A 132,011-nucleotide genomic window follows, 5' to 3' on the forward strand; every position below is an offset into this window, starting at 1 on the left:
ACACAGGCTGGAACCGCCCTGCCCAGCACAACCTAGCATCATGCCGAAGACTAACCTGCTCCCTTTACCTGCCCCAAGGGGACCGCTCCTGGAAACGCCTCTGCTCTACGCTGACTTTAAAATCCCTCCCTGCAATTGCCAACCTTGTCCCCTCCCTCCCCTGACCCCGCTCCAGCGCTGGTCCCTCAACTTATCTTTCAGAGAGCGGGGAGTCTGACTCCATCCTCAACAAGGAAAACCACAATCAGCCAACGGGATGAATCCTTCGGTCGTCAGGTTCTTCATCATCTACAAAAGAGTCCACACACAGAAGTGCAGTCAGTCAGCAATGCATCAGGCAACACAGACCCTTCCTCCAACAACCCGCTCCTCTGAAGGCTCTTGCCTTCTGCTCACTTGCACTGTGCAAGCTCCAAAATCAGATGCTGCAGCTGTGTCTGAGCTGGCAGAGGCAGGACACATTAACAACCGCAAAACAACAGAAGAACTGCAAAGAATAAATGTACTTTTGTTACGTCGCCAACAGAGGAATCCCAAAAGCGGCACCGGGGCAAAGGCAAACAAGCAACACTAGGTGCTGCAGAGCTCAGTCGATGCTAGCGGATTGCCAAGCACCCTGTTTTCACTGGTCTGTCGGGGATTGACGCAGGTAGAGTTTACCACTGTGCTTCGACCTTTCCCACGGCAGAGCAGGGGTCTCAAGCGTGTTCCTTAGGGTGTTTCTGAGCCTACAACAGGCCTCTTATAAGTCAACGGGTGTTCTACTTGTTAAGCACAGAAGACTGAACACCACTTAAGATACAAACGTTTTCCTACACCCCACCCTTAGAGTGACCTCTAAGTCACTTGAGTGTGTTTAGAACCCTCCTCACCAACATTCCGTTTTCACCGCCCCCCACAGGCTATCTTTGGTTGCAGCATCTAAGAGACTGAGACACAGAAAGTTATCATTGCACTTAAAGTAATCGCCAGCCCTGTGCACCTGCTCTCTACTACCCTGCTCACACCAAATGCTCGTCCGGTTCCATAGGCCGCCCACACGTACCTGAAAACCAAAGACAAGCACTCCACTGAGCTGCCACGTAGTATTCTGCTGCTATACACCAACCATACCTACAATGACCTCACCTGTTTGAATCCCTTATCGGCATGTAGCATCACCTCTCTGAGCCTAGGTGTAGCACCTACAAAAACCCAAGCAAAACAGTACATGCTGAGATACTGCCCAAATCTGTAGGTGCGTGCACCGATTCCCTTATCCCACCCCTTTACCTTGACACCTTGCTGGCCCATCCTCCGTCAGGTTGCTGCCTAGAGGCTTGTGCGCCACCTGTAAAATCCACATCAAACAGGTTGCTTAAAGCTTGACCCACAATACAACACCTGAAAAAATACTTGCAACTTCAGCCCATCGCTTACCTTGCCCTAGTCAGCCCTGGCGGCCAAATCCAGCATTGCTTCAAGCTCCAAACTGAAAAAATATGTTACCATAACGCAGTCATAGATCCACACATCCCATCTTCACTTTAATACTGCCCACTGACCCCCTTTGTTACAATGCTCCCCTCTGCTCCCCTAGGTTGCTCTGCACAGCTTGTCCCTCATGCATCTGATAAAACTATATCAAACCAGTCAGCTGGATGCAGATCAATACCTTCAGAACACCAAAATTCTTCTTCCTATTTAGAAATACCACCTGGGCTGTAACTACAGCCTAACATTAAAAACCCCATTAACTTCAAGCCCCACACAAAACAGCCTTGACATCTTGGAGGTGCAGTCTGCTTCAGTACTGCTGAACAGCCTCTCCCACATAGCTCTGCTCATCCCAAAAAAAACACCTTAATTAAAGAGCTGCCCACACCACCCGCTGATGGCTACTTGATGGGAGTTGACTGTACCACCTTTGCCTCAACAGTATCGTTAGATCAATGTATTACCCATAGACTCTTGCTGCTCTTCCCCCTACCCCTGACTCTACGTGACCAGGCAGAGCAGCTCCAAGCCCAACACACACAAGCACAGACCAACACTACAAACAATGTGCCTCCAAAATGAGGGAAAACTCTCAGCAAGAAAAGTGACACTTATGAAAAAAAAATCTCATCAAGAAGAACGCACCTAAATGGAAGTCACCCTTGGGGAAGAAGGCCTGCATGCCCCTGATGGTGACGTGAGGAGGCTCTAGGGAAGCCCCAGGAAATCGGTAAAACAACATGGGCCAAGACAAGCAGTGACTCTCAAAACGGAGACGACATATGTATCGGAAGCCTGGCTTCAAGACCTAAGAACATAATGATGCATCTCAGAAGTTTCCAAACGGCCCACTTCCACAACTGGGACTTCTTCCCTGCAAGACCAATCTACGCTTTGAGCATGTGACACAAGAAGAGCGGCAGATGATTGGTGCTATGCCCACAGATGCAGGCATTTGAGACCCTAGGGATGGCGCCTGAGGCACTATGCCGTGCTCCTGGAGCTTAAAAGATGACCTCAAGACCTGAGAAAGGTCTAAGACACAGAACACAGACCACACGAATGACATGACAACAGACACAGACTGGAACTGCCCTGCCCGGGATGTGCGAGCATCACACTGATCAGTAAGCCACATCCTTGACCTGGCCAAAGGGGACTGTGCCCCAGGACAGCCCTCGCTGCTACGCTAACTTCAATGGGCCCTTTTTGCAACTGTCAACCTCATCCCCTTGGCCCCTCTCGGGCGCCGGTCTCTCAACTTATCTTTCAGATGGCCGGGAGTCGGAATCCGTCCTTGATGCAATCCACAAAAAACAGCCATCTGATATCTTCCTGCAGTCACCAAGCTCCTCCTCTTCCTCTGCAACAGGAAAAAACCCCCATGAATCCCCAAAGCAACCACAGCACAAGCAATAAGCATCTTGAGAGGAGATGCCAACCTCCTCCACAACACCCTCAGCCTCCCAAACGCCGTGGCGTTCTGCTCGCCTGCTCCACACCGATTCTGGAGGCCAAAGCTGCAGCAACAACCATTCACGGCACCTAAGATACCAAGAAACACAACGTTACCATTGCATTTCTGTGAAATCACCAGTTCCGTGCTCCTCCTCGCGACTGTCTGGCTCACCTCAAATGTGAGACACTAGAACAGACCAGACCCCATCAACACCCAAACCCAACTGCAAAACCTGTCCAAGACAAAATCATGAACCCATCTCCCTTTCCCAGCCATCCCCCAGTGCCAAAACTTTAGAAACCCTTTCTCTTCTCCTGAGCCATCAGGAAAAAAACACCACTTCCTCCCAACAGCTCTTGCCCTCCGTTGGCCGGCTTGAACCCCCTGTATCAGTCGCTCCTCGGGAGCTGCTCTTCTGAGCCCTGCCCTGTGTTCAGTGGTCATCTCCTATCTTGTGTCTTCCTACAGACTCTGGGCTCTGCTACAGACCCACAAAGTCAGTGAAGCCCTGACCTGACCTACTAGGGTCCTGCTGCAAGCCGCAAAGGCTCTAGGGCCACTGTGATACTCTGCACACCATCGGGGAACACAATGAGCTGTTGCATACCCTAAAAGGCAATATGCCTTACATCCCTGCTGCTTCCTCAAAGTGCTAAAATCCCATATATAAACACATATAAGACATTCACCCTAACTCCTACTCAATAATCTTATAACCGGCCCAATTAAGGGTAAAAAAAAAAACTGCTTACAGCGTGTAGCACAAAACTAGAGAAAAACAGAATTCCATCTTCAATAAAGTCAGGAATTACAGTAAAACACACAGCACTGAGAATATAAAAAAGGAGAGACATACTATTAAACCACCTAGCCACACTGAACACTCATTGCAAAACCACTGATCTGAGAAAAAAAAACAAAACAAAAAGAATTAACATATGAGTCCATTTTCTACTATATATGGCATCAAGCCTTACATTGAAAAGCCTTACCTCTAATTTCTTATCCATACTAGTCTCAATGTTAAAACAGACCTGCCCAAACAGTTCAACAAGCTCCAAAGCCGCGCTTTACCAAAGAGACCACAGAGCTCCAACCCCAGAGGAGCCCAGCAGCAGAATGAGCTCCTGAGCCCAGGCTGGGGCTCATGTACCCCAGGCCCCGCCCACTGCCCTCAGGCCCCGCCCACCACCCTTCCCACAATCCCCTGGGAAAGGGCGGGGCCAACCCCCAGGAGACGTGAAGGCAGCCACAGGCGCAGCAGTTCCTTTTCTCCTGACTTAAATTCCCAGCAGGGAAAGCACCACCCCTTTTTATTTCCATTTGGGACTCGCCTCTGGTGATTCTCTCACACTTTTGTTTGATTTCTGTCGAGTTGTTGCTGTGGAGAAGAGAGTTCTGCAGCGGTCGCTTTATTTTTGTGATCTTCAGATATTTTTGTGGTTAAATGTTAATCGTGCTTTGTGGTTTTGTAAGAGTGCTGGAGGCATGTGATTTCCAGAAGACTGAAGAGCATTTACGGGCTCTTGGAGGACTAAAGTGCCATAGAGACGCGCGTCGGAGGACTGAGGGGCTCCTGGAGGACTAAAGTGCCATAAAGACGCGCGTCGGAGGACTGAGGGGGCACTTCCGGGGTCCTGGAGGACTAAAGTGCCATAGAGACGCGCGTCGGAGGACTGAGGGGGCACTTCCGGGTTCCTGGAGGACTAAAGTGCCATAGAGACGCGCGTCGGAGGACTGAGGGGCTCCTGGAGGACTAAAGTGCCATAAAGACGCGCGTCGGAGGACTGAGGGGACACTTCCGGGTTCCTGGAGGACTAAAGTGCCATAGAGACGCGCGTCGGAGGACTGAGGGGGCACTTCCGGGTTCCTGGAGGACTAAAGTGCCATAGAGACGCGCGTCGGAGGACTGAGGGGGCACTTCCGGGTTCCTGGAGGACTAAAGTGCCATAGAGACGCGCGTCGGAGGACTGAGGGGGCACTTCCGGGTTCCTGGAGGACTAAAGTGCCATAGAGACGCGCGTCGGAGGACTGAGGGGGCACTTCCGGGGTCCTGGAGGACTAAAGTGCCATAGAGACGCGCGTCGGAGGACTGAGGGGGCACTTCCGGGGTCCTGGACGACGGCGGGGCCATGGAGATGCACAGCCGGAAAACCGCCGGGCACTGCCGGGGGCGCGGTAACGCGTAAGAGCCGATACTGGAGCGCCGACGGCCGCTCTCGAGGCCGGGCGGGCGGCACCGATCGCGCTCCAGGCGGCGGGGAGCTCGCCGGAGTCCCGGCGGTCCTGGTTCGCCCTCCGGCCGCAGCTTTGTCGCGACACGCGCCGGACTGGCCTCCGCGAAGCCGCGCACGCGCCGCTCCCCCCCCCCCCCGCAGGACCCGCCTTCAGCCGCCGGGCGGGAGCGCCCCCTCCCCTATTTTACACATTTATCTTCTTATAAATACATTTTTAAAGTATTTTTATGTTCAGGGATCTTTTATATGACGCAGAAACACAGAACCATGGAATCCTTAGAGACAGAGGTTTTTATTGTGAACTTATTTTACATACATAAATTAGTATTATTTCTCAATATACGTATTTCTCGTACATAAATGAGAATCGTTCTCTAGTTCAATGCCTCACGCCCGTAGTTACAGGTTTTCACATTTTTTAATGCATCCCGAGAATTTTCCAACGTTTTGGGGCTGAGACCCTCACATAACCCCCCCCATCCCCTGCTCCTCCGCCGCATCGTCACTGCCCCGGTGACATGGGGGTGCCCCCAATGACGTCATCACCCCCAGACACACACAGACACCCTTCTATTCCCCCCCAAAAAAGGAACACAACGCCCAGACCCGGGGCTGGCCCCTTCCCCTCAGGGCTGCTCCGCCACCGGCTGCAAACCTGGGCTGGGGCGTCTCTGGAGCAGCGCGCGATGCCAACGAGGCACCTGGAAAACAGAAATCCCCCGTTAGAGTTCAGCGTGCTGCGAAAGTCGCGCAGAAGAGAACAGAGGCATTCCCTCAGGCTGAGGGACAGGACAGGAGCTACAGGAGGATTCTGGGGAAACGCCTCAGCTCCAAACACAGCACAGCCTGCAAAAGCCAGCGCCGGCCCAACTCCTGAAGTCAGGATTAAGGCTAACCGATGCCATTTGGAACACGTTCTTAGTGTGACGGCAAACCCTCTGGCCCGTGCTGAAAAACGCCTGGCCCCTTCCTCCCAGCGCGGCCACCCGGAGATCCGTCACCCTGCGTGCGGGGCGGCAGGACCGGGCTGGGCCATAACCAGAATCCACGCTGACGGAGCCACCGCCGCAGCTACGGCCCTGGTGCTGTGACCTGAAATAAAAGCCCTCGAAACCGAAGGTAGTTCAGAGAGGAGATAGTGCTTTATTAGACATCGGGTGCTAGGGGGAAAAACCACAGTCTAGCACACCTTACCAGGCATATTCACCCACTATTTATACACAAAATATTCTCATAATTCCACCTACCTAATCCATAACTCCACCTAGGCTTGCCTATTCATCAGGATGACCGAATAGTCTTTTTGCACACGCGTATCAAATTTTGCTGTGGCGGCAAAACACTTCTGCACAAGCGTGAGCTTCCCCATGGTCGTTTGGGTAAGGAGGCCCTTCCTCACATTATCCTTTTAAGGTGTTGAGTCATCTCAGGACAGTAAATGTTTGCTGTAAGTTTGCCAACTTCTTGAAGATAAGAAGGATGTTCTTTGAAGCAGCCCTAACTCCATCCTAATTGGTATAAGAGTACATACTTGACATATAGAAGAACCTTGAAGTGATTAACTACTTCTGGTTGTCTCCTCACTATCACTATCTGTAACATCAGCTCAGTGACTAACTATTTTTACACAGTAATAAAGTCGGTAATTAGCTATTTTCTCACACAATAAGGGTTAGTAAGAAACAACTATTTCAGAAACAAAGCAGAGGCCTGTCTTTGGTAACGGTGCTGCTGCTGCCGGTCACCTCGTTCACAGGGTCGATGCAGCCGAGACGGAGGGGTCAAACCCTGAAGAGCCAAGGGAGCAATAAAGAACAAAGCCTGGTCATTCGCTCCGTGCTGAAAACGTGTGCCTACATTTACATACGCTCATTAAAAATACTCTAATAAAAGTATTTGACTTTCTTGTGGCACTTGTTCAACTTGCACGGCTGTGAACTGATACCATTAAACTACCCCTCTCCAAAACACACGGTTATCATTTGACCGCAGGTTTTTTTGGGTGTTACACAAGGAGGAGGGACGTCTGGCCAGCGGCACTGCTCGACAGAGATGCTACCGGGCTGCCAGGGAAACGCGCCGCTGAAAGCCAGACAGAAATAGAAGCACCTCAGAGCACTCTGTCATAATAGCGGGGGAAACCCGGTAACATTCAGTCGCCTCTTTTTAAACCTTTAGAACCGACACCTAACTGCTTCACTCCGCCCATAAATTGTATGCTATAGCTATTGGGCAGTTGCGCTTTAAACAATGCGAGTCAGTGGGTAAATTATACAACGTTACCTTTTTTTGTTTTTTAAGTTTAATTTTGCATAGAAAAATCAGCAACATAAAACCCCCAAATGGTTTTACTTTTGAGGGTCGTGGGGGAAATCAAATCCCCGGTGCCACAGACCATCAGGCTACCAAAAAGCACCATCAGATGGGCAAATGCTTTTGGCCGCACGACATGCTCCGGAACAGACCTTATGTTATTTTTAGTGTTTTCTTAAAATATTTCATTCAAAAGCTATAGAAGTAGAGCTGACAAAGCCTTCCTGTTAATTTCAAAGGCCACGCTTAAGAAAAAAGCGGACACACATCACAGACATACCTCATACTCGCAGAGCACTCCGGATCCTTTCCGTCTGTCCTGCACTGTCACGGCACAACACCACATGGAGAAACGCTGGCAGTTGACATTCTGCTGAGAGAGAGGGGAGAAAAAAAAAAAAAAAAAAAGCTTTGAGCACAAAGCTGGGTAGGAATGTAAAGCTTCCTTCTTTCGCGAAGGTTTGCAAAGGCTACAGCCGAGTGGAGGAAAACATATTCGGCACCATCTCTGGCACAGCTGTTGATACGGGTTACTAGACCTTTGCATTTTTTTGACAACCCTGACTTTTTTGACTCACTGGCAGATTTAGTTGCACTAGAGCCACTTTCCCAGGTAGCCTGGGGCTCTTAAGTCACTTTCCCGGCGACTTCATCCTCAAAAACACCTTATTTCACTCTCTCAGGGCTGGGAAAAAAACATCAAACCTCCAGCGACTGCTCCCACACCAAAGGTGCCAGGAGGCAAAGCCGTGGCTTGTCCTCGCTGTCCCTTGGCAGCGCTTTCATCGCCCCAAAAACCTCGGGGCTCCACGCTTTCCTGGGCAATTCACACACCCCACACACACACACAAAAAAAAAGATTATTTTTTTTTTCTCCCTGCACAGGGAATAATTTTTCCTTTCTGTCCGCTCTCAGGCAACTCCCCAGGCTGCCAGAAAAAACACGCCACTGAAAGCCAGACAGAAATGCAGAACTTCAGGGGATAACAAATACCTAACTGCTTCGGTACGCCTTATAAAACATACGCCACAGCTATTCGGCAGCAGCAGTTTAAACAACACAAGTCAGTTCTAAGTTACACAACTCTAGCTTTTTTTTTTTTTTAAAGTTTCATTTAGCATAGAAAAATCAGCAAGATAAGAGATCCCCCCGAAATGGCTTTACTCTCAAGGGTGGGGGGGAAAATCAAATCCCCAGTGCCGCAATCCGTCAGGCTACCAAAAAGCGCCGGCAGATGGGCAAATGCTTTTGGCTGTACTGAACACGCGGAGAAACAGGGTTTTATGAGGTCTCAACTGTAACAACCGAGAACACAAACGCCGGCAAAGAAGTGCAAAGAGAGCGCAAAGTCTCGGTGCTCGTGACTCCTGCTGCCCAGCGCTTCATCTCCGAGGACCCGCTCTGATGGGAACTTCATAAAAAGGCAACTGCTTTGAGCGAGAAACGTTTCCGTTTCCAAAAATCTCTTTCCAACCGATGTCAAAATGACACACCGTAGGTTATGGACAAAGGACATGGTGGAAGCAACAACTCACCAAAGCTACATCAGGACTCGCCGTCACTAGTTACGATGCTGCTGGCGCTTCGTGGGAACGCCTGGAAAACGTGCAGAAGCGAGATGCCGCTTTGTCCCAGTTTGTCCACGTCTCTCCTTTGACCTCGATCGCCTTTAGGACAGATGCCAGTATCTCAGTAAGGTTTCTCGACTCCCGCTATAAGATATCCTAAAGACTTATTGATGAAAAAGCATAAAGCTTTTATCGTGAACACAGAGTCTGCTTCTCCCGAACATCTGAACTCTTACGAACAGTTTCTTCCCCCTTTTAGTACACAGTTTTTTTTCACGGCATCACTTAACAGTACACACACAGAAAGAGAAGACTGTGCTTTCAGGAAGAGAAAATAAACGCAGGGAAGTAAGCTTTGCATGGGTGTAACATGCTCCAGAATGGACCTTATACTCTTTTTAGTGTTTTCTTAAACTATTTCGTACAAAAACCATAGAAGGAGAGCTGACAAAGCCTTCACATTAACTTCAAAGTCCACACTACAAGGACCTTATGGTCCTTCCCGGTATCGCCAGCAAGCACTTTTACACAGGCGAGTCACTTCATAGCTCGTCTAAAATTATCCAAACGAAAGCTGCAGCCACGAAAGAGGAGTGACAAAGGAAAGGAGAGGTCAGGCAGCAAGAGAGCTCGGCAGGCTGCCACCTGAGGTCAACAGTGCACTGTTTTTGAAAGCACACGCACCCCCACCCCAGAAAACAGACAGACAAAAACCCCAGGACCTTGTGTCTTTTCTGGCTGCCAGAGCTCTTCCCTGTCTCAGCGTATCATCTCGTCAGAGCACCAAGCGCAGGCGATCTCCATCCCGAGGACATTTGCACGTGACGAAAACACGTTCAGAAATAGCCCGGATCTCTAAGAGCGGTGTCATTTTTCTGTTTCAAAAATCATAACTCAGTTTTAGTCACTGGCACGGTCAGGAGGAAACTAATGAACTTTTAAACGTAGCCTCTTCCTGGGGACACAAAAAAACATGTTAGAGACTGAAAAAAAAAAAAAAAAAATCAAGGATGATTCAGAGCTCCCACCCATGAGGGAGCTGTGGGGACATTAGCAAAAGGGAAGACCGACAGCAGCAACATCCAGTGAAGTTTGGCTTTCATTCTGACCGCGTACTTAAGAGACCCTCCGAGTCTACACCTCAGTCCTAGGAAGGACCAGTCCCCTTCTGAAACAACAAACTTTTTTTGCTTAAAAGTCCTAGACTGAAGGCTCCACGGAACAATGTGGACTGAGCCACAGAAAAACATACCCTCCACAATCAAGCAATAATAATAATAAAAAAGAATAAAAATCAAGCAACGCATCGGCTTCCGTCACGTTTCAGTTGGTACGTTTCTACTGGCACCTTGGTGCTCAAACATGAACTAGACTGACACCACAGACTAGCCCAAATTGAGTTACGCGTAGGCAAAGAAAAGGCTATTTCCCACTTTCCCCTGGAACCAGTAGGAACACACAGAAGTGAAACACTTGACCCTAATGAAGGTAGCAGGCAGCTCTTAATTTATCCTAGCTGAAAGTTCAGCCTTTGACCCCAAAGGAAACCATTCATAACTACCAAAGAACCTGCTCAGGCAGGAGGCACGCTCTGTTCACTGCAACTCCTCCTCAGCTTCTCTGTGGCATTGACGAGGAGTATCTGTAGCGCCCCTGAACTCACAAGCGTGTCTCCCCACTCCCCCAGACCCAGGCGTGCCGTGACCTGAGCCACGAGCGGAATCAGCCGCGCAGGATTCTCTCGCCGTGCCGCAGAAGGTGACCCTGGGAAAAGAGGAGGCGAGAAATGAGCCTGTTTGTCACACCCAGCCAAGGGGGACGAGCCCGGGGACCCCCAGCCCACCTCCTCCCCTCAGGAGTGGGACCAGGACGGACTCTCCGCGCAGAGAGGGGGGGGCCTGGCGGGGATTTCATCTCCAGCCCCCTTCCTGAGCCCAAGGCCACACGACCCCCCTCTCTTTCTCAGCCCCAAAACCAGCCGCATGAGCCCCTTTGCCAGCCGGAGACCCGCTCCCTGTCGGGCCCCAAACCAGCCCCCCCCCCGCTTCCTCGCCCCTCTGCAGCCCCGCTGGGCGACGCTGAGGGAGCGCAGCCACCCCACAGCCCGACACCCCCAGGACCCACGGGCACCTTGTGGGGAGCACTGGGGAACTGCGGGGGGCGGCACCAGCGCGCCCCGGGCGCCGCTTTCTCACCGCCGTTACGGGCTTTGTTTCTCCGGCATCGCCGGCACCGCACCCCAAACCCCCCAGCCCGAAGGGACCCCGCGGGGAGCCGGGCCCAGCTACCCGCCTCCGACCCGACAACGCCCCCCGCTCAGGCCCCCCGCTCGCCCAGCCCCGCACAGGGCCCTCCCATCCGCCCCCCCATCACCCCTCGTGGCCGCCACGTGGCAGCCTTAGGGGCCCCCCGCCGACCCCCGCTCACCTTCACGCGGTCCAGCCGCCTCACGGGCGTGCTCGCGGGGGCCCCGCGGGCCCGGCCCGACCGAGCGTCCGCCCGCCCGCCCGCCGGGCCCCGCTGTCCGCCCGGACCACGCGGCTCCAGTTTCGAGACGGCCGCCATTTCCCCCGGCCCCCTCCGCTTCCGCAGCGCCCATGCCCCGCCCGCCCATGACGCGCGCCATTGGCCGCCTCCCGCCCGGCCCCGGCCCCGGCCCCGCCCCCGTCTTGGGCAGCGTCGCTCCATTGGCCCGTCACCGCCGTCAATCCCCTCCGCGCCCCACCCCAGGCGAGGCGATCCGACCAATAGGAGGGCAAGGGGGTGTGGCCAGAAAGGCCAGAGGCGTGGCTAAAGCTGCCGGGGGCGCGGTCGGTAAGGGGGGTGGCACGGCGCATGCGCGGTTCCCCGCCTGCAAGACCAGCCTCCGGCCGCCGGGCGGCAGCACCCCCGCCGTTACCCCCGCTCTCAGCGCTCATCAGGGCGATGAGCGGTAACCGCCCTCAGCCCGCTTCAGTCGGGCCGGGGACCGGAACCCCCTACCGGGCTCCCATCCCTCTGCCCCGTCCGCGCTCGCAGCCCACGCGGCGACGGCCAGCGCTTCTGCACCAAAAAGCTGCGGAACAGGGGTTTTCCCCCCAGAACGAGCCCCAGGGACGCCGCATCGCTCCCCGCGGGGCACAAGGGCCGGGGCGTGACAGCGGCGGGTCCGCCGGGAACCAGGGAGGGAGGCGGGGGGGCACCTTATCCACAACATAAAAGTCGGTGACTTTTGCTTTCCTGCATGAAAACGTGTGGGGTTTTTTTCTCCTTTCCAGCTGCACAAGTCCAGGTGGATTTAGCTTTCCCGGGAGACCCAAATTGGGATATTTTCCCCCCAAAATTAGGGGGTGGGTCCCCCAGCACAGACCCAGAATCAGAGGGTTCGGGGTATTTCTGTGCCGTGGCGGCAGCTGCCGCTTGCTGTGCGCAGCCCCGCGGGGGGGGGGAAAGTCCCTGCTTTGGGAGAACCGGCCCCAAATCGGGATGGGAAAAGCAGAAGGGGGAAGGGGCAGCTTTAGAAAGCGCTTTGACGGCTTCAAGAGAGACTAGAGGGGAGGGCGAGTTTCTAAATCCTTTCTGCAAACAGCGTTTCTTTGCATTTTAGAAACCTCATATGGCATAGACATTTACACTGCGGTATCTATTTACGCATACTCATACACACACTTAGAGAATGCATATTATCTATTTAGATTTCTATAGAATATCTGGTACAAGTTAGAACTATTTAGACTTATATATTAACACTTATTATATAGAACGTCTAATTAGACTAGCTGTCTGTTTAGACGTATATTTCGACACTTGAATAGCACTTTACAAATAAATCTCAGGCTTTTATTTTGAGCTCCTTTTATATAGAGAAATGAATTTTATTTTTCAATATACATAAAAATGAGAGATTTTTCTCTGTTTCGACGGCTCATGCCCATATTTACAGGTTTTATTATTTTTTGGTCCCCCCACAGGAATTTTCAGACATTTTGGGGCTGTGACCCACCTCTTTTGGGGGGAACCCCACGTAACCCCCACATCCCCCACTCAGCTGCTCCTCCGCTGCATCATCACTGCCCCGGTGACACTGGAGTCCCCCAAACGCCGTCAGCCCCAGCACTGCACGGCCGTAGCAACCATTTCCATGTAACAGAAGGCATTTTCTCTAGAGGGTCATTCAATGTCCTTAGCACTTACAGGTGTGGAAAAGCAAAGGAGCAGGGGCTGTTCATTTTGATGTCTTAAAATACCCGTCCACCTCAGGATTTAAATATAGACCCTGTAACCCTTGTTCTTATCCATCTGGAAAACTAAGAATCTTTATTTATTCTTGGCATCTCCCATTTCAGTCAGCACCTGAAAACGGCAGACACAACCAGGCCGGCACGAGTCCTTCAGGAGCTTCAGCAACAACCTTTCAGCCAGACTGAAGAGCCGTTGACGCTAATACAGGGCACAGGGGATAGACTTCCTGGGTCTTTTTAGTTATGTAGACTTTCTCCTGTTTTAGGACAGCTTTAAAACGATTTATCACTTCAAAACTGCCACAAAGTTAAGAAAACTGGTTATCGAGGATGAACCCTACTCTAGCTCCTGGTAGTGCAGATTCATCGCAGTGGCTTCTGTCTGACTGCAGTGTACACAGGGGCACAAAAACCAGCTGAAAATACACCAGCTCTTGGTGTCTGTAACTACACCAAGAGGTCACAGTCGGCCTGCTTATACCCTTTTCCCCGGAAGACAAAGCAGCAGCAAACCAGTTATCAATTCCTGTTCGTTGGTCGTTTACTTCAAAAATATGTTAGCTTGTCCCACGCGTATGTAACGTATATGTCAGACTCTTCAGAAGGCCCTCGTTCAGCACGACCCACGTTCTCGTCCCCGTCGATAGAGATGTTCGCACGCTCTCCGTAAATCGCCTGTCCCGCTCAAACAGGCCGGGGGGGAGCACCGCGAGCCTCCCGCTCCCGCCCGACGGTTCGGAGCAGCGGCTGGCGCCTTTTCTACGCAGAGGCTAAACCTCCCTCCCCCTTCCTCCCACAAACCTCAAAGCCTACGAGAGATGGACGTGCCAGAGCGGTGCCAGCCGACACCCCTCTGTTCAGACAGGCCGGGACGAAGCCGCCGCCGCGGCGCGCTCCCTCAGCCCAGAGGCCCCGAGGCCCTCCCCCCCCGCCCCGCGCTGCGCTCTGGGAGCCACCGCGCTGCGCTCTGGGAGCCGCCGCGCCCCCTTCCGCCCGCGGCGGGACTACAGCTCCCAGCATGCCCCAGCGCGGCGGCGGCGGCGGGGCGCGCTGGGAGACGTAGTCCGGCCGCGCCGCCCGCCCCTCCTCCGGCGCGGGTGAAACCCCGTGCGGGCGGGCGCCGCGGTCTTTCGGGCCGCCGCCATTGCGCCAGCAGCAGGTCGGGGTGAGCCCTCGCTCCGCGGCCGCACGCCGGGCTCTGGCCGCCGCATTCCCCCCGCCTCTCCCCCGCCGGTGCCGGCTTCGCCATGCAGATCTTCGTCAAGACCCTCACGGGGAAAACCATCACCCTCGAGGTGAGCCGCCGCCGACCCCTCATGGCGCCGGGGAGGTGGGAGCGCTGCCCGCCCAGCCGGCGAAGGGCCGGGCCGCGCCCGCCCTCCTCGGGCCGTCCGTGCGGTCCTGAGGTGCGGCTGCCGCCGGGCCGGGGCCTTCTGGAGCACCGAGGCGTCCGGATGCGCGGGGAAAGGCGCCGCCGCCGCCCGGGCCCGGGGCCCCGCAAGGCCCGCGCGGCGCGGTGTGTGCCTGCAGCTCCTCACGCTGCTGCCGCTTTTCTGGGCTAATCACGAGGCGAAGTGCGTTTTGATTCCCGTTGTTTTGTTTCATATTAGGTTGAGCCTTCGGATACTATCGAAAATGTAAAAGCTAAGATCCAGGATAAGGAAGGTAAGTTCAGGATGCGTTTATTGTTCTCTTCTCCCTGTGACTGATGTGTGTTTTATGCAGATGCGACTGTCTGCAGCAGCCTCTTGTTTTATTATAGAATGTCATAGACCCCACTCCTCATTTAATCTCGGTTTATGTCACCATTAGGTATTCCTCCTGATCAGCAGCGACTCATTTTTGCTGGCAAGCAGCTAGAAGATGGACGCACGCTGTCTGACTACAATATTCAAAAAGTGAGTAGGAAAAGCTGAACGGGGTGTTGCGCTACCCAATGGCTGGCACAGACCTTTGCTGCTGAGCCTAAGAAACGCATCAAATAGATTCAACAAGATCGGTTGATTTGGGTTGGGCAGAACTCCTGACTGATGCCAGGACTACAACAGATCATCGCTGCAGCCCAATCTATAATTACAGACAGAAAAAAACATGTCTAACAGCTTCCATTTTCAGTGCTTCCCTTCTGCCAGCCCTGGCCCTCTGTGCTGAGCTGCTTTAGGGGGCCAATGTGAAAATATCCTGCTTGCTTCTGCCAGATTAACCTGACAGCGAGGCCAGCAACAAATAGCTGTCTGTTTGTCTTAGTTACATTGTGAAACTATTCCGCAATTGCAGCTGTAACTGAGGAATACAGTCACAACGGATTTTATAGCAACTGAACCTTTTGTGGTTTGGGATGCAGCAGCCCACTGCTTTCTGGAGCCTGTTCATTTGCAGGCTTAATAGCAAAAAATCCATTTAGAGCTTTGCTCGTTACCTGGAGCTTGCTACCTACTTTCGGTAAATAAAAGAAAAACTCTGCAACTCTTGTCTTGAGAAAGCATTTTGAGTCCATTTCATGTGCTTTACAAATAGGAATCAACTCTCCACCTTGTGCTGAGACTTCGTGGTGGTGCCAAGAAGAGAAAGAAGAAGTCTTACACCACTCCCAAGAAGAACAAGCATAAGAGAAAGAAGGTTAAGCTTGCCGTGCTTAAGTACTATAAGGTATGTAGAAGTAACTCTAGGCAAAACTTGATGAGAACTTAGCTCTCACCAGGAAGGCCACGAAGCCCGTTAACTACTCTGCATGTATACTCTGCACGTAGCCTGGCGTATTTAAAGTCCTTCTATTTGCAAGTATCCCACCTGTTAGAAGAGAACTGACTGTTGCGATTGGGCACTTCCAAACTTTGCTTCAAGAAGTTTGATGTAGTAACTGTAATGGAAACCACTTTGCCAAATAAAAATACTCAAAATTATCATCGCTGCTAAAAGGTGGTGAGTATATATATGAGATGTTGCTTCTTTGCTCTTCCCAGGTGGATGAGAACGGCAAGATCAGTCGTCTGCGCAGGGAGTGCCCCTCTGAGGAGTGTGGAGCTGGAGTCTTCATGGCTAGTCACTTTGACAGACACTATTGTGGCAAGTGCTGTCTGACATACTGCTTCAATAAACCAGAAGACAAGTAAATGTACTAGACAATAAAAATCTGAAGTTCTGTACGGTTTAAGGATTTATTTCTGCTTCCTGTGGCACTGTATTTCCTCTCTGCTGATAAGTGAGAAAAATCTGTGAAACTTTGGATGCTGACTGCCAACTAGGATGAAAAGAAGCAGCAGCTTCTTTTGAAGAGTGGCTTTGGTTAAGTCTCCTTTCAAGGAGATAATGGGTAGCAATGGCAGAGGAAAAACACCCCAACATTCTAGATAACCTTAAGAAGGGGTCTCTCTAAGTGTGAGAGGAGTACGCAGTACTGGTCTGCTCTGGAAAAATAGGAGATGAAGAGGTCCAAAGTCATGTCTACCAGTGGGTCAATGGTGGAGAAAAGGGTAGTAAGAGTCCTGCTAACAAAATGCAGGCTAAATACTGAAAAATTGTATAGTGGCACGGGGGGAGAAAGATGTCTCAGCTAGTTTGTAACAAATACATATACCGTGAAGGTTTTATACCCTCCAAGTGCTTGCAATTAATTGTTGTAGTTTATCCAATGAGGTAAGCTGGTTGCTCAACAAGATCTAAAAGCAGAACAAGGTTATATAAACATCAGATACACAGAAGCCATGTGAATCTCTGAAAATTCATTTAATGTTAAAAGTTGGAGGCCAGCCAGGAACAATACATGTCCTTTAGTGTTCACGTATTCAAGTGTATTTTAAAATCCTGGATCCCAAGAAGTTGTCTGTTGAACCTCTTTTTCTTCATAACAGATAATTTCATCTCCAATATTGAATTCTATATACTTGTCTAAACTCAATCCACAATCCATACCCGTTTTTATTACCGGGACATCATCTTTGTGATGCTTCAGTGATGACAAAGATCCTACAAAGGGAAAGCGTGCCCAAGAAAGAGCGCCCATTAATATCACAGCATAGAAGGGGTTTGGTTTGAGGTTTTTACAGAATTAATGTTTTGGCTTGTAGCTACAAAACGAAAGCAAGAAAACTGAGAGATTGTGAGCACTTGCAGCTAAGGACAGTCAGACATCAGTCCTTTTCAGCAACAGTACAGGTTCATTTTGCAGCTTTTCTCTAGTTGTAGCAACTCCCTCTTAAACACCACACGGGATTGCCCTGCGACTGGCTGCGTACACTAACTTCACGGGGAAACAGCAGCATCTAATTCCAAATGCAAGTACATGCTTTGTGGAAATTACAACTTACCTTTCCAGATAACATCCCCGTTACGGAGCAACTTAAATTTCATTTTTTTGTCTAGCAGCCCCTTCTGTACTCTGCATCCAGCTACTGGAATTTTGTTTTTTCCCACTGTTACAGAGAAGATGTCAAGAACGGAAGCTTCCCCTAAAAGAAAAACGCAAAGTATGCAGTACACAAGAATAACAAACTGGCAGTAAGCGTGAACAAGCTACATTCTTCCACTTAGCAAGCTTTGAAACAGAAAAGCAGCTACGGATTATCAAATATTTGATACAATAGGAACACTTCATTGGCAAATAAATTTTAGGCCACATTGCAAAGCAAAAAATTAGCAGTGGATGGCAACTCACCAATTGTATTCTCCACCACGGTCGGGGGCAGTCTGCTGTTTAGCTCATCTTTCAAGTCTTCAATAAGTTTGTAGATGATATTGTGAAGTTTAATTTTTATTCCCTTTTTAGCAGCCAGCTGTTTAATACTGTCATTGGCTTTCACGCTGAATCCAAATACCACACCTGATAAATAAAACAACAGGCAGGTGATGGCTGCGAGAGATCACTCTTTAAACAGTAAGTGAAAGCGTCTGCTGTGTCTATCCCGTGATACTGAACTTGTGGCACGGGTTGTAATTAGCAGCCAGCAATGCAAGAAACAGTGTTTTACTGTCACTTCCCTTTTACGGAGGGACCATTTACTTCTGCAATTGCACATCAACTGCTACTAACCTCATAGCAAAGCAAATGGTTGGAAAGAGAAAGTGCCCTGATGACAGGACTGAAGACACCAAGTCAGAAACTAACGCTCACACACAGCTCACCAGAGCTTACGTGCAGGGACAGGGACATCCCATTTTTGTGCTGGAAAAACAGCTTGGCTGTCCAAGTTAGGCTGGAAGTGAACGCTAAATCAGTCTCATCCAGCTGCGGACCATGGCAGGTCCAACAACCCCACACCCTCTCCAGCAGGTGGGAATTGCGGGGCACGAAAGGGGAACAAGTACTGACACAGTCCTTCCAATTTGTTTGTCATCGACTTTTCTAGCTTTGCTGTTTGAGTATCACAAAGCAACCTGAGCCAAGAGTCAAGAGTTTAACAATTCAACTATTGGCAATGGCTTGTCAGAGTCCTCCCTTTTCCGTGAGATTTCTAGCCCTCCCTGCCTGCACTACTGTTTGATGTTAAAGGGAACATTTTTAAGATACATATACATTTACCTTATTGACGCTGCTAATTGTTATTTTGAAAAAACTAGAACGAGACCTACTCATTTCAATAAAGAGTTTGTACTAACTGTAAACTGATTTTTAAACACACTCACCGTTAAATGCTTCAGCAAGACTTATATCAGTTTCACTGATATCTCCCATTCCAAAGTGAATAATATCCAATTTACATTCATCGTCGGCGTCGTAGCTGTCCAGAATGTTCAGAATAGCTTCGACAGATCCATCCACATCACCTGCGCGTATAAACAGACCTACTGCTGACTTTGCATACGTCAAAGAAACACTGAGGCAGAACCAAGGGAATGACAACTCCACACAATGCCACATGAAGCCTTTTGACATCTCTATCATTCTTACTGTATGTTCAGTAGTATGTTAAAACACATCCAACACGTATCACTAAATGTGAGGTCAAACCGAGTTCCTCCTGTCACACTTTAACAAATACATAATTGCTCTTGTCCTCCATTTTGCTGAAGCAGTGCTGCCGCTCATATAGCTTGTATTTTTTTTTTTAATGTATGGTTTTAGTTTATATATAGAGAGAGGCATTTGTATGGGTTTTACTCAGGAGTTCCTGGGTAAGGGAGGTGGGCTCCTAGATTTTCCTGTTGCTCTGGCCCTGCTGGAAGCACATTCTTCTGACCACTGGATGTTTGCTGAAGCCCCTCCTCGTACTGACAGAAGTTCAATAATCTGCTCAGTTTTAAATCGACCAAACTTCCGGTAACAGGAATTTTGTTACCAGCTTAGAGCTATGCTTCAGACTGAGCATTTGAGAAGCACAAGAACAGAACAGGACAGCACCTTTAACAATTACCGATAGTACATTTTTGTCCATCTCTGTTCTTTCTTTCGGCTTTGAAAACATGAGATGCTTATTGGCCTTGTACAGCACCGCCTTCCTCTGTCTCCAGGTCAGATGGGCCAGCTTCTGTTGCTTCTTCTCGTATTCCATCCTGTGCTCCTTCTGCTTTGCTTCAATAACTTCCACATCCCTTTTCATCCTCTCCTGTTGCTCCACGTAGGTTCTCCAAGCCACAACTTCATGAGCCCTTTGCTGGGCAGGGAGAGACAGAAACATCACCTTTCAAAGCATTGCATCAGAAAACTCCACGTTAACGCAGTTCCATCCTTCATCTTCTCTACAGGCTCATTCATTTTCTTTCACATTTAACACTAGATTTCACTGCAAGCACGTCAGAGAATGAGCACAACAGCTTCCTCGCTGGGCTACAACAACATGACTCAAGGCTGATTTTTATGGCATCTCTGCACTGCAGAAGAGTAAATTATTGCTCATTCTTTCATGTGGTATTTGTCCAGCTCTCACAACACCTATTTCAAGTTATATTTTATGCATATTATTTTGTCAGAAACTAGTTCTTTCGCTCTAAAATAAAAACACTGATATCATTAAGTACTAGATTGTTCTCCAGGCAGGATGACAGTGTGGTCATATAAGAGAAAGAGTCTCCTGTGCCTTTAGAAAGGGAATAGGTTAGAAAATATCATCAGAAGCAATAGTGTGAACAAAGCATGGAGGAAAGCAGGATGACCAGGAGAAGCAAAAGCACAAACCAAAGGTGACTCGTCTTTAATTCCAGAGGCAGCCTGCTTTCGGTGTGTGATTGTAAAGCAGGTTAATCTGGATGCACGGAGATGAGGAGAGGACAGTCCAGCAGGAGAGAGGTGGGGGCAGTGGAGATTAAAGAGGCCATATGAAAATCCTCATCCCTCTTAAAGAACACCTAGCTCGGGTCTCTTCATACCCATGCTCGGCCTTCGTCTGTCATCAGATTATCCAGGTTATTTGGAATGAAAGCTATCACTTGTTTTCTACTCAGCTCCTTCCCAGCCACCTTTCTGAGTAGAAGTTTTCCATTAAACAATTCTTTCTGTACCTCAGATTCTACTTCAAGGATTTCATCTCCTGCCGAAGGGACTTCCTTCCAGCCCATGATTTCCACTGGGATGCCTGGAGCGGCTGCATTGACAACTTTGCCATTCTCATCAAACATGAAACGCACTTTTGCCCAGGTCTTCCCTGCAACCAGAACACAGCCTTTTCTCAGAGTTCCTCTTTGGATGATGGCTGTGGTAACTGGACTAGTGACGAGCAGAGGAAAAAAAATAACAGACAAAATTAAAGTGACACTTCTCCCTGTTTTCACAGTCAGCATAGGTAAGCAAACACAAAACAGAATGTACTTATGATCAGTCACAAACAGAATATTCCTGTGACACATTTTATTAGGGTGCTAATAAAGTTTTGAAGTGACTTGCAAAAAGCCCAAAACCTGTACTGTACTCGTTTCATTTCTGCACATTAGTACAAAACTTGGCATGTGTGAAGTCAGCAACACACTGATTTAACACATTAAGTGACTCCCCCCTCCAAAATAACCCCAAACCCCAACAACCTTCTAGAATTCAGTTCATTTTTAAAGAGGGCAAACACACCTTGTCTAGAGAGAACCTGCAAAAGGATTAAAATATTTTAAAGAATAAAATGTCATGTCACACACAATTTGCCAAAAACTATATATGTATTATGACTGTCCACTTCATCATTCCTACTTTTTAATGACATTTAAAAAAAAAGTCTGTTTTAGCATTTTAAACTATTCCCTGTGCTCACAGGGCTTTATTTCAGTGGTATGAGGAATTTTGCCCTATCAGTTTATACTTCTTTTTCTGGCTATCATGCTGTAGAGTAACATTTCAATGCTTTAGTTACAAACACTACAAAGAAACTGTTACAGTTTTATCTAACAACAACAACAACAACAACAAAAAGTTCACTTTAAACATAAATATTGAGGTACAAACCACCTGAACATTATTTCGTGTTGTTACAAATTGCTCCATTAAAGTTGTAAAGGCGGCAGACTACTTACCCTTTCCCTTTGTCTTTGCGAGACTCGATCACGGTCCCCTCTACCAGACCTGTGGGATCCGCCTTCAGTTCTAACATCTCTGCTAAAGCAACCGTCGCTTCTGCTAAAACCATCAGGTTTTCACCCTGTAAAAAACATACATAAAAAAAATATATATATAGAATAAAGGAAGTGCTCAATCAAAGTAAGATCAGAAGTTAAAATCTTAGTGCCAAATTCCCTCATTTAATACAGAACTTCTAACAACACAACGCAGTCCAACAGCACAGATCCCTTTGCCTTCGAGGCAAGAGGGCGCTAAAGTAATGAACTCCTAAGACTGCTGCACAGCCGGTCCAGAACGCATGGAACGTTAGGAAGGACAGTTTCCTTGTTCCCTATTCATAGCATCGGAATTAAGTATGCAGAAAAAGACCTTGCAATATTCTGCTGCAAGTGTATTAGGAATGCAAATTTAAAAAAAAAAAAAAAAAAAAACACAAACCCAAACAAAACACCTAAACAGCCAAATTGAAACCCGGTGACATCTACCACCCAGTCAAGACTCCAGGATATCAATGAGACAAAAACGTTGATCTGGTTTTTTGTTGGGTTTTTTTTTCCCCTTTATTCTAATTACATTTTATTGTTAGAATAGATACAATGAGCTTGCTGTCAGTCAGCAGATCCGGATCTACGGGAATTAGGGCAACAACAGGTGCTACAGAGGTGAATGGAGAACCCATTTTTATGTATGCCTATTTTAAAGTGTAAGGGTAAAGTGTAAGTAAAGCAAAGCGTTAAGACCTTCAAACTGTCTTAACTTGCATGAAATTTTAGAAAATTACTTGGGGTGCATTTAGAAAGATAGCAATAAGGCTAAGATACTGCTGCATCAGTTTGGACAAAGATGCTTTGGCCACCACAAAACTAAAGTTCAGATTTTAGTTAAGTTTTTAGCAAGGACAAGATGCTAAGTCTTGTCAGATCACTACAAACCTATGTTCCTGTGACTAGCCACATGTTAGGAAAATATTTATTTACCCTTGTTTGAATTTTTCTCTTCATGCGTAGCATTATCACCAACCTTGATTCTTCACTGATTTCATACAATGAGCAAATATATGAGGAAACAGCAATTAGGATGAAACAGACACTAAATTTACAGAAGAAAAATTAGATACTATCGCTCACTGAAGGTCTGATCTTCAAAATATGACAGGAGCATGTTTCAAATAACTCTGGTGAGAGTCAGCAGCACTTAGTTTATGGTAAGGTGTCGAATACCAGGAGGATAAGCATTTTATTTTCCAGCTACAGCTGGAAAAATGCAGCTGTATGCACATATTAGACACCCACGAACACCATCATTTTTTCCAATGCTTTACCTTGAGTGCAGAAATATTTACAGCTTGAACTTCACCTCCAAACTCTTCACAGACCACATCGTGAGCCAGCAATTCCTTCTTTACTCTTTCAGGATCTGCTTCAGGTTTGTCACATTTATTAATGGCGAGTATAAGAGGAACTACAAAGAGAACAAAAAAAACTCATTACCAACCTAACCACAACTTGCCGCTACTAGCGCAATTCAATACAAGGTTGGAGCAAGTTATGATCACTTAGAACAAACCACCTCACTTGGTGCCTATCAAGCAGACATCGAGATCCGAGCTACCATGAAGGAGCTGGAGGAGTTATCCCAGTAGGGAAGGGAAAAAACAAACAGCAATAAACGCCCCACACACCCCTATGAGCGCTTTTCTGGCAAACCCGCAAGTCCTGCGAAATATTGGTATTTTATTTTTCTTTAGGTACTACTGCAACATTCAGTATATCTTCAAACACCTTCCCAGGGGAGAAGGAACGTGACTACAACAACAACTTCCCAATTTCTGTGGATTCCAGTTTGAGGAGTTTCTTTTGAGAGGTAAATAAACGTTTGCAAAGCTCTCGTTATTTGAATGGCATAGTAACATCCACCTTCTATATTAACTGTGTACTGAGCTTGCCACTCACTTCAAAATGTAATATTAACAAGTTAAACACCATACCTCCTGCATTTTTAGCATGTTGAATGGATTCTATAGTTTGTTGCATCACTCCATCTTCTGCCGCTACAACCAGTACAACGATGTCAGTAACATGGGTACCTCTTGCTCGCATGGCTGAAAAAGCTGCGTGTCCAGGAGTATCGAGAAAAGTTATCTTTTCCCCAGAAGGCAAGTGCACTGTGAACAAGCGTATACGGTATATTTTAAAATCAACATTTCATATAGCTTTATTTTACCTATTATAAATCAAGCATCACTCCTTTAAGAACTTTTTTAATAATAATGACATATTTTAGGCAGACGCATAATGGTTAGCATGGAACTCAAAGGTGCTTTTAACTCCTCAGGAAAGAGTGTCCTGGGATCTTTTATAATCCAAAACAGTCTAAATATAATTTCAACTGCACAGACAATCCACTTCAAAGTTCCATCCACATAGTTACTGACAGTTATCACAAGTTACCATTTCCTACTTCACTGCTTACATGTAAACTGTTTATATCACAACGTTTTCCCCCAATAAACCGGCAGCAAGTCAGCCCATTATGTAAGATGGAGAGTAAACTGTTTAATAGACATGCACATCCACTTGGGCCATACCCAGAAAAGCACCGATGTGCTGGGTGATGCCTCCTGCTTCCATCGACGCCACCTGAGTTTTTCGTAGACTGTCGAGTAAGGTTGTTTTCCCATGATCGACGTGGCCCAAGATTGTAACCACTGGGGGCCGTGGGGTTAGTACCGCTGGGTCTGCAGGGGGCCTACAATTGAAACCGAAACGTGTTTTGGAAACGCCAAAAATGCATGCCCATTATGGCTAACGAAGAGGCATTTACCAGAACCCACTGATGAACAGGTGAGCCGAGCTTCTCGCCACCGCGATCGCAAATCCTAGCTACACCACACAGCTAGCCCTCTTAGTCTTACTGCCGCATCGGTTAATACAGCAATTCAATGTATCAAAGAAGAATTAGCTTTTCTTCAGAAACAGCACAGAAAAAGCTCACCTAAACCAAACCAAACTGGAGTATCAGTTTAATGGCTAAAGAAACCAAAATAGTAAACTTTACCTTTTAAATATTATCAGATTGCAACTATATCAGATATTATCAACATACCATCAGAACAAAGAAAACACAGCATATGAAAAACACTTGCAGAAACAAACAGGATAAGAAGGGCCAAAAAGAACAGTTCACAGCTTACCTTTTCACAGCATCTGTGTTTTCTCTTTCTTTTTCTTCTTTCAGTTTTGCTGATTTATACTTCATTCCTGATTTTTTAACGATTAGCTTGATATGGTCTTCATATAAGATGGAATCTGGTTCTAGGGAATCAAGGTCAATGTCTGTGTATAGCAACGCTTCATAAATATGATCTGAAGAAAAGACAAAGGCATTTAACAATTACATACACAAAAACACACAGGACAAAAAAAAAAAAAAAAACAAAACCCCCATACTTCACACAGTTTAAGACTTTTTCATTAGTAGTTTATATTATGCTGATGTTCATTCACCAAGCATTTTTACTTCAGTTTGATTTATCTAAAAGTTCTTATTACACTACATACTTGCAGAGAAGAACTTGATTCAGAAAGGTTTACCGAAAACGACTGCCTCATTACATGCTACAATCTTATTTTTCACTTGGTTTTTCATAGCCTACTTTCCCACTAACAAAACTACCGCAACTCACCTAAACCAAATAGCTAAGAAGTAATTCGAGGAGGAGGGAAATTTGATACATCAGTTCATGTGCCACCTTTTTTGGTAGTAGAAATACAGAACATACTGCAGCAGTCAAAAATTGCCACATGTTGACCTAAGTATCATTACAAATCTATCTCAGAAATATACAGCAAGACATGATAGACTTTTCTGTTTCTCTCCTCATTGCCGAGAGAGGTTTGCCAGAAAAAGCACCCAACTACATAAAAAGATATCAGAATTATACAGGTATGAAATTATTTCACGTCAATAGTCGAAACATGCTAACAACCCCTAAAAAACACCACTGAAAAGTGGTCAAGCTGAGCCACTACACAACCAGGAATGGTTCACGGGATTAAAGGCAACAGCTTGCTCCTGTAACCCAGTTGTTAGGGCAATCGCCTAAAGAGGGGAGTGCTTCCAGACAAGTCCTGCCTGCTCCCTGTTAATTAAATTACTGTTTTAATGGAATACCTATTGTTCCTGAATCCAAGACTCCTGCTCCCCGGTGAGTACCTAAGGGTTGGATTATGGGCTGAAGCTCTTTCACGCCTTCTCTCTTTAGCCACAGGGGTCCAGCTTCAACAAACCAGGGTGTAACTTTTTTCCTTCCAGAATAATTTAGCAGTTAGGGAACTCAGTCATAAAGAGCAGCCTACTGACGGAGACAGAAGGGAGTCCTGGCTTCTTCTTATTGAAATGTCTGACCGGCAATTCGGACGGCCCAGCTTTTTTTTCTCTTTAGTCTGCCATTGTGTTTACCAACATTTTCTTTGGTATGGGTACAATCTACCTTGCTGAGGGAGGGATTAGCAACCACTAACTAATGCCATCATAGACATCTTTGCCTTTACCACTCAAGAAAGCGGCATGATAAGATTTTAACTGTCGTGTTTCATTCAGTCTCAAACAACAGAGCAGGCTCTCACCTATGTCTTTACCCATAGCTCGTGCAAGTTCCTCAACAGTCATCTTCTGCCTTATCTCCACTTCACCTTTTGTCAGTGGTACCTTCTTTTTCTTCTTTTTTATCTCCTACATGGAATTAGGCATGGATATAGGAACACACAGCTGGCATAAACTCAGAAACAATAAAAACAACATTAAAAATACAATAGTCTCAATCCATATGATGTAAACACATCTTTTTTACTACAACACTAAGGAATTACAATAAATGAATGACTTGGCGCATCATACTGGATATTTAAAATGTATAGCATACTACACAAATCTTTTTTCGCTTCCAATTGTTCTAAACAAGGGGGGGGGGAAAAATCAACAAAATAATTTTCATTTTTGCTTGTGATAATTTCCGCCTGCCTCTGCAAGACTCATGGTGCTGCTGGTATAAGCACTTTAAGTCAGTATTGGAGAGGGAGTCACAATGCAGACATACATAAAGTACATTTTGTCTCACAAATTTATAACAACTTCTCTGTATTTGTTAATAAAGCTCTTTTTTCGGTAATTAAAATGTTCAAACTGAGCTCTTTTATTTTGAAATTTCACAGAAAACCAGAGATTATTGGATTTCGTTAGTTACCTCCTTTGTAGCTAGATGTCTGTGTTGCAATAAGGCAATACTGATTAATTTGTCTTTTTGCCAGAACTGTGGATACAGAAGAACAGACCACACGGGGTGCGCAGATGACTGCACAGGCTTCCATTGTGCTCTGTTAACTTTTCTGTAGGAGAGAGTACACAGCTGCCGGCAGGCACCACGTAACTGGACCAGATTTTCAAACTTCAGTATCAACCCTCGATTCATTTCCTCACTGAAAACACAAAGGACACATTGAAATCAGTCTCAAAGCTGAAAGATACTCTTTCATATGATAATACGGATAGGAACACAAGGCACAAATGTTATTGTTTCAAAACAGGCTTTTTAATGCCGAAGAAGTTGAACTATTTAGTAACTGTTCCACTTTTTCAGTTTCCTCAAGCGCTTCACCTTTCTCCACTGTCCCACTGCAGACACACAAATCTCTACTAACATCGCCACAGCTTACAAATCTTTCACCCATTTCCACTGATCTTTAATCTAAATTTTTAAAGTCCCCATTTCAGATTCTTTGATGCTACCTGGAAAAAAAAAAAAAAAGAGAGACGTTTGCACTCCTCGTGCTACACTGATAGAGTTATCCAGGTGCCACCTACCTCTCTAAGCCAGTAAAACACATTTGCAAAATGCCACTTACATGAGCATACACCACCACTAAAAGACTGCAGCACTGTAGTAATACCAGTGTTGACACATGGACCGAGATGTCCTTTGAGGCTAAGTCCCAGCTTAGCAACTAAGCTTTCCAAGACGCTTCTGTCAGATCATCTCACATCTTGTTTTAACCATCTTAACTTTGAGTCATTTTGCTAACTCTCCAGTACAAAAGTCTCCTATTCAAACTTTTCTCCATGTTCAGAGCTGCCCATTTTGTCCTTCTGCTCAGCGATGCCATTCTCTCTACCTTCTGTGACTTCTCTCACAGGTGGCTTTGTACGATCTCCCGAGCAGCTCCGAACGACTGAGATGCCATCAATTCCTCTCAGAATGCCCGCGCTCCCTTTAAAAACCCTCCTGTATCCGGAAACCTGCAGGAAGCGAGCAGATGGCAAACTAACCCACCAAAACCAACTTCTACGACAGAAAACTGTAACGGGGCAGAATCGGTAGAGGCAAGGAAGCCTCAGCAGCTGCCACAGGAGGCTGCACACAGGGAGAGCTGACGTAAGGGCCAGGCGAGGCCGGACAACGCTCATCGTTGTGGCCACTACGGCAAAACAACCCGCGCTCCCCGCCGGGGGCACCAACGCCGCCAGCCGCCTCAGGAACCGCCTCACCTTGCGGCGAGCAGGACTACACCGCATCGACGCAGGCTGCCAGGCACCAACCACCCGCGGCCCCCACCCGCGCCCGGCCCCGACGCCCCCCGCCCTGACGGGCCCCGCTCCCGCTCCCTGCCTGGCGCCGGCCCGCCCGCGCTCTGCGCAGGCGCGGAGGGGAGGGGGGCACGCGGGCACGGCGCAGGCGCAGTGGCGGGCGGTGGCGCGCGCGGGTCCCAACGGTCGTCGGCCGGGGCGGGGGCGGGGCCTCCCCTCACAGGGGGCGGGAGGTGCCCGCACCGGGCGGGGCGGCGGCTTCCGGGCCTTTAAATGTATAGACGCAGTTAAATTTGGTCTTCTTCTGTCTACCGGGCGATAGTCGCTTTTCTTGGCAACGTCGTCCCACCCGCCTCCAATCTCAGGCTTTAACATAGCCGATTTTTTTAAAGCTCTCTCTAATTTGGCATCTCTATAATAATGTCACTTAGTAAGCGAGGACAAAAAACATCTAAGAGGAAGCTCGGCAAGTGGTTTTCGAAAAATCCTTAATGTTCCCTCGTCGATGCCGCTTGTGAAACCCAAGTGGCATCCATCCTGTGACATCCTTCAGCCTTGGGGCCCGCTTGTGACAGCTCCCCGTCTCCATCAGACGGTCGCAAACTGCGTTACCAGTAACAACGGTAATTTCCTCGGCATACGTCTGCGCTATCGCACACGCTTTGCCCATAACGCGGGCCTTGCGGTAGTTCATACAGGGGGTTTTCTACATGCTCGCGAGAGGCGGCATCTATGTCTTTTGCTGCTCTCAGTATCTCGCTTCGGTGAGTATTTGGTCATTTATGCCGAGTATTGGCCAAAAAAGATGTGTCCTGTATTTCAAAGGCCGAGGAATGCGCCTGGTACTAACTGATATCCAAAAATGCGCTGGGCCCTCGAGGGTTCCTCCACAGGTAAAATGGGAAAAATAATCTCAAAAATAAATCATAGTAAAAAAGCTTAAATATCGGCGCCTGGAAGATAAATGTAGCATGCAAAACAGTCTGCAGCGTTTACTGCAAATCTGCGTTTTGAGTTGATTTTCTGTTGGATGCTGCCTGGAAATCTTTCCCTGTGCTGATGCAAGGCTCTGGGAGTCAGTGGGGGATTGTATTATAGCCACGTCTCTTCACCATAGATTCATGCCGGTTTAACTTAAAGCTTTATAATAGGTTGCTTGCTCTTCTGAGGGGCAAACTGAAAACAAGTAACTTCTGATGTCCTGGGTCAGGACGATGGTTTGGGTTGTTGGAACATTTTCTGCTTAACTATACGGCTGTTGATGCTTGGCGTTGTCCCTTAGTTGCAATTCTTGACTATTATTGGTTGCCTTTAAAAAAACCCAAACATTTGATTATGTAGTTCTCATTGTTTAGCGTGTACCATTAACTAAGAAGTTTACCTTGGTTTTTCTGGCTTTGAATTAACTTCCTTACTCAGCAGCAACATTTTTAGCTAAACTGTACGCGGGCAACAAGCTAGCACCTGAAATTACAGTAAGCACGTGTAAGAGAAATTTGATACATGTCTATTTTGAGACAAATACCTGTTTTGAAACCAAACGTACTTCACACAGGATGCGAAAACCTGGGGTATGTCCAAGCAACGCGCTGTTCTAACGCGGCGATTTGACGAGGGGAGAGCCAGGCTGCGTGAACAAGCACGGAACCCCCGTGCCCGGGGCTGAAGCTCTGGGGCTTTTTGTCCTGATCGAAACTTACTGCAAACGCACCCCACGTACAGCTCGCAAACCGCCCCCCGCCGCCCGGCGCGGGCCCGCCCCGCCACCACGTTGAGGCGCTGCCTGGCGGAAGGGGCGGTGACGGCGGCGCTCCCGCCCCCTCGGCCGCCCCCGGCCCCGGCGGAGCGGGTGGGCGATGGCGGCGGCGCCGGAGCTGCGGGAGGCCTTGGCGCAGCGGCTGCGGGAGCTGGGCATCGCCGCCGTCACCGCCGAGCACCCCCAGGTAGGGGCGGCCGCCTCACCCGGTGGGCCTCGACATCTTCCGGGTCCTTCTTAAATCCGGAAATAAAATTATACGTACCAACGGGGCAGAGCAGGCTACAGGGCAGTTTTAGGCCTTGCGTGTGTTTTTTTAGCATAACTACAAAAATGGGATTTATCGCCAACTGGACCTGCAGGCGCTGGGCCTGAGAGAATGTTTTTGTGGGTTTTTGTGCCATTTTGAGCGCAGCTGATGGGTTCTTGGCCCTCTGTCCCCCCGAGTCCCCTTTTCCCCTCAGTTCCCGGAGCTATGGCCCACATACTTCCTCACCACGAAGTCCCCAGCATCTAGGCTGCTTTCCGAACTTTCTCTCAGTCGCAGTTAAAAGTGGACGCACCACATTGTTCCAGCCTGCCTGGGGTGGATGTGCGAAATGGTGTTGTCAGGGCTGCGTTCTTGCATTTTTAAAGTGTGATATTCTTGCAACAGAAATGATTGAGAAAGCAGGCAGGAGCTGTACGTCACATTTTATTCGTGTTCCTTTAAAATGTCTTTGTAAAAGGGTACAGTTTTGAGGCTCAGCATAACATTCCGGGTTTTCTAAGTATTTAACAAAAGATACCTGACAGTACACAACTAAAAGTCTAATGGGAAATAGAGTCTCACACTACCCTGATTGTATTTTCCAGGTGTTCACTGTTGAAGAAATGATGCCCCATGTCCAACATATGAAAGGTGGTCACAGTAAAAACCTGTTTCTTAAAGACAAAAAGAAGAAAGGATTTTGGCTGGTGACTGTTTTGCACAACAGGCAAGTCAATTTAAATGATCTTGCTAAAAAACTGGGTGTCGGAAGTGGAAACCTACGATTTGCCGATGAAAACGCCATGCTGGAAAAGCTAAAAGTGGGCCAGGGCTGCGCAACACCCCTGGCCCTCTTCTGTGACCAGGGAGACGTGAGGTTTGTGCTGGATGCTGGCTTTCTGGAAGGTGGCCATGAAAAGGTGTACTTTCATCCAATGACAAATTCTGCAACCATGGGCTTAAGCCCCGACGACTTCTTGAAGTTCGTGAGATCAACAGGCCATGATCCCATCATCATACATTTTGATGAAGACATTAAGTAGACAAAATTTACTTTTCTAGTACTAGGCATAGATTTTCTAGAGCAAAACTGGTGAAAAGTCTCATTACAAATAAAATTTGGGAAAAAAAGGCTTACTCCTTTATTTTTTCAATTGTGCAAGTTTATATTGTATAATCTGGTGAGAAAAAAAAATACTGTCTTCGGGTTATTAAAAGTTTAACAGAATATTCTTAAAAAGACAAGACACGTTTGCAATCTACCATTAAGTAACCAGTAAGTAGAAAAAGCATTACTTGAATAATGTTATACTGTTTATTAATAAAACGGTTAAAACTGGAACTTTCCATGTGTGGTACTGGCCTTGAAGGTTTAAACTTAACATCATTAAGAAATAACAAATTAAAAGTTATAAAATACTTGTCAATACACACAGGACAGAGATGTCTAAATCGTGTACCTTACCCATTTATCCCCTACTACACATTGCTTTATTATTTTTACCTAGAAAAAACCCGAACTTAGCTACCCTACAGAAAACGCATTTGATTGTCTAGGTTTTTAGTTGCATTTTCACTTTCACGGTATCTTCCCCTTGGTGAAATAATTAACCCTTCCGGTAACAGGCCTGTGTGGAGCCGTGTCCCTGGAGCCCCCCCCCATCGCCAGCAAAATGCGAGGGAGGGCAGGGGGAGAGCCCAGTACCTACCTGCCTCCCTCCCGGCAGAATAGCTCCAGGGAACAGTGTCACTGCATGTCCCTCAGCAGGTGATGCCTGGGAGGAACTTTAATAAACCTGGAACTGTATTAACTTTTGTGCACAATTTCTACAGGTTCACGAACCCCTGGAGGAGGCACATCTTTGCCCCCCCGTGCTGTTGGGCAGCACCCACAGGAACGGGGAGAAGGGTACGACGAGCAGCTGTGCTGGAGCTTCTCCCTTCGGCAGAAGGGGACTGCAGGTACAAACACCCCTGCACTTAAGAGGTTGAGGGGAGGCCGATTTGGCTTTCAGTAGAGAACATATATTTAGTACTATCACAAGAACAAGACCAGTACATTCTCAACATTAAATTTCTAATCTAATTCTTTCTCCTCTGCTGCCTACAAGAATAAAGCCCCCTTCAAACACATTTTCTGTTGAAGACAGGAGCAGCAGAAACTCCATGAAGTGCAGTATGGGAACTGCGCCAGCGAGTGCCCACACAAAACCCAGAGATGGGGGCTGTGAAAGTGAGGGATAAAATCCGAAGATGGTGGGGAAAAGGACTTTTGAACATAGCCTAACAAAAATGTCATGTGCAGACTATGCCTAAAGGCAAGCAATAGCATGAACATAAGTTTGAGACAGGATGGAAATAAAGAATACAGAAGAGTGAAGAAAAAAACACACAAAAGGACTTGCGATCTTAGCTGACTATTTGCTACTGCATCACGCTAAAGGATGCAACACTAACAACGATAAAGGGAAACACTTCAAAAGAAAAACAAGGGAAACACTTCAAAAGAAAAACAAAGCAAAAATTAGCCAATTTGACTTAGTTTCATTCTATATGGCCGAGATAGTTCTATGAGAACATCAACATTTTTGTGTTGGGTTGGGTTTTTTCTTATTAAGAAAGTAAAATCTTCTACAGAATTAACAATTACCATTAACTAGAGAAAGAAAAAGCATCTTCTAGGGCAAGGCAAGTGAGTTCACAAAGATCCTTACCATGGTTTCTTTCATTTCTGAAGGATTTGGCACCTGTTCTGAGACGTGACCTTAACGACAATACATCCTGATACAGCAGTGTAAATTCTCCCTTCTGCCTTAGAAAGAGCCAAACCAACCCCAGCTGTCCTGACAGTCGTCTCAAACAGGAAAGAATTTACCTAAAAATGTGGAACTAATAGGAAGAGTCACTAGAAAGATGTCCAGGTACATGTGACTTTGTATTTGTTGTTAAATAAAAGACGGAAAGGAACATCTGGTGTTTAGGAATATTGGGTTGATTAGTGAACTCTGGATTGACAAATGAGTTACTAAATTAGCTAGAAACTAAGATACAGTCTTACCTGTCTTCACAAGTAAAACTTATCTTACCCTCTGCCTGCCACTCACTCCACCCCCCCCCTTAAGGTTTCTTCTTTGTGGTGCCCAAAAATCATTTATCACTTAAAGAAACCCCTAAATTTGACTAGTCAAGGTTTTTAGATCCAGAAAACTTTAAATTTGAAAAACTGTTTTAAAGAAACGTGCTCAATAGCAGCTTACTGTGCTTCCTGAATATTAAACATCTGTACTACCTTTGTACTCAGAAGAGATTCTGAGACTGGTCTTGGCAAAGATAACCACCAAGCAAAATCAAAGCTTCAAATACTACATTTGGCAGACCTATAATGGTTCTTTTTGTATTTACTTATGAAATTAGTGTCTTTTTAAAAAAAAAATCATGAAAATAGTGTATAGGTAAAAGCTGTACAGGTCTACACAAATAAACAACACAAAACAAACACCACGCTGTCCAGAAGAAGTCTGCTACGGTTTTATCAGTTTCCTTCTGAAGAAATACCGAACACATCACCCACTGCCCACAGTGCCACCACGGAACACCACGTCCTGCCAGCAACAGCAGCTTCCAGAAAGCGTGTGTATAAACGTACACACAAAATAAGAATGAAAATTATTTGGTTTGGCATTTTAATAACATCATTAATAAATGTATACAATGGCAAACATTAAAAAAATCAATATGTAAAGGAAATTACAGTTTTAAATAAGAGCTTTTTAAGTTTTGTTTCACACCTAGGTACATTCCTTTAAGGCAGTTTTATTAATATCAAAGCATTATTTACATATACATTATCATCTAACTCTAAAAATCATACATGAGCTCCTTTGTCAAGGCTGCATCATGTCTTGGAAAAAGTTTAGAAATAATAGGTGTTGGGAATGTTACTAAATCCTCAGCAGACTATCATAAAAAGTAAATAAAAATTATACATTGTATAGTACTACAACCTCTTTGTCACCCAGAACTAGCAGTGTCAGATTTGGCAACTCTTGCAGTAAAAAGCCGTGTGTACGCTGTCGTCGCAGGCTCTTCCACAGCTGCCGTGTTCTTCCCCGGGGAGTGCATGTTTCAGAACACGTGAACCAGTCCCCAAACTGAATTTATGCTTTTATTTTAATTTTAAGGGCACAGACTGGGAATATTAAGAAAGGAAAATGATTTAAAAAGCATCAGAGCACAGAGAACCTCCTGACTGCTCTTCAGCTCTGAAACATCTTTGCAAAAGAAAACTGCTGGGAGAACCAGATTCTGATCTCTGGAATGCAAACGTATCCCTGGAGCTGCTTTTGGCAAATGTAGCAAGTGGAACCCAAAATTCCTCTCTGGTCTTGCTGCTGATGCAGATAAAGTGAGTAAAATCCCGCTGACGGTGGCGCAGAGGGGCACTAGCCGGGCTCCGGCGCACAAACCTGACCCGCACTGGGCTCTGACCCACAGGGTGGGTTCTGCCCCAAACTCCCACTGATTCTCTCACACACAGAAACTTTGCTTCAGGTTTTGGATGAGGGGGTTCATTTCTAATACACGTTATCAGTCAAACAGCAGCTGAAAAGTTTGTAACTGCACCCCGGCTATGATTGCAGAGATGCTTCAAGAAGGTGTAATAATACGGAAAAAAGCAAGTGCAGAAGCTGTGATGTGTAATCTCAGGCAATTTACTGAACACAGAAGAGATCTGAGCTAATAAGTAAGAATTCAGGAGATGCGGCGAGGCTGGGTTACGCATGCCCAGAGAAGTGCCCGCGCCATCACAGTAATACCCTACTCCTGCCCCATTCCCAGGGCCACAGAGAACCCACCTCAGCACACACAACCGCTCCAATTCCATCAATATAAAACCGTGTTTGGCACTGCAGTGTAAATCTGTTAATTCAAGACACACACATTCTAAAAATAGTAACGGTACTAAACTATTAGGGTTTAATAGTTTAAAATGCATCAGTTCCTCTGTTGTCCAAGAGAGTCAGGAGAACCCAGTCACAACCAGACCCATCTCACAGCTCTCACTGCTTGGCTTGGGATGCCCCAAATCCTCCTCAAAAACACTGCGGTATCCATTACAGTGTGGGAAACGATCCCAGATGCATCTGAGCTCAGGCTGCCCACAAAACCACTGCGGGGCTGGATTTCAGGAGCGTACCGGGCTTCAGATCGCTCCCGGCATTGCTAATCTATGCCGATGCTCTGCACTTCCACCGAAATCGGTGACAGTCTCAACACTGAGACTAAGGGACCAGAAATGAAGGCTAGCGTGAGCTGCTCATCAAAATAAACCAATGATTTTAATGAAATACCAGGAATGTATTCAGAGGAAGAATGGGAATTCTATATGGTGGAGAGCTGCAAAATTGGTCCTATTTTCACTTAAGATAAAAAAAAAAAAAAAAAATGTTTAAATTCTCTGTGAAAACAATCCCGGGCTGAAAAAGAAGTGCTTATATTGTAAAACCAAAACATTCTGCTTAGATCTAGATCTTTTAGCACATTTTATCCTAAAAAGTATTTCAGAAGGAAGTCACAGTCTCCCTTTCTAAAGCTTGCTGAACTTTCCTCTTTTCCCCCACTTTTCGACAAAACGGCAAGGAAATGGAAAAACGACCTGCCAGTAAGCTTTTGAGTCTGTTGAACTGCATTCTCTCTCCAGGGAAAAACGATTGTTCCAACTGCCCCGGCAGTGCGAGGCCATACACCTGCTTAAAAGCCGTGAGCCTGCAGAACAAAGCAGGAGGAGGTGGGACACTGGGAGGTCACACAGGTAACTGAACCCTTTGGAACAGAGGTTCAAGTGTGCCGGGTGATCTGTAATACAATGCAAGTAAGATAACTCGTTTTGGTTCTGCTTATAAATTCATGTACGCTTCCTTTGAGCTCTCTAAATGCTTTCAAGACAACAAATGTATGCAACCACTGAATGTACCAATAACATTTGTTGACTTTAATATAAATCAGTAATGAAAAAAATGTATCTTACTAATAAAAGATAACCTTTAAGGGGAACTGATTGTAAAATGCATATGATACTATTTACATTTCTTTTTGCCATCAAGAAACCTCCTAAGCCACAATCCGCTCATGTCAAAAGACAAACAATAAAAAAAACAAAAACCAACCAACCCAAACAGTCAATACACAAACATCCTAAGACAGTCTTATCCTGGAAATGTCATTTGTTGGAAACAGCCTTATATTAAAATAAAAGTTATAGAAAAATCATACCTGACAATTTCCTGTCAGACACATCTTAACATATATCTGCAGAATAACTTGGGAATGTGAAAAACACAAATGACAAACAATTTCTATATAATACGATTATCCCATGACTCCCACTTTCATTAGTTACCGAACTTTTCCGTATATGTAAACAGATTTTTCTCTTGCAGTATGCAACAAAAATCAGCATAAACTTTTTAAAGAGCAATTTCATGCAGATTATGCTAGCCAAATAAGGCAGTGAAGTGCCAGTAAGCTGTGAGGTTTTTGTATCTGTATATACAGTCAATTTCAACAAAATTCTACAGCATTCATTTTAGATTTACAGAAGTAAATATAAACTGCTAGTTATGGGGGTTTTTGGCTAATTATTAGCAGAAGCTTAAGCAAATCAGTGGCTAATTTCATAAACAGAGGATGAAAGAAGTTTTTTTTTTTTCCTGGAGTAATTCTTGAGACCTTAAAATTCTTGGTCCTTAGGGAGATGAGAACTGTCCTTTATTCAGTAGATCTTAACAGTGCAATGTGCAATAATTCCTAAGACCATCTACAGGTTTTCGGCAGTAGACTCCAGTAGAGCTCCTTGATTCAAGGAAGGAAGGAAGGTAGGTAGGTTTTTATTTCTCGCCTGCTCTAGTCACGAAGAATGTAAAAAATTCCCTTAATTTTTATTAATGATTCCTACAGTCGCTGTCTTGTTACTTCAGATATAAAGGCTTCATACTGAGATACTGAAGGACACTTTTCTCTCTGTGATCAGTTGGAAGGTAGAAAGAGAAAAGAACAATAAGAAAAGCTTAAAGTGCGAAGTATAAAATACAGAGTTAAGTCACTAACAGAACTAACAGCACTAATAGCATGCATCAAAGATGTTTTAATGAAGTCAAGAGAAGGACAGAATGCCAAAGACAAGCTTTATAAAAAGGCAGTTTCCTTATAGTATAGAATACTTTATGTGTTTTGTTAAACTATTCTTTTAGATTTATCTGTCCCTTTCTAAGAACTGACTTCAATATTACTTCTTAATGCGATTTCTTTGAACTTCTTCAAGAGATTTGAAAAATTAAAGGAAACGTAATTTTTTACAGGCAAAAGGCTAAATGGGACGACGTTCCCTGCCTATGCAGGCAAAATAACTGCTGTAAAACAACCTGTTCTGGCTTAATAAGCAAGATAGAAGCCAGTTAAGCAAGCAGTATTTACATCTGGTTAATGCAATGTGCACTTGTTCTTATATGTAATGCTGTTAGTTTGTTGTAAATGAAATTAATCTCATTTACGTTTTGGGCAGGAAACTCACCACTTGGCCCACATCTCATGTAGTGGGTAATAGAATTAGGAGCTTTGTTGCTCCCTAGACCTGCTTTTTGAATTTCTGCTTTCTGGGATAGCTTCCACATCTGCAGAGAAAAGCATTTAACATTATTCATTGTGTTTATCAGGACACGAAAAAAAAACCCTCATGCATTAAAATATATTCTACTTATTAGTAGAGCAAAAGAATACATAAACGCTTTTTTTTTTTTTTTTTGAGGAAAGGACAGAGGAGAGGGATAGAAGAAACTCACTGGAAATGCCTACTCAACTAGACTCATTAAAATTCATCTTAGCATTTAGAATAACCAGGTATTATTTTCAAAGCCACAATCAGATATATTTAACTTTTATATACACTAACCCTAAACTGCTGCCTGTATGAAGAGGAAAAAAATAATCAGATGTAACCAAGGCTGACTGAACCCAGCAGAGAACGTCATCATCTTTGCTTTTTTTTTTTTTTTTTTTTTTTTACTTGCTACACATTGGCAGAAATGCCAAAAAGTTGATCTGCAGAACAGAAAATTATCTTTGCATGCAACAGCCTGGACATGCAAAATGCAGCATCTTAATTTACTATCCGCTTAAAGCAACGCACCAAGCAAACCTTTAACTGCAAGCAAATTATTGAGCCTGAACAACAAAACCTTTTTTGGTCAGCAGTCACGTATTTAGTGTTTATAATTGCCATGCAAAACCCTAACATAGCTTTTAAAGGCAGCAGGGTCCAAGGACCCAGCCACGTGAATGGCGGGGGAGCAGCAGTGACCAAGTCTGAAAGGAATTTCGCAGACCAAAAGAGACATCCATGACATGTCTATTGTTAAAGCATAAAGATCAAAAAGGTGGAGGAAAAAATAATCCTTCTGTACGTGAAAACATTTCTTTTCTTTCATATATAATGAACAAATGTTGACAATTTATTTTCAGAGACATTAAAAAGTAGCATACTTTTGCTGCTCCAGCTGAACTCAATGGAGCAAAAATAGGGGCACAAAAAATTATTATCCTCAGAAGTGAAATGTAATTCATTACAAATTTATAAAACAATGCAAAATAGTAGCTTGAGCCAGCCAAGGTTAGTCTATAACTCCCACAGAGGACCTGAGACACTCATATTCAAAGACACTCGGTTATTCTGAAGCCCTTTGGGCTTAAGAGAGAAGCTATTTTAATGCTGCCCCCCCAATGGAGCAAGGTAAAACACAGGCTAAAAAGGCATTAAAAAATCAGACACGAGTATTCACTATCAGCTTTGGTTTGGATGCGAAAGCTTAGTGCTGTGGAGAGAAATGAAACTATGCAAACTGAAGTGCCCCATAGGCAGTGGCTAGAAAAAAACCCATGTATTTTGTTGCCTTGATAGCAAGCTTTAACTTCACTGTACAGGGGGAACCTTTCAAAGTTGTCCTTAGATCTTGGCCCTGCTCGTGATTACGACTGGGACTCGGCGGTCGTGCCGGAGAGTTCCTAATAGACATATCTGCAGACAGTACTGGTATTTGTTGAGCTGTGACCGTGTAAGGACCTAAGCGAGACAAGGTTGGCAAACAAGACCATGGCGTGCCTGAAAGCCACTCTGGTTTGTCCCAACAGCAGCAGCTGATCTGAACAGAAGATACTACCTCTAGCTACAGACCTTGTTCTGATCCTAACGAGCACCCTCGCTGCAAGACACAGGCTGGCCATCAGTTCAGAAAAATACAGATACTGGTAGCACAGTACAAATTTATACTAAGTACTCTCAGAGGTAAGATTTTGTTCTCTAATTCCTTAAATGACTTGCAAAATGTATTACGCACACATCACTTCAGCTAACAGCACTGTTCATCTCAAAGCTAATTCCAGCACATCTACAGATTAATGGAAATGAAGTCAAATGACAGGACCCAAGATGAGAACACTGATCTTGCTGCATGAAAGTAAATGCGTGTGATTAAGACTATATTTCAAATTTGGGTTTAGTTGTTTTTTTTAAATGGTAAGACAATTCTAGAGGGAATACTGCAATAACTACCAGCATGCTGGGAACAACATCGAAGAGAAGTGAGAAATTTATCAGCCCAATAATAACACATGCCTGTAGACATGGTCATCGGCAGCTTGACATGTGGAAACAGTAATTTTACCCTCCACAGAATATATTTGAAACATCCAATCTTCTCCCCTTGCTCATTTTCCCCACCTCGAAATGTAGCCGGAGCTCTGGAATTAACAATTCTCCTGTACGAAATGGAGACGGTGAAGACTAACGTATAGGATGTCTGCCACGCTCCCTTGAGGAGCTGGGTATCTGCAGCACTACTTACACACTAACTTCAACGCACAGAGCAGCAACACGACTGCGACAAAACCTCCGGCGAAATAAATTCAGTTGTAAAAATCAGAATATGACATTCATTATTTTCAATATTTATTTTCAATTTTAAATATTTTTTCCCTAGATATATTTTCATTCAGGTTTTTTATAGCTTATGTAATTTTGGCCTACAATAACTGTCAGTAACTATTTCTTCTTGCAAGAAAGTGCTAATGTCTAAAGCCTCATGTAATTCTAGTTTAAGAACGATACAATTTTAAACTCTGTTTATATTTACCATTGAGAAGTTTCAGACAACTGCAGAGATGGCGGCATGTTAAGTAATTAGTTTTCAACATTTCTCTTTAGCTGGTCATCTGGGATTTAATGAGTTACTTGCTTAAGCATTCCTATACTCCCATAACTTTGCAAGTATTTCTTTTTGTTATTTTTTCTTTTATTTAACTGTGCTAATTTAACAGTTTTTCTGTTACTTTGTTACATATCTTGTTTTATATTATATTAGTGTTACTTCTATTAAGAAAAAATGAATTTCCACCATCATCAATACAGGTTTTTATTACCATACATCACAAGGAGTCTCATATAACTCTGTTACTTGACTCCTAATAAAAGCACACACTTCACTTGTACACCAGATGTGGAAAGACAAAGCATACAAAAGGGAAAAGGTGGAAAGGGTCATTTTTATATCACAAGTGCTGTGCATCATGTGACTATTTATTACCTCTTCATAAGAATTATCATTTATGTTTAGGATTATGAATGGTCTTTGTATTTATCAATGTTCAAATATTTTAGTAACTATGAACAGTAATTCATATTTAGTGTGCAAACCAGAGGCACTGAACTATTGGGCTATAAGTTGTTCCTTGTGCAAAGTGCATTTATGCCAGGACACGCCATAAAGGAAAACAGTAAGATGCTGAAATATCTCTAATGTGTCTTTTCGTTAGTATCTTGTTTTGAAAAAAAAGGGGGGGGGGGGAAGTATTTTTACTCAAAATACATAATCAACGTGTTACTGATAAATCTGAAAGCGCGAGCACAACTGAAAAGTATCGTCTCTGTACCGGAAAGTTATGTTGTTCACTGTGCCACTTTTGGCGATGCAGCATGCGATTGGTTTAACATGCATTCAGTAACATACAGGAAAAAACCAAAATATTTGTAACGCATGACAAATAAAAATATAGCTTGCATTATAAAGACTTTTAAAGGCATGCAAAATATATACAGTGCAATTAATGTTTCATGCAAACTTTGGTGAGGTTACACTTTTACATTCAAACATGCCAGAGTACACAACTGAGCCCTATGCCATCGTTCCTAGAAACCAACAACCAACAGATCTAACACAAAATTATTTTTTTGTTGTACTGAAATTCTCTCTATATCCAGTGGACGCTGAGAACACCTATATGGCATACTAGGCGCTCTCTCTCTCTCTTCATATATATATATATATGTATATTTAACAACACCGCTTCCTTATCATACACAGCCATACTCATACCACACAGTTTTATTATCTTCAGAAACCAGCAGCAGGGGTTCAGCCTTGCCAGTGTTTACACAGGTGGGAGGGACAAATTCACTAGTGGGAACTGACCGTGGGTCACTGTGATCGGATTTCTGATTAGCAGAAGGCTGGTCTTGATTTTTCGGTACTGGTCTAAATGCTGACAGATTTGCCTGATCGGGTTTTTTTGCTGGCGATCTTTGAGGCAATCCACTTATATTACTAACTAATTCAGTGTTAAGGGATAAAAATGGCTGAGCCACAGTAAACGATCCTGTGCTGTCATTATTACCAGATATACTAGCTTTATCATTAAACACATTTGTGCTTAGCAAAGTTCTCTCATGGAAATCTGACCTTTCCATCCTCGAGGTCGTAGGCACATCAGGGTTACATCCTAAGTTACGTGGTTTAACTGTATTAGCTGCATTGCTCTGTGGGACACAATCTACTCGGTAAGCCACGCAGTGAAAAAAATGAGAGGATAACTGGTGTGCTGAGTACTCACTAGAGGTCGATGGGACACTTCTGTCGGGGGCAGATGGTGCTGGGTCAACTGATACAGGTTGCCTACTGTCCTTAGACAAAAAATCATGAATGCTTGTCCTCCGAGTAGTTCCTTCAGCTGTAGAAATCACGCTGCTCGCCCGAGGTAAGGTAGCGTATGGGTTGCAATCTCTTGATTGTCGCTGTGATACAGGTGCTTGTATCTTGTCTTTAACTGATCTGGCCCTCCCTTGAGCGCCTGATGTAAATTTTATTGGAGAGCTGGTGAAGTAGGTATCGTCGGTTTTACGAAGGCTGGGCCTTACAAGTTGTTCTGCTTTAATGGCTCGTCCATCGGAGAAATCGATTGTGTTTTTCACACTTAATGATCTCACAATACCACAACCGGCAGATGGCTGTTTTCTTAGCTTTTCCTTTCCCGTCAGCTCCGCAGACTCAGATAAGCTTTTCATTACTTCATCTAAAAGGTTCTCTTCACTTGCAGATTTCATCTGTCAGAAACATGAAGCATCTTACCAATTTATAAACTGTAATTTTGACCTTTTTCTTAAGCAATCTTTGTGGACATAAATGAAAAACAGTTCTAAAAAGTGTTTGCCTTTTTTTTTTTTTAATTTCTCAGACCTAAAAGCAGTGTTAAACATCTACGGCACATACTCACAAGTCTTCTGTACAGCTTACAAGCAAGTACTTTGAAAACGAGGCGTCAGACAGACCATAACTATCTGGAATTAGTTCCTGTAATACTGATTAACTCAGCAAATCAGATGATCAAGACTTCCAGTTCATCTTCTCACTCCCTTGCGCTCCACCATCACTCATGCAATCACTCATCTTCCTATGCACTTTCACACGGACTATTACTTAACTTAGACTGATCATCCAGAGCTCAAAGCTTAAATTCTGTACAGACTCAAAGACAAAAGATCCCAGAAAGCAACATAAAGCACATAACCTTTAGGCATCCTTGGTGCCCAAATTTGGACTGGGCAGCTCTCAAATGTCTCTTTTTGGAGAAAAGACTTCAGAGCTAGAAAAGAAGTTTAGGTGAATACTATTCACAGACTCAGCAGAGAGAGACTTCAGTCTTTTTCAAAATGGTAAGAGAGACAATTTGGAAAGAATTAACCTAAGAGCATTAAGGAAATGCTCTGGCAGAAGCCTGGAAAGAGATCCCTTAAATACCCTTCCAACTAGAATGATTCTGTGATGCTACAAAAGAGATTCTGTGATTCATGAACAGCAGTGAACTAGACTCCATGACTCAGGTGGTTTCTTTTATTTCTATTGCCAGAAGAGTATTCTCTAATGCTTAAAACCCAAAAACCCTCGTCAGAGAGACCACGGGTGAGAGATCATTTGAAGTATCTAACAAAAAATCCAGAAACTTAGTCCAGACTCAAGTCACTACCCCAGACCACCCCGATCAATTCAGCCGTGAATGCGTATTTTTCAATTTCAGTTGTATTGTTACAAACAGATGGAGTCTGATCCTTACTCTTGAGAGGGCCTCGTCACAGTAGCTGGCTTCCTTTATCCTAGAGGATAAAGCCTTGATCGGGCAGCCTGTAGTAGACACCGACCACAAGATTCCCCCTGTTGCCTCGGTCTCTAATTCCTACCCATAAGCTTTCGGCTTCCTCCTGGCTATTCTTTAGGGAGATCTGATCTAGTTAAAGATATCCCTGCTTACTGCAGGGGGGCTGGACTAGATGACCTTTAGAGGTGCCTTCCAACCCAACACATTCTATGGTTCTGTGATTCTAGAGCACTTCTAGGCTTAGGACACATCTACTCAAGAACCAGCGATGAAGAAATTAGAACACTAGCAGAGACAAGGTGATTTAGGGCTTCTAACAAACCGTCACCGATTTAGAGAAACATTCTCTTTGTCTTAGTCCTCTCAGATTTCAACAAGCTCCAAGGCCAGTTTTTTTCCCCAGTCAAGTCAAAAAGACACAACTGAAGCAGACAAGACTCTCTCCTCAGGGAATGAAGTAAAGCATCTTCCTTCCTGTTGATGTAAGACACATCTGACAACAGCCACTACTGAAGGTAAGTGCAAGGAGTAGTAAACTTATTGGGAGTTCACAGCCTTCCGTCTCAACTGCGATGAGTGTGCCGCGCATCAGTGCACCGGGCAATTTTGTGCAGTACAGATTGACTGTCTTACCTAATTCAGTAACCCAGAAAGGGTCCGGCTGCAAAATTCCAAATGATTTTGTGTGTAATACAGCAAGTACAGTTTATGAGGATACAGTCCACACTACTTCTTAATGCAGGCATAACCAGTACCTCCACAACGTTTTACAGCTATTCTACTCACTGTAAGTCTTCTATTAATCCTGTGCCCATTGAAGAGATAATACGTGGTTAAAATATTTTTTTTAAACTAACCTCGCTTGAGGTACTCTTGTTGCTTTCTTCTAAAAACTGTTGCAGGGTAACAACTTCGCTCCCGGGAGAGCCGCTTTTGATGTGTTTTCCACGGCTGTCCAGTGTCTCGGGTGTTCTTTGCTGGAGCACGGGACTAGACCTCGCCTGTCCTTTCAGATACTGGACAGGGCTGCTGCTGCTGCTGGACCAAGCCTCGTGGTCGTGCGCCAGACTAAACTCGCCGCTGCTGTGACTCTGCGGCCTGCTCTGATTGTGAACTGCACCTGCTTTTGGGGCAAACGGTACTAAGTATTTAATAAGAAAAATAATATCAAAGCTGTTAAGCAGTATAACCTTACGCAAATCTGGAATATGATCTGATTGAGTTAATAATAATTCTATTTAAAGTTGTAAAAAAATCCAGTTGTCCTTTTTTCAGTCAAACCACATATAGTATTACTACCATTGCGCTCCCCTGACTTACCTCTTACAGCTCTTCAAACATGACATGATAGCTTTTGAATAAAAAGCCACTTTCACTTATCATCTGGGCCTCCATCTACATAACAGTATGTTCCAAGAGGCTAAAGATACGCCTCCACTCTTGTTCAGCATCACTGCGAGGCACACGCGCTAATATACTATTAATGAGTTTTACATTAAATGAAATACAAAGGATGGAATAGAAAGAAAATATTTTCTTCAACATAGTTCTTCAACAAGAACTATTTAGGAATGCTGCGTCTCCAACAGTTTCTGCCGTTACTTCTAGTTTATTACAACTGTGACCTTAAGGAAGCACATGGCATTAAATGCAAAATAGATTCCACAACACCAGTTCCTTTATTTTTTCAATAATTGTGATTTGCGTAAAAAATACTGATGAATAATCAAGTATTTCCTACTTCATGTTCCTCCTCAGAAATGAAATTAAGTTTGAAGAAAGATAAATTGTTTACAGCGGAAATTTCTAATACTGTATAGAAACTGGGGCAAGGAGCACTTAAAAGCATCTTTTACAGAAGGGAATAATCCAACAGACAGAAAATAAAACTAATAAAGATCTTAAGCTAGCATTCATCAATAAATTTCCAAACAAACAGATACTGTTTAATAGCCATGAATATAAAATGAAGTCTTGAGCAGGCAGCGTTCTAGCCGAGTACGTACAATGGCCATTATAAACAAAAACAGATCAAGGCTCGTAATGTATGAAATTTAGAGAATATTGATGAATTCAGGAAAACGGTATTAATCTTTTAAAAACAGAATATAAAAATTTACAGGATGGTATTACATATGCCAGTTTGTCCAATTTGTGTCGTACACGATACAGCGTTACAGCAGCAGTGCGCACGTGGTAGGATGCTAGGAGAAAAAAAAATGGAGCAACTTCTCTGCTGAAAAATAAGTGATTTTAAAGTAATTTGGAGGGAATTCTTATTTTTTAACATCGTTACTTCGGTTAGGTTTGGTTTAAAATACTTTGTAACTTACATACTAATATCACCCTTTTAATATTTATTACAAAACTAAGTTCTATTTAATACTTGCATCCTTTCCTAATGTGGGGAATGAAGGCTATAAAATGCTTAAGAAAAACATGCTGTGGTGTGTTGTGAGAATTTCTTTTGGTTTTGTTTTTTTAAGCTATATAGATGATCTTACAGAGCAAATAACGGAAATGAAGCATGTATGCAAATTCACCAACAGCATACCTTTGACTTCATGGAGTGAAGCATTGTTATTGCTATTGCTAGTGGATGTTCTGCCACTATCAAGGCTGGCTGGTCTGGAAGCTAAATGGAAAATTAGGAGACAGCGTGATGAACAAAATTGTAGCAGATGACACGGTACCTTTACATTCTGATCACAGAATGCTCAGAGGCAGGAATCATGCACTATGTCACAGGCTGAGCATGCCCATTGTCAACAAAGTGGTTTCTTACAGATCAGAAAGCGAAGGGATTTCCAGGCAGTCCAAGAGGACACTTTAGAAAAGGGCACTACAGGAATAGTGAGGTACAAGGGAGAGGAAAAGAGAAATAGAGTGTACATTTAGAATTGAAACCGACTGGTTAGTGGGAAACCAGGATTTTACAGACGAAAGGATGGGCATGCAGGAGGCTGCTCGTGATTAGGTCACTTACAACAGATTTGACAAGGAACCTTGCACATTGCTGAAATGCCACGAACAGGAGGAGCAAGAGCATCTGCACAGATAATGTCCTGTACTCCTATCCAATACAAGGGAAATGCACCGTTACCACCTTCAAAAATGTTTCTTGCTCATACTAATTTAAGTATTTATATATGAGTTAAAACTTCACTTCTAAATAATCTATGATAGCTTTCACTTTGTAGTTTTGCTTGAAGACACGTCACGATTTTATAAAATACAGTACAAGACAAATTTAGGTTTCACTGAACAATAAACACTGAAAAATCAGGCCAGATTTAGATTATGTCTTTTAGGATTGAAATTGTAATTTCTTTTATTTTACTATTAACTTCAGGAAGTTTTTACAAGGGAAAATGTTTTGATCCTGTTCAGATGCACTTCGCAGATACTTTCTACTAGAGATACAGAACATCTATCTGATGTAGTAGTTAAGAAAGAAAACAATAATCTGAAGAAATGATACTATACATTCAAGAGATATGCAAATCACAGAAAGCATGCTCACTTATAACGATGCCATTCACTTTTTTTTTTTTTTGCAAACTTTGTTAACATTCACATAATTTATCCTTAATTCATTTAATTAAAGTTCACCTCTTACCATGAACTCTCGATCCTGTACTAGAATCATCACTAATACCTTGCGGACTTACATCTTCAAAGGATGTAGCATCTATACACAGAGACATAAAACGAGATGTAAAATAAAATAAAACGAAAAGGTTATTGAAATATGTATAATCTGTAAAATACACTAAAATATTTTTCAAACCAATCCATTTTTACTTAGGTAACATTCTGTAGGAAAAATCCTGAAGCATTTTATAACTGCAGTTAATAAACCTACTCAGCATCTTAGCACTGCAACTCAATTATTGAGGTTGCTTTTTGCTGAAAAACTTAAAATGTAAGTAAAACCAATATTTACATGAAATTGCTGTTACACATAGTCACATCGCGGTGCAAAAAGCTCCTACCTATACCTTTATTATTTAGTAACTGCTTGGATCTGAAGCCTGTCGAAGAGTTGACAGTTGCAAAGTTGATAGCTGTAGTAGAGAAGGCCATAGCTCCCAATTCCTTCCTCCTTTTACCCGCAGATATATCATCAGGACCCTCCAGATGCTCAGAACTACCTGTCCATTGTCCTCCTGCCAGGACCATGGACTGCACCAGGTCATTCATGGCTGGGATGCAAATGAAAGCAAATGATCAGCATGGTCAATGTATTTGCTTCTGGTTCTTATTTTGTATTGCAAAACATTTGACAGTTTTCTAAGCATTAAAGCGCATTGAATACTGGGAGATATAAACACGAGGTCATCCATGTTACGACATGCAATCAGCTCAATGAATGAGAAGTGTTATAAGTCAGAGACTTCTTTCAGCTCAGTATGGTTCTAAAAACTGATTTTATCAAGTATAACCGCCATGCTTGCGCTGCAATGATATGTAATATATGTGTGTTAGAAGCTTCGATATGCGGTTTGCAGTGATAAAATGGAATGAATAAGGATAAAGTGAGCAAAGGTGCTAATACAATATAATGTCAACAATGATACGGGATCCTTGTACAGTGCAGGTTACTGCAGGGATACTGTATTTTATATAGTAACAAACAAAAGGATCTGAAAAAGATGACATCTGATGATATTCACCTTTACTTCACAAAACTAGAGGAAACTGTCCACCCCTTGTTAAAAAAAAAATAAAATAAATCAACACAACATGTTGGCAACAACAACTGATGAGTACTTGAAGAGTGACAGACCACCATATAGCCTTGCACTATTTTTTCTACACTTTCTTTGAACAAAAAAATTACAGTGATTTCTTAACAAAAGGCTTACGAAATGTGTAATTTAGAACTATTTATGTTAACACAGTGCACTGTAAATTTATATACACAGACACGTGTGTATATAGACAACTGTATACAAATGTATGCGATTACAATGCACTGAATATATATATGTATGTGCATGTGCAGGTACGCGTGTAGGTGTGTGTGCGCACGCGCACATGTGCACATATATAAAGCATTCAGTGCCAAGGTTTTAAAAAAAAAAAAAAAAAAAAAAGAAAAGAGAAAAAAGAAAAAGCTCCAGCTCCTTGTATTGTAGCAGGACTTGCACATTGCAAAATAGGAGGAAAAATACAGCGCAGTCCAGGGAGAGGTTAGTGAAAAATTAGTAATGGAAGCCAGTGTAGCCATTTAAAAGAAGCTGAACTGTCATAAAGTCTTACACATGGAGCGACGGTAGAAGGCCTTCATTTTGTCTTTTTCCTTCGGTCTGTTCCTCAAAAAGGGCAGTCTTTTCAGTGCAACCACTTTTATGTCATAGCATGAGGAAAAACGGAAACAGGGAGATGAAAGAAAAAAAGGGAGAAGAACAGATGGAAGTTAAATGTTGAAACTAAGGACAGAAATGAATGTCTGAGTTTAAGCTATGTATGCTATGCTAAAAACTACCACTCGTGTTTCTGTGTGATAATGAAATATGAAAACTACACTGAAATATGGAAACTACACTATGAACACTTTCATATACTCAGAAATGCACTGAAAACAATGGTGAAGAGTGTAATACAGTTTGAGAGGTCTAACTGCCGAGCTCTTGAAAAAAATAAATGTAACTTCTTTGCAGACGATTACAGAAATTAGACGATTACAGATTATGTAGTTCTTCCTGTGAAAAATAGCATTTCTTGAACATAAAAATGTCAAGCTTAAAACAAAAAAAAGCTTAAAACTGAAAGCAACTCTAAGTACAACTTCTACTTTAAAATATGTTCACATCACTATTTTTTGAGGTGGTTAACTTTTGTAATGTTTTGCCCTGCCTCTCTGGTAGGACACTATCTATTATCAGTCTTCATTTGTTCCATTTTGTGCTCAATAATTTTGGTCACCTACTGTCCTGTAGAAAAATTACAGGGACCTTATGTTCAAGCTACTGTTTGCGTGCAGTCACTTTAACTTTCTACTGAAATAATCCACTTCAAATCTCTAATAAGAAAAATAAAATCAAGACTTATTGTCTAGAATGGTATACACCATATTTTTTAGCTGAAAAATACCGAAGATTTAAAAAAAAAAAATACCAAAAGAAAATCCAAATGTGAGCGTTGCTGTAATGTTTTGGGAGGCTTAAGAGAAAAATTGAGATACGTAATCTCAGGAAAAAGAGTTAAAATTGCAGCTAGTACGAAGAGATGGGGGAGGGGGAAGTCACAAGTTAATCTTGCCCTTAGATTCAAGTGTTCCGCATTAGTAACCCGTTACTGGCAGATAAACGTGTCCGTGACTGCCAAGCGCACAGGAGCCACATGCAAACAACGGGCATGTAAAGATCCAGAAAGAAACGCATAATGAAATTACCAAAAAGTTCTTATTTATGCAGATATGAAAGCAGCATAGTCCAGTTGATCAGCCCAAGATCTGCTTATTTTATCTCTCTGAAGTCGCTTTTGGGACACATGCTTTGTCATTTGCCTTGGTTTTCCGCTCAGCCCGAAGCTTGTTAGGCAGCGCCTTCTATTTCAAACAGCAGTGCATCTATACGTGCGCATCCACCAGTGCACGTGAACTGCCTCGACCGAGAAATGCATCTCCCTTTCCATCATGCTATTCTGTGTTTGCGCTTACAGTAAGACATTTGCAATGTGATACATTTTACAACTTCCAGCAAATGCACGATCGGCACAGCCGTAAGTGTCAAAAACAAACACAAGAGTTCACACAGTTGCAGAATATAACTCTGTCGTGACCGGAGAGGAACAGCAAACGCCCTCCTGTGCCAGGTGCTTATGCTGTGGGGCAGGGGAGAGCAGGGAGAAAAGAAAGGCGCACATGCTACCTACGTAAGACCGGAGTACACTAAGTACAATTTCACCTTTGAATAATTCACTACGTAGGCATACAGATATTTTTTGTTTTGTACATACACTTGTAGGTACTTCAAAATAACCAGTTTTGGGATTTGGTCTGATTTTTTTCAGATCAATAAAGCACTCCTCGTCTTGTAGATCCTGAGGAAATAAGCCAAAACCAACATAAACATAGATGCTGTCTGGCTCAAAAAAAGCAGAGAGGCTGCTAACCCTCTCACAAAGGAGACATGCATGTTGTCTGGCTATAAAGGTGTAAGTTCTGTACATAAAAGTCTGTATATAAAAGTACATAGCTTTGAACAGATCCCTCCAAAGGAATAGGAGGCAGAGCATCAAACTAGTTTCCTAACAGGTAAATAACCGATCAGTTTTAGCACAAATGCCACCCAACCAGAGAGGGAATTCTGTTCTATTCCTACTTTTTGTCATCATGGCGTAACATGAGTCTTCTGTAACTTCTATAATCCTTTATAGACAAGATAACTGATCCCTCTTAATTAAAAGCGTCCACCCTAATCTTATTAAAAAGTAACCAGAGGATGTTCAAGAATCATTTGAGTCATCTGTGATTCTTGTTCGTTAACACAGATCACCTCCAAAAGGACTGATTCATGGCTCTCGGCAACTGTACCAAACAGAAGACTTCACTGCAACTACCGACGTCCTGGAAATCATACACCAAAGCCTGTCCTTTGGTAAAACGCAACCTCCTTGAGAGACTACATAAGTACTTTCTGCATAGAATACAACTAAAGAAATGGCCCGCAAAAAACACTGAACAGCAGCAGAAACAAACAGGACACCACAAAGTTTACCTTAGGCTGCTCTAGCTCTTTACACCTTCATTCCAATGAACTTTAAAGATAGAATGGCAGGAGGACTATTTTGGCCTCAGTAATCATGTACTCAAAGAACCCTAGTTATGATTCATTAACTTTTCTTTCTCTTTTCAGTGTTCTATAAACACATTCTTGCTTTCTGAGCTGAGAATGAATGATGAGTACTGCAGAATTCCTCCACTGATCGGGAAATCTCCAATCTTGTAATCCTCCTACTGTTTGCCAGTAACACTCTGGGGAATTCCGTATGGATAGTATTAAAATCCTCAAACCGTATTGTTCACGCACGCAAGAACGTGTTAGGCAGACATCCTCGAAATGTTTTGGCAATAGAAAATGGAGCCCAATATACCTTTCACTTCCACTACGACAGAATGTGTCTGCTACTGGTACTACTATTTAAAGATGACCGGCTTACTAATAATAGCCTTAATTCCTTGAGATGTTGTTAATAATCTCAAAGACTTGAAGTGGAAGCTAGCAAAAGTAATCTGGTTTTCTCCACAGAAAAAGAAAAATAAAATTAAAAAATTCCACTTGTCTGCCTTGGGTCTCCCAAGCAGACGCTCAGAATCCCCCGAGAAGAAGGTCTCTGCACAAAGCAGACGTCAGACCTACGGACTCACCTGATTCAGGCACTGACCACAGACACGGAAAGCAAAGGGGAAGCTCTGGAGGCAGAGGAGCACGCGGTACCCGCAGTGCCTGCAGGATAACTCGTGCTGCAGCCGTACCAGCACCCCCCCTCTCCAGAGGGCCGCCAGAGCCGGAGCGGTGCTTCCAGCACTCTCAGACCTCAGGTGCTGCTTTCTCCGCAGAACGGGGCAACCCAAGGTTTGCGCCAAGATCACCTGTCTTTGTAAGGGAACAGGTCTCCTGGAAACACTTGCGTTAGAAAGCGTCCTGTATTAGGAAAACAGTCTCCATCACACCCTTCAAAAGAAGAAAATCTACAGATTTCACATTGCCAATCTATTTATCAGTAGTGGTAGCAGCAGGATGATTCCTTTTGGAATCAATATCTGACAGCTTTCTCTGACAGGGGATATGGGGTAGGAAACCTATACATCTCAAAGATTGCTTTATGTCAGATACTCTGTCCTCCAGCTTTTGAGAGCACCCCTGATACGTGCTTGTGACCGCAGTTTGGAGAACGTAAGCTGCCTTCTTCCTGCCTTCTGAAGGACAGGCAGGACATCTCACCTCAGCAGTTCCCTCCAGAACCACCGCCACGCCTGGACACAGCAGATCAGGGTGCAACACAGCTTGCCCAGAACTGCCTTCAGCCGGCGTGGGAAGCTGCAGTACCTGAGTATTTGCACGGCCAAGCGGCAGCTTGCAGGTTTTCTCATTCTTGAGGCTTCTTTCAGAGGAAGCCGCTACTGCCAAGCCGCTTCTTACAGAAAAGAAAGGAGTCACAATATCATGATATTTAGGATTTACAGTCATTCTAAAAGCAGAAGAAATATACTGCAAAACGTGCACCATTACTGGTACTTCTCACATTGAGCTATTCTCTTAATTTTGTGAGATGCAAACTGTCTCGGTAAGATTGTCAGCATTGAACTGGCACGTAATTCATCCAAATTCTATCAAAAACTGTGGTTTCCATGGCGACGTGTGTACTGGAGGAAGTTTAGAATCTAGAATTAGATCAGCCCTTCCAGTATGTGGATAAATACACTGGGATTAAGGGGAACATGAACAAGGTCCATGGAGTAGAAAATTAATGAGGTCTGAACAACTTCAAACCTCTTTTGAGGATCAGCCACCGTAACTTCAGCCATGGCTCCACCAGGAGGGTAACTGCACGCTACAAGGTCCCAAGTATCATGCAAAGAAAACTGTCACATAAAAGAGCCTTCCAGAAGATGAAATCGCTGACACAGATGCAGATGGTCTGAACCGAAGCGTGCACACTCGTGATTCAAACTAACGCACTCGCAAACACATCCACTGCAGCTCCAGTCATGGCTGGATTCCACAAGACTCCCAGTTTATATGGAAAAGCAACAGCTGCCTTTTTAAAAAGTCAAAAGTACCTGTTTTGAACCTTAACAGGCCCTCAGTCTGGAAAACACTAAGCTTCACAAACTGACACGTTAGCACCAAAAGTGATAAAACGTACCCTCGAACTTACTATTTTCTTCAGTTATTAAAAAAACTACTCACAAATCTGACTTTAAGTTTTCCTGAAATAGTGTTTTTAGATGTTTTTAACTTTGACTAAGGTTCTGCAATAAGCACAGAAGAAAAAAATACATCATAATGACTTTAATAGTTTCTAACGGAGCAAATTCATAGCTGGCACAAAACTCAGAATATGGATCTGCTGTCTTTTGAAACCCAAGACACGAAATTTTAAAAAAGTATTGCAAAGATGTTAAGTGAATGTCAATACATGTGTATTCTGATGCTTTTACATGCATAGCCAAAATGCTTTTGGTGCGTAATTATTAAATAGAAACATCACAACCTGATAACTTGGCTGTAATATTATCTCTCAAGTGTTGAGAAATCGGGCATTTTATGATTCATGCCAAGAGCAGACAATAAAAAAATATAGATATTGAATGTACATACTGCACAGAATCTGGCCTTTCATACTGTGGGCATCCTAAAATGATGGCTCTCAGGCTCTTCAAGGTTATCAAGTTGTGTCTGGAATATTTGATCTATTCACACCTCTGTACCGTCCTCAGTCTCCCTCTCAGCCACTTAACTCTAATCTTTAGGATCAATAACAATTCACATCTTTCTAACGAGTTATGTCTTTGCATTAACGCTTCCTATTGCATATTTAAATATTATCAAAGTACTACACCGTTGGTTTTGTGAGATGCTGGACAAACACCGTCAGAGAGAAGATCTTTTTGGCAACTAAAGGATGTTAGCACAGCCACAGCTTGGAAAGCACTTCCAAGACAGGGGGAAGGATTCATGCTGGGACAAGAGGGAGAAACAAAATAGGGCACTGGTAGTGGCATCTGACATGCTACCCAAAATTCTGCTCGTCTGACCCAGTAGCCGTGCTTGCTTCATCTTACCCAAGCACTGTAAATGTATTTTAACATTTACATTTAGAGCTACAGAAATGCTAAGAACTAGTTCCTGGCCAAACACTCAAGGAGTTTGCAAGAGGTTAGTATAAATCTGTCATTAATAAATGAATTCAGGCTTTGTTCCTAAAGACTTTAAAAAATTATCTTTAAAAATCCTCCAAAACACACAGCCTTCTCTGAGCACGTCTTAATTTGTAATCACATCAAAAAGATATTTAGCGAAGGATTATTCAAAGGAAAAAATGTTCTGCAGTACTCACTACTACTCTTTTTGGTCCCCAAGGTCTGGCCATCTTCAAGAGAGTTTGAGCCCACAGAGGAACTATCCTGACTGTCCTGGTGGGGCAGCTGAAGAAATCCTTCACTGGATTCTGAACGGGTAGGTGTGAGGGTCACGGACTTCAAACGTTCTCGATTAACATCCTTCTTAGATTTTATCAGCTTCCTCATTTTAAGAGTAATCCAGTTGCCCCTTCTGTTATCAAGAATACAATACATTTATTGCATTCATAATACATATGCCTTCAGACTTTTCCTAATTAGTATGCAAGAACACAGACATAATTCTGCTCCCCTGAAGTTTAACAAAATCTTGATTTTCTGCTGGAACAGAATAAGTACGTCATGGTTTAGATTTGTGTTTATTTTTATATCGTGTTCATCATTACCTTCTTGGTGGAGATGGTTCATAAAATTTATACTGATCCATTATCTTCTCCTCCAATTTCTCCTTCTGTCGCCTTAATTCATTTAGCTTGTCACTGCAAACAGAAATTGATGATAATGTACGCTTCAAAAATGTATATATAGCGTGCGAGTAGCATGTTCCTTTGGATATCTGTTATCTCAAAGCTGTCACTTTTCATGAGGGATTCTTACATAATTCTTGTTTCTTATTGAAAAATTAAGAAAGAGACACAGCAAACAAGTAGTCTTACATTTAATGTTATGATATAAAATTGAAAAAAATTCCATTTGCCTTTATCACACAACAGACTTTCCCCCCTTTTTAAATAATAATAAAGTACATGTAGGCTCCAACAGAACCATTTAGACGATCACATTTCCTCTTCTCGAATTCACTAAAAAAAGTTTACAGATTACAAAGAAACCTAGGAACACTGCTTGTAGAAGAATGAGGAATAAATAACATTTCTATTCCTCATTTTCGTCGTCAGTAATAAACACAGTTCAGTGATCCTTTAGATCCAAAAATATAACGTTCATAGTTTGTGTTATCTGCTTTTCACATATAATTTATATTTTTATTTTAAGCATTTCAGAAGTAGCACACACATTAATTTCTATATAAAACAGAAGCTGGTTTTGGTTTTTTGTTTGTTTGTTGTTTTTTTTTTTTTTAATAAAAAGGTATTAGTGTAACTGCCCTAATCACAGTAATTCCATTGTTTTAAAAACTCACATGTACTGCCTTTGCTCTACATGGAAGAGATCCTTGCTTTCCATATTCTGCTCAAGTAATGTTCTATTCTGTAGCATTAGTGTCTGAATTTGATCTAGTAGATGTCTGTTTTCCTCCTCCAGATTTCCTTTAAGCTGGCTAAGCAGCTGTTAAAACATATGAAATGGTACATGCATATATATGTGAGCATATTTTACACACAGATAATGAGATTATCAAGAAAACTTAGGTCTTAAAGGATTCTGATAGTCAAATTAAACAGAAAACTTAAGTAAGTCATGACTCAATTGATAAAAGCCTCTGATACCTTAAATAATTTAAAACAGTTTACCAAAAAAATGAGCCCACATTTTTGTATTGCCTGTACAATAGGCAAATTAATTTGTCTTCAGACCCGCTTCATTATCTATAAACCAAATGACTAATTCTCAAGGACTTCATATGATTTTATGAATCTACAAATACACTTATATAAATATTACAGTGATACCAGTCATGAAGAAATAGCATAATTCTCACATACCTCACATTGATTATTTAGTTTTGTTGATGTAATATCCAGTTGTTGGTACTGTTCTTTGAGTTTAGAAAACTCAGCTTCTAATCGGGTTTGTTCTAGTTTGGAATTGTTCAATAATGTTTTTAAATTCTTATGATCAGTTTGGAGAACTTCATTCTCTCTCAAGAGCTGACTGTATGCATGAGTAAGCCTGGAATTAAAAGACACCAAAAAAGAATACCCGCAGATGGAAGGAAACGTATTCATGACCCACATTCCCTCTGACGCATGAAATTTTCAGGGCTCTATACTACTCCATATAATACATACAAAAATTTCCTAGTATCTCCTACTGTAGGTAAGTCATCTCTTAGTCTAGTTTTCTTAGGTATGCATTCTGCCTTTAAGCCAAACACTCCAGGTTCCCTATATGTTTAAAAATAAAGCAAGATTTCTAAATGAAGACATCACAACTAGTTTAAAGATGCCACTTTTCCAAGAGACAAGAATCTTGCAAAACGGCTAGAATTTCTTGCCAACATAAAATAGCAAGGAAATAGGAACGGCCTAAACTGGCAATCACCGAGGTTGCATATATTGACTCTTGGGCTCACGTTGTCCCTACCAGGCCCTGCCATGTCCCTGTCTAAAAACAACCTCCGGTTCCTACTAATCCTGCTCACACAATGCCAAAGGTAGGAGGCATTTAATTGTGAGCCTCTTTGACAGATGAACAAGTCTTAATGCCTCTGCTGGAGGGTGGAAGTATCATGCTATGTAAATACTACTATTAAACCCGACTACTTACAGCAAGCTATACCTCTGCTGCCAGGGTCATGCAGGGCTTCGCCACCCACCGCATTTCTAGTACTACATTTCTACCGTCATTAACCTCACTTATCTCGCCTCTTCAGCACGTCATGCAGAGTGGCTTGCTCCCTCTACAGCTCACAGCCATACTGCACAGTGCTCGGCTGGACACTCCTCAAGACTTCAGTAGAAGTAGAATTCAGTATCCTCAGGATATAATACTTATTTTTTGTGGGTTGGTTTTTTTTTTAATCTTGTTCAGTTTTTCTAAAATGACTGTATTGCAGACCAATAGAATGGAGTTGCTATAAGGTATGGATCATAAGTGTCCTGAATTGCAGCATCAGATATTAAGAAATGTGAGAGACTGTACTGGCAATTGCTCAGAGCTCTACTAATACATGTATCAGACTTTTTCTTTACCTTTCATTTTCATCACGAAGTTTTTTACACTCTGCTGCTACACTTTCATGTTTTTCATTTTGCTGCAGCATTTTCTCCTGTTCTATCTTGAGTACTTTCTCCAGTTCTTCCAGCTGCACTTTCTGTTTCAGCAACTGATTGTACCTGCAAACAAAAATCATATTTCGTTTTTTTTGGAATGACAAGAAAATATGGATATTTTTTGAATGGCTGATCTTTCAAAGTTTTAAGATCTTAATGTTATATTTAAGTAATACTAATTTTATTCATATAAAGCATTTTTTGCCTTTTGGTCAGGAATTGCAGACTCTAATTTTACTCATGCATATTAGTATTTACCTATCTTCTAAGTCCTTATGCTCCACCTCCAGATTTTTGTGTGCAGATTTAAGACTTCCATGTTTAGCAATCAGAGATTCATACTCGGAAGCTTGGCGTTCATGCAGGTGTTCCAATTTCTCATGATCTTTGAGAAGTGAATCATACAATGATTTCAGATCCTCACGCTCCTTGAGTACACATTCATTCTCATTTTCTAAAGTAGACTGCTGGATCAACAGTTGTGCATTCTGATTCATAAGAGATGTGCTTTGAGAATTAAGGGTGGAATTTTCAACCTGCAGTCATAAACATGTGACAAGAGTTGCAAATTAATTTCATAGTCTGGATTATCTTGTCTATCTCCCCCTACCAAAAGATTTCTTGAGTTTAACCCTTGGCATCTTAGCAATCTTCTTGTTATTCCATTACCTGACAACCTTTAATGGGAACACTTGTGTTCTTGTATCCCTTTAGACAATTTTAGACAATTGAAAGTATTCCATGAATATTTTCATGGCAGTATTGCAAGAAAGCACTTAAGCATATGCTTAAATTGACATGGAGGGAAGCAACTTATTATCTACCTTCAAATGCCTGTTAAAGTGCTATCTAGATGAGAGGCACATTTTCCTCTAAGCATTGACAGCTCTAGTATCAAAATATATTAGAGAAATGGATCGCCAGTCATCCTCGTATCACAGAAGCCAAATCCAGGATATGACTACAAAAAAAGGAACTTTCATAACAGCATAGATTTAAAAAAAAATAATAATCTTTATTGTACAGAATCTCTATTGTCACCATAAAATCCTTATTGTACCATATATCCTTTACAATGAGACTTCCAACAGTAGCATCCATTGAACAGAGAGAACGAGAAAGAAAACTGCACCTGGAAGGAACTACCCATATTCTGTTTTACAGAGGAACTGCCATTCACAGTTCTCTTCCAACACCAGTAATGTCAGCTGATCACTTTACGTACGTGTTCTGAGATCTGGTGGAAAGTACTCTTCTTGTAGAAGAGTACAATTTCTCCGATGACTACCTCAGAACAACATTAATGTCCATTAATACAGTAATGCCTTCAACATTAGACAGATGAAAAAAAACAAACAACAAAACCACTTTACTTCATGTACCTCTGGAAAGATCAACCTAATCTATAATCCTGGGATATCTTAAAGAATTGACAATAGCTAACATGCTTGTCGTCTGACCTGTCTTAGGATAGCTTCCTTCTCTTTCCTGTTCAAGAGATGAAACCCACAAATTACTGAGGCTTCTAATACCCACAGGGTATCTATTTAAGGAAAAAAATCCATCACTCCAGTGCATGCTGTTACTAAGGAACAAATCCCTTTCTGTTGGAACTGCAGCATTCTTTGTTACAGATGAGAAAGCTGAACCTTTCACTGGCAATGAAGTAACGTCTGATGGCAAGCGTATGCTGTGGAACTTCCCAGGCTGAACCCCCAGTTTGATTTAGTTCAGAATTCCCAGTTATCCTTTAAGACATACTTTCTCCTGTATGTTCCTTATGGGTATCAGAAGGAATAGCAGAATTACAGTTGCTTAAGAAGTTTTGATATAGTCCACGTAGATCAGCTTAATTGGCACTTCAAATTTAGCTAATAGTTAATAACTCATTTTCATGAGCATATTTCACCTTTCATTTTGATTTATAGTTGATATAGAGTTGTCTCGCAACTTGCCTGAAGCTATGAGCAACATCATTCAGTCACCCCCTGCAACAAAAATGACATTGCTTGGTTGCTTGGTGAGGCTCACCACCAATAAAAATAAAAAGTCAAAGGCAGAAAACACTTCCTCTTCCCAACTCACTGCCTCGATACTTTCAAATATCTGCAGTTAATTAATTCTACAGGTTTATCAGAAAGGAAAGGCCTGTGCTGTTGTGCAATTCACGATGCAAAAAAGGAACTACACAGACATTCCTGGTTTTTTTGACAAATGGTATTACAAAATACTCAGAGAGTTCTGAATCCCAGAGATATAGTAGCCTCATGTGTTTAAAATGGTGTATTTCTATGCCCACGTCCACTAATTTTTAAGGACTAGAAGAGACACAGTGCGTGCACCAATGTTCTGTTTTGTTGATAGTCTGGCCAGCCACACAGGGGAGTACTGTGCACTGATTAGATTTCAATGTGGTCGATGGAAAGTGCATCTGTGGTACAACTGTGTTCTGCTTTCCAGAAAGAGACAGGGAGATGACTTGAGGCATTCACAAAATGCATTATTTGTTTACTCATTTAAAGGCTCCTTCACTCCGACTTCCATTCGCCCTCCATCATTTCTGACATTGTTTACTATTTCTGCTGAATTGTGGACTTTGTATTCCCCTCTTTAAATAGTTTTGATTCTTAGATCTCCAAAAAGCATTAGATCCATTAACAAGAATATTTAATTTAGTGGAGAAAAAAAGACAGATATATTTAATGACTCTGTTAAAGTATGAAGAATGACATCTGAATTTTGGCCATAAGAGCTGCAAGATTCTCTGGGCAACCATTTTTATAATTTCCATGGTCACACATTACCTTTTTTTGCCTCTGAATTATTTGAATTCATTCTTCACATATTTATGTAGTTTTCAAGGGTTTGTGTTTTTTTTTTTCTCGAGTCTTCTGTACTTAATAACAGCTTGATTTTCCTCTTAGGTATGGCTTTTTTTTTTTAACCTCTATTTATAAAAATAGACAAAATACTAAATTTATTAGAGTCTCTTTGAACACATTATTTCCCTGACCTAATTAGGAAGTAAAGAAATTTAAAAAATTATCTTAGACAACTGGATGAGAGAATCTACTCTACTCCTAAGTATAAAGTCAAGAGTTTAAGTTGGACAAGCAAAGGATTTAAACCAACTTCTAGAAATGTTATTATTCATCAGCAAACAAAGTATTATTTGGCTACCCTTAGTGCAGATTATTTGCATTCCTTTCTTTTCCATGTCTGTACCAGAAGCGAAATGTGACTTACAATACATTATTGCCATTCACTTTAAAGCTTTCATTTGAAAAAAAACTTTTGAATAAATATTATTTTTCAAAGCCAAATAGGAAAATATTACCTGCAGCTTGGCATTTTGAGTTTGTAGAGTTGTATTTTGTTCCTGTAGAGAAACAGTCTGTCTCTGAAGTGCAAGAATCTGAGCCTGCAGATTGCTGTTCTGTGTCTCAAGTTGCTTTAATTGTGTCTTCAGTGCTTGCTTCTCTGCCTGCAGTGTAGCATTCTTTGAACATTAAAAAAAGATAAGTTGAGTTCACAGCTGCTTACTGAACTTCAAGAAAAAAAACAAACATACAAACATTTCTCCAAAAGAAACAAAGCAGAATGACTTCACAGAGATTTACAGGGTGGAACAAAACTGTAAATCACCTTATATAAAAGTAACACACCGTAATATTGTCACCACAGGTTAAGATTGAAAAAATTGGGTAACTAATATTGTGCCTATGGAAAAACAGTAGAGAAATCTCCATGACTCATGTAAATAAAGATTATATAAGAGGGATTTAAGAGATATCTGTGGATTCAAAAGGGCAAATTTGGGTTTCCACATTTCCTTTTAAAGGCTGGTCAAGTGCATCTGTCAGAGCAGAATCCAGCTGCGTCACAAACTATATTTAATTCAGATTCTGCTTGGTACGTAAATGAGGTGATAAATTGCATACCTTCTTAACAATACTCTCATTCATATTACTGAAACAGCGCACAACAAATAATTAAAATCAGAATAATATTAAAAAACACATCTTACGTTCCTTTCTACTTCAATTAATCTATCTTTAACTTTCAGTAATTCTCTAGTAGTTTCCTGATTTTCTTTCTCCCACTTATTGACAGATTGATTTTCTTCTCCACTTCTTGGAGGAGAATTCTGAACCATCCTTTCCTCTTCTTGTCTTTGCTTGAGAGCTTCGTAGTTCTTTTTCACCTGAAATTATTTAGGACAACTCGCATTAGGTTTGGAATTTTCCATTTTCTACATCCTAATTTATTACATGACCGTACCGCTTTTCAAAGAACAGAAATTGCTGTGTTACTGTATTTGTAAATTTGCTTTTTGTATATGTTTGGAGAGATGATGTACAAATTCTTTATGAATATGGATAGCTCAACCCTAGCAAACACTTCTCTAGCAGAAAGAGACCTTTATTTCCTCTTTTATTTCAGTGCTTTTAACTGTATTCCCCAACATATAAAGTCCTACAACCAAGGAGATTGTATGTTTTGGGTTTTTTTAACCAGCCCATTCAGGCTGTTCAAGGTAGATCAGAAAATGTAACTGAAAACTACTACTTTCGGCATTCCAAATCAAATCAACTTCAAATTATTTACACACCCGACATTCTGAATGACCAATGAATAAACTCCACAACTTTTCATGTTATTTCAACACTGGGCCCGTATTATCGCAGTCTCAAAAAGCAGTCATACGTTTGTCCTGTTTTATATTACCCAAACAATGCCCATCTTTTGCTGTCTTACACAAAAGGTCAAGCGTAGAAATAACAATAGCTGGTACAGGAGTAATTTAATCTTACAGAAAAAGTGTCATTTTCCTTACTGTTTTAAGTTCCTGACGGAGTTGCTGGTTTAAATTTGTTGATTCTTCTAAACGAGCTTCCAAAGCAGCAATTTTTTCTTCTTTTATTTCGAGAGACTTCTTAAGTGTAGATTCTAATTTTGACTCCAGAAGCTTGTACCTACTGATGAATGACATCACACACAAAAAGTCTGTATTTCAAAAAATTATCTGAGGTATTTGAATTGCAAAACATTCTGACACAGTAGCCTCATAGCTACATTCAAAAATGCTTGAATGCTGACTCTATTCAAAAGCACAAAGACACCTCAGTATTAGCATCAAGTCCTATGTCTAAAACAAACAGAAGATGGTAGTGAAAACCATTTCTGTAAAACATCAGACATACAAAAAGGCATGTTCAGCCACAGCAGTAGGGCGCTGACTTTATTTGGATCATTAGCGTGTGTGTGATGACAGCACTTCCTTCTGGCTCCGCTCCAGCGAATCCAGCAGGGACCTGGACTAAATTAGAAAGTGAAGTATTTGGAGAGCAAGATTTTCATCAATTTCCACTTCCTGCCAGCTCACAAAGAGGAGGCACAAGGGAAGGAGATGGAACACAGTACTTTGCAGGTGCATGCTCATTTGATGTATGAATGTGCAAATTGCTCACTCAGCCCAGCTGCTGATATTTTAAGACTGTTACCACTCCCGACTTGTAAACCTTCCATTTTTTACCATAATTACAATATTGTAGGGCACCTAAAAAACCCAAACCGCATACTTGGGAGAGAAGCGGTCAGATTTAGAATATATCCGTTTAGAACAGTGTCTCCTTTTTAGAAAATACTGAAAACCACACTCGTTAATCACTTTTAAGCAGTTCAGTCATTGTACACGTGCTCTGAATCTGGAAAACATCCCACTTCTCCACACAGTAGGAAAAATGAAAAGAAACCACTAATATCCCAGTTTTTAATCTTGACTGCTGAAGAATCCATCAGTTTAGGGAACAGAAATGGATTGCAAGAGACTCCTGAATGAACAGCATTAGATCGAGTCAGGAACTGGAGCAGAAGACCAATGGTAAGAGAATTAATAAGTAGAAAGCTGTCCAGTAGCATCGTGTAGTAGGATAAGAATCCTAGATTTTAAGGTATGACAAGTAATTCTTGGGGACTTAAGAAACAGTAGGCAGTCTATGACTAGTAGAATAGATGGCGTTTCATCTTCTTGAGTTGAAAAACATATTCAGCTACAAATAGGAATTTCTGTTACTGGGAAGTTATACGATTATGTAGAAAGCAATGAAGGAAAGAGACTAATAGCAGAGACCAAATATCCAGTTTCCTTCTGAACGCCTAAATAATGCAAGATGGTACAAATTTTCAAATATCTTTGAGATCTGTGTATTTCAGACTCAGGGTCAAAATCCATAAGCCTGTTTGTCTAAAGACTGCCATTTGAAAGGCAACAGGAGACAGAAAAAACTTCAAAGTTAACTCATCAAACATGGTCAGTTTAGGCCCCAACAGAAAGAATCTCAAGTGCTACCAAGAACATTCAACAGAAAACGCAAGCAGCTCTCTCCAACCAGGGAGAGAAAAACTGCGCATTTTTAATTTCTGTCATCAAGATGAGAGAAGCAATTTTGGCCATAATGAACCTAGCTTTCTACAGGCCTGAAGAAATAATTGCTAATGCCTCACCTACATAACAATATAAGGAAAGAAATCCGGGTACCTTTTGGATGAATAAAAAAGTTGAGAATAACGGAAAGGCAGGATAGCGGCAGACCAAAATTTCAAACCAACCAACGTTCCCCACTTTGAAAACAAATATTGCCCATTCACAACCTCTCCTGTTCTACAAGAAGTTTGGGAAGAAGCTCAAAACAGCAGCATAGCCCAAATTCCTTCACATCTAAAACTATTCAGCCACCAGCCTGAGCTCTGAGCTAGGCTTTAGATAACTTTCTGGGTAAGCTTCAAGATGTAATGCTTACAGCATACCTCCCCCTAGATCAGCCTGAATAGGCACCTCATACCCAGTCTGACACCCAAATATCTTGTACCATCAAATATTCCGCCTGCATTTATGCTGCTTTCACACGGTCAGTGCTGGACAGTCAAGTTTGCCGTGAACACCTTTCTAGACAGGCATTATCTCCTACTGCAAGGCAATCTGCAAAGAATTAAGCACGAGCTGTTCTTACGACAGTGCAGCTGAGTAGCTCCAAATTACAAGAGATATAATGCCAGCAGTAGGCATTTGCCAAGTGCAGGTCAACCAGTGTGCAATGCTTCAGCCTGCTCCCTGGGCTGTGCTCTTAATATATAATACATACATAGCAAAAAATGCACAGGGACTCCTTGAAAAAGAATACCCACTAGAAGAGAACTACGGGGACGTGGGGGAAAATGAAAAGAAAATGAACTCATTTGTTTAATTCCCACACACAACTAACCTGGAAGCAAAGGAAGAAATGAAACGGGTCACGATAGGTGCCAGAAGTATGTTAAAAGTTCATTTACAGATTATAATTTAATGAAAGCTGGATTAAACTCCACATTCCACAGAGACACGTAACTCCAAATTTTCTTCCAAATTATAATTTATAGATCCCATATAACATCACTCAGTAAAATGCGAAGGAAACACTACTATATGTTCCAAAGTTATAAGTCATATGATGTCACAAACCAACTAACCTATGACAAGTGAACCCACAACATTTGATCTTCTGATCTTTGTGAAGGACAAGTGCCATTGTCCGGAAAGCAGAAGTAGACTCAAATATTTTCACGTAGTGTAATTTGCAAAAGCATCTTTACAGAGCAATATTCTCTCCCTTTGCAGGAGCACTCAGCCCAACCACTTGGAACCTACATCATTTAGAAAAGTGGTTCTCAGTCTGGACTTCTTCATCTAAGCAGTTTAAGCTTCAACTCAGATCAAGGACTGGTTTTTCTTTGCATGGTATATTCACCTAAGGACAAACCAAATGCATACTGTGCACTCTGTGCTACACAGTAACGCTTAAATCAGAAGAAATCACACCAGTCAATGTTCTGAGGACTTTTCTTGACAGAAGAACTCCTCATCTGTGAGCTGAGAAAGGTAGATGAAAGACAGCAGCAGAAAACAAGAGGTGGTAACAGATTCTCCCTACGGGATTCTGGCACCGCCCCAGTAACAGAGCACTGGCAGCAAGAAAGGGAAACTGAAGAAAAAAAAAATAAAAATTGTTTGGTTTTCTCTTGATACACAAAGGCCCAAAATCAATCTATGTGTTCATGACAATCAATTGTAATAACAGATCACGACAGCAGCTTTTCTTTTCTTTTTTCTTTTTTTTTTTGTTTTATAAAAAGCACAACTGAATAGCCTCGTGAAAGACAGACTGGCTAGAAGCCCATATGAGTCTGCTTTTCTCCTGTCACAAATTTTCCCTAAATCCCTGCAGGATAAGACAGAACACAACACACAGTAGAGGAAACAGATGTCAGGATAGCAGCTGCTTTGTAACGGCAGGTGTGGTAGAGCAACAGAGCCACTGCAGAGTTTTGGAGACGCTCAAGCACTGGATGCTTCCACACCAGCGCGAGTGGGACTGCAAACAGCTTCCTTTTGGTAGGAAAAATCAGACGGAAACAGTTGTAAGGAAAGATAGAGACAGTTTAAGGTAACCCCTATGTGACAAAAGCATAAAAAACATTTCTATCAGTCAAGCAGTCAAAAAGGAAAAAAAAAAAAAACCACACTTTGGGCCTACTATCTTTTACTGCTGCTGTTCCTGCTGCTAACTAGAACATAAACCACTTCCATTTTGCATTAACTGTATCTACTGACATACTTCAAGAAATGTCTTAGTAATGAAGAGTGGTGACTCACTTTCACAGACAGCCGAACGTAAAAGCACATCAACTACCTTTTAATTTCAAGAACAGCAAGTTCCATTTTGGGTCTATTAGTGTGCCTTAAAAATCGAAGAGTACGCACAAAACCAGCCTGTAAAACCACTTTATGCCTAAAAAACCCTAAATCTCTACTCTTCCAGGTAGGCCTTGCCATTCTCACCTGTCATCGCTGCTCTGTTCATCGTGCAAGAGACGCTCTTTGTTTAAGCCTATTTTTTCAAGTTCGTGGGCAAGTTTTTCCAGATCATTGTTCATTTGTTGAGTCTTCAATTTTTCATTCACCAAGTCCTTACACGGAAAAAAATTACCGGCAGTATTATCATACAAATAATGTAGTCTTAATTCTAGAAGCGCTGAGGCAAGAGTCCTTTATCACTACATGACTTGAATAACTCAATGTCAACCCTCCTGTCCTTCCAATTGCTAGCCTTCAGCTCTATCAGACATTATGTTGTAATTATAACAGGATTTCACTGCTTACTCTCTTCCTTTCTGTAGGGCTTCCCTTTCAAATTTCGTCTAGAACATTATGGCGAAGGGGAAACACTTCAGCCAGAACAAATGCTAACATGAAGAATCTGAACAATGTTCATTTAACAAAGGCTCCGTGACAGTCTCTAAGCAACTTTACCGAATTAAGTGCAATATGGTTCTATTATTCAGTTTGATTATCTAACACTTTCCCTATTGTAACCATTAGAGATGCTAATAGTATACAGATTAAAGCATAAAAAATACAAACTTTTTTCAAAAATACAGCTATAATTTCTCTACATTACAAACAGATTATGACAGGAATGGTAATTAATTTCTGTTTACCTCTCGTAAAGTGACAAGGGTTTTCTTATCAATGGTAGCTCTTTTGACAAGTTCTTTATTTTCTTTTTCTAGTTCTTTCAGGCGTACACATGACTCTTTATATACGACTATTTCTTTAAATAGAGATTTATTTTCCTTTTCCAGATTACTGATTTTTACATTGTTTTCTTCTAAAGTACTATCTTTAATTTCTGCTTGTTGTCGAAGCCTTTTATTTTCTTTTTCTAGCTGTTTCTTATCTTTTTCCAGTTGAGAAGTCTCTTGTTCTAACAACTTATTCTCCTTTTCCAATTGCTCTAGGCGCTTACTAGAGATTTTTAACTCCTCTAAGTTCTTTTGCAGAGTCTGATTTTCAGTCTCTAAATCCTGTAATTCACTTTCTAATTGCTGAATCTTCTTATTGCTGTTTTCAAGGGCTTTCTGTAGCCTCTGGTTTTCCGTGTCTAGGCCTTGGTAGCTGACTTCCAAGCGTTCAGTTTTCTTAAACGAGGCTTTCATGAGTTCAAGGCTCTTTTTAAGTTGCTCCTTTTCACTCTCCAGTTCCTTATTTTCTAGTTGTAATTGCGCCACTTTAATGCTTGTACACTTCAAGGATTCAATTGTTCTTCTTAATTCCAAATTTTCTTCATCAAGTTGTGAATTCTCCTTTTCTAAGGATTCTAATTGAAAGGTGAGATTTTTTAGACTATCCAAAGTTTTTTTGAGTTTTCTGTTTTCCATTTCCAGGTCTGAGTTTTCTTGTTCTAAGGCCTCGATCTTCTCACAAGTAATTTTTAAGTTAGTAATTTTTTTCTGTAATAATTCATTTTCCTTCTCCAGACGATGCAGCTCATTCTCAAGTTCTTCTGCTCTCTCCCCTTTCTCTTTATAGTGTTCCAGTTCTTTCCTGACTTGCTTTTTTTCAAATTCACTCTTATTTAACTTGCTACTGGTCTCTTTAATAGACTCATGAAGGATTTTATTTTCTTTTTCAATTTCTTTCATTCTCGCTTCAGCACTGATTTGTGAGCGTTGTCTCAGAGAAGCTACAGTTTGATTCAAATGTTCATTTTCTTGTTCTAATAGTTTAATCTAATTTGGGGGGAAAAATTGTAAACTCTGGTGAGCGACAGGCCAACAAGTAATTACTTCCACATATAAACTGAAAGCTACTAACATAATAAGATTACATCACATTTCTCTTCTATTTTCAGTTTCAGAAAAATTTCTCTTCCTCTACTGGTATTTAGTTGCAGCATTACAAACATTGTATACGTACACAGGTGGAAGTTTGACAACAAAATAAGTCGAAGTGAATCTTCAGATATCTTCCTCTTGGGTATTAGTAGATAACATAACAATAAAACTAATGAAGCATAAACAAACCAGAACAAATCTCTATTTCGTAGCTTCATTTCATTTTCATTTGTGTTTACCCAGATTTAGATTATTTTTCTTAAACTCTGTAATTTCCAGAGACGTGTGTCCACAAAGAACAGAAGTGCAGTCAAGTTCTAAACCAAACTGGAGACAGGGGAAGGTGTGGGGTCGCAAAAGTCTCTTTATTTCACTTGGGAAAAATAGAGGTGATCTGTGGAATATGAGGGCATCCTGATCACAGTCAGTAACATTTTGGGAAGAAACACACAGTTACATTTATTTTTGAGTTAAAAAGAACCCTTGGACATGCTGTTCCAAAACAGCTTCCAGGGAAATTAAATCGTATTAGAACTGAATTATTTTCTTAGGTAACATATTCCCAGATCTGCTTCAAGGATAAAGGCAGCATTTACATCTTAATTTTTAGTATTTCTTGACTTTTTCAGTTACTCCAAATCATTTTAAATTATTTGGGTATGTAACAGTAGACATCAAAACCCAGAAAACTGTTTAGATCAATATTTGAGAACACACTAATAACATAGCATAAGGGATGTTTCAACAATAAACTGTTTTGGAGAAAAGCAAAAGTGCTAGTTCCAATGGAAAACAGACTGGGAAAATTACAGACTGTTCTTTCATATTTAAGTCTGAATGTAACTATTAATTACAAGATCTACAGCTCGGTTCCCAGCAAACAAAATGTTCTGAAACGATTACTGACAAACTAATTAACAAGTGCCTAAAAACACAACTCTGTAACACTTCTTTACATAATCGGGTATGTTACTGAACACGCACAAATACTTTCCATGAATTCTGCTTCTACGATCCAAACTTAACAGAAAATCATGATCAATGCCTCCATAATTTTTGATTAAATCAAATGAACCTTGTATAGTCGACTCCGGTAAGTTTCAGCACAGGATTTGTAAAAAACATGAAAGAGGAGCTGTGACGGGTTAGCAGCATAAGTATATTATTTTTAAGCAGAAATAGTCACACTGAAATGTGAGTCCTACTCTAACACATTTAAAACAACATACATATCCCTGATGGTTGAATTGGGAGTTATGAATTAGTCCAGAAAGTTTTACTCCTTTTTTCCCTAGAGTACACTTCTAACACAAGGTATAAATCAATTATTGTAACAATGAACACTTTTAAACTAGACAAGCTGACATATTTTCTTTAAAATTATCCCAAATGTTCTCTTTAAATGAAAGTAAAGTTTCAATTCAAGCTTTTTTTTTTTTTTTCCTTTCTTTCTTTTTTAAGTCTGGAATTTCATTTACAGATTAAACTGTGACTTTAAAAATTTTCAGGATTTTTGAAATACAATATTCTGTATTCCAAAATACCATACTTTTAAATTAAACTTAAAAAAAAAAAGTCAATCTCACCAACAAGTATCAGTGGAATTTATAAAAGACAACTACAGTTCTAATTCTGAAGGACTTGATTACTAAATATGGGATTTCCAGAAGTTTCCGTAATTCTTGTTTCCTAGTGGTTGCCTTCCACAGGTCCTCTGCAGAGCCCTTTAGAAGGTGTCAGCCCCCATTAGATACGATACACTGGTGACGTTCAGTACCCTCCCAAACACAGCTCAAATCTTTCATAAAGACCCAGATGCCAGTTTCTGGAAATCAAAAATAAATTCTGCTATCCACCTACAAGTCACAGACAGAAAACATTCTAGTAGAAGGGAACATTATGGAGCTGGATATGATGGCTGCTACCGCAGATACAAAAGACTGTGAGCGACACAGGAGGAAGAGAGTCAGCAGCAGAGCGGCTCTGCTATTCTGGTCTCCGTCAGGTCCCTTCCAGGGACAGGCTGCTGTAATTCTCATTAATACTCCGACATTACTTCAAATACTGCCCAGCTGTCTGGAACCTGCTTTCCTCCATTGAGAGGTGTCTGGCTTACCTCCAAAAGTTCCCTATTTTCTGTTTTGGCTGAGCTACGCCCTCTAAGCAGCTATAGCAAATGCACAGCCCATGAAAGCCATGGAAACATTACAAAACACTAAAAAGTTCTAAAACTAACAGTAAAGCCTCAGCTAAAAATGAGTCACGCCTCTCCCTGGCAGCAGGTCTTAGACAAGCTATTTTGCTGCAGAATTGTCCTTTTAGCAAATCTGCAACATTTACAATCCCTTTATGCCTGCAAAAAAGTACAAAAGGAGAACAGTACAGTACAATGCAGCACTAAGACTTTTGATTCTGCTACTCACCTGTCGCTCAGAGTTTTCTCGAAGAGTTTCAAGCATCTTTTCAAGCTGTGCTTTTTCTTTCATCAAATCTTTACTTAAATTTTGACTGTTCTGAAGACTTTGTTTCTCTTGGCTAATTTCATTCTCTAGCTCTTCAAGCTATGGAAAAAGAAACAAATTTTTTAAAACTTACTTGAAAATGACAAATAGTATTACTCTTAGCTGAATTAAAGGTTGCCTTCTAGAAATGAATAAAGAAGATTAAAGGAAAGAATAAAATGGAATTTTCTATTCTTTATCTGAAAAAATTCATCTCTTCTAGGAATAAGTTTACTTCTGCCAGAATTTTCTCCCTGGCTCAGATCACATCCATAAAGTACTGTGGCATAAAAAAAAATTGGTCAGATTTTATTAGGCTCTGGATATTTTCCCAAGCATCTTTTTTTCTTTTAAAATTCCATTTCAGTGAGATTTATACCGCTCCTCCAAGTCCCTTTTAACTTACAAGGGTCAAATATTGTTTGATCTTATTTAACTAGTTCAAGAGATGCTCATGATGATTCCTTGGGAACTAAATATACAAGTTTGTTTTGTCAAATGGGTCCAACTCTCTTAATGTCACCCCACAGCAAAACTATTTATGACTGAAAATGACTGAGTGTGATTTTTCTCTCACATCTAAGGTATAATTAGTTATTTGGAAGCAACACACTGTATTTTCAAAGAATCATCTGCTGGAAGGTTTACATACTATGTGAACTCCGTCCACATTCCCCAGTCCTAGAGGAATCCAGACATAACTCTGACCCCTGGCAGGGGGAATACGTTTAGAAGCAAATTATCTGAACTATACGTTAAGTTGGTGCTAAATAGTACTGAGAAATAAAAATCACAAAAAGGTAGCAGAATGAAATTTGTTCCTCAGTGAAGCAATTTGTTGATCGGAAATATGCAAAACGCATGGCATCAAGTAGGCCAGGACCTGAATTAAATCCTTCTCTGTGGAAGAGAATACCAATGCTTGGGCGGTCCTTTGCTTCCCTCTGCCTCTTCCTCTCACATTCAGATTTTCCTGGACCCTTGCTTAGCAGGCCAATGCATGTTTTACAGGGATATTGGCACTTTCACTGGTTTTTGCAGAGGAGGAGTAACTGGCTCCGACACCCCGGCAGGGATGCAGTCAGCCCCCCTCTGGGAACCAAACTTGCCCATCATCTGCCCAGTGGGCACTGGGAGCTCCTGTAGTCACTGTATCTTGTATCTGTTAAGACTCGATCCTAGCGGTTTAAGAGAAAGCGTGTCCTGGTGGCAGCAGACTGCGTATACAGGATTCAGATTTTTCAGATTCACTTTTTTCAACTTCACGCTTTTTGCTGAAGTGATCACTGTTCAGAACATCGTTTTTAGGGGCAAGTGAGAAAAAGGACATGTTGCCAGACATCCAAAGTGGTAAGAACAGTATCAGACAACCACAAGGACCTACTGTTGCTTGCTTCTTATACCTGTTCCTTTCTGTTGTACCCTCCTCGCTGCCTTTCTGGTACTGTACAGAAATTCAAAGCAGCACACAGGCTGCTGCAAGAAATACCATGTTGTTAAGAAATCAAAAAGAGTACGGAAGTATGGAATACAGAAGGGATTTCTTCAATTTACTTTTTTTAATTATCTCTTACCCACTCATCTCTAAGAATAGTCTCTCTAACATAGCTTTTACTTCAGCAAATATTTCAGAAACTTTAGACATTTCACTCCACTGTAATTAGTCCTCATATGTATTTGATATACGTGATTTGGGGAGTAAAATATTGCAGATCAGCACAGATAAATCTGGCAAACTCCTCCTCACTTGCTCATCAATTCCTCGTCCCATCTTCTCTCAGTTATGGAGGACGTGACCAAGTTTTCTGCTTAGGTGAAGACTAGCTGCTATCTCTATGTACACATCCTTTCCCCTGCTGAATAATTACAAAAATTAAAATAACGTTCTCAAGTATCATAAAAACACTTTCATTACTCATTATGTCCCCAGTATTAACACATTGATTTTTTTTTTCCCTCACTGATAAAAGACCTTTCTGAATAAAATGGTCACATTCTTACATCAATAAAAAAGCATAACTAAACAAGAGAAAAACCTCTCTGAGGTGGTTTTCTTTTTTACCGTAAACTTACAAACACCATAACACCATTTAGACCCTAGTAATACTTCACCCAAAATAACAGCAACTCATAAAATTGCCCTTTAGGAAGAAGATGGTAAGGAACATTAGGCAACTCATACACAATGCAAACATACAGTGATGATTACCTTTTTGCTAAGTCTTTGGTTTTCTTTTTCCATTTTCAGAATCCTTGAACTACTGCCTTCTACGGAACCCACTGCACTCTGTAGTTCTTCCACTGTCTTTAGCAGACTTTGGTTTTCCATTTCCAGCTTCAGTAATCTGCTTGATGTCAGTTCATTTACTTCATGACCAAGTGACTTCTGTGGCACTGTAAGAGAAAAACACCATTAAAAAAAAAAAAAAAAAAAAAAAGGTTATTCATACCTGGAGTTCTTGGACTTTGCATTTTTAGACTTAAGAGGATTTAGAAGCCTTTGACAGTCCTCCAATACCTCCTGGGTGAATAGAGCTAGTTAGAATTAATGACCCATCCTCCTCACTCGACAGACAACACTGCAGATGCATAAAAAGAGATGTCCTACTCATCCTACATTTCCCAATCACAGCAGAGATTTGTTTCCTGCAACTGAGGACGTATCTTGAAATTTCCACAAATCTTTTGTATGGGATGCAGTGAATGACCAAGTATGCTATACTGGAAGAGTCAAAGTTTTTACTGTAGTTGTCTCTGCAAACAATTACTCTGAGGAGCCTTGACAAACCTTTCTTAAGAACAGTAAACAAGAAGACTCATGATCTGCGACTACACGATATAGACGTTCGAATGGCAATACGGTGTAAGTCCAAGGTATTTATAGGTTTTACACCTCTGATTAAGTGAACAAGAATCACAAGAATGAGACTTTTAATGTAGGATATATCTCCAAGGCCTGTGTGAAAAACACAAACACAACAAAAACAAACACAAATGTAACACTCAAACTGGCGCATCTCTCCGGAGGACAAAAGACACTGTACTTTAGAAGTCAGGAGCTGTAATTTCCTAATGCTGCCCGGCCTCTGAGCTTTCAATTTTTCTGTTTTATCAGTTTGCAAGTATTATTATGTTTACCTTCAGAAAGTTCAGTAGTCCTATTTATCTGTTCAAGTTCCCAGCCAAGATGCAATGATTCATCCATACTTTGTTTCTGAGCCATTTCTAGAGTCATATTTTCCTCCATGAGTTCCTCAATCTTCTTTCTGTCCATATCACGCTCCTTAAAAATTATTTCACATGTAACTTTTAAAAAAAATATGTCTCAACACACGCAAAATATTTTAGTATCTAGTATGCCACAGAGAAATGCCAAGCGCTTTTTCTGATTTGCTAATACATAGTGAGACACAGGGAAGAACAAGCAAAATAACGGAAAAATTAGAAAAGTGTAACAAGCAGTAAAGAAAAATACGCAGAGAAGAACCTCTTCTCATCATAACCTATGGTAATGACTACCTATTCTTTTTCAAAGTTCACTTCTCAGAACATCAGGAAAGAAAGTACGCACAATAAGCACAGCTTGGTAGCACACACAGAAAAAGAAATGGACAAAGAAGCAAAATTTTACCTTCTCTAAACTATCATAAGACTACTTTGACGCGAAAAGCTGTAACAGGACTGGGTCCGTGACAAGAGTGTCTTGCCCGGCTCTTTATAAACCCTTTTCCCTACCCATGCTACTTTAACAGGAATGAGTTGCAGCTGCAACTCTTGATATTTTGCAGCAAATGAAAGTAATCAGAAGGTAATAATCTGTCACCCCTTAAGGAAAACTAAAAGAAAACACAAAGCACCCAGGGAAATTATGACTTTCTATTTTAGAATATTTAGGTTTTGGGGAAGAACTAGTTAAAATAACCTCTTTTATCTAAGTATTTAGTGACAACAGACTACCTTCACATTAAAAAAAAATTGATCTTATCATTCTTATTAATGAGTCTCTATTTCTTATCATATTTTAGCTGTCCAATTAAACACTGTACTGCCTTAAAAAGAGTACTGCCTTTGCAATTTTTCCTTCCCTAGGCAGAACCAAAGCTACTGCAGGAAACCGTATCTGGAAAGTTTTACAAAATCAAGACATTACCTTCCCCCTCTGCCACACCATTTTCACTGTAAGTTCTTATTTTGTTAAAAACAGAACTAAAATTCAATGTATATCAGTTGTCTTTGCCATTCTCCATTTATACTTACCATCTCCATATCATGTAATTTAGCTTTTAATTGTAGATTCTCTTTTTCTAACTCATGTAATTTATCAGAACGGGCTCGGGTCCCCTCTAATTGATCTTCCAACATTGTCTTTGTTTCTAGCAACACTTGATTGTCTTCCTTTAATTCCTGCAAGAAATAAGCAACAAAAAAAAAAAATCACAACAACAGTATTTCCTTATTCATACAAACTTTGATACACATCATAACTAGTTTTAGAAACATTACTCTAATGCCAAAACATTCATTTGGAAGCTGTAACAGACTTTTTGAAAGACAAATTTACAGCAATTTTACATAACTTAAGAGAAATTAAATAGTGCTTAAACCATTAAGAATAAATAAGGTGTTCAAAATTACAATCAAAACAAATATCTCTGTGATTTGAGATGTGATCTGGAAAGATGTATTGCACATATATGAACTACAGCTAAGCAAAAGGCTGACATCAAACAAAAAAATACAGGTGTCAGGCTCAACACAAACAAAAAGAAGTACTTCACACACCATGTAATTGAATTGTGGAGCTTACTGCTACATGATTGTGTAGATGAAAAGGCTTACATGTGTTGAGAAGTTATCTAATTTGTGCAAGGGAAGGCCAAAAAGCTCAAAGGTACCACCTCTGAGTATGATTTTCCTACGCAGAGACTGGTGGAGGCTGCGAGAGCACAACAGGGAAGTACCACCAAGTGCTTGCCCTGTTCCTTTACTCCCCTCTAAACACCTACTATTGGCCACTGTCAAAGACTGGAGACTGATGTAGATGTTCCTTTCAATCCATGACTTATAATCAGACCGAACTGTGATATGCTTTATTTCTGGTAAGTTTTGGATGAAGGATCTACAATTGAACATTAAAGAGACTTGGGTTTTGCCTTGCAGTTTTTCCCCTCTCATCAATAGTAGCTTTTATGAGTAGTAGCTATTTCATGCTGTGACATATGAAGTATACATTCATTAAAAAGTTACAAGTTTTAAACATTCAAAGAAAGAAGTCTCTTTCCAGAGGATCCTATATCACTGATCGTTAGTATTATGACACTTTTCAGCCATGATAACTAGAATGTTGGGGATATTCTATCATGTCTAGGCAGCAGTTCTGCGGGAAGAAAATCTGTAGGTCACCACAGATCAGTGTTGAGATGTTGCTTAGAAGCTGTTATATTAGAAAGCATAGAGAAAAGTAGACTTTCCACTCTATTCAGAGCTGGTGAAACAGTCTTAGGGACTCAATTTTAAGAAAGAGATGAATTAAGACAGAACCTAGAGAAACAAAAAAACCCACACCTTGTAATAAAGAATGCTGTGGGGCTGTAGAGCGCAAAGAGCTAGAAGAGAGGACACCTGACATGCCACGCTCTTCAGAGAAGAAAAAGGCTGCCATGACAGACTGCCGACACATCGTCACTCGGGTCTTAAAGCACCAATTAATGCCAAGCATTCATGTGGAGTGGTATGGATATATAAAAATACCTTCCTTAAAGCAGAAGGACTGAACGAGTTTCCCAAGTTCCCATCCAGGCCTGTGTCAGTATCAGTGCATCTTTCCTTGGTATATTTTATCCATGGAATGCCATCGTCCTATTCTCATTTATGTGTATAGCCACTCTCAACACTTGACTTAGAAAATTGCCTTCTCTTAGAAGACCCACATAAGGAGAAAGGAATTATTACATTTATAGCATATTTTTAATTAATTCCTCCTTGGGTTTCTCAATACATAGCATATATCCTAAACAGAGGCTCCTACTGATCTTGCTACCTCAGAGCTATGGTGAATACCGCTGACCTTAAATGGAACTACATGCCATTAGACACAGGGACTCTTACCGAAAAACCTGTGATTTGTCACAAAAGACTGATTATCATACATCCCAGAGCAAGAAGCTGTAACAGTGTTTTCGCGTCCCAATGTTTAAGTCATCAAATTACTTTGAAAAAGCTACAGCAAACAAAAAGTGATGGTTATTCGGTAATTTTTTCCTTAACGTACCTCCACTCTAGCTTTGTAGAATTCAATATCATGCAGCCTCTCTTTATACCGGCTGACTTCACTTTCAAGCTTGTCGACTCGAATTGCCTTCTCACGGAGAGCATCTAATTCATCTCTATACACTCTGGCAGAACGGGCATCTGAGAGTAAATTCATATTCTAGAAAGTATGAAAACAAGGAAATTAAAGGCAAGAATACTGGACAGTACATGCTGAAGGATAACACAACTGCTTCATTATTTCAATTGGGGTTACAAAATAAACCACAGAGGGATATCATAAGTTAATTCTGAGAAAGGTAAAGAAAAAACCCATGTATTTTAGAGGTTCAGTCCACATGATGTATTTCCAAGAAAACTGCATTGGCCTTTTTCAAGGAGAGGTATTTACACATTTGTAAATTTCAAAACAGCACCTTTCTACTACAGATAATATTCTCAAATGACCCCCAATAATTTTATACACTCATATCCTAATAGTAAATGAATCATATGTTTTCCCTCAGACTTCAAAACATAAAGAAAACCAGACAAAATTTGAGTGCACTGTTTTTGAGAAGTATTCAGCGCACATACACTCACAGGATATGTTGGGGATAAATTGCTTGAACGTGGGGAAAAAATTAGAGAAGAAATACTAACTTAACTCAGAATATTCTTCCAGCATACTACACCAAATAAAGGAATAACTTACATAAGATCATGCTCAGACTGCAAAATTTAAAAATGCATGAAAATATACTTTCTAATACAAAAAAAAGCAGGGGAAAAATCATTCTGGTGGTGGCAGCTTTTTTTTTTTGCCCACTTTTTTTTAAATTTTAAATTTACAAAACCAATACCTCTTGCTGAAGTCTCTTTAGTTCAGCTTCCATCTGTTCAAGTTCTTGTTTACAGTCAAGCAACTGCTCAGTCTTCTCCTCACTTAAAAGAGAAAACACAACACAATTAAACATGACTACAAAACTTGGTAATTATCATCTCATTTGAGAACAAAACATGGAGATTCATGAGACTTCCCTTATTTAACCCAGAATTTCATGGACATCAGACTGTAAAACTTAGGTATGCCATTATGCTTTAGATATTCTTTAGGTTTTAGTCTATATCTAATCTTTTTAATTTGGTCAGATTTTTCATAGTCCTTTAAACTGTCGTTCACTAAGATTTCATACTTACGTGGGGCAGAAAACATTAGGGTAACCCAAGGTATAATAAGTGATTCTTTTGTGATAAGGGATTTTTTTTTGGTAAAAAATACCCCAGCGAATACACATGAATGCGTACCAGGAGATTCACATCCAAAAGTAAACTTAGAATAATTTGAAAATATACATTGAGAAGGTCCAAATATTTTCCAGGAGAAGCAGACAATGGTCATTGATGCATCCTGTCACAAATCAAGTAAATCCAATTTTAAAAACACTTTCATATTTTTGTAATTTTTTTTTTCTAACAGAGAATAATTAAGGTTTTCAAGTGCCTTTGCTCATTAAAACAAGGTACTGCTTAATAACCTTAATTTTATGAAACGCATCATGAATTTTAATTTTATGGAAACACCACAGTGTCTACTTTAGTCTATTCAGAAATTTGTAATAAAAACAATTTGACATAGAATACTACAATTTTTACAAGACTCATTCCTAACATCCAGCTAACAATTATTTCTCAATGCTCAAAAAATGAGTTTGTTAAAAAATGAGTTCATTAAACAATGAGTAAGTGCAGGGGAAATATTTAATTCACTCAAAGACACAGAATACCTAATGTTCGAAATACAACTGCGCTTCAGAACAAACAGTATTCATGGTCGAAAAAGCCTGCCATATCCAAAATGTTATACCCTTGAAAGATATATTGCATATTCAAACATGTTACTATGTAATTTAATATTTTGGAATACAAGTATGAAACAAAACAGAAGTAAAAAAGGGGGAAATAAGAGAATTTAATGGACTGAAATCTGTAATACGATCTAAAAGTAATCATACTTACAAAAATTAATTTGTTTTAAATAAAACTAGAACAGTTATTTTAAGAAATGAGCCAGTCTCACAATGAATGACCTTTTTGCAACCATACATAGTTTCAAAAAGGTCATCGACAGCCTACAAGTATACAAGGGTTCACCTGCAACACCACTGTCCACAGTAAATATCAAAGCTTTCCCTCTACATGGGTGTTCAGAAATCATACAGAAATATAAATGTATTCTGTATTATGTTAGATACGACAAATTTTCTATTAACATTCATGTTCCTATACTGTTTTTCTATATAGAAACACACAGGACTTCATACAGAAAACCAGGTGTGCAATTTCCAGTTCTGGAGTTTCTATATTATAAGCCTCAAATTGCTGTTTTGCATCCAACTGTTGGTATATGGTGCTGCAAAGAAAAATAATCTTTACAGATCTTTTGTACGAAATTACATTAGCTGCAGTGCATGCTAAACCAGATATGAAGGTTCATTGCCAAAACTAGATTATAAATAAATTCGAAGCTGAATATTTTCAACTCTGGAACAAATCTAATTTTGCCAAATAAATGCAGCATTTAATAGCAAATGCTACAGACAGAAGTTCATTTATAAACTCTAGTATTTTAAATATACTGCTACGTGTAAAGGAAATTTATTTACAAATTGAATTCAAATAGGAGTGCAAAATGTGAAATGTTCCGAGCCATCACTGTTGCCCTAATTGCATGCTTCAGCTACCGACTAGAGAGGATTGTACTAAATTATACAGAACATACCAGTGTTCACTGTTTAGGCTATCTATTAACTGTCAATCAAACTAATAACAGCAATTTTTTCACTAATTTTCTTGGTGCAGCTGTTTATAGAATATCCTGGGCGGGCTCATTTCAGTAGACACATAATAATACAGACATCAGAAAAAAAGAGCCGTATCTTTTTGTCCTCTGCTCTTCATGAAGACCGAGATGTAGTGGGGGAAGGGGATCCTCTGAGTAAATCAACCAGATACTTAATCCAGCCAGCTAGAGATGATCTGATCAACAGACTCTGGTAAGAGCAGACCAGCAAGCTGATAATTGTGACTTTATGCTACCTTCAACTTTTAACTAAATTTTACCCGTCTCCACGAGATGAAAAACCTTTATTTGTGCTGTTTCTAAACTATAGGCAAGTTACTATACGTATTGAATCTTTTCAGAACCAACATTTGCATTTTAAGTTTAAACTGCACATACCCCACTCTGCTAAAAGAGCATTACACATTGCTATAGGGAGAAACAGATTCTCCACTGGCCTACTATCATTCTTCCTCTTTAAATAACTCTTCATTACTGCCCAGATTTATTCCTAAACTATGAAGACAGACTAAGTACCCACTGATACTTACCGAATCAGTTTTCTTCATAAAATAGAAGGAATAAAAAAGATTTTCATTAGAACATGAAAAACCAAGACAGAAAGATCTTTGTTACCATGTGAGTGGTTTTTCACGGTACTTGGGTGAGGTGAAGGAGGGGAACATACCCCTTAGCCAAGGGGTCAGCCCCAGGGGGAGCAGAGAGCGCTCCCTTAACTGGATGAACATAGCAAGTTGGAAACTGTATGAAACCATAACTGACCCAGGCTATAAAATTTACTCGTTTTACAAACTACATTACTCCTCAAACACAAATAACCACCCCTGCCAGTAAATGCAAGGTCTGATCGCTCAAACATAGTTTCTTTTTCAGAAAGTTCAGAGCACAAGAGATACAAAATTACCATAGCACTAGTTCACTGATTTCAGCATGCTTAAGGTTAAAACATCGATATAGTTCATAATACAGATCAAGACAAACCCAGATGAAAAGCTGTATTTGGACAGCGGTCCACAAATATGCTTACACGCTAAGAACATGTTTCCTGGGGTGCAATAACTAAAAAAAAGGATTGAAAACTAATTTACAGTTTGAAAGAATGAAGAATTCGTCTAGGTTTTGCCCTACTTTGTGCAAAATCAACACAATTTTAAAAGCCTGCGACTCTTAACGCACTTCTGCCATCTGCATGTACTCACAGCTCTTGCCTCAGCCTTCTGATCTTTGCTTTGGCGTCTGCCAGCTCCACCGACAGGTGCTGCCTGCTTTCAGTGCGCTTCATGCCCGGAGACCCACACGGTGACTGTGCTGCTGATGCATGAGGTAGGAAACGGAGACAGTCGCGTTCTTCTGAGAGCTCGATGATAGTCTAAGGAATTATTAAAAAATAAAAAAAAATAAACAAAAACAGAGAGAGGAAAAAAGGCACAGAATTGCATTCAGAGCACCCTTTATGTCAGAAACTAGTATCATTCACTGCCTTAACAAATCAAAGACTGAAATGAAGCAAGAATAATGGAAAAGTTTTGCCATAAAAGAAGTTAGAAGCCCTACGTTCACCTCTATACTTAAAGCAAATAGTCACAGCTATTTAACAGAACCATTTGGCTATTCTTAAAACTACTCAAATTTGGACTTCCAAGTCATAGAAACATAGGATCGTTTAGACTGGAAAATTACCTGTAAGATCATTGAGTGCAACCATTAACCTAACACTGACAAAACCACCACTAAGCCATGTCCCTCAGCACCACGTCTACCCGTCTTTTATAAATACCTCCAGGGATGGCAACTCAACTCCTTCCCTGGGCAGCCTGTTCCAATGCTTGACAATCCTTTTGGTATAGAAATTTTTCCTAATACCCATCCTACACCTCCACTGGCGCAACTTGACGCCGTTTCCTCTTGTCCTATCGCCTGTTCCTTGGGAGAAGAGACCGACCCCCCCTGGCTATCCCCTCCTTTCAGGGAGTTCTAGAGAGCGAGAAGGTCTCCCCTCAGCCCCTTTTTCTCCAGGCTGAACACCCCCCGCTCCCTCAGCTGCTCCTCACAGGACTTGTGCTCCAGACCCCTCACCAGCTCTGTTGCCCTTCTCTGGACACGCTCCAGCCCCTCAATGTCCCTCCTGTAGTGAGGGGCCCAAAACTGGACACAGCACTCAAGGTGGGGCCTCACCAGTGCCCAGTAGAGGGGGACAATCACTGTCCTGGTCCTGCTGGCCACACTAGTGCTGACACAGGCTAGGATGCTGTTGGCCCTCTTGGCCACCTGGGCACACTGCCACAAAATTATCAGTGCTTAGAAACGGATGGATAATGAAATGGCATGAATTCCTTGAACATGAGCATAAATATAAATCTCTAAAGAAACTGGTGTTCTTCAGTGAGCAGCAGCATCCTTGTCAACTGCATAAAGCATCAGACCTATAGCAATATTCCTGTTTCATCATATAAATAGAGTTGTTATCCTAATATGAAGATGTCTTGTTTTTTAAAGTTACTTTTCCTTTGCATTGCAAAACAGGATTACCACACATCCGCTCCCCTCACGGTCAAGTTTCAGTTTTACTCTCATCAAGGGAGTGAACTGTAAAGACAGTTGCTAACTGTCAAAGGAATATTTGGAATAATTGCAATATGAACATATCCACCCTCTACTGAGGGGCAAATCTGAGACCACCAAGATGATTTATAACTCACAATTTTTTTTAAATACATTTCTGTTTCTTGATTCGCAATAAGCTTGTAAGACTTCATCTCCTAGCACGATTTCTGCTCCAGTTCACTCAAAGCTGTACAATACGATACAGTAATGTAACAGGCACCTTTCAGTGACTGGCTTGCAAACTGACAGGTTACTGACTCCTGGAAACTTCAGCCGATAGAGATTTGGATTTTCTGTTTTCAACAGCAGATGAATGTTATTTAAAGTTGTTTCGGATGCTGGTCACATGAAGAAGATCACCTGCTATTATCTTTTCTAGTTTGCCACAGTATTCAACAACTAGTATGCACACCATAACTACCTCAAACAACTTTCTGGCAGTAAGGAATCCTTGCTTAAATATGCTAACAGAACATATATTAAACTACTAGTTATAAAAATGGTTATAGTTATAAAAGCTGTATCATTTTCAAAATATTTCTAATATTTCTCTTGTGCAACAAACCACATCTGTACCTCTGAGTGTTCATCTCTCTCATCTATAAGTCTTTTTAAATGTAACGCCATATTTTTCAGGAGAGGTTCAACATATTCTTGTGTCAATACAATGACATCCATCCACTGCAGATCAAACACATTTTCCTGATTATGAGTCACCTACACGGAATGAAATGGAAGAGGAAAAAAAACACCCTCTTTAAATTATAAGAGTAGAAAGGAAGCCTAAAAAAATAAAGCTGAAACTCTATGGGTTAAATTCTCTAGAAAAGGTACGAAAAAATTATTTAAAATAGATTAAATTGTATGTTATGGAATAGTTTCTCATCTACCTGAAAGTAATAACTTGTACTTCTGGCAAAATAAAAAGCCAAAGCTGACTATGACCTAATATACATTACGTACCACATACATGGGATTTGAACTCTATGCTATAAATAAGTTCGTATACGAAAATTTCACTAAAGTAAATTTCCTGTAATTCTAAGAAATTATTGGAGCAACATATTTGCCCCTTAGTACTGTTTTAACAATGTAATCCAAAAGAGCTTGATCGTGAAATCTTTCTGTGAATCAAGCTAAAAAAGAAAGGCATTTTTTGCTTACTAAAAACAATAGTTACAGAAATCATGTATTTCATGTACTTGCTTTTGAAAAGCTCGATTACTCTTCTTACAATACAATATTCTACCTTCAAAAAAATTAAAAGCACAAAAATAATAATGTACCTCTTGAATATGGGCTGCAACAGCTGCTCTTGTGTCAAAATCCAGACCTTGGATTCTTTCAATAAATTCTTCTTTTTTCTGACACTAAAAATAAAGGTATCTGTTTTATACAGGTACATATATAAAAAAAAATTCACAAGTATTTTCATTCTTCCTTTTTATTTCTAAGAGATAAACATGATAAATCTGAAATTATAATGATCACGTTGCTAAATTATTTTCCAATAATTCTGCTGACTGATAAACCCTTAGTTTATGCCATGTTACAGTAATTATAACAACTTTCAACACTAATAAAATTATAAAGAAAAAACAGCTACTGAAAAGGGGGAAGAAAGAGGTTTCTCAAATTAGCTACTTATCAAAATTTTCTTCCTTTCTTTACAGTATCAGGTGAAGTAACACTATTGCAATTAATAAACTATTAGAAATTCCACATACACAGTTTGCTATATTCATTCAATAAAATGTAAGAAGTGTACAGCTGTAGCCATTTTAACTGTAAGAATATCCATATTTTCAAGGAAGGCGATCGTACGGCTATAGGAAAGAAGGTCAAAATTATATACCACCTCAGGTATTAAAATAGTAGGAAAAGAGATAGGTAACACTTAAATAATTTCATACAGATATAAACTTATACCAAACCTACCTGAACCGCACAACCAAGTAAAAGCAGGAGGAGTTTTTTTATTTCTTCAGTACCTGGCTCTAAGTAGAAAACAAGAACAAAAATATGGTAGGTGTAAAATGGTAATTTGAGTTTCTTCCCCTACCCCTCAGAAAACATCAGGTTTTCTCATTACTTTCATATAATTTATGTTAACCTATCTTAAAAAGATGAAGAAACCCCCATCTGTCCAGCTTTCAGCTTAGTCCTTTTTGCCATTTAACTGCCAACTTTCATCGTTAACAAACAGCTTAACATCCACAATAGTTCCAAATGGAAAAACCATAATTTCAGCCCTTTGTGCAGCAAAACATAGGGGTGACATTTTCAAAAGTGCTTTGGAGACCTACAATCAAGTTTTCAACTGTAATCTCAGGTATCTCAAGATACTTACAAACGTGCTTAAATTATGTGCCGCCCCTATGCTGTAAGAGGTAGGGGACAAGTTGTTTTAAACTGTTTTATAAAGCTGTATTAGATATTCTAATCTAAACATCTAAAAAATCAAAATGTATTTCCAAATCTGGCTTTAAGCATCTTAATCTCCTAAAGAAGCTTAAGTTAAAGAACTCTGTTTACAGATTAGTAAGGATGTTTCTTACTTTTTACACTCAGAATGTCCTCGTCCTGCTACTAAGTATATGCTCTATCTAGAATATAAGCAACCATAAAGCAAATGCTGTAGGAATGGCAAAACAGCTTAGGCTAGTTGGAACTAAAGTCTATATGGTCATATATCATTTTGCTTTACTGAAACAGAAAACACCATCCATGGGGCTATCTAGGCATGAAAGGGTCCTAATAGCATCCTTTCTGCAATATACTCTGGATTACAGCCAACAGCTTATTCCATTGTTAGCTAACCAGACAAAAGCTATGCTGTCAAACGTAATAATGCTGGGTCTGGCTAGAAATCTGACCTTTATTCTGCAAAAGTGCGCTCTGCACCACAGCTGGTGTGACCACTACCATCCCAAACAGATTGACTCAGTCCCAAGAGCAAACACGGCAGTGAATGTCTAGCACGGACTAAGGTATGCACGGTCATTCTTGAACTTGACCCAAGTTACTGAAGTCCCTTTTTTTAAAGGGCTCCGTTGGTAATCACAGATGAGGTCCAATGATCATGAGATGATTATCAGCATCTGAAAGAAAGCTCAACCAGAACCTTCTTTCCAAAGTGGCAGTTTGCAGTCTTCTACATTGGGCAACTAAGTCTATTTTGGATGAACCCCCACATATGAAAGACGTAACCATTCACTTACAAGCACTTGAAAAATTGTCCTCTGATTTGATCCACTACAGTATTTTGTAAGTGAAGCAAATGTAAAATCCTTCTCAAAGAGTTACACATGAGGTAATCTTGATCAAGAGGAAAGCAAAAAGAAATCAAGAAAATACCTAAAAGGACACAGAACACTCAGTAACTTCCGACTAGCTTTCAGTAAAGAGTCAAGCCTGCTGCCATGAAGCAGAGATTAAAGGCAGATGCTAAGCTTCTCCACCTTCCTCATAGCTTCAGGAGTTCTCTGTACATTATATTAACTGGAGAGCCCTTTTTTCAACATTGACTCAATCTGCTTCTTTTAGAGGCAGATACATATAATTCCAATGAACATGTAATGTTTAAATTTTTCAAAAGAGGTTTGTCAAGTAGATATGTTAAAAAGAACATGAACTCAAATGGGAGATCTTTAATCATTGATACATTCTTGTATCCCAAAGACTTCAGCTGTGAAGTCTTTAATATAGAAACAGAAAACATCAATGGCCATATTTCATCAGAAGCACACTACTTCAGCTACAGAAGGGGAATTCCACCTGGCTGCCTGTCTTATTCAATAAGGGTTAACCAGAATTCTGTAAAAGAAGGAATCCATCCCAGTGTCTTGCATCCTACATTCACTTAAGCCCAATAAATTAATTAGGGGGTTTTTTTAAGCAATCCCTGAGCTTCTCTTTGAGCGCTTATTTGCTCACTGCTTCAGCATCTCTTGACTAGCTTTCAAAAGCCTACCTGAATGTTGTTTCCAGATCTCTGCCTCACATTCCCTAAGAGAACGCAGCAAAATATTGAACAACCTCCGCTTCCCACTGCTACCAACCATCTTGCCTGTTTTTCTTCCTTTTTCTCCATCACAAATACAGAAATAGATCATTCTTTTCTACACCCTCCAACTTGCTACATGAACTTTGTCCCTACGCTACCCTACCCTACCCTATCCTTTGATCTTCCCTGCACTCACTCTGACCCCTGACTTTTATGCCCTCTGTAGCCTTCCATCCTCCCCTGGCTTGCTCCCTTAGAAATATGAACTTGTTTCAGTCCTCTCCCTTCCCTCGTGAAAGAACATCCACCTCATCATTATCTCCTTTCTCCTTTTCCTCTGTAATTTAACATTTACAGTCACAGGCTGTAGCTTGTCTCCTCCGGTTTTCTCCTCAAACTGGCTTCCTGCCAATTAGCTCGACTGAAATGTTTCTTGATAAAGTCTCTGATGACCTCTTTTTTACCAAAGCTCAAATCCAGCATTCTATCTGCATTTCCCTTGATTAGCCAACTGCCTCTGACACAGGCAAACACGTTTCTCATCCTGAAATCTTATCTGCCCTTGCCTTCTGCAATTTGTCATCTTCTGCTACTTCTTTACTAATCATTCCTTAAGTGCGAAGTTGTGCAAAGGCAATAAACTGGGACACACTTATGAAAAAAAATCACAGCTACAGCCTAAGCTTTAGTGGACAAATCCTACTCGCTATCAGAGAATCAACTTTTACTATGGGGGCTTGCCTTGATGCAATCAGATTTACATAGCAAGTCTCTCAAAAGGTCACCAATTTCACTATGCTTGCCCAACAAAGGAAAAAAGCATAAAAGTCCCTGTAGGGATGAGGTCCTCTTCTAATTGACACAGCAAGAGCAGTCTTAACTTTCACAGGGGAAAGGTTCTGGATGGAACCCAAAGCAACAGATCTATCTTCTGATTCAGATCAAACTCCCTGATGAATTGAAGCAGGAATCTGAAACATCTTCAAGAATATTGTCCATACATAACAAATATTTTTAATATGTCAACTATGCTACAATACAGTCTGTATTTTCTCAAAAATCCAGTAACGTCCCCACAGGAGAGCAATGTGTACACCACCAGAGGTTCCGGTTGCCAAACCACAAAAGCTACATAGACTGAGCTGAGGTCCCAAAACCGGAAGAAGCTTTCTTATTAATTAAAACACAGGTTTTCACGTTTACAACTCAATACTAAATTAACTTTGTGAGGTTTTGTAGTGCATTTTTAATACAATTTCATCCTATACGAGACGATATTGCTAAGGTATATTTTTTCTCAGTATCTTCTTGGTGCATATCATAGATTAGAGCATCTACACATATAAAAACTTAAAAGGCTGTGACCTCAGAAGCAAAAGCAGCAATATTCAAGAGCAGAAAGTAAATAAAAAAAAATTAAATCAAGATACCTACATAAATGGGATATATGCAGATGCGACATGGAAAATATCAACATTATGAACCCTGGAATTGAAGAGTGAGGTAACACAGATGGTTCTTCTTGCTCATGACAAAAATCTTGTCTCACACACATGGAAGCATGGCATAGAAGACATCTTAAATAAATAAAAACAGCCAGGGGAAGCTACAGAGCCTGTTAGAGCAGTTCCTAACCTCTCTGCTGAGGTGCTAGAACATCAGAGGTAGAACACATGGGACACATTAGACCCAAGTAAATAAATTCTGCCCAATCCATAGTGGCTCCATGCAGGCCAGGTGTGTCTGCTCCGTGCTTCTGGAATTGAGAGCATGGTGCAGAGATTCCCAAGTGGCTGTGGATAGTCAGCTGGGTCCATACAGGCTAATTGTCTTGGTCTGAAAATTGCAACTCTCAGAGCTGGAAGCAGAGAAGGTGGGAGCATGGAGAAGACAGCGTCAGTTCAGGGGAGAAAGCAAGAAGGTAACTGCAATATTTTTCAGGTAATGATGCAAGAGAAGCAGGAGAGTTTGGGGGAGGGAAAAACAAGGATTAGAGTTGGATCAAGTGAGATGGATTGAACTGTCAATTTTCTCGGGGTGGCTTAGGTAAAGAAAGTTGAAAGCATAGTAGCTGGGAATACATGAAACTTATACTTTGTCATATCAGTGGCTCATTGGTTGTTGGAAAACGCACTTCGTTTCAGTATAAATCCTAATGAAAGCCAGTGCTGAGGTTTGGACAGCACACATATTTGTAAAGTGTGGACCTTTGGTGCGAACAAAGAAAATGTTACTCATCATCATTAAACCACTTATTTGCTAAAAGAATTTATACACAGTCTTCTTTTGAAAAGCTCAATCCTATATGAATTTTATTTCCAGTGAAATAATACAAATTATTACACCAATACAAATTTTCATCTTAGTTAAAAATAAACTTACCAGAAAAAGGATTTTTGCCAATTATTAATACATTTGGCAAAGACATCATGATCAACTGCTGCAAACTCTCCTACAAAAGTCAATTAAAATATTATTTAAATCATATGTATTGAATGAAAGCAAACATCAAATGCTAACCACCACTAAAGAGAGATTAGTATTACATGAGTAGTTTAAAATTTTTCATGTCTTCATACATACATGTTCAATACTTAAATTATTTGGACTCCAATTAAAAAAAACATACAAGTATGAATTACTTCCATAAAAGCCTTGTTTTATTGGTTTGCAAGACCAACACAGTAAAATCTCAACGTAGTAAAATCCTCTCATGGCAATGAGCTGGTTTATGGATTTTAAGCTAACTAGATCCTCAGTGTCTCAGAACGTAGCAAAACTCCTTTAAATTATGAGTGTTCATGTTTCTCCGACTAGCTTATTGATAGATGTTTATTTTATTGGCTCTAAGTTGCATTTATACTACAAAAGATCAATTTCCTCTATTTCATGTCCATAGTCTCGGTGGCCTCACCAAAATGTGATTGTGAAAATTACAGGTTTTTTTGCCGCAGTTATGCTGGGACAATCCTGAGTATAAAGGTACAAAATCCTATTTGCATCATCAGGCAGAGTTTTAGTTTGGTAAGTTCCACACACCGGAGCAGCAGCTTGGCCTATCTATTCTATAGATCGTATCAATGGATAGTTTCTGTCAGCCAGTAATGGCTGTAATCAGGTCAAATCCCCAGTCTAGACAGAGCCTAATTCTTCTGAAGCAGAGTAGTCTTCCGCCTGTTCCCAGATGTTTATTCACAGCAGATGCCATCCTATCAGCAGCTCTGGAGTCATGCTTTTTGCTTGCCCACAGGGACAGATTCATTCATTAATACATAAAATGTTCATACTCAAAAGCAACGTATTCCAGAACCATCACTACTTTACATCCAAAAGGTACATGCTAGGTGTCATATTGTGAGCTAAAAACATAACGTAAGTCAATTCATTTTATGTCAAATTTGAAAAATGACAGTATTACTTGAAAAACACCTGTGGAAACTATTAGCTATAGCTATTCTTGAAAGTTCTCACCAGTTAATATAGGACATGAAAAATTCTATCTGCATTGATTAATACTAGACTGAAGTATTTTCAAAAGACTAGATTAATACTCTCATTGTACATGCCTAAGATAAATTATAAGGAGAGACCTACTCAAATATCATGAATTTCAATCAACTACGACTCTTGTACTTCTGAGATCTTGATACAGACAATTTTCAAATACAAAAAAAATATATGAAGTATACCACAGAAGGTTTTAATCAATAAAGAACAGATAAAATATAAGGAATTCAATGAGTATTTATAGGTACTACAAAAGAAAATCACATGCTTTAAAAAGTGGGGGCTTGGTGGCTTTTTTATTGTGCGTTTTTTTGTAATAGCTCAAATAATTCCATGATGCTATTATAAAGCTTTTCTTACTGTGAAGCAGAGTCCAAGCAGGGGTAGCCAAGAAACGTGTCCTCTATGGAGTAATGACACTATTACCTCTTTTCTTATAACACCTCTACCTTGCTTCAAAGATGTCTACCACCTTTTCTGTCACACAGTGTTAACGTCATCAGTAAGCTCAGTGCCACTGCTCTCAATTTGTGTTTACTTTTGAAATTACTGCTTCTATTAAAAACCTGAAACTGGAACCCATGTGTCCCAAAATTCACTTATTTCTTTTAACTGTTGTTTAACCTGCAAAAATAAACTAAGCCTATTTACAAAATTCTGCCTCGCGTGTTCAAAACTTTTAGAGTTTGTTAGCATTTATTTTATTAAAGACTCACACATCATCTGTCAAATGACGCTGACAGACCACCCATGGGAGCCATGGGAGCTCACTGTATTAAACCTCTCAAGTCCACCAAAACGTAAAGGGGTATCAGTTCTGACCAGCTGCTGAGAACAATTCCACAATCTTACTTTGCCAGGAAACGCGTAGGCTCAAAAGACTGATTTGGGACCTAGCTAAAGGTTCGTGATGCTGTAGAGAAGTAAAGAAGCTTCCTTGGAAAAAGAAGACACAATTGTAATTAGAGAAGAACAAAGATGATGAGACCCACACCTGGGGCACTGTGTCCAGCTCTGGAGCCCTCAGCACAGGAAAGACATGGGCCTGTTGGAGCAGGTCCAGAGGAGGCCACAAAAATGATCAGAGGGCTGGAGCCCCTCTGCTGTGAGGACAGGCTGAGAGAGTTGGGGGGTTTCAGCCTAGAGAAGAGAAGGCTCCAGGGAGACCTTACTGCAGCATTTCAGTACTTAAAGGGGGCCTACAGGAAAGATGGGGACAAACTTTTTAGCAGGGCCTGTTGCAATAGCACAAAGGGTGATGGCTTTAAATTAGAAGACGGTAGATTTAGACTAGATAGAAGGAAGAAATGTTTTACGCTGAGGGTGGTGAAACACTGGAACAGGTTGCCCAGAGAGGTGGTAGATGCCCCATCCCTGGAACATTCCTGGTCAGGTTCGATGGGGCTCAGAGAAACCTGGTCTAGTTGAAGATGTCCCCGCTCATGGCAGTGGGGTCTGACTAGATGACCTTTAAAGGTCCCTTCCAACCCAAACCATTCTCTGGTTCTAAAGGTAAACTACCAAAACGCAAATGATTCTGCCTGGCACTGTTGCATTAGAACAGGCTGACACTGTATGGCCAGAGAAGCATAGGGAATTACTTGAATTCAAATAAAGTCAGTGTTTATGCCTTCTGTTGCACCAGTTGTGACACACTAATGCCCAGTCAAAAATGACTACCATCAGGAAACGGAAAAGCATACCGGTCTTAGCAGGCAGCATTTATACCCACATACAGTACTTGCCAAGAAAAGAACAGTGTGAAGTACGCCCACGCACAAAGCGCTAGCTAGAAAGATGTACGGTGGTTGACCACGGCAGTAAGTGACAGCTGGGAATTTTCATTGCACTGTAGAGTTTTTGAGAACATATACTATGTGTGTACACATGAGGAAAAGCATCCAACATATAGGCTCTGCCATGACACACTTGCTGTAAGAGGCAAATCAAGAGATTTTCTCCCAGATTGGGACTCTCCTGGCAGAAAGGTTCAGGGAAGCATGGAAGGACACTAGAAGACACACTATTAGGGACATGGGAGATATCTGCAGTGTCCTACTGTAGCGTGTCCATGTGTACTTCAACACCACTCTGTCCAGGCTCTGCATCTAGAAGGCATAGGACAAGCTCTTCCTTACCACACAAAACACACACAAATTCAACGGCTATTTCACAGCTCTAAATTAGCCCATCAACACATTTACTACAAAATCCCATTTGATTGTTATCACCTCACTGTTTTTTTTCCTACTGAAAATCAAATTAATTCTAAAATCAATCAATTTCATCCCATTTTCCTTACAAAGACTCTATTGACAGACTAAATGCACACGTAATAATTTCTCTCATAGGCAGAAAACTTGCTTCGATTCAGAAAATACCAACCAATGCTGCTTAATGTACTATATGAGTAAATCGAACATGCAGAATACCTATTATATTAATTTCTCTTAGGCAGAAAACTTGCTTCGATTCAGAAAATACCAACCAATGCTGCTTAATGTACTATATAAGTAATCAAACATGCAGAATACCTATTATATAAGCAGACCATCATTCACATACGAGTGTTTCCAGACTACTACTGTAGCTGTAAGTTTGATAGGGATAAAAAATTTGACCAGATTTATAAACGAGACCATCAATACAAGTATCTCAAAATATTCATCTTATTTTTGTTACCCTTAAAGGCATAATTATAAAAAAAACACTTAAAAACATTCTAGGCAAAATATAATACACAAAATAATTACTGACCTGATAGTAAGTTTTTATTTGTTTCACCAAAATAGACAAATTTTGAATCCTTAATGATGCATCGTTGTTTACTTTTTTGTTTATCCTCTGATTAGCAGACTTTGGATTACTGCAAAACAAAACAAAAGAAAGAATAAATTAAACACACTGAACATTAATCTTTAAAGCTCTCTATACAGCAAATGATATAGTTAATGTACTAGCGTAACAACTTCTTGTCTTGGTTACCATGCCTTTTTTCCCCCCTCCGCAAGTAAATAAAGGAGTTGTGGAAGTGACTGCCAAAGGCAGAAAAAAGTAACTTGAAACATCTGTCTCTGATAGAGCTAGTCAGATTAGCACCCTTTTTGGCTATTAATGCAGTATACAATCAGAAGCACCCATCACAACCACCAGAGAACGAATACAAGAGGAAAGTTTTTGTGGCTCTGCACTTCTCCACAAGCAGCCCCATCCCTGACGGATACAGAAGGCAGAACACAGCTATAATGTAAATATTCCAGCACACACTGCAGACATCGGGAATCATTCTTGCTGATGCAGACAATTACGAATAACGGAATTCAGAATGGCTACATTAACAAATGTCTATACACTGAAAAAGTATACGATGCTATTTTAATATCACGAGGGACAAAACCAGAATGTGAGTTTTAACTTTTAGAACAATGAAGAATATGAAATATATCATGCTAACACACACTAAATTATTTTAAAGTTATTTACAGACAACTGAAATCTGTCAACAAAGGGATTATTAATCGGAGTTTTTGTCATGTACTCTCACATACTACCAGATTTTTCTTGGCTTCAGAGAGGAAATCAATCCCTTTTTCCTTCACAAACTAGAAAGGATCAGAGGAAATGCAGATGAGTCACCCTTTTTCAATACCTCATAACATACCAAGTTATTAACCACATACAAGGCAGTATGACAATCATTCATTGTGATTTTTCAAGGAAAACAATGCAGAACCAATGCAACTCCCCACAACACCCTGTAAAAGTCTGAGAGAATTCGTAAGAGATGGCTAATGCAAAGTTTCTTAACTTTTACACAGATACTTGATACAGCTGCACAATGCAACTTCTGATACTGAATTGTATTATTGTATTGTTTAATGATGTCATTGTCATATAAATGCACAGCTGGCTGGAATACTGCACTCAAACAAGAAACTACCAACTTCTTGCTGTCAAACTGGAGGATCCTGCAAGGGGGTGTGTGCCTGCTGGTCTGGTTTTGTTCAACGTTGTCGTTAATGATTTAGACAAGGGAATACCAGAACTGCCATTGGCAAAAATTGGGAGGAATGAAAAAAAAAAAACAAAACACAAAAACAACAAAAAAAAAAACTACCAAAAAAAAAAGCTACAAAGAACACTATGGCATTTGAGGATGATCCTGATAAAACACAAAAGTGGCGTGACAGCAGTATAACAGAATTCAGTAACAACACGTACAGGCAAAGGATTATACTCAAGAATCAAACGCAGAAAGAGAGCAACTTGCTATAATATAAAAATGGCCTGAGTACAACCAAATACCAAGGAAGAAGAAATGCCATTGCCAAAAAAAACCCAAAACACCTCATTCTTCAATTTTTTAGTACAAGTGTTACAGTGTTATCTAAAAGAGCAGTGGTTATTCGATGCGTGGTACAGATGATGTTTCAGTCACTACAGAGGCACACCTCAGGGAAGGTCTGCGTTGGTACTTTTTCCACAGGTGAATCACCCGGGTTCTAAGCAGCGTGCAGAGGCTCGTCACAGGCCTTCCCTCTGTTTCTCGGGTGTCCTGTACTGCCAGTGACACACAGGTACATCTGCCCCTGCAGAAGGGGACCTGCACATCCACCGCCGTGCACTGCGACAGAGCTCCTCAGGAGGAGAATGAACGGAGCAAGTCACAGGTCAGCATCAATTATCTTGGCAGGAAGATACACCCGGGACCTGCAACCTGAAAGCCAGATGCTACTGACGCTCACAAACTGAAGGCTGTGCATATAAATACAAGTCACTTAAACTTCGATTTGCCTTTTACAGCTTTCTTGGGGTTTAGCGTGTTATAATTTTAAAAATATATATTTATGTCTTTTCTTCATTTCATTGCTACCAGAACTTCCTGGTTTGTGAGCATGAATGGAAATAATGCAGAAAAATCCATGCTGCTGGGAAAGTCAAATTGTATATAAAATGCATCTCCAACACAATCATTTCTAAAAGAAAAGCAGTAAGCATAGCATCTTCCTTCTCATATATATGAATATAAATGTAGGAAAATGAGGACACTGGTTCTTACACTGGTAACTGCCTCATTCCTAAACGCTCATCACAATGTTTCTAAAAATACTATAAACAAGTACATTTTAGAATACATTAGCCAAAACTATGTGACTAAGATGTCACCTTGGGTTTATTAATTCAGTTAACCTGTAGCTGCAAAATGAACTAAATGGGCTAAAAATTATTATGCTTTGCAGATGTGCAGAACTGAACTCCTTTCCAAACTGAATTCATGCAAATTTGTTAAAATCAGAGGAGAAAATCCAGGATAAATCCTGCTGACCTGATGGCATACAGAGATCAGCTGAAGGCTCCTATTTCTACATCCATATCTCCAAAAGGCCGATTTGGGACCTTAATCTTCATCTTTAATCTTAATGACTGTCGGATTATCTCCAGGCTTTTTCATCATCTTCACCAGCATTTCTACTGCCATACATTTCAGATGAATCTCCCTTTAGAGCATCCAAAACAGAGGGCACTAGAGTTTCCTGGATGTCGTAATAGCTCTTATTTTAGTATCAACACAAAAATTAGTGTGCAACCACAAGAATTCAAAACACAAATGTCATAAAAGCTCAGGCTTACACTTTCTCTTTTCAAAAGCTGTACTAGACACTTTAGACAGATCTTGTAAGAACAAAACCTTTAATGTTTGCGTGGCAATGTGCCTTCATAAAGGTATGCAAACATAAATCTTTAGACACTTTTAAAGACAAACAAATCATTACTATCCCAATGCAACAAAGGGGAAACTAACGCAAATGAAAAATTCCTGAACAGCAGCAGAAACAGTCATGACCCAAGATACCCATGTGGAGGAGGGAAAAGAATGAACAATTAGAGCCCAAGATTTCTTACGACACGAATTCTTAATTTCACACCTTTGTCATCACTGCCATCTTCATGTTTTGCAGGACAATATTTACTGCTGGGACCTGCATACATCAAAGACGCAACACGTGAGCTTCCTGTTTTATTGTTTAAATTACATGAAAATAATCTTTTGAAATCAGAAGTCACAACATCTGGACAAGATCAGGAACTGCAGGGTGTCATTATACCGGTACCTGGACTTTGCTCCTGAATTCCAGCATTTCTCCTCACAGTACAAAAATAAATAATTCACATCTCTCAAATGATGCACTAACAGATACTAATTGAGCACTTTTAGAAGACTTTAGCAGACATTTTGTCAACAGTACTACAGCAAATCATTCTTACGTTTCATCTTCTCCTTCTTAATCCTTAGAAATCCAACACTATGTGGATCCACTCTGACAAATTATGCATTAACAAAGATAATCAGAAATTCTGTGGTATTAGTCTTGCGTCAAATTTAATGTTGATATGTAACAAAGATTTTATTAATTGTTACCTTACACTAGTGTTGAAAGTAAAGTAGCATTCCTTTATTTCCACCAATTCACCCCATGTATCCCTCTTCCCCATATATATATATTTATTTATTTATTTACTTCTAATGTGGTGTATATCTTCATCTGTCAAGACCAACTCAATGGCTGACACACATTCCTTACATTTTCTGGGAATTCCAGGCTTCTTTTTTGATAAAAAAAAGTTACACTGTTTTGAGTCAAAATGATTCATTCCTGTATCTTAAAACAGAAGGCATTGAACTTTTTTTGGCATGAATTGCAGGAAACAGTTCACTGAGATTGTGAATTTTGCTGGGAAAACTTGGGCCACAGATGTGCTCTGGAACTGTATCTTTACCGGTTGAAAAAAACTCACAGTCCAGTTATATGATCCTCTGCTAGGGCAAGCTATCAACAATTAAGAGATTATGGCCACAGGCCCAACAGAAACCTAAAACCCAAAGTTCTCTTACCATTTTTCTGCAGAACTTTCAAACAGATTACAGTAACAAGAAGTTTAACTCCTTGCTCTTTACGATTGATAAAATTAAGTTACTTAAATATCATTATTAATGCAACTAATCTCTACAAATAATTTTTACTGTAATTAAACATGTAGCCTCAATAACCCATTACAGCTAGTAGGACGCTGTATTTCTTTGATTTTGTCACTTTTTTGTAAAGATTGTTGTATTGGGTCATTATTCTTCAAACAAGGGAGGTAAATTGTCTTTGATGCTCTCAATCAACACACGTTAGCGATGACTAGAATGACTTTTACTTGGAAAAAAATTGTGTGTAACTCTTCTGGGAGTTAAATCCTGCTCTCAATACCTTCCAGTGCAAATGGGACTTTATCTCTGTACTACAGTAATTTAAATCTTTCTAACTACATTATGTCATTATATGATTATACTTTATAAACACAGAATATTAATAGGCTACCTATTAGAGTGACTCACATGTTCAAACTTAAACATTTAAATTGGAGGCCACTTAGTAGAAGAATCCTTGAGGCTTTGTGTTTACCAGTGTTCCTTCATGTTCAGTCACTGATTTCTAGCTTTCAGATTATGTTTGAACTGTCAGATTTGACCTGCAAAGTATACTGAACAGCCAGGAAAAGGTTTGACAGATCCCTTCTCGCACCACACACTGTTACCACTATTACTCCTTCAGCAGGAGATTCGTTATTTTAAAAAATAAACCCACCTTCATTCCCAATGCTGATAACCAGGCCTCATTCTCTCAAAGCCACCAACTTTAAAGCTCAGTAGTCTCCTTAATCCACAAAACACCGTTTTAAATACTCTTTATTTAGTCACTATAGTCCATCTTCTCAGAAAGGTAGTTTAAGTATTGATGTCTAACTCATTCCTCTTAAAGAGGAAATAACGTAACATGATGTTAGCTACACATTTTCCATGATATGTTGTTCGTATAACTGTATTTCGTCAGACTGGTCAAAGTCAGGAATAGGCAAACTAATTTTCTTATCAAGCATTTGAAATAACTAACACCAAAAACTACTGAAATATAATGTGCAAGTGTTCTTCATACAGAAAAATAAAATTCTAAAAATAAATCTCCAAAAAAGTGTATTGCTTTCAAGAGCATGCATCTTTAAATTGGCTTACTTTTTTTTTTGGCAACTAATTTATTACAGATTTTAATAAACTACTTGTATCGATATGTTGAATTGTTTCATTTTTATGGCCAAGAAAATTTTTATAATAATTACATTTTTATTAATACTAAACAATTCTGCTTATTAGAACACATTTGGTCCAATACCATGAGAATAAACTAGTACATGCTGCTGGGAATACAACGAGATGCAAACAAAGTAATTTTGAAAATAAAACTGTTCTAAAATAGACCTTTGTAAAAGATAGCTTTAAAAAACAGCCTTTTAAAAACAAGATTCTAGTGGTTACTGTGCTAGTTACACTATAAACATTTTCAGAGGCAAGACATGCTCTGAAGTCTGAATTGTGCCTTTTATTAGGTGGAGGTACTGAACTGCTTCAGTGGCAAATAGCCTAGCAAAATAGGGCAAATCTGTCTAGAAGTCAATGGGAAGCAGAGCAGTAAAAGATACCCTTAAGCAATTTTACATTTAAGAGCAACCTACTTACGACAAGATACATTAATTTCAATAGCAATAAAAACAGACAAGAACATCTATCCCAATAATGCATTAGTTTAAAACTACTGATTAGAGAGAACTTCAGTGATTTTGAAATACTACCAGTGTCATGAATTGCAGATTGAGACCTCATATAATCAGGGATTATGTGTCTTTAATTTTTCATTGACCAAAATCTATCAGAAATGGGAATGTGATAGCTTAATGGCTTCATGCTTAAATCTATGCAGACTGCAAACCAGTTGTGTCCTCTCTTGCCATCTGTTCCTTGATGGTACTTAATGATTAAGTCTAGTATTATAATGCACCCTAATTTTAAATATATCATTCTTTGAACGTATTTGTTACGTACAGTGAAATGCTGAAACAAGCACTTTGGAAAAAATTCTACACAAGTGTACATCTCAAAGGGTAATAAATATTGACTGTTATTCTGCCTGTTTTAGCTTACAGTATTCACTTTTACACATAAATGTTGCTTGCCTAATGAAGTTATATTTTTTGCAAAATCCCTTTAATCGGAATACTGAAGCTCACTCTTTCTCCCTGCCAAATATTTCAATAATTACAGATAATATAATTTTTTGATACATTTCAAATAATAAAGCAGCATTTCCATTATTTACCATTAGCAAGAAAATAATAAACACATATAAAATGTGTTCTACAAGGAAATTTAATACAGTGTCCTTTTACTGTGAAAGTTAAAATAAAATCAGGACCTTCACTGGAGAATAACTGATCATCTCAAATTTGCTTTAAAAATTTGAAGCAACACCAGATAAAGCAGTACATTGAGGCAATGAAGTTATCAGAAGCACCTCTGCATATGGGACAAAAGGATTATTGGCCTTCACCACTGTACTGTTTGATCAGTTTTGGACCATCACAGAACAGTTAGAGTTGGAAAGGACCTCAAAGACCATCCAGTTCCAACCCCCCTGCCATGGGCAGGGACACCTCCCACCAGATCAGGTTACTCAAAGCTTCATCCAACCTGGCCTTTTGAACACCTCCAGGGATGGGGCAGCCACAGCTTCTCTAGGCAACCTATGTCAGTGCCTCACCACCCTCACAGCAAAGAATTTCTTCCTAATACCTAATGTATATCATAGAATCTTCATGATTAGAAAGGACCTTTGAGATCATCAAGTTCAACCAAACAACCTACAATCTCTGCCACTAGAGCATGCCCTGAAGTGCCACATCTAGACGTTTCTTAAACACCTCTAGGGATGGTGACTCAACCACCTCCCTGGGCAGGCTGTTCCAGTGCTTGACCGCTCTTTCAGTAAAGTAATTCTTCCTAATATCTAATCTAAACCTCCCCTGCCGCAACTTCAGACCATTTCCTCTGGTCCTGTCATTATTCACCTGGGAGAAGAGGCCAACACACACCTCTCTACACCCTCCTTTCAGGTAGTTGTAGAGGGCAATGAGGTCTCCCCTCAGTCTCCTCTTCTCCAAGCTAAACATGCCCAGCTCCCTCAGCCTCTCCTCATAGGACTTGTTCTCCAGACCCCTCACCAGCCTGGTCGCTCTCCTCTGGACACGCTCCAGCACCTCAATGTCCCTCTTGTACAGCGGGGCCCAGAACTGAACACAACACTCGAGGTGAGGCCTCACCAGTGCCGAGTACAGAGGCACCATCACTTCCCTGCTCCTGCTGGCCACGCTATTCCTGATATAAGCCAGAATGCTGTTGGCCCTCTTGGCCACCTGGGCACACTGCTGGCTCACGTTAAGCTGGCCGTCCACCAGCACCCCCAGGTCCTTTTCTGCTGGGCAGCTTTCCAGCCACTCTGCCCCAAGCCTGTAGCGCTGCTTGGGGTTGTTGTGACCGAAATGCAGGACCTGGCACTTGGCCTTATTAAACCTCGTACAGTTGGCCTTGGCCCATCAATCCAGCCTGTCCAGGTCCCTCTGTAGAGCCTTCCTACCCTCCAGCAGATCAACACTCCCACCTAGTTTGGTGTTGTCTGCAAACCTACTGAGGGTGCACCCAATCCCCTCATCTAGATCATTGATAAAGATATTAAACAAAACCAGCCCCAAAACTGACCCCTGAGGGACACCACTGGTGACCGGCCGCCAAGAGGATTTCACCCCATTAATCCCAACTCTCTGGGCACAGCCATCCAGCCAGTTTTTAACGCAGCAAAGAGTACACTTGTCTATGCCATGATTCGCCAGCTTCTCCAGGAGAATGCTGCGGGGGACGGTGTCAAAGGCCTTATCAAAGTCCAGACAGACAACGTCCACAGCCATACCCGCATCCAGAAGGTGGGTCACATGGTCATAGAAAGAGATCAGGTTGGTTAAGCAGGACCTCCCTTTCCTAAACCCGTGCTGGCTGGCCCTGATCCCTTGGCTGCCCTGCACTTCCCTCTTTTAGAATCATAGAATCATCTAGGTGGGAAGAGACCTGTAAGGTCATTGCGTGCAACCATTAACCTAACACTGACAAAACCACCACTAAGCCATGTCCCTCAGCACCATGTCTACCCGTCTTTTATAAATACCTCCAGGGATGGCAACTCAACTCCTTCCCTGGGCAGCCTGTTCCAATGCTTGACAATCCTTTTGGTATAGAAATTTTTCCTAATACCCATCCTACACCTCCACTGGCGCAACTTGACGCCGTTTCCTCTTGTCCTATCGCCTGTTCCTTGGGAGAAGAGACCGACCCCCCCTGGCTATCCCCTCCTTTCAGGGAGTTCTAGAGAGCGAGAAGGTCTCCCCTCAGCCCCTTTTTCTCCAGGCTGAACACCCCCCGCTCCCTCAGCCGCTCCTCACAGGACTTGTGCTCCAGACCCCTCACCAGCTCTGTTGCCCTTCTCTGGACATGCTCCAGCCCCTCAATGTCCCTCCTGTAGTGAGGGGCCCAAAACTGGACACAGCACTCAAGGTGGGGCCTCACCAGTGCCCAGTAGAGGGGGACAATCACTGTCCTGGTCCTGCTGGCCACACTAGTGCTGACACAGGCTAGGATGCTGTTGGCCTTCTTGGCCACCTGGGCACACTGCTTGCTCATATTCAGCTGGCTGTCAACCAGCACCCACAGGTCCTTTTCTGACAGGCAGCTTTCCAGCCACTCTTCCCCAAGCCTGTAGCTCTGCATGGAGTCATTACCCCTCACCCTATCGCTCCACTCCCTGATTAAGAGTCCGTCCCCATCTTTCCTGTAGGGCCCTTTAGATACTGGAAGGCCACAATAAGGTCTCCCTGGAGCCTTCTCTTCTCCAGGCTGAACAACCCCAGCTCTCTCAGCCCTGTCTCCATAGGAGAGGTGCTCCAGCCCCTGCAGCATCATTGGACCTACTCCAACAGGTCCATGTCTCTCCTGTGCTCAGGGCCGCAGAGCTGGACACGGCACCCCAGATTGGGTCTCACCAGCATGGAGCAGAGGCGCAGCATCCTGACCCTCGCCCTGCGGGCCACACTGCTTTAGATGCGTTGGCTTTCTGGGCTGTGAGCGCATATTGCCAGCTTACATCTCCCTCAATAGTAATAAGGAAGATGCATGCAGGTGAGCAAGACATAGGAGAAAATACAAGAGGAAATAAAACAGTTCACCTGTCACTTACTAAACACAAACTTGCAACACTGAATTAACAGCGCCAAAAAATCTCTAACTTCCAAACTTACAGAGAAACAGCTGCCTTTATCATCACACAGTATGAAACAGCTTTACTACTATCGTTCAACTTGACTATCAGATGTACTCTTTTCCTATCATACTAAAAGGTACTATGTCAAAAAAAAAAAAAAAAAAAAACAGCTTTCCACCAGAGACTGAAAACAGTGAATCACTGCTCATCACACCGAGTAACTTGGGTGAGCTCCCTGCAACAATGAATGAGAACACGGAGCCGCCTCTGCTCTGCAGCTAGCGAAACGTAAGATGGTTTCCACCAAATTGAAAAGTTTCACTGATGGAAAGGAAAACCTATAGGATTCAGAGCATCACAGAACACTTAACGCTGTCACACAAAATAAACACTCCTGGGCATTAAATAATTGAGAATTCCTGGAAGAAACAACTTCACAAACAAAACTTTTTTTGAGCACACAGACGAGAAGCAGAAGTCTGACAAGTATACTTTACTACTTCAACAAATCTAAATATCTTACGAGGGTCTTCTTGTTTGGGTTTTTTTTGTGTGTTTGGTTGCTTGGGTTTATTTTGAGGTGTTTTTCTAATTGCAAAAGGCCCAGTAGCAAATATTGTTTGAAAAGGCAGAATTATACTGCTGTAGTACTTGCACTATACTGCTTTCCAAGTTAAACTAAAACAAAAAGGCAGCACAGGATGCAAGAGCATACAGTCTACAAACAACATGCAGAAGACGACAGACATACCACAGAAACAAAGTACTGAGGATAATGAATACTGAAGTTTTGCTTTCTACTTTAAGCACTGTGTGTTATTTTCCCTCTCAGAGTCGATGTTTACTTCTCAAATGAGTTTAAATTTTAAGATGTATTCAGTCCAATACTAATTAACAGAGTAACTGAAAACTATTTGACTTCATGATTAACACCTCAATGTAACTGACCATTAAAACACTGCAAACATTTACACGCACAATAATCCTGTGACAACAGTAAGATTAGCTTTATGTAAGTAAGCACTCACAGATCTGGATCACAAGATGCAGCATGACTTGATACCAAACATCAGAGGACATTAAAGTGAGAAAATGTTTTTACACTCTACCATGGAAAGAACATTCTGCAAACATACAGAGTCATTCGGAAGAAACACCAGAAACAGTTATAAAAAAAGCAGAATAGGGCCAGAAAAGCTATCAGATAGGAAGCAGCATGCAGTACAGAAGAGGAGCAAATAAACACTTACTGCCCTTAGCAGATGACATTTGTGGAGCTAACATGCTTTCTAAGATATTTAAAATATTAATATAAGTGAAAATAACTTAAGTAAGATTTAAAAATCAATGCACATTTATGCAGTCTTATTTAAGCTTTAAAAAAAACCAACTCTTAAGAGATTATTAAGTTTGTATATACAACTATTTCTCTTCTACCCTAACCAACTTCCAACACCACAGCAGTACGTACTTTGTTTTATTTGATACTCATAACACCACAAAAATTTCTCCTTTGGAAGACTCGGAAAAAACGCTCACTCATTTTATTCTTTACTTTGAACTTCCATGAATCTATAAATTCTTTAAAATAATTAGTACTTCAGATTCAGAATAGCCTGACCATAGGTAAACATCTCAGCACACTGAGTATTAAAAAATGCAGGAAATACTGATGTGAGATCAGCCTAGTGAGGTGACACCAAAGTTACCTGAACATTGCAGTTTCAGTGACTAGAAAGATCTTACGTTGTAAAAATAGTGCCACATAGATTTCGATTTAGTACTTTTGGTTAGAACACTATGACTCTAGAATTTCCCTTTCTCATGAAGTACAATAAACCTTCTATAAGTAATTTAATAACAATAAAATATACATCTTCATCTTTTTCCGTACCAATTTTTAGACTTCCAAGTTACAGATCTGAGCCCTGTCTACAGATTATTTCACGGAATGAGACAAATTCAAATGCAAGGCTCCTGGATATAAGGGGATTGCCAAAGAAAATAAGTTTCATTTCTTGTAAAAATTGTATCCACGTGAGCAGCTTCATTGCTTCAGCACACTAACTGAAACGTATTGCAAATTTATGCACATCAGTACATGTACAACCCCCTACTGATTTAGATATAAATAGAGCAGTACATGAAGGACCTTACCTCTGCTAACTACCCAAAGCTACAAGATAAGCATACACATAAGGGCCTGTAAAAGAGATGCATTTTTTTCATCTCAAAACATTAATATTAATATCCTTCCTAAGATGCAAAACAGCACTTTGTAAGTATGACATTTGTCTACATTCTATCACACATCAACTAGTATCTGCATGTTATTTTTGTCTGGCATACACAATACTCTATACAGCAAGTATATCCCAAGCTACCAGGAAATTACACCAGGCATCTTTGCCCAAGGGCTTATTTAAGAAAAACAAAGATACCACACACACAAAACTAGAGCAAGTATTTCCCCGCAGTTTCAAATAAGATCAAATTCTGTAATAAACCTAAGTGGACTCCATCTCTATCGCTATAGAAAAGGAAGGAAGTTTTTAAGTATATCTAAATTTGCAACACAGATACAAAGATTCACTCAACAGACAGGAATATAAATGCAAGCCGCTTACAAATTCTTCCCTTACTATTTCCCAATCCAAAAATACAATATAAGATAATTTTTGCTTTTTTCCTCAGAGTGAGCCAATGGGTAAGCACACCATCTGAGTTTGGGTCAAGAGTAGCCCTGCTTCGATTCAATGCCTTAACATCAATTCGTCCAATGAAACAAAGGGGGAGCATTTTGTAAATACTGCTCAATAATAACAACTGCCTAAGAGGCCACTTCTCTTTGGAGCATCTTAAGGCATAAACATAAATACCAGACTCTAAAACAAAGCAAACAAAGAAACAGAGACTGCCACACAGTTATTACCAAATAATCTCTGACCACTGAAGTAATGTGCTCGAACAAAGCAGCATGTCAAAAAAATGTCTTGATCCTTAAATAATTACTACATAGGGAAAAGTGCTACCATACAAAAGACAAGGCAGGCAACAAATTGGTATTTAGAGAAAAAGGAGGAGGAACCAAAAATAAGAGGAACATATGAAAGAACACAAAGCTAAAAAGCCCCTTCTTAAGAGAAGAAACAAATGAGGAAAATCTAGAAGTAAGCCTCTCAAATTTAGCACAGGATTAAGATGTGCTTGACTTAGCAACCAATTTGTCAATTAACTAGATTAGTTTTTGAAAGAAAGATGAGAGCATGACAACACTTTGCAAAGGTTTGTGGTATAGAGATCCCCAAACTACCCATAGAATCTGAAGAAATACAGTGAAAGTATAAAGTTTTGCCAGTGAAAGACACAAGCTGATCAGCCCAGGTAAGATATTTGTAGCTAACCTAAATCTCTGGAATTTACTGCCTCTATACTATAAGCAATTATGGCAGCATTGTAGGATGGCTCAATGCATCTCAGCTACCTGGGCAAACTGACTTTTCTGGTATAACAATTAGAGCAAAACAGTTGTGTATTGTCTTTCCTTACAGCATAGGGAATATTACATTCAGCCATGACTGGAACTGGAAAGCTCACCCAACCGCACAACGTTGGTTGCTGCTAAGGGCAAATGATGCCTAGATGAGCTACATGACCACCATCCCTGAACCACTGAAGCACACAGCATGGCCACTAGTGCAAGTCCGGGATATGTCTTCCTCTGGCTCAAAGTGACACTCATGGCATCCCCACACAGTCCTCTGACTTCAGCTGAAGCCGACGCTGCCTTGTGTAAGGGCAGCTCTATGCACTAGTGCTGCACTGTGGCTCTATCTCCTCCGTTACCTCTCTCAGGCACCTCCGCTCTGCAGTCTTCAGTGTCACATACACGTGTCTCTACATATAAAACACTCTTAACTGAGATATGTCATAGAAGGAGACAGTTTGTCAGTACACTCTTACTTACCTTTCTTGATAATGAAACACAGAATATATGCCAGGAAAGCTATTTGTAAGTCTATTTCATTATTTTCACGGAGTGCTTTGAAACAGCATGTAGAATCAGAGCGAAATGCAAAATACTCTGAAAATAAAACTGCAAAGCTGTAGTGAATATCAGTTGTTTCCTTGCCAGAATATTTTCAATGCTGAAACGAGTTATTTTGATTTTAGACCTTTCAACTAGGATTGCTATCTATGGAACAGGTAGGTAGACTCAGTAGAGCACCTCTGTATGTATTAAGAAATGTTTTCTAACTCAGCCTTTAAGTCCCTGGCCCCAGCTACTAGCCCAGACGAAGGGTGGGGTAAGTAGTACGATACCAAAATAATGAGCCAGTCAAAGGAAGATACTGCAGATAGCACATGAAGAAGGAGGCAAAGAAGTGGATGTATATATGCAGAGAAAGATTAGATTATTTACTTCCTATCTTCAAAATACTGCAAGAAACAAGAGTGAACCACAGAATAGTTTACTGCATGGAAATAAATCAGAGTAGACAGGATGAAGGAAAGTGGATATCAACTGTAGAAAAGGGTACAAAGCACAAACAAACCCTAGTAAAACAGAGACATAAGCGAAGATCAAACATTTTAGACATTCCATGTCCAAGCCAGGCTTTTTTTTCCCTTTAGCTATCAAAAACCCAAGCACCTCAGAAATACAGGTATCAGCCTACGTCCACCTCATTTGCCCAATTCAAGGCCCATGGCAGGCAGATGTTCAAGCCTAAAATTAATCATCATTACACTGTAAGAACTATCTTTTCCTTTTTTGTAATCAAAAGGTTTTTATTCCAACAATCTTGATCATGGTGCACATTCTGCCAGACCATTTATTAAAGAATTTGCTTCTTTACAAAAAACTGGGTGTTATAAATTCAGCTTTCCTTATGAAAAATCTATGCCCTACTACTGCAGAATCACTCTTAAGAGCAACAACTCTCAGAAACTACTAGAGTAGCATCTACCTTGCATCTGTAGAAGCCTGAGAGAGCATGTCTGAAAAGTGTGAATCAAACCCATTCACGTCAAGAAAGTGAGAAAGGTGCACACTCCATAACATTTGCCTTTTTTCTAAAATACGTGCTCATATTTTCACTGCCAAACTCACCGATTTAATTTTCCCCAAAATTTTTTCCATTTCCCTGCCCAGCCAGAAACTGGCTGAAGCTGCCTCTTGCTATTTGGTCTTCTTCACAAGAAAGAGTTAAAATTGGATTGGAGTGTGTGTTCCTGCACTCTTTCACAGAGCCAGGCAGCTGGCTCAAGCACTAGAGATGGAGTCCAGTTTTCAGGGAAAGATATAGTCAAGCCAGAAGTATGGGCTGGCAAGCTCCACTGTTTGGAAAAAAAGCGCACAACTACCGACTAAGAGCTCAGAAAAGGAGTCAATGAAGCAGTCTACACATTCTAGGCACACACCACCAGAGCGGTGGAAGAAAACAGTCAGCCAGTCCACCTGGAAAATTCTACTGGCACGAAAGTCCTGCATGTGAATCCCATCAGCAAAAACTGTTGGAGAACAGCAAAAGGGAGAAAATCCAGCACAACAATAAAATACTTCATCCTTTGAAGTAGTTTTCAGCATTTCTAGATGCAACAACTGATATGGATAGTATCGATTAATATATTCAATTAAGGCAAAAGTTATGAATGCAACACCATGATGAAAGGAGGCAGGTTCTCCAGATGGTGGAATAAATGAACTCAGCTTCAGAGTTTGGTTCTATAAATTACCGATTCTGCATACAGTATTTGTCCACTAGTTCCTTTTAAACAGATCGATTTCCACAAATACAAAGCACAGTAAAATAAAGCAATTAAAACTAAAATACAGTTTCAAGTCTTTGTTACTTGACCAAATATTAATGGTGGTGGCTAAATGTAATGAAAGTCCCAATCTTGTAATTACTTGCAGCTGTCTATTTTTATTCAAAGGAACTAGTAAAGACTCCTGTCAGCTTGGAAACTACAGTTCGTACTACAAGACTTTCAGCATTTCTTACACATTCCTATCAGAATTCAATTAACAAATACCACAGAACAAGACCTATCAGAAATTAAAATAAAAACAGTCAGAAAATGAGTGTTTCTATAAGAATACTTTGAACTTTCTGGATCCAAAAAGTATACAAACAGTACAATACTAAGACTAAAAAAAAAAAAAAATAAAAATGAATGACGTGTTGTTAGTTAGGTTCTGGAAAAATACCTCTAGGAAAACTAAGTATTATTTATTATTTTACTGTAATTGCATTTAGATGTGCTACAGGTGACTAATCTGCTGAATTATACTGTTTCATTTATTTTAGTAGCATACACAACATATTTTACTCAAGTATATGAGCACTTCATAATGTCAGAAGTATTACGTTATAGAGGTATAGCAAAGGTATGAACTATTCTTGGTATGTTCCTCCACTTCCCTGCCACAGCAGAACTACTGCGGCAATCTCTTGCATTCTGATTTATTTCCAAGAAGCATGACCCCTTTCTTGTATCAAAGAACACAAAGATAAAGGCTCAGATTTAGAAAGACAGATGGTTTTCTATCCAGAGCTATCAGATACTGACTGATCCCAGCAGAAGGCAGGTAACCGAATACTTTTGAAGAACTGGACCTAAATTTAAACAGGAAATAAGAGACATTCTCTCAAGTTAGAAGCTAGTATAACAACACTGGAACTCTCCTTAATTAAAAATAAAATTTAAAAAAAAAAAAAAAAGAAGATGATTGGCCTGGATTGGCCTGTAGCACCTCCAGCAAAGGAAGAGATGTAACTTGACACTGAATGGAATCTGTGTAATTTTCACATGTACTAAAACATCAAAAAAGTCAAAAGCAAAAGACGTACAAGGAATGTAATGAATTAGCGTCTCTCACGTATGACGTACAAATAAACTCAATGCTGATAAAACCCAACCATCTCGGTACCGTTATCCTGCAACTATTCCAATGCTGACATCTATTTCCTCTGTTTGAATCATGACAATTGTTGAAAATAAATTTGGTCTAGACAAGCACAAGGAGGAACAAATGTATTAACAAACTCTCGCTTGTCACTGATGCAGGGCAGGATTAACTCTTTCTTAACTGAACAAAAAACCTCTAAGTAACACAGCCACTTTTTTGATTGTCTAACTGTTTACAAACCATGCCTAATCCAATATTAACACTCACTTTTATGGTCACGGCATTTGTTTTTTCAACATTTGGCTACAATAAAGTAAGTATTAAAGTATACATAAAGCAGGAACACAGCACCTCTAACAGCCTCCACTCGTTCATGCTTTTAACGCCCCTTAAAGTATCTAATGCTGCAATGGCCTTCCAAGCATAGAAACTAACCTACAATACCACCACATCACAATGTCCTCGGCTGACATGGACACACTGGCTCTATTCTCACACTAAAGCATTAACAGCCTCAAATAACTCAGAACTAGAGTAAAAAGCAAGCACCATATAACACAAATCATGTAAAAAAAAAAAAACAAAACAAAAAACAACAAACCAACAACTAGTGGTGCTACAAATGGCACTCCTGGTGACTTCTGCAAGAACAACATTTGTCTATAGCTTCTAAGAGTGACAGAGTGCCTTAGCTCCCAACCACAGATCTCCAGTTCCCAAGTGAAGTAAGGCATTGAGAGCTTTAAAAAAAGAAAAAAAAAAAAAATTTTGCTTTTGAAGCCATGTGATACAAATTTTTCGTATGGTAGTTAAGACAGAAAGGAAAAAAGAGAAATACTAATAAAATGGAAATTACTGAAAACAAGTAATATTGATGATTAGTTGGAGCTGCATCTTTTAAATATTTCTGCAAATGAAGACAGAGATTTAATAGGTGGATATTCAAAGCGAACAGGACTAGAAATTAACACAGATTTCTACAGTGACTTCATCAGAGACAGAATCTCCGCAAAACATGAAACATTTTTTCCTCTTTCAATCCTGGCAAAAAACCCAAAACAAATAAAACCGCTCCAAAATCAGAATACAGTTCTGGAAACGTCAGTTCTAAGCAATAATCAATCGTAACACATTTCAGTCCCCCAAAAATGTTATTTTAAATAAGATACACGTTCCAGTGTAGTTACATATTTGTAATATGAACGTTATTTGTACACCAGTCCTCCTACACGCACCTCTAGTTTAAGGCAGTTTTTAATTGTTCTGACTACCAATTTTATTTTAAATTTACATCTCCCACGTGTATTTTTTATACATGCACACACAACTCCTCGAAATCACTCCTCCTGCAGTAATCACGGTATGGGGTCAAAGATGCACATGCAAAGACAAAGCCAAATTCTACACACAGTGCCTTAACCATGAGAATGTTCCCTCCCTGCAGCTTTCCATTTCAACACACATGTATCCCACATAATGTATCGGATATCAAATTATATGGTTAATGTTCCAAAAACTTGCTGAGAAAGTTTAATTTCAAGATTATACTCTTCAAAATCACCTTGTTCCAGGTTCAGTACTAAATATGCCTTCCAGCTGTCAAATATTTTTACTAAGTAGAAGCTCTACGTTTTAAATGCGTGGTCATAATTGACAAGCTACTTAATTTATATGTAATCCAAGTGAAAAATAAATAAATTGTAAAATAAAAATAGTATGCTTTGGTGAATGCATCACTTAAAATTCTTATTAAAATATGCCAGAAGTCAGAAATACACTCAAGATTTTTTTTAAAAAATTCAGTTCCACTAAGTTTTCCATGTTTCTCAATATTACAGAAGTAAATACTAGGAATTCACAGAAGTAGGCAACAAAGAAAATACTGGTTTCAAAAGGATATGAATTCAACTTAAATGCCAACATTAAAAACTTTTGAAGTACTAAATATGACTAAAAGCTATAAACAGAGTAAAAGGATGCCCACCACTGAGCACTGTTCCTAAGGAACAGCTGTCATCACAAGCTGCTCACACACTGATGTGTCTATCCAGCCATCCACAAGCCTACACTTTTTCATACCTATACAAACAAAAGACATATTTCTCCCTGAAGACTTAGAATATCGGGAAAAAAAGGGATGAAGAATTTTTTTCCCCTAGTGACAAAAGTGTTACTCTCTAGCATTACAGCAGTGGGCAACATTCCAGTCAAAACTATGATTAACAAAAAGACACTGTAATTATAAAGAAATTTTTCTAACAATCAGAGTTTTCAATAAACAATTTATAAAACCATGTAAAAGTGTTTCTTCTGTGGTTCACAGCCAGAAAGAATTCTATGTCTCAACTGAAATACCAGCTTTGCTGCACAACTGCTACCTACTCTGATTTGGAACTGTGAAAGATAAAGCAGAAGGAGTTAAAGGACGGTCCATTTGCTCAGTCAACAACATTATGTGACTTGAATACGATCCTTAAATTGTATGCCATATGAATTAAGATATGTATTAGAATCTTATTAGCTAAGCAAATTAATTCAAAATTTTGTTTATGAGCATGACTTACAGTAGAATGAACCTTTATGCTTCTCAGTGGAAATCCAGGAAGCTACTTACAGTCATCCCATTTTCCAGTAAATTCTATATATCATGATTCAGCCTGTATTACACTATACATCCTGCAAATACATCACTCAGACATTAAACTGTAAAGAGTATCTGCTATGCTCCGAAGCCTCCTCTTAACTGACCACATGACTACTTCAAGTATAAAAGAAATAAATTTGCCAAGGTCAACGTGGAGGGGGAAAAAAGACCTTTCATAAGAAAGCAAAATGTTCAAGAGAACTGAGACAACAGCAAAAAATAAACGCAAGGCACAACTTGCACACACTTACATTTGCAGCATGACTTCGTTCAGAAACACGCCGTCCACTAGCGCCACATATTCTTCCAGGTTGGTCCCATTTCCTCCAGCTAACGGTCCAAATGTCTTAACCTAAAACATAATCATCACCGTCGTGACACTAACTCCACCTCATTCTCTGCAGCAAGGCATTTATCTTCAAACAATGAGCAAATAAATGAATAATGTGTGAGGAAAAATGAATGCTTACCCAGGTGACAAGAGGGCTAGACATGAACTGCTCCAGAAGGGGTGTGAATATTTCGTTCTCCATTTTACAAAAAAATGGTTAACATCAATGTAGCTCCTCTGATGCAAAAAATATGAGAAGTCCTTCACTGCAGCAACTCTCTGAAATGCTCCAAGGATTTAGTCGGAGTAAGTGAACCCCATTTTTACCAAGCAATGCAACAGCAACAAAAAAGTCAGTGTACTGGCAACTGGGATTTATCTTCCTCTCTCAAGAAAAAATGCATTTGAACGTCCATCTACGCGTATTTCAGCCTTTCCATTGATGCCTCTCCCTTCCTACATACCGCAGGGGTGGAAGGAAGGAAGGAGAGAAAAGAGGGAGGCTGCCTAGCTACTGGGATTCTGCATCAGACAAAAAAAAAAAAAAAGAGAGAAAGGAAGGAAAAATCTGCTTCAGCAGCGGCAGCTCCTCGGCAAGGAAGAAATTCCAGTAAAACTCCGCAAGCTCATCCTGCCCCTTCCCCACAAAAGCAAACCCGGAGGAGGGGGGGCAGACAGGGGCAGAGATCCCCCACCCCTCACCGCTGAGCCGCCCCCCCCCCCGTCTGCTTCTGCATACAAGAATCCCTCAGCCCCCCCCGCAACGGCCCGGGCAGCCCACAGAGGGGGAACCAGGGACGAGAGGTTATTTTAAACCAGTTCCCTTTTCTCACCCCTTCCCCTTTTCCACTGAACTACGAGGCGAGACGGGGACAGGACCAGCACACGTCGCCTGGCCCCGCAACCTCGCCCTTCCCCCGTCCCCTCCCCTCAGCTCGCCCCTCAGCTCCCTCCCCCCCCCCCGACCCCCTCCCCAGCTCTAACGCCCGGCTTCAGCCCTTCGCCCGGCCGCTGCGGCGGCACCAGCCCCGCTTCCTACCCCCCGCTCCCAAATAACGGCCACCTCGCATCAGCCAGCCCGGCCGCTCCGCATCACTCGCCCCCTCCCTCCTTCCCTCTCCGGCGGGCGGTTCCAGCGTATGGATCCCTCCGCCCCAGCTCAGTGCGCGCGGAAGCCGGCGATCCCTCCGCCAGCCCGGGCCCCTTCCTCCCCCCTCCCCCGCAGTTAGAAAGGGGCGGGGCCGGAGCGGGGAACCGCTGCAGGGCGCGCGCACGGGCGCTGCGGCGACGGCGGCGCGCGAGCCCTAACGGCCGCGGCGCGTGAGGGGGGCGGCTGAGGCAGGCGGGGGGCCGCGGCCCCGCAGCGCCGGGAGGAGGAGGAGCGGGGCGGCGGGCCTGGCACAGGCAGGTCTGCCCCCGGGGTGCGGTGTCGGGGAGGATGCTCTTGTATTCCCCCTTGGCAAAAAGGTGCCCCTGAGGGGAAAAAAAAAAAAATCTCCTGGTGGGGGAAGAAAGAGAGAGGGGGAAAAAGAAGGGCGGGGAAGAGGAGTCGGTGACGCCCTTGAAGGGAAAAATGGGGGATGAATCGCGGAATCCGCACCCCAGCCGCAGGCTGCTGCCTTTCAGGGGACGAGAGGTTTTCCTCCTGAGGAGGTGAAGTCCAGACACACCCACGGTGACACAAAATCCAGCTTTCTGGAGAGATGTAGCGGGAGGGGGGCGACCTGGTTACAGAACAGCAGACGATGACAAGCAATTTGCTCGCCTGAGCTATTGTCCTTAAGCTATCTCTAGCCACTTGTGTTTTAAATCTCAAATACTGCATTAACATACGGGACCGTATCCGATTAATAGATTATGTAGTTTATTGACACAGCATTTTACGAAATCTCAAACTAAATCCAGGTTCTTCTACGTGTAGTATAAATTGCATTGCAGGAGCAGTACCTTTAGTTTTTACACACACAGTAAAAGAAAAAAAAACAACGCACAAAACAGTACAGTAAAAGTGACTGAAATTAAGTCCTTTTGAAAAACATCACAGTAACAGCTAAACAGATTAGGTTTTGTAACCCACATACTGGATATAGTATTTGTCCTAATGGTCCGAGATTAGAAAAAAATGCCAGTCGTGACCTTTTCCCCCTATGTGAAACTGAAGACAATATCTAAGTAAAAGATTAGAAAAATAAATTATGGACCTTGAAATATTAGTATATAATTTGTATTCCAGTGATTTTTTTTTTTAAACTAAGTTGCATAGTTAAATGACTTTGGTTTGAGTCTCACAATTATACGTTTTCAGCAAAAAAACAGTCTTTCCCTCCCAAACCAGATCTTTAGAGTGAGCTCACAGTCCTCCTGTGAAACAAAAGAAATAAAAAAGAGCAAGGGAAAAATCTGGAGATGTGGATACGAGTAAGAATCTGGTGATCCATGGGTGAAATAACTGCCAATAAACTACCAGCCCTTAAAGACAACTACAAAAGCATTTTTGTAAAAGCCTGACTAACCAACCGCTAAGCTCCCTGTATCTGGCAACACTATATAATATGCAATTGTGCATGCAGTACTATGGAACTTCCCTGGCTCATCAGTTTGTTTCTTGTGGGCTCTAATTAGGCAGTAATGACTGTAGCAGAAAGCAATTTCTAGGAAGTAGAGACTGTCTAGTAGAAGTTGATAGCCCATGTAGTAGTCACTTGTTAATAACACCAGCTGGCTCATGAGTTCCTGACAAATATTTTATACTGAGATTTCGTAACATTGAGATAAAGATTTGATTAACTGTTTTTAGATGGTTTTTACTTTCACCCGCACCATGTATGCATTCACAGCATTGCTGTTTGTCACTCTTCCTGCAGAAAGGCTATTGTATTTTAGATACATGATGCATAATACCTTTATGAAATACATTGTGAGCTGTTTTTATCTCAAATGATTTACAGTTCCTTATTAGAGTTGGATATTAGTGCAAGAGAAAATTTCAGAAAAGATATCCAGAAACAGTCATATGAGTTTGGGCTTGGGTTCCCTCTCCCACCCCCAGACCAGTGAAGAAACTATATAGATTTTGTAGCTAACACGGATGTCAATCAGAACAAATTGCTGAAAGGGTAGCCATTTACAAGATAGTAATAGCTAGAAGAAATTGGACAAGCTAGAGATTGTGCAGTTGCCTTTAGCATTCATCCTGTAGGCACCGGCAGGATACCTACACCCAGTAGGGACATCGTTGGTACCTCCTGCTGTAGCCAGGCCTGGCCGGTTGTGGCTCTCCTGAACCAGCTCACTGAATCAACGGACCCAGAAGTAGAAAAGGCTCATAGCAAGTGGTTCCTTGTGGCTCAAAGCACGAGCTGACTGAAATCCTCCTCCCTCCCCTCCTTTGCCCCCATGGTGGAGCATCTGGATTCGCAGGTGTCTAGTGAGGTGCACACTTCAACCAGTACTACATCCTCAGTTAGCAAACCAGCGGGCCACCTGAGATGGTAAGAACCCGTCTTTCCTCCTCCACTCATAATACCAGCACTGTACACCCTCCTAAAGGTCACACTCCTAGCTTTCAGATTTCATTAGCGTATATGCAGCTCTCCTAAATGGTATGATTCAGCTTGAAATTATATCTCTATCTTCTCCTTGGAAAGTAAAATACTGTATTTTAGCTATAATAGAACTGATAAGATAGTTTGAACATTTGTTTTACTTTGAAACAATAAAATGCGGAAACTTTATTACTAAACTTAAGTTTTAGTAGTTTTAACTATTCTAGGAATGCATATTCAGGATTATTTTGGAACTAAAATACTCTCCTTTTTATAATTTGAAAACTGCACAGAGAACAGTCCTGTTCTTTCGCATCTCCATTCTCTGGAGCAGACCTGACAGGATTTAATACAGTTTGTGGCCTACTACTACTGAAAGACCTGCTACTACTGAAAGACCAGATTTAGAGATTAACATTGTTATTTGAAGTGTAGCGTTTGTTCTTCTACAGGTAAAGCATCTCCTTTGGTACCACAAAGATTCTATACAGGAGAGACAGAAGTTATAAACAATCTGTGCCTAGACCCGAGATCTGCAAATTACAGAATTACTTCATGATCTCACTTCAACTTGTTTTTCCTCATAGCGTAATTTCCTGTGCCCGTTGTTGCAAAATAAAAATTGGAAAAGAATCACTAGAACTGAAAGCGATGCCTTAAGTCTGCAGCCAGCAGGAAAGCATAGCTGAGTGCGGCCCCATTTACCTCGTCAGAGTTTGTCAGAAGATTTCTGGTCAGCCCTGCCCACAGTGAGCCAAGGGAGGGGACTTTGGGAGGAGAGTATAAACGATCTGCCCATCTTTAGCTGATGCAGGAGACGGTGGTTTTCTCTTCCTCTCCTACACAAGCAGAGGAAAGCGGTGGCAGAGAAAGCTCTTGCTGCTGTTTTTGCATACTGATCTGCGCTGCTGGGTGGCTAGGCCTTTGCCTGGACTGATAAAACTTCTGAAGAGGGCAAAACAGCAACCAAGTGTGGATGCTTGGGATCCACAGCAGGGTTATGAAAGCACAGTCGAAACTAGAATTTTCTGAATATGGGCTGACTTGACAGGACAGTGGCTGGTGAAAACTGCAAGCTAGTGAGAAGGACAGACATCTTCCTTGTCTTGTGTTTGCTCCCAGAAACCTGTTTCCCTATCAAACCAAGGCTACAGGAATAGGTGCGGCAATAAAGGGAAGAGTAAGGGCACTGAGCAGTTGAATCGTTGAGTACGGCTAGGAATTCCCAAACGTCCCACCAGCACAGTAGACTAGCAGGAGTTGAGAGCAGGGGAAATCCCTCTGTAACATGAATAATGCAGTGGAAATTCCACAGCAATTCTTGAAGATTTCTTCCCTGCTACTGCATCTGCTCTGATGTGACCAAAATTCCCTATCAACTTTGAGGGAACTTTCTGAGCAAGAACTGTAAGTAACCTCAGAATGAGAGTATTTTGAGTGAAAAATTAAGAGCAAAGCAGCAGAAGCTTGGGAGAAGTTGTCCATTTAAGATTGTTTGTTTGCTTGTTTTCGTGGATTTTTTTTTTGGTTGGTTGGTTTGTGGTTTTGTTTTTGTTGTTTGTTTTTTTTTAAACTGACCCCACACATTTTACCATTTATGTCCAATTATACCAAGTAGGAAGAAATAAGTGACAGCAGACAAGGAGTATCCTGTATGGATATCTGCGATGCAGAATAGTTCTCTGCATCAGCATCAATGCAAATGCATCAGAATTTCCTGTCAGGCAGAATGCTGACTGCAAGAACCGTTTCTAGCCATGCCTAGCTAACGTATCCACATCAGTCTGATTCCTTTTTAGCCATGTGGATATTGAATCCACCATTTTAAATTGAATTACAATTAAAAGTCCAAGCTAGCAGATTCACACAAATCTAGCTGTGACTTCCAATAATAATTTTTGTCATTAAAAGCAAGCAATTACTTGATTATAAGTTCTAACTTTAAGTACTTAACTATACTTTTAAAATACATATTCAACTTGAGAAGTCAATACAGTATATTGACAGGGGTAGAACTGCAACAGCAGAGCCAGATTTTAGCTCCTACTATATCACTTGACAAGTCTCAATTTGCTTGAAGAACTACATTTGATTTAAACTGTGAAACAGTTGGTGAAAGTATTATATTTAATACTGCTATTCTTCTGAAGAGGGAGGCCTTACAGCTTTTTGTTCCTTTTCAATCAGTTGGACTGGCAGGAAGGATGTTACTGTGGTAAGTCAGCTGATGTGATCAAAAGTAAACAGCAAAGTATCTATTTTGATTTTTAAATTTAGTAGCCATTCCTAAAAGTTTCCATAGGCTTAGAGTCCTAAGAGAACATCAGACAAATACTGCCTTACAAAGAAATTAATTTGAACTTAGTATTAAATTAATTCAGATCTTTTCCTGCTTAGCCAATAAAACATTTATCTCTGTTTATGATATATATAATATACAATATCCCATATGATATACATATGGTATACAAGACTGTCTACTAATGTTGTCTTTGAACTTCCATTTGGTATTTGCTGCATACAAAGAAAATAGATTGTTTTTTAATAAAAGCAAGCCTTAAACATTACAGCAAGAACAGCAGTTTTCTAGGACATTAGCTTCGGTACTGACTTCTGTTGTGGCCAGTGGAGTGAGACGGAGCAAAAGCTCTTGCTGACATGCCTTCTGTCAAACAAGTTCCTGGCAGTATGAGTAGTGTTTCTTACAAACTGGGTCGGAAAGATGAAGTATAGGGCACGCTATGCATTTCCTCTGACACAGAGCAGAGTGCAGCCCCGTCTGCTAATTGTCAGCAATTACAGCTAGCTGTGTATATGCAGATAGGTGGCTAGAAAAGCAAGATAGTGTAATTGTATCAGCAGCGCTATGCCATCTTGGATCCCTAATATACAGAAATGTTGAGCTGATTGTCTTCTCTAGCATTTTCCTTCAGTACAGCGTACCCTCGCCATTCACCTTAACGAAACAAAAGAGGTTTTGTATTGCCTGTGAGAGACTTGCTTACCTCTTCAAACTCCAGTTGCTTCGGTTTCATTATGACATTAAGTTTGCTTTGCTTCACACAGCACCACGTTACTGGCAATTGCCTCCGTATCCTTTGCCACAGACTCTTGCTGTTGCCTCCCTACTTTCATCCATGTTTTTGCAGTCTTGATGTCACTTGACCCTGGTAGCTTGGGCAATGCTGGCATGAAACCCACATTCGTAAGCTCAGCAGAGGTTATTAGCTTCCGTTTCACATAGAGCCCTGCATCACCTCTGATGTTAGCGTGTCTCATTAGAGAGGCATTCCTCACCAGCTGGAGATGGTGTTCAGGATCTTCCCAAGGTCAGTAACTAATGAACTGGATGGAGCACACTTCTGTGTTTGAGATTCAGTTTGTGGACATGGACTCACTTATGCCCACAGGAAGAATGAAAAATACACAGCACTAAGAATATAACTGTAGTAGAATAATTTCTGTTCAAATCTCTGTTCTTCTGAGCTCCCTCCCTCAAGATTATCTATTAATTTTCACATGTGATTTTACCCGGGTCATTTGTCAAATTATTTACATCTGACAACAGCTTTTTTCCTCTATGAAATATAGTGAAACAATTAAAAGCTTTTAAGAAATCCCAATTTTACCTTTGGGAAAATCCTTCAACAAGCTTGTAGAGCAAGAAAACACAAATTATTCTTTTAAATCATTACATTAAAAAGACTAAAATTAAAACATTTTAACTAACGAATTGACAAAAATAAAGGTCAAGAAAAAATAACTAATGCTGAATAAAAAATGGTAATTACACTTACTAGATAGCATTCCTGATTAAGCTTCTTGCAAGAGCGTGGGTCAGGAGCCATCTAAAACTGGGAACAGCCTGCCACTCATACCTCCTTCAGAGGCCACTGTAAACGGTAAGACCCCTTTGTTTGCATTATGTCCAGATGGTTCGGTTCACGGTGATACCATTTTAATTGTGATTTCAATTTAATTGGAGATGAACACAAAATTGGAATGCTGACCTATGCCTGTTCACCTCTGGAAAATAAACCATAAAGGTTTGTAAAGGCACCTCAAAATTCCAATGCATTCGTTCAGAGCAGGTTTAGTGAATCACAGTAAACGCTAGGGCTGTTTTCAGTAGCGCACAATTACTGGCACATTCATGTCATCTTCACTTCTATTACATCTACTGAATGAGCTAATGGCATAAAATAGCAATACCTAGGTTATTTTCTATAGCCTATTAGAAGTAATCTTGAGAAGGAACTCCAAGGTTCCTATTATGTGTACAGTTACAGGGTGATAGCTACCATTATGCTAAATGGAAAAACACTGTTAAGTAGAAGCAATTAAAATAGTGACCACTATCACATGTTAATAAATCTGAATTTCTTAGCTATTTGCTTTTCTCTTATTTTCTGATATTTTTACCCTACCATTTTTTACACAAATCTACCCCAATTTAAAAATTTTTATTCAAGTATTTTTCTGGGACAGCTAGTTTTTCTTCTGCTAAAACCTACAGTGATACATTTGGCCATTTTGTTGAGGCTTTTCTGAACCACTGTCAGCCATATCAGCAGCTGTTTCCTGTATATTCCTTTCCAGTGTCTAAATACCTTCCTTGGGCGGATTTTTCTTGCTAGCTTTATATACCTATAAAATGCTGTCTTTTTTCCTAAGGTGGTCATACAATACTGAAATTCTTTAGGATTTTTTTACATACTGCTGCGTAACAAAATTTCCAAGGTCATCTAAGTTAAGAGTATAACACAGTGTGCTGACGGCTTAAAGGTCAAAGGATGGTTTGGCAAAAGAATAATTTTTCCCTGTAATTTCAAGCTTCTACCGAGATGTCAGATTTTTTTTTTTTTAATCTATCATGAGGCAATTTCACACAATACTGATTTTTTTAATGCTTATATTAATAAAAAATCTGCTAAAATTATTTTGTTTAATTTTTTTTAAATAACCTAGGTAAGATTACAGTTACGATTTCTGTGTATATGGGCCTTGATTTCAGCTTGATAATTCTTGTGTGGGCCAGAAAGGGTTTATTTTTCCTTAAGATTATTACTTTTAAATATTAGTAACAGGTCAAAGTATAAAATATTACCTGTAAGTAGAAGAATATTGTAGCCCTTTTCACAGGGCTTTTGAGAAATCGCTATACTAGAATAATGAATAGTTTGAAATCTATTCCTTACAATTCCTTTCTGCTACTATGACCTATAGGATATTTTTGATCATAGCAGTAGTCCACCTTAACAGTCTACCTTAAAAAGATGAGATTATTCAGCTTGTTAAGTCTGTATCTCTGTAAAAGGAAAACACCTTAACAAAGAATGGTTTGTTGCTGACCTGCAGCTGGTTATGGTATTTCATCTGAAAGCCTATTTAAGTCCTTAATGGTAACATTTATTCCCTCTCCCTCAGAGGAGTATTTTACAAACAAAATTAATTAACAAACGAGCATAGCCAATTTTGTGCTATAGTTTAGGCTGACAGTCACCCAAACGGGGTGTTGGCGCTAATAATACTCATTATCTCAAAGTATCAAGAGGTCTTGTGGCTCTGATGAGATCTCTGCTGGAGCCGAAGCTGTCATCCTGGGTGATGCATGTGGAGCACGGCCGCGCAGAGAGCAGCTGCCAGAAAAGCAGAAGCTGTTGCAGAGAGCACAAGTACTAATGCTGGAAATGGCACACGAGTCACCTCTGACCCAAATTACCAGCATCTGAACCCTTGATACTTCCCCCAATTCATCCATAGCTCCATTGAAGATGACTGACGCGCCTCCAGATTGTGAGGCTTTTTTTTAACATTTCATAGCTGATCCCTGGATACACGCTCTGGCAAACGATTCAGATTGACTTGACTTCCTAACTGTTCTGCTCCGAGCTCAGAGCTTTCGCTCTGTCTAGTTCGTTCTTTCTCTTACCACCTCTGTCTTGGTGCGGTTAAGTGGGAGCATGTAACAGTGAAGCCTTAGCAGTACTGTAGTTTCCTTTATAGCAACATGGACTGTGTGTAGGAAATTAGTCAGGCATTTAGGAACTGCTAATCCCTCTTGTGAAGAGTACAAGGCTTGTTTCTTCGAAGGAATTTCTCACTCAAGGGTCCAAGGCATAGTTCAGTTTTAGCTACTAAATGCTCTGGCAGCAAGACAATGATAAAAAAAGTAAAAAAAATGGGGTTTTAAGGTAATTTTCTTTCCTTACTGCCAATTTTTCTTGGGTTGTTTTGTGATGGCATTGTTATGATCGTAATATCAGATCTGTACGTCTGCTCTTTGAAGAGATAATAATTATCCCAGTGCTTAATAACGGTGATAACAAAGAGAAATCCTGCTGTTCAAGAGGTAGTGAAAAAAGCTTAATAGCATACAGATTTAGAAATAAATTGCAGTTCAGTTATCATGGGTTTGGGAAACGGACACCAACCAGGAAGCTTCCTTTAAATTAACAAAAATTCTTCCCATAAGTATCACGTTTTTCACTGTCACTATGGGTCTGTTCAATGTATGTATCCTGTCCGTAACAGCAGGAAATCCACAGTGTCACATATAGTGACAGTTGATTTTCCCCCTGCTTTTACACCAAAAAAAAATAGCAGCTGCAGAAGGAATAAGAAAAACAGTGAAACGGGTAAGTCAAGTAAATAACAAATTTCTAAGTAAGCCTTCATTCCTAGTATGATCCTATTTTAAGTGAAAGTCAAAATTCTGGCTGTAATTTTATAACAAGATTTACTTGATACCAGAACTATAGAATCGAAGATCCTTCACCTTGTGTAACACTTACTGTAACTGTGGCTGAAAGTCATTCTGGGAGCTCCTCAGGCTTTTTTGTCCCTGTACCACAAAGGAAAACCCAGACGAAACTGCACCTACTCTGTATTGTGCTTAAACCAATAGTGCCTCCCAGAGGGGATTTTTTTAATTTAGGCGCAGACTGCTTGAGGATAACTCTTCAAGGTAAACTAAACACAGAACTTTTATCTACAAATAAGGACCCAGAAAGTCGCACACATTTGTGATTATATCTGCAGATTTTCTATGAGGCTAACGTGGACGCAAACAAGCCTTCCTGCTTCCAAACCTCTCCAATTTTGTCTCTACCTAAAAATGCATAACTAAATTGTTGTCAACTATAAGACAAACTGCAATTTTGTATTGAGGATTATACTTGTAGGACCACTGAAGTAGACAAAGTGCTCAGACGCAACCCTCTATGATCCCAGCATTTTGGAAGTGACATCATAGATCCTACAGGCCGCCTGCTTTGGCCTGCTGCTGAGGCAGTCCTTTGGCTCAGGATCCGTCTGCCTGCAGACCTCAAGCCTGCCTGCAGCTCAAAGTTCTGTCCAAACTGGAAACCAATACACCAGCTGAAATACTAACAGCACAGCCACAGTAACTCTGGATTCGTCTGCTGCGTGTTCACTGCGAGCCCCTAGTGGGTTTGTGCGGCCTCTATTATTATTAGCTATTATTATAGCTAAATTTATCCTAGTATCCAAGCAGACTAATTTAAAACTATCTCAGCACATCCACACAAGCTATTATCAGATTGCCAAATAACTATGTATAGATACCGTTAGAGGAATACAGGAAACAATCATTGAGAACAATTTTTTTTTTTTTTAGTTTGCCATGCTATGAAATATGAGACCTAAAGATGATAGAAAAAAGACATTTAAAACATTTTTCAAAACTAAAAAGCACCCTAAAATGCCAGCCTCCCAAAAGCAATGTTCTCTCTAAAACAGGAATAAAAAAAATAAAATAAAAAAAAAGTCTGACATATCTTGAACAAAAATAATGATGCTGGTTTGCAATAAAGACCAGCATAACAATGTTTTGCTTCAAAAGATGAAAATGCAAAAAAAAAAAATTCAGATATTTGGGCAGGTAAGAAGGATTCCAGAAATAAGCAGACAAGATGTATTATGATACATCAGATTATCAGAAGAAAAGGAGAAAGCGTGCTAAACCAAGTTTCCTGACATGGGAAAAAATACAAGAGGAAGAGCATATGAGAAACTCTGAAAGCGTCATGTAAGAATCGTGTAAAATTCAGTACGAGACCTGCTGATTTTAAAAACCAAGAGTTGCTGCTGCTGTTAAAGGGTGTGCCCGCATAGGGGAATGGAACAAATTAATTTTACTGAGCTCAGTTACTACTTATTGAAGTGATCTGCATTCATACGATGCAAATCTTGGTTCACAGAAACTGGCAAGATATTACCCATATGCTTCTGTTAGAAAGCAGTTATCTGAGGGCATAGAAGCTGGTTCTAACTTCCATGTTGATGCCTCTGAGCTACACAGTGTTTCAATTCCTCTGCACGCCCAAAGATCTAGTGCGGCAATTGAGACCTTGCCCTGTTGGCACTTACCTTGTGACTCATGACACCTGCCATTGCTGTGTGCCATTAGCTTCATGATACATACTCACGATGCACTGTAAAAAAAAAAAAAAAAAATCCTATCAGATACTAGCATATTGGGTAGACGTGAGTTTTTCCTCCCCTAATCAGGCACACGAAAGCGGTGACTGCTTTAGAATCAGTCCTGCCCCACATATCTCAAGTCATCGGCTCCTAACCAACCAAAGAATCATTCAGCCTATCACAAACTATCACCTTATCTTTTTGAGCTCCCTGTCCTAACTCCTTAGTCTCAAACCTACTCACTCACGTACTCAGTGGTAAATGTACTGAAGGTCTCGCACAAAAAATATCCCTACAGCCTTCAGGATTAAATAGTACCTTCTGCTCAGGCACCATCCCATCTGTTGATGTTGGTTCATCTTCAGCCTGCTGCTCTGGAAGTACTTCTCTTTCCCCTTTGGCATCCTGGATTTACAAATGAAACTTCTACACCAGAAAGCGTTTCCTGGGTATACAGCAAGGAGCTAAACATTTTGTGAAGGTCAGTTTGAATCACTCCATCATATTGTAGTTTAGTATACAGCACAGAACACCACATGAGGCCTTTCGGAGGCTTTTTCCAAGTAAAAAGTATTGCGTTTCATCTGTACAAAAGCTTTCGAGACATATTTTTCTCATATAAAATTTTTCTGGCACAAAAATGCATACAAACAGCAAGGAGCCCATAATATTAATACCAAACATGCTAAACTCTATTTATTTCACTGAAAACCATGTGCATTTCTGCAGGGAATGTAAAATTGAATTTTAAGTACGGGAAGTGCGCTATTACTGCTGTGGCACTACAATGCAGAGTTCCTTTGTTGTTTGCTCTAAAATAGTAAGCTAAGCCTGTCCAGCCAAGTAGAGTGTCAGGAAGGAGTCTTCTGCTCTGTAGCACCAAAACGTGTCTTGCTCGTCTCCCGTCAGCTTTCCGAAACAAGCACTTTTTTTTACTTTATCACACTGAACACATTACCAGTATTAAGACTCCCAGCAGAGTCTCAAATGCCGTTTCTAACTTCCCCCCAACCCTTGTCCTCCATCCAGCTCTCCTCACAGCCTCAAGTCCTGCCAGGATTTCTGCAAGAGCGTAAAAGCATGGATTAGCTTCACCCCATGAGCCTCCGAGCCCTGCTTGCCAGCCCGCCATGGTAACACGCAAAACAGCAGAACACCATAAAACCTTGCAGAGAGCCATCTACTACCGCCAGTCGTGGCAAACATCTTCGCACAGATACTGAGCTCTGAGGAACCTTGGGTGTGGCAGTATCTCCGTGTTAGGAACCAACCAAGAAAACATCATAAGCACATGTTCCCCCCCCCCGCCAAAAAAAAAACAAACAAAAACCCAAACACAAAAAACCCCCCACCCAAAACCAAACCAACAGACCAAAACCCAAAACAAAACCAAAGAGGGAAGGAATTACAAGCCTGGTGTTACAAGATCCTCAAAGCCTCTTCATATTGGGAATGGTGGTTTATCTCAACAAATCACATCTAAAGGGTCTAATCAGCCCTTCTACATACAGGCTATTGAAAACAAAAGCTAGCAGCTGACTTCTGATCCCTCCAGCTGAAAAGCAGGGTGGCTTTCAGTCCTCTGCCCCCCAAGAAAGCGGAACTAGGACTAGAAAAAAAAAGGCCACAGCAAAGAGTTTTATGCACCAAGAACTTCAGTGTCTGCCTTCCATTCTTAACACTGATTTGAAGTCACTAGTTTATGTACCGCTCGTTTCACTTCATTTCCTCTCTTTGTTTTCTATAAAAATCTATATAGCCTGCTTGCTCACACCTTTATAAAGGGCGTTTAGAAGTTTTATACGTTTGCCATCCTTAGGAAGTTTTATAAGGTTAAAAAAGCATGAGTAAGATCTACATTGGCTGAAATAAGTCCTATGTGATGACAGCATAGCTCCCAGCTTTGAGCTCTACTGTGAGGTAATCCATGATACAGTCACAAAATAACCCACAAAGTTATACACAGCATCACTTGATAACGAACACTCTATAAAAGCATAGTTTCCAAATTGGTTTTTTTTAAGTCATAACATTAAAGCACAAGTAAAAATCCCATATCCTGAATACACAGTCCACGAATTTAAACTACTTAATAAGTAACTCATGGTGCTTTCACAAAAAATCAGCTGTGAAAAGTTACACAAAGCTTAATGAAAACCACGCATGCACTGGAATTCAACACCCAGCCTATCCTCCAAGTAGGAGCACAAGCAGCCCTGCCTACGCTACCATCACTTAGTCTGTGGATGACTTGTGAAAGGCTCCACTCTCCCTCTCCCAACTCTGTTTATGGTGCCCTCCTGTTCTCACACGTACCAGGTTGGCAGTTGCACTCAGATGTTCAGGGAAATCCTGCTCAGCAGCTCCCAGACACCACAACACAGCCTCATCTCTGCCTCTGCTCCAGGCGGAGCCTCTGGTGTAAGCCCGATTAGGTCTCACCTTCGCAGACAGTAAAAAGGAAATATCAGAGTAGGAGTGAAGAAGCAACACCACAGCAACGCCGTTGTTTTTCACAGTGCTGCCTACAGTGGCAAACCTTTTCCAGTGGTGCTACAATCAAGCAGTTCCTCTCACCTGCCTTGGTTTGTAGGGGTAATGTTGGCTCACAAGCAAGCCTTGCCAGAGCAGAATAACAGCGTAGCTTTTTTTGTACTTGCAGATTGAGACACCTAACATTAAAAGTGGAAAGAAAAGTAGAAATAGGAACGCCGGTTCTGTCGACTGTCTTAAGCAACTGGAAAGCCCCTCAAAAAGCTTACAGACCAGCGCCCACCAAACCTGCAAGCTTTTGAGAGGCCATTTGCAACACTGATGAGAGCTGATGTGGTGCTGTGATGAGTTTGTAATTCATGAGCATTGCTCAGATCTCCAGAAAAGCCACCCTGGCACTATTGTGTCCTCCTGAACTTCCACGTGGCTTAGTCACAACTGTGAGCTGCCACAGCTAGAACATTGATTGTAGGCATAGAATCTCTTCTGCACCTGGAAGATAGATAACGCATGCTGGCAAACGTGATGGAGTTGTGCTCTACAGCATACATAATTTGCTGATCTAATTTGTATGATTTTTCTAATGTCTGAGTATCTACAAGTTCTATACAACTGAAAACCATGAAATCATAGAATCATAGAATCATTTAGGTTGGAAAAGACCCTTGGGATCATCGAGTCCAACCATCAACCCCACTCTGCAAAGTTCTCCCCTACACCATATCCCTTAACACCACATCTAAACGAGTCTGAAACACATCCAGGGATGGTGACTCCACCACCTCCCTGGGCAGCCTATTCCAGTGTCTGACCACTCTTTCTGTGAAGAATTTTTTCCTAATGTCCAGCCTAACCCTCCCCTGCTGCAGCTTGAACCCATTTCCTCTTGTTCTATCACTAATTACCTGTGAGAAGAGACCAGCACCAACCTCTCTACAGTGTCCTTTCAAGTAGCTGTAGAGAGCGATGAGGTCTCCCCTCAGCCTCCTCTTCCTCAAACTAAACAGTCCCAACTCCTTCAATCGCTCCTCATAAGATTTATTCTCCAGGCCCTTCACCAGCTTCGTTGCCCTCCTCTGTACTCGCTCCAGCACCTCGATGTCTCTCTCCTATTGAGGTGCCCAGAACTGGACACAATACTCAAGGTGTGGCCTCACCAGTGCTGAGTACAGGGGGACAATCACCTCCCTCCTTCTGCTGGTCACACCATTTCTAATACAAGCCAGGATGCCATTGGCTTTCTTGGCCACCTGGGCACACTGCTGGCTCATATTCAACCGTTTGTCGATTAGAACCCCCAGGTCTCCTTTTCTGTCCTCTCCAGCCACACTTCCCCAAGCCTGTATGTCCATGGGGTTGTTGTGGCCCAAGTGCAAGACCCAGCACTTGGCCCTGTTGAAGCTCATTCCATTAGCGTTGGCCCATCGGTCCAATCTAGCCAAGTCTCTCTGTAGAGCCTCCCTATCCTCATGTAGATCAACACTCCCGCATAGCTTCGTGTCATCTGCAAACTTGCTGATGACACACTCTATGTCCTTATCAAGGTCATCGATAAAGATGTTAAACAGAAACAGTCCCAACACCGAGCCCTGAGGGACACCACTTGTGACCAGCCGCCAGAAACGGGACAGACTACGTTCTACACAAAACACTTCCATCTGTATCTCCACCAAAATATTTCTTTCTTCTATATCCAATTGATTTTTCTGTTTCAGAAGTCTAAAGCACAGTTTCTGTGAAGCACTCTAATGCATTGTCTTGTTTGTTTTTCCTGGCTTTTATAATCAGCAATACAATGCGATTAGCCAAAGTTCTTGGGCGCAACCGAAACACGTGGATAATAAAAATCAGAAATGCAAACTCTACTTACATTCTGCGAAAGAGCCCCCAGAGCCAGCACTTTTGTCTGTACAGTACGAAATTCCCCCTTGAAAGCCAAGCCCTGCAGTAAGACAAGCTCATGTCCCGAACTATTGCCTGCGAGATCCTTCCTTGCACCATGCAGACCGTGACACTCCAAGGTGGGCAGCAGTCAGATCTATTCTAGTTCCGCTCTGCACATATCCTCAGGTAACACTTCAGTAATCCTCATATTGAGTTGGCTTTTTTAAGGGAAGTTCTAAAAAGAAATTAAAGTGCACGTTTCCCAAAGTGTTAAAAACCAAAGAGAAAAATGAAACTAGCTGGCGTGTAATAGAAGTCTTTCTGCTTAGCTTGCGTGACTTGGCTGAAGAAGTTAAGAGATTCAAAAGAGGGTTCTGGGACTTGCACAGAAAGTTTCACAACGTCAAAAACGGAGAAGATCTTTCCCCAAAATCCATATACAACTTTTAAGGCTACAATTTTTTAAACTATTATTATCATCAAGGAATTGTGGCAGTCATGTTCCCTGACCTTTTCCACTCTTATTCTGCAATAAGAAAAATGCCCTAGCACCTGGCAATTTATTCCTGCATGCTTTAGATTAGAACATGGGACAGACTGAAAGTTAAATCAACTTAGCTCAATTTATCTTCTCTTGAGCAATTATGAGCATAAGTTTTCTAGTTAGGCAAAAATCAGAAACGGTGTCGTGCCTCTGACAACTTTGAAGGAGTTTAAGTAGGACTGTGCTGTCAATAAGCTTATCACTGCGGACTATGACCAATGCTAAGGCTGTGTTAGTAACTATTTTAGTACAATAAAATAAAATCAGTAGACAGTGCTGAGAATACCACGTATGCAGCTCAAGGGTTTTAGCTAAAAGTCATTTTCGGCTGGTTGCCCTGTAGCAGCTCACACATAGTTCAAAGCTGGCCCAAGGACCAGCCGTTGTTTCGGAACTTTTTAGAAAGTGATGGGCATTTGGTGCCCAACTGTGACAAACCTTCTGGCAGACTAAACCAAATCAATATGTGGTAAATGGACAGCCTGGAAATTCACTTCAAAACTGCAATAACGCTCCAAACCCAAATACTTATGCAGATTAGACTGTATAAAAAACATCTTAATGCATGTCATACAAAACTGACAGACATGAGAGTAAAACTATGAAGAAGTGTGTATTTTGCCTATCTGAGAAAAAAAAAAAAATCATTTGCATCACCTGAAGAGTTCTGGCAGTCTGTCACTGAGCTTGTAGCCTCCGTTGCATAGTCACTTTCTGCTCTAGTCCAGTTCTAGTTGCAGAGCAGCAGTGAACAGCTCACTTCACAAAATTCATGAACGATGGCTGCTTTTGACACGGAATAAAGCCCGAAAACCCTTGTACAGTATATTTGGCTGGTAAGCGTAAAGCCATTCTGAGTATTTCATAAGGAATAACGCTGCGTTTGTGAGGTACCGTATTCGTGAAAGGCTGTCACAGTACCAATAAGCAAAGGCTGCAGTAGCTTGTTTAGATTTTTACTTTAGATGCACCTAAAACATAGACAGCAGCAGAAGCGGGGCTACTCCCGAGGGGTCAGGGCAATAACAACCCGAGAAGGGACACAGACCTTACCAGCCAAGGTACAGTCCTGCGGCAGCCAAGCAGGGCAGAGAGAATGAGTAGCACCAGAAAGTCCAGCAAGCACCTGAGGAGCAGCAACAGCCTGGGCTGAACGCAGGCCTGCCCGCAGCAGAGCTCAAGCTACGGGGTCCGGCACCTGGGCAAGCTCAAACGGGCCCCCGGCCAACAGGCTGGGGGAGCAGAGGGAGGGGTGGGGGCACTCAGGTGAGGCTGGAAAGGGTGATTCAGGTACACCCAGGGCCCTGGTGATAGAGACAAATCAGCTGAAATCAATTTTATATATTTAACTCTAAGTTTTTGGCAACTTCTATGTAGAAAATTACAACATATGCTACGTATTCCCATGATGCTGGGTAAATAAAAGACACTAACACATGCGGAGAAAGTAATATGTCTAGGAATATCTTAGATTTCGTTGTCGTAATACTGCATTAGTCAAATGGAGAATTTGGTTTCTGACTTCAAACAAAAATTGTAGTCTGAAAAATATGTTAAAATGTGTTTTAATATCTTCAGACTACTTCAGTTAGGGTTATATATATGTTTATATGTATTTTTGCTATATGCTGAACTAGATAGTTTGCTAACGTCAAAATTAGTTAATCGTCAGAATTTGACAAAGTAAATTGCTGAGTTATATTGAATCATCACACTGTGCGATATCCAGAGACCTTTGATCTGTGTGATGTTCAGATAAGATTTCCTCCCAAAACTGAGTCAAATACTCAACCCTGGTGGAGAAATGATGCCATGAATATATCTTATCAAGAAAATACACAGTTGCTATGCGAACTCAGGATTCTTATTTTAATTTCTATTAAAGATAGCAAAATAGTTTTCCTGGGACAGCATCTTCTGAATTCCCACAGGCGGTAGCTCTCACCATCTCTTTGTCCTGGCACTCTGACAAGCTTTTCTTTGGTAGAGAAAAGCAGATTTTCTGTCTCAGTCAACTTCTTGCTGAAAGAAACAGCACCTTGGGAGAAAATCCACCCTATTTTAAACTTAAAATGTTTTAAAAAAATCTCAGATAGTATGGGTGCTCAGGATTTATGTTCAAATTTAAAAGGAAAAGGGCAAAACTCCAGTCAGAGCTATCTTCAGAGCCCTTGACTGTAACCCATTACACAATAATCAATCCTAATCTGATTATGCTGATTACATGAAATTGCTGGTGAGACTGAAATGCGGTATTATCTCATAGAGAAGTTCTACACTCTTCACACTGCTCTTTTACAGCAGCTGTAAGCATGGAGTGAAGTGCTACTAATGACGTCAGAAATTCTTTTAAGACCACTAGATACCTTGCTGCACGCTACAAACTTTTGCTGACTATAGTAGTGTGGAAACAGAAGATGCTGCTTCGGCTTGTGTCATACCAATGCTGGGACCAGGCTGTGAGGCTTTGTTTATTGGCAACAGCTACAGCACTTTGTGGTGTCGGAAACGACGTGCTGACAGCCTCCCTGGTTACGGCAGGGCAGCAGAAGACACTTCTGAACTCCAGAATGGCAGGGAAACTCTTCCACATGTCTCCTAATTAAGGGTCGTGTCTTACACACGTGTGATCAAGAATGAAGAGGTCGTGAGGGAACATTTCCCAATTTCGCAGATGCCTGAGATCAGTTACCGGCTGAACAGTGAGACCAAGTGGAACCC

General features: G+C 41.0%; 4 protein-coding genes and 2 long non-coding RNA genes across 28 annotated transcripts; 3 read left to right on the forward strand and 3 right to left on the reverse strand.

The window, feature by feature from the left end:
* Positions 1-5,627: 5,627 nt before the first annotated feature.
* Positions 5,628-11,637, reverse strand: LOC128907511 (uncharacterized). 8 transcript variants are annotated; one of them, XR_008465651.1, is made up of 5 exons: positions 11,482-11,637; positions 9,777-10,818; positions 9,022-9,153; positions 7,766-7,855; positions 5,628-5,873 (listed from the first exon to the last, which is right to left on the reverse strand). It is a non-coding gene; the product is annotated as an uncharacterized LOC128907511 (long non-coding RNA). The 8 variants fall into 8 exon arrangements; XR_008465653.1 differs by lacking the exon at positions 5,628-5,873 and adding an exon at positions 5,882-6,264; XR_008465654.1 differs by lacking the exon at positions 5,628-5,873 and having other exon boundaries at positions 6,292-7,855; positions 9,777-10,009; positions 10,616-10,818.
* A 2,729-nt stretch (positions 11,638-14,366) lies between these two features.
* Positions 14,367-16,435, forward strand: RPS27A (ribosomal protein S27a). Its single transcript, XM_054197271.1, has 5 exons — positions 14,367-14,569; positions 14,885-14,939; positions 15,087-15,172; positions 15,792-15,923; positions 16,238-16,435. The coding sequence occupies exons 1-5, from the start codon at positions 14,522-14,524 to the stop codon at positions 16,385-16,387; spliced, it is 471 nt and encodes a 156-aa protein (XP_054053246.1). The 5' UTR covers positions 14,367-14,521; the 3' UTR covers positions 16,388-16,435.
* Positions 16,436-16,979: 544 nt separating this feature from the next.
* MTIF2 (mitochondrial translational initiation factor 2) lies at positions 16,980-29,930 on the reverse strand. 8 transcript variants are annotated; one of them, XM_054197263.1, is made up of 15 exons: positions 28,294-28,403; positions 27,921-28,044; positions 26,996-27,227; positions 26,379-26,484; positions 24,944-25,115; positions 24,338-24,498; positions 23,738-23,914; positions 23,072-23,211; positions 21,705-21,829; positions 20,709-20,913; positions 19,612-19,864; positions 18,897-19,037; positions 17,929-18,093; positions 17,582-17,722; positions 16,980-17,240 (listed from the first exon to the last, which is right to left on the reverse strand). In XM_054197263.1, exons 3-15 carry the CDS (start codon positions 27,218-27,220, stop codon positions 17,071-17,073), a joined length of 2,181 nt encoding a protein of 726 aa, XP_054053238.1. In that variant the 5' UTR covers positions 27,221-27,227; positions 27,921-28,044; positions 28,294-28,403; the 3' UTR covers positions 16,980-17,070. The 8 variants fall into 8 exon arrangements, with proteins under 8 accessions (XP_054053238.1, XP_054053236.1, XP_054053240.1 ...); XM_054197261.1 differs by having other exon boundaries at positions 27,654-28,044; XM_054197265.1 differs by lacking the exons at positions 27,921-28,044; positions 28,294-28,403 and adding an exon at positions 29,858-29,930.
* A 212-nt stretch (positions 29,931-30,142) lies between these two features.
* LOC128907895 (prolyl-tRNA synthetase associated domain-containing protein 1-like) lies at positions 30,143-31,591 on the forward strand. Its single transcript, XM_054197270.1, has 2 exons — positions 30,143-30,275; positions 30,944-31,591. Exons 1-2 carry the CDS (start codon positions 30,189-30,191, stop codon positions 31,379-31,381), a joined length of 525 nt encoding a protein of 174 aa, XP_054053245.1. The 5' UTR covers positions 30,143-30,188; the 3' UTR covers positions 31,382-31,591.
* A 580-nt stretch (positions 31,592-32,171) lies between these two features.
* Positions 32,172-44,839, forward strand: LOC128907897 (uncharacterized). 5 transcript variants are annotated; one of them, XR_008465782.1, is made up of 8 exons: positions 32,172-32,300; positions 33,076-33,259; positions 34,520-34,743; positions 36,040-36,150; positions 38,143-38,234; positions 39,522-39,675; positions 44,182-44,329; positions 44,717-44,839. It is a non-coding gene; the product is annotated as an uncharacterized LOC128907897 (long non-coding RNA). The 5 variants fall into 5 exon arrangements; XR_008465781.1 differs by lacking the exon at positions 38,143-38,234; XR_008465783.1 differs by lacking the exon at positions 38,143-38,234 and having other exon boundaries at positions 39,525-39,675.
* On the reverse strand, positions 36,609-113,569 carry CCDC88A (coiled-coil domain containing 88A). 5 transcript variants are annotated; one of them, XM_054197259.1, is made up of 35 exons: positions 113,443-113,569; positions 112,519-112,901; positions 112,300-112,400; positions 93,064-93,172; positions 89,182-89,251; positions 84,732-84,790; positions 84,080-84,163; positions 83,370-83,510; positions 81,389-81,558; positions 78,190-78,271; positions 77,349-77,507; positions 75,335-75,481; positions 74,216-74,360; positions 73,287-73,471; positions 71,000-71,137; positions 67,401-68,471; positions 66,742-66,869; positions 62,701-62,842; positions 61,891-62,067; positions 61,201-61,362; positions 58,122-58,399; positions 57,783-57,926; positions 56,574-56,760; positions 56,051-56,196; positions 55,296-55,388; positions 54,888-55,102; positions 49,080-49,163; positions 47,816-48,019; positions 47,434-47,505; positions 46,801-46,887; positions 46,369-46,449; positions 44,672-44,937; positions 42,276-42,765; positions 37,909-38,008; positions 36,609-37,358 (listed from the first exon to the last, which is right to left on the reverse strand). In XM_054197259.1, the coding sequence occupies exons 2-34, from the start codon at positions 112,579-112,581 to the stop codon at positions 37,944-37,946; spliced, it is 5,745 nt and encodes a 1,914-aa protein (XP_054053234.1). In that variant the 5' UTR covers positions 112,582-112,901; positions 113,443-113,569; the 3' UTR covers positions 36,609-37,358; positions 37,909-37,943. The 5 variants fall into 5 exon arrangements, with proteins under 5 accessions (XP_054053234.1, XP_054053235.1, XP_054053230.1 ...); XM_054197260.1 differs by lacking the exon at positions 46,801-46,887; XM_054197255.1 differs by lacking the exons at positions 36,609-37,358; positions 37,909-38,008 and having other exon boundaries at positions 39,669-42,765.
* Between the last annotated feature and the right edge of the window lie 18,442 nt (positions 113,570-132,011).

The sequence above is a fragment of the Rissa tridactyla genome, chromosome 3, assembly GCF_028500815.1.
Source record: "Rissa tridactyla isolate bRisTri1 chromosome 3, bRisTri1.patW.cur.20221130, whole genome shotgun sequence".
NCBI lineage: Eukaryota > Metazoa > Chordata > Aves > Charadriiformes > Laridae > Rissa > Rissa tridactyla.

Excerpts from the sequence above, each read along its gene's own strand:
- MTIF2 (XM_054197261.1), bottom strand. Across the intron at positions 17,723-17,928 it reads CGTGGTGGAGAATACAATTG|GGGAAGCTTCCGTTCTTGAC; the intron begins GTGAGTTGCCAT and ends TTTTTCTTTTAG. Across the intron at positions 17,241-17,581 it reads CGGGGATGTTATCTGGAAAG|GATCTTTGTCATCACTGAAG; the intron begins GTAAGTTGTAAT and ends TTCCCTTTGTAG.
- RPS27A (XM_054197271.1), top strand. The coding sequence starts at position 14,522 with ATGCAGATCTTCGTCAAGACCCTCACGGGGAAAACCATCACCCTCGAG. Across the intron at positions 14,570-14,884 it reads GGAAAACCATCACCCTCGAG|GTTGAGCCTTCGGATACTAT; the intron begins GTGAGCCGCCGC and ends GTTTCATATTAG. Across the intron at positions 14,940-15,086 it reads TAAGATCCAGGATAAGGAAG|GTATTCCTCCTGATCAGCAG; the intron begins GTAAGTTCAGGA and ends TGTCACCATTAG.
- LOC128907895 (XM_054197270.1), top strand. The coding sequence starts at position 30,189 with ATGGCGGCGGCGCCGGAGCTGCGGGAGGCCTTGGCGCAGCGGCTGCGG. Across the intron at positions 30,276-30,943 it reads TCACCGCCGAGCACCCCCAG|GTGTTCACTGTTGAAGAAAT; the intron begins GTAGGGGCGGCC and ends TGTATTTTCCAG.
- CCDC88A (XM_054197255.1), bottom strand. The coding sequence starts at position 112,581 with ATGGAGAACGAAATATTCACACCCCTTCTGGAGCAGTTCATGTCTAGC. Across the intron at positions 74,361-75,334 it reads AATTACATGATATGGAGATG|GAGCGTGATATGGACAGAAA; the intron begins GTAAGTATAAAT and ends ATAATTTTTAAG. Across the intron at positions 55,389-56,050 it reads GTAGAGCAAAGGCAGTACAT|TGACAAGCTAAATGAATTAA; the intron begins GTGAGTTTTTAA and ends TTCTGTTTGCAG.